Source organism: Canis aureus, chromosome 19 (assembly GCF_053574225.1).
Source record: "Canis aureus isolate CA01 chromosome 19, VMU_Caureus_v.1.0, whole genome shotgun sequence".
NCBI lineage: Eukaryota > Metazoa > Chordata > Mammalia > Carnivora > Canidae > Canis > Canis aureus.
In genome coordinates, this window is record NC_135629.1 from 58,232,723 (window position 1) to 58,351,007 (window position 118,285).

Here is a 118,285-nt window from a genome sequence, read left to right on the forward strand (position 1 = left end):
ATGAGAGAAAAGTTGCCGAACCGGAGCTGGGAGTTTCCAGATCTACCCCACTCAGGGTCCCCCAAAGCCGGCACCCTCCATGGACCTTCCGTGGCCAGGGGACAAGGGTCAGAGCAGGACACCCTGGGTGATGGTGTCGGAGGAGGCTGGGCTGGGGGGGATGGAGGGACAGGAAGGCAGGCCACCGGGAGCTGCATCCACATCACAAAGCCTGACAAGGACCGAGGACCCTGCCCCCAGATCTCTGCATCCTGCCACCCCTCCAGATAGCCGGATTCTTGGGGGGCCACCTCTGGGGACACTCTGGGCCTGGGACACGAGGCAGTGAGCGGTTTGGGGCATCTCTTGGGCTGCAGCCAGGTCACTTCTTATCCCCGATCGGGGTTCCCGTGGACCTGGACCAGCTGAACCCAGGGTGGCGGGACACTGGCCGTGCACACTGGCCCTCGCAGCCCACGAGGACCACATCTTCATCGCCACCCTCCGCTCGCCGCCGTGAGGCAGAGAGCCGAGGGGGCCCTGCCTGAGCGAGGAGACCTGAGGTCCTGGGGAACCGACCCCCTGGCCCCAGAGGTGGGGAAGGGGCCTTGGAAAGGCCGTCCTGGCCCCGGCGCACACAGTGGCGCCGCATAAATGCAGGAGTCCCCTTCCGGGAAGCAGCGGGCTGCGGATGCGCCACTCCCGTGCCCCTGATATGCGCACTTGAGGAAACTGAGGCTCAGGGAGACCCGGGGTCCCGGCTTCCGGGCAGTGCCCTCGGTCCTGAAGTCAGGCGCGGAGAGACTGTCCCTTTAATAGGGGCGCGGCCCTCCCTGCGCGGCCCGGAGGGCAGCAGCCCCATTGGCTGGAACCGGGCCTCGGCCACGCCCCCCGCGCTCAGTCCCTGGAATCCTATTGGCCCAGCTCCAGGACCCCGGGAGCCCGGGCTCCGCGCCAGGTTCGGTGACGCAAACGCGTTGCCCGGCAACCGCTCCCGCCTCCGTGCAGAGGGGCCCAGCCAGGAGCCAGGGCGCAGGCGCGGCCGCCGCGAGTGCCCGGGGCGCGCGACCGGGACCCCGAGCCCTCCCTGCCCCCCAGGGCGAGGCCGGGCGGGGCGGACGGGGAGGAGGGGTCTGGGCGCCGCGGGGAGGGCGTCCTGGAGGCTGGACCCCGGGCCCTGCCCAGCCGCCCCGGCCCGGGTCCCCGCGCCCTCCCAGCGCCCTCCGTGCCTCCCTCCGTGCTGCACCGGCCTCGCCCTGCTCATCTGCAGAATGGGAGCTCGGGGCGCCCAGGCCTGTGCGAGCCCCCGGGGCTGTAGATGACCAGATCCAGGCCTCCGATGACCGACCTCTCTTCTGTGACACTTGTGGAGGTCGGGAACGGCACACAGGACCGCGGGCTAAAACCCCCTTCGTCCAGGGCCCCAGGGAGACCCGCCCCCGCCCCCCCACCTTCCAGAGCCGCCCCTCCTGCGTCCTCGCCAACAGCAGTGGGGTCTGCCCGCCGGGTCTGCCCGTCCCTGGGGCTTCCCCGCTCTGCCTCCCTCTGGGGGGGACCTGGTGAGGACCTCGGGCCCCCCGGGAATCCCGACTTCAGGGTCCTATGTCTCATTTGCAGAGTCCCTTCTGCTGCTAGATTTCATGCCCATGGTCCCAGGCATTAGGACAGGATGTCGGTGGGACTGAGCTGTCCGCAGCCGGAGCCAGCCCTGCCCTCTGCCTGGCCCTAGGGGGAGTGGGCATCCGGGTCACGAGGACACACAGGGCTCGGTGCCACCCCGCCCGGAGCGGCCTGGCCAGGAGCTGCCCCAGGGAAGCAGCCTCCACCGTGCCCGCCGTCAGCCAGCAGGGACAGAGGCCAGGAGGCAAGAGGGCCTGGGGCAGGTGACCTGAGTGGTGGCCCTGGCACAGCATGGGGCATCCCCTACCTCTGCCTCCCTTGCCCTCCCCGCCCCACCACCTGTCCATGCCCCTCCCAGGACCTGCGCACATGCCTGAAAGCCCCCTCGAAACCGGGGGCCCGGCTGGGAGTGGGAGATCTCACTTTCCCAGAGCCACCTGCGTGTCCACTGTCTTGGCCCACGGGGCAGAGAGGAAACAGGACGACAGGCCAAGGGCCCGTCCGCGGTCACTGGGGCACAGTGGTGGCCCCGGCCACCTGCTGGCCCGGCCCTGCCAGCCCCCAGCCTCACCCGGCCCCCGCCTCGGGCACTCTCGGTGGCTGACCCCGGAGACAGGACGGGCGCGGGCCCACGGCGCCCAGGCACCCTCAGCCAAGCAGGCCGCCCGGCCACACCCACGCCTGCTTTCTCCTCTCCCTGCCCTCCCCGCCCCCACGGAGGACAGCCGCCCTGGCTCCATCCCCAGGACTGCTGAGCCACCGGAATGGAGCGGGTTGTGAGTCAGTCAGCAGGAAGGGACACTTACAGCCACTTGCATCAGATGTTCCTGCCGCGTGGCCCCACGGCCAGAAGCCCCAGCTCGTGACCCCAGCTTCTCTGGGGAGCTCCTGGGGCTTGGGGTTCCTGTCCATGGATGGCCAGACACGGAGGGACACGTGGAGAAGGCACAGGCTGGGTCGGGCGCCAGCCTCGGACTCCCAACTTCACGTGTCCCCTCTACCCACAGCCACCAAGTGCCAATCCTGGTCCCCACACCCTGATACCCCTTAGAAGCTACACAGGGACCCAGGTCCTCCCGCACCTGTGCGGGGCTTTAAGGCAGCCCTGTGCCCCCTCTGAGTTTCAGGCCTGGCTCTGGGTAAAGATCGGGAGCCCCAGCCCTTCCCTCAAATGCACTGGCTTGTGAGGATACTGCAGACACCCCGGCGCCGGCCCCACGGCCCTGCCCCACGCACGGCCCGCTGCTCTCTCCCGGTGTGCACGCACCTGCTGGTGCCAGGTACATAAGAGCTAGCTTTGGGGCCCACCACCCCCCACCCTGCTCCCACGCGTGCACAGACCCAGGCTCGGTGCTTCTCTAAACGCGCACGGACACACATACACACCTGCATCTGCTCGTGCTCCCACACACCCACACCAAACCTGTGCCTCGTTTTTAGCGTTGGGGGAGAAAGGTCTTTACCATCACCTCCTGGCCGCGTTGTCAGGTAAAATACAGGAACCAAGTTACATTTGATTTTCAGGTGAACAATACCTGGGATATGCTTCTGCACGGGCTTTCACTGAGAAGTGTTCATTGTTTATCTGCGGCTCGCGTGTAACCAGGTGTTCTGTATTTTATTGGGCTAAATCTGGGCGCTCTGTCTGCTGGGTCGTGGAGGCCCTGAGCACCCCAGGGCACCCCCCCCAGGAGGTGAACGCTGCGCACCCAAGCCCCTGGATCCCAGGGCTCTGGCCACTCAGCCAGGCCAAGGAGGGGGTGGTCAGAGAGGGCAGCACCCATCACAGCCTGCTTGCCTCCTGGCTCAAAGGAAGCAGGGCGAAGCAGAGGCCCTAGGGTGGAAGTCAGGGCCTGCCTGGTGCCTCCTCTGGGGTTTTGGGGGAGACCCCACCTATGACATAGGTGAGCATCACCCTGCAGAAGCCAGGGGCTTCTCAGGGCCCGATGGGCAGAGACTCAGAAAGAGCCGGGTCCCTTCACCTCTCCTCCCGAGCCCCTATAGTAGCTGGGGGAGGGGAGCGGGGAGGCGCGGGAGGGGAAGCCCAGGAGCCAGGGAAGTGCTGCAACCCCTGCAGCAGGCTGGCCTCAGCCCCTGCTTGTCCGCCTTTTTCAGGCAGCCTCTCCATCCTAACTGGCCCCTGGTCCCCCAGGGCCACCCTGAGCCCCCTCCCAGGCTGGCTGCCCTCCCTGGTACCCGTTGGGTTGAAAAGTATCCTCGTCCAGGGCCCTACCTGTCCTGGCCCCCAGCTCTCTGGCCTTTGCCTAGGCGGGAACCAGGGATGGCACCTCTCGGCCCCCCAGGGACGGGCACCAGGAGCTGGGCAGGTGAGGAGCAGGGGCCAGGGCCTAGTCCTCCTGCCTCACCTGCCACCCCCAGGCAGGTCAGAGGCGGGCGAGGGGTGGGTAGGCGACTGGCTCACACCTCTCAGCCCTCCCTCCCTGGCCCCTGGGCACCCAGCTCCTCGGAACGGGGCCTTCCTCCAGGAAGCAGGTCGGCCGCCTGGATCAGCGGCAGGCCCACAGCAGGACGGGGCTGAGCGCCCCCGCTTCCCCGCACCCACTGGCGGCCCCACTGCCTCGCCCCTGGCCAGCGTGACTCAGGCACCAGGCGCCTGCTCCGAGGCCAGCCCCAGTGCTCAGGCCTGGGGGCTCCGGCACCCCTGGGGGGCTCTGACCAGTCCTGCTCAGGGGGTGCGTGTGGACCAGTTAAGCACAGCTGTGCGGAGCCCTGGACACACCCGAGTGCAAGTGCCTCAGTGCATCCCGCTGGTGCCGTCCATGGCTCGGGGTGGGCACAGAAGCCCGGGCCGTGTGCCCATCCCAGGTGCCCCCACCCGTGTAGAAGCGCCCATGCGTGCAGCACAGCCCGCCCCTGGCACTCACACCAGGGTGAGCTCCCCTCGCGGCCCCACCGTCCCACGCACAGGGCCGGCGATCGCAGGACGCGGCTCACCGGGTGGGCAGAAGCCATGGCTCTCCTCCGGGGGTGAGCCTGCCCCCCAGGGGACACTGGGCGGTGTCTGGGGACCCTTGTGGTTGTCGTGACTGGGGTGCTCCTGCGTCAAGGGGGCGGGGGCCTGGGATGCTGCTCCACAGCCCACAGTGTGCAGGGCAGCCCCCAGGTCACTCGTGCTGAGTGGGAGGCCTGCCGGAAGGCCCCCGAGGTAGCGGCCACCTCCCTGTCTCCCAGCTAGGCGGTGCCCGCAAGGGGACCACGTGGCCAGGCTGCCTGAGCGCGAGGCAGCCAGTCTGCATGGTGCCCAGGGCTGGGCCTGGCTTCCGTCTTGGGGAACACAGCTGCCCCCACTGGCTGCGCTCCAGGGTCAGGCTCCGGGACCGAGCCTGCACCCTGGAGGTGTGGCTGCACCTGCAAAGACGGGCGGGAGCCAAGGCCCTTGTTCATTTCTGTTCCCTGTGGTGGGTGTGGACGGCAACCCCACGCAGGTCCACACGTGACGGCGAACACAGCCAGACGCCCACCCCCACCGGGGGGACAGAACAACTCTAGGTGCTGGGACACCTTCCCCAGAAAGGTGTGTCCACGACCCACGCCTCGGAACCCTGAACGTGGCATCTGGAAATTGGGCCTCGGTAGGTGTAATTCGTTGAGATGAGGTCGCCCTGAGGCAGTGACGCCAGAAGAGGGGTGGAGAAGACAGCTACCTGAAGGTGAGGCCGGCCTGGGGGAGGGATGGGGACCGCCAGCCATCACTGGAAGCTGGGAGAAGCAGGAGGGATCCTCCCCTGGAGGCTCAGAGGGGGGGTGGCCCTGCCGAGACCTTGATCCCCAGACTCCGGGTCTCCAGAATCGAGCATCAACGTCTGTTGTACTAAGGCTCCAGGTGTGCGGGCTCCGCTGCAGAAGCTAGCACAGTCACACAACTCCTGTAGGAGCGCACACGGGCGCACACACGCACACACGCACACACAAACACATCCATTGTTTTCAGCCCTGTTCCACGAGCACTTCCTGTGTGCAGGCCCCGCGCTGGGCTCTGGCCGCAGTGAGCAGATCTGTGCTCTCGTGGAGCCCGCCCTCTGAGGGGGAGCAGTGGCCCAACTGTACCCACCTGAGCCACGCCAAAGTGCCAGGATATCTGCAGGTGACCACACGGATGCACAGAGAGGGCTCTGGCCTGGAGGCAGAGGTGGGAGGGGACAGCCAGGACGAGGGAGGATGAGGAGACTTCTGGGCAGGCAGGTCTAGCAGCCCCACCCCAGGCACCTGGAGCCAACGTGGATGTCTACACACACGCGCAGGGGACAGAGGAGGTCGGGGAGGGGGTGTGCTGGCTGCAGTCAGGTGTGGCCTCGGCAGGAGGCACAGAGGCTCCCCCACTGGAAGGGGACAACTCGTCTTCAGGTCAGCAGGGCCTGGTCGGGGGACAGCTGGCCTTGGGTGGCAGGAAGCCTCTAGCCAGAGGAGCTGAGCCCCGGAGGAGAGGCAGGTCGGCCCACCCCACAAGCTTGCACTTCCATGGGCCAGGGTACGGGGTGAGGGCTCTGCAGCACGGGCTTCGGGGACAGGGGTCACGGGGGCCCTAGCCACAATGGGCTCTTTCTTGGTCCAGGGTCCCTGGTCTCCCTGAAACGCTCCTTTGCAGGACTGAAGGAAGGTCCTGCGCAGACCTCAGCGGTCCGCTTCCCCGCCAGCAGCTGGGCAAACTCTCGGGGAGTCCCCTGGAGGAGGCAGCTGGGTCTCAGAGCCTGTCGGGGTGCAGCAGCGGGACAGCCGGGGCCAGGATCGGGGCGTGCAAGGGGGCGCGGGCAGGCTGCAGAACCCATGGGGGCAGAGCCGCAGCAGCTCTGCGGTTGGGGAGCTGCAAGAGGGGCCCTGGGGTGTTCGCGGGAGGGGAGGCTGGCCGGCATCCTGGGGGCTTGCCAGGGCGCGGGGCCCGGCTCCAGGTCGGGGCCAGCGACCCGCGGGCCTCCCAGGGCCTCGGGCAGCCCCGCCTGCAACCGCCGGCCTCCCTCCAGGTCCTCCCGGAGCTCCGCGCGCCTCACCGCGCAGGCGCGTGGCCGCCCCGCACGGCCCGAGCGCGCAGCCGCACTCGGCCCCTCCGGCCCCCCGGCCCCGCCCCCGCCGTGCGCGTGTGGGCGGGGCGGGCGGGGGCGGGGCATGCGTGCGGGGCGGGGCCAAGGCCGGCCTATAAAGGCGGCGGCGGGGCGGCGCGCCCGGCTCCTCTCGGCGGCGGCGGCGGCCCAGGCGGAGGAGTCCGCGGTGGTGGCGGCGGCGGCGGCGCTGTTCCCCGCGCGGTCCGCGCAGCGGGGTCCGGGCTGCGCGTGTCGGGCGGCGGCGGCGGCGGCACTGCGGCCCCGGCCCGAGCCCGACCCCGGTGAGTGCGGCCCGGCGACCCTGGCCCGGCCCCGACCCGGTCTCGGGGATCGGGCCCCGCGGCGCCTCGGCGGCCCGGGCTCCCGGCGCGTTGGCCGCAGCCGCTCACGCTCTCCTTTGTCTGCTCCCGCCTGCAGGGTCCCCTCCCCGGCCGCCCCCCGCCCACGGGCCGCCCCCCCGGGCCCGCCGTCCCCTCCCCCGCTGGCGGGGCCCGGACAGAAGATGGTGCAGAAGAAAACAGCCGAACTTCAGGGCTTCCACCGTTCGTTCAAGGTGAGGGCCTGGTGGGCTTGGGGCCGCCGGGAGGTGGTCCGCTCGAGTGGCCGGTGGGGGGCGTGTGGCCCACCCCCAGCACCCTCCCCGGGGCTCGTGCCTGCCCCCGCCCGGCGTCGGGGGCTGCCCCGGCGGGTGTGCGCTGGGGGGTGGCCAGCGGGCCCTGGGGACTGTAGGGTCTTTCCTCCAGGAGCCTCAAGTGGGGCCGGGCCCCCCAGCTGGTGGGGGCACCTGGCTGTGTGTCCCTTGCTAACCCCAGCCGGGTGTGCACTGGTAGGGAGCTGGGCAGGCCACAGTCCAGTCCTTGTCAGCTTGGGCCTGTGGGTCCGTGGGGGTCTCTCCTCCAGGGCTCCGAGGTAGGGCTGCAGGTCCCCAAAAGCCCTCCCAGGTGGTCTGCGGAACGGGGGAGTGGATTGGACGCTCCCCAGCCCTGCACCTCCTAGACACTCCAGGCCTGAGTGCTATTTCCTGTGGGAGCGGGAAGTTTCTGCGGTGGCCCCACGGCTGCAGCCGAGTCTTGGTCTCAGATGAGCGAGTCTGGGGGGGCGGGCAGGTGCTGGGCTGGGGCCCCACAGGGCTGGCTCAGGGGACGCAGTGATGTCAACGGCCGCCCCACCCCGCCAGCCGAGTTATGTAATGGCTTCCCTGGGCCTCCTTGGGCAGGGACCTGTTGCCCTGTACAGAAGGCAGGACCTGGGTGTGTGTGCAGGCGCGCGCACGCGTGTGTGTGTGTGTGTGTGTGTACATGTGTACACAGGCGTGCTCCGCACCGGGGTGGGAGGAGCCAGCTGAGATTGTTTGGGTTAGAATTCCCAGGCCCGTCCAGCCAGCATCTGGGGCCAGCGCGCCCCACCCCTGCCCACACGCCTGTCATCCGCACCCCCTCCTTGCTGGGCAGCAACAGCCTTGGCAGGTCCAGGCCTCCAGGGCTGGGCTGGAGGGGGTGGACCCAAGACGTCACTGGCAGTGGTCTGTCCGCTCCTGGGGCTGGGCATGAGCTGAGACGGGGTCAGTGTGAGGGGCCAGCACGGAGGCCAAAGCAAACTCGAACTTTCTGGATGGTTCCAGCCGCCTCTTGCCAAGGCCTGCTGAGTGGAGGCCAGAGGCCAGCCCCAGGCCCAGCCCGCCCACATTGCTTGGGACCAGAGGCTGCGCCCAGGTGGGACTGTGGCAGTGCAGGGGGTGGAGGGACACACGGGCCGGGAGCCTCGGCGCTGACCTGGCCTCCCAGCTGCCCTACCCCTCTCCTCCTCCACGCCGAGCCTGCTCCCTTGGGCCCGGGCCAGCTCCCTCCTCCCGCCCGGCCGCAGCAGGGACATGCTTCTGCCAGGCGTCTCCCAACATACTTTACCCATTTTCCGCTGGCAAGTCGGAGGCTCGGAAAGAGCAGGTGTTTGTCCTGGGTCCCCCCTGCACGTGGGGGCGAGGACACTGGAGCTGGCTTTCCCCCGGGGGTGGCGCGGCCACCCTTTCTGTCTCCGAGTCGGAGGCTGGGACGGGCGCGTGGGGTGATGAGGGGACCCAGCAGGCCCGCGGGGGTTCTTGCGCCCTTCCTGGTTGGGACGAGCTGTGGGCAGCTTCCTCCCATCTCCCGTGGGGCGGGAGGCCCGGGGCTCAGGTCACTGGACTGAGGCGAGGTAGCCGGTGGGTGACGGTGCTGGCTGCTGTCGGCGAGCCTCCCTCTACCCGCCCTCCTAATCCCCTCTCCCGTGGGTGCCCTGGAGCCCCTCCTCCCGGGTAGAAGTGGTAACCTGGCACCTGTGGAGGAGCCTTATCGGACGGCTGGTGGCCGGTGGGCGGCCCTCCCGAGGGCTGTGTGCCTGAGTCCCCGGGGGGCCGGGTCCCCCAGCAGGCAGGGCCGGGGCCCCGACCGAGCCCGAGCCCGCCAAGCGGGCTGGCTGGAGAACTCCCTTCTCCCCGTTCCCCTGCCCCGCCGGCCTCCTAGCAACTATCTGCAGGGTGGGTGGGGAGGCGGGGAGGGCCTGTGCGTGTTTTTCAGCCGCTCCCTCTGACCTCTGCCTGCCCCCCTGAGCTGCCGGCTTGGCTTCCGGGCCTCCTGTCTGTAGGAATCGGGCCCAGCTCCTTCTGCAGCGGGTCCCTTGGGGTCTCCACGGCGCTCCTGGAGCTCCTCTGGACGGCCCTCCAGCCACAGCCCGGCCCCCGGTGTCCTGCGGCCCAGGGAGGGGCGGTGACCCCAGTCGCCCTGCATCAGCAGCACCGCTGTGCTCACGGGCCCCCACGGCCACCCGCAGCCCTGGCCCCCTAGTCTACGAGGGTTCGGGGAGCAAAATTAGAGCTGCCTCCTGAAGGAGCCTGGCTGGCCTCGGCGTCCCCACCTCCGAGGCCTCCCACCTCAAGCCCAGGCCCTCGGTCCTCACCCTGGACGGTCTGCCCTGCAGAGAGCGCAGCAGTGCTGTGGGGGGCAAGGAACGGTTTCTCCGCCCCCCCAGCCTCTTCCTTTCCCAGTCGGGGTCTAGTCCCCAGTCCCAGGGGCCGGCGGGCAGCCTCCAGTGGGTCCCCGGGTCCACGAGGGGCTCCGTCCAGGGGGTGAAACAGGACTGGGCAGGGCCGGGCACAGGGCGGCCCGTGAACACCGTCACGCGGAAGCGCCCGGAGGCCCATCTCGGGAGCCTCTAGAGTCCGGGACGGCCGGTAACAGTGGGAGCACAGTATGTGGCCAGGAGTGCGTGGCTTCCCCACTGACATGAGGGGACACTGAGGCCAGAAGGGCAGGGGCCCTCCCGGGAGGCCGTGGGAAAGCAGGCAGGCCGCCCCTGCTGGGAACCCGCCTGGAAGCCCGTGACTCACCTCCTCCCACTGACCGGCCTGCCCTGCCGTCCTGCTGCCTTTGATCCCCGGCAGCCCCGGGGACCAGTTGGGCTCCGGCCTTGGCCCCATTCTGCAGGGGTGAGCAGGCGGGGTGTGAGGCATGGCCGGGGCACCAGGGTGAGTCCTGCCCGCCCTCCCCTCGCTGCATCCCTTCCTGGCCGCCCGGGGCCCATTTCCTCACAGCCCGCCAAAGCCAGGCTTTGTTCCCCTTGACTTGCCCGGTGTCCGGGCGGGGCCTGAGCGCTCTCCTCTCCTCCCCCTGCAGGGGCAGAACCCTTTCGAGCTGGCCTTCTCCTTAGACCAGACCCCCCGCGGGGACACCGGGGAGACCGGCTTCAGCCTGGAGTGCCCCGCCCGCCCTGGTGAGGGCCTGAGAGGGAGGGGCTCTGGCCCGGAGGGGTGAGGGCTGGGCTGGGCCGAGCAGGACGGGCCTCACCCCCCGTCTCCCAGTGCAGATATGCCCGCGAGCCAGCCCATCGACATCCCAGACGCCAAGAAGAGGGTCAAGAAGAAGAAGCGGTGCCGGGCCACTGACAGCTTCTCGGGCAGGTTCGAAGGTGAGTGAGACCGGCGGGGTGGGGGAGCCGGGGAGCTGGGGCTGGCCCGGGGCAGCTCTCACCGCCCCCCTGCTCCTCAGACGTCTACCAGCTGCAGGAGGATGTGCTCGGGGAGGGCGCCCACGCCCGAGTGCAGACCTGTGTCAACCTCATCACTAACCAGGAGTATGCCGTCAAGGTGAGCGCCGGCGCCCGCGTGGCCCCCCTCACCGCTTCCCGCGGCGCCTGGGATCCGGCCCTGGCCAAGGGTGGCGGGAGGAGGGGAGCTGGCATTCGAGCCCCTGGACCAGCAGCTGGGGAAAACTAGTGTCTAAAAATGGCCCTAGGGCCAGTGACTCAGGCCACCCCTGGGAATCTGGGTCAGGCTGGTCTGAGCCCCTGAGGCTGGGCAGGAGGTGACCGCAAGGACCAGCGCGGCTGAGAGCTGGGGCTTCAGTCAGAGTTGGCCCTTATCTCTGGGTCACTTGGTGCCATTTCTCAGGAGTGACCAGCGGTTCTCCATCTTGGTTACAAGCATTAGAAGGCAATGCCATACCCGGGGCCCGAGGAAGCTTGGTATTTTGGGGAGAGCAGGGCAGGCCCAAAAGAACCTCTGCTTGAGTGTTCCCCTGCCGACCCTGATCCACAGTATAGCCAGGTGGCCTGGGAGCCGTGGCCTCGAAACCTGTTTGTTGGCCAGGCCGCGTGGCCCTGTGTTCTTCCCCAGTGACCCTGCATCCAGGTGGGGTGGGGTCACAGGAGGCTGGCTGCACCAGAAGGAAGCCCAGGTGCTCCCGGGTGAGAGGGCTGGCCAGGGCCTCGGCCTTGGGGGAAGTCTGAGGATAAAGGAGGCCATGGTCTCTGCCCCGGGGAGTCCCGGGCGGGGTGGGGGCGACGGTGTGAGAGAACTGGATGCAGGGCCTCCAGCACTTTTCTGTTCTGGGTGCTTCCCTCCTCAGGACCCTGCTGGGTAGCCTGGCTTCCTGTCACTGTTGGACAGTTAGGAACGAGGCTCAGAGAGGTTAAATAGTCTGAATCAGATGCCATGTGACCCCCCCGTAAGGCCATCCCTCTTCCTGGAGGGACCACATTTTTCTTCATAAAGTGGGGGTCCTAGCCAGATTCCCAAGAGAGAGGATGAGGCTCAGTTTACTCCATCAGAGGGGAGCTCCTGGCGTTGTGGCAGAGGCCCTAAAGCCTGGCTGCCCTGCTCCTCTGTGGCACAGGTGTGTTTGTCACCAGACAGGTGGCACAGGGCATAGGCTGGACCGGGCAGCAAATGGATGCCATGCCTGCCTGCTGCTGGAACAAGCTGGGGGACACACCACGTTCCCCTCTTCCAGGGCATTGCACTGGACAGGGAATCCCCGGGCCAGGGGGTGACCTAGCCTGCCTCATCTCCCAGTTAGAGGGGACCCAAAGACCCAGCATGGGAAGAGGTCCCCAGTGGGTGCCTGGGGCCAGGGCTGCCTGGAGGGAACCACAGGCACCTTCTACCCCCACTTCTGTGAGCAAAGGTGGCTGGGGCCCAGAGTCCCTGGGTGCCAGAGGGGTTTGGAGGCAGAAGCTGGCTTCCTGAGGCTCTGGAGTCCCAGGAGACTGTGCCTGCTGGTTGGCAGGAGGGCCAACCTGAAACAGGCCTGGGCTGAGGGACCCACGCAACTGCCCAGACTGTCATGAAACTAGAGAGGTGGGACTTGGCACAGAGGCCGGTAGGGACGGCTTGGCTGGCAGCCAGGTGCCCTGAGGCTCCTCCATTCCCTGGGTGGTATGGGGGTCCACGCAGTGGCTGGCAGTCTCCTGGTCGGGGAGGGGAAGCTGTGCAGTCCCTGGGTCCCTGACACCCCACCGCCCTTGGGGTCGGGAGTGGAGAAGGCCTAGCACCTCTGTTTCTGCCTTTCCTGTCCAGCTGGTCTCTCCCCTGCTGCCACTTGGGAAACATGTTGCACATTCCTCCTGCCCCCTCCCCCCAAGCTTGTGCTGACTCCATACTTCTAACTTCTGGCAAATTCTGGGCCCAGGAAGAGAGCTCTGCTTCCTAGAACTTAAGATCGTAGGCACGGCACACGGCAAATTTCTGGGAGGGGTGCCTTGGGCTTTGGAGGGTCTGGCTGACCCAGCTGCTCTGTCTCTTGCCCCACCTCCTTCTAGATCATCGAGAAGCAGCCGGGCCACATTCGGAGTAGGGTTTTCCGGGAGGTGGAGATGCTGTATCAGTGCCAGGGACACAGGTAACGTGACACACCTCGCCACACAACAGCCCTGCTCGGCTTTCCGTGGATGAGTGGGCCTGAATCTCGCGTCATCCCCAGCAAGCACTTAGGGAGCACCCCTTGCGAATCCGCCTCTGCGCGGGATACACTGGGTCAGACCTAGAGTCGGGCGGTCCTGAGTGGGCAGGGTGGAAGCACGCCCACGGCGCCCCTCCCAGCCTTTGCCTTCCTGTGGCAGGTGGGGGTGGAAAGGGTGTGCACCTGCTGGGCTGGGGGTGCACAGGGGCCTCAGGAAGCCTCTCTCCTCTTCTGCCTCTCCCAACACCCCCCACCCGTGCCCCAGGAATGTTCTAGAGCTGATAGAGTTCTTTGAGGAGGAGGACCGCTTCTACTTGGTGTTTGAGAAGATGCGGGGTGGTACGTGGGGCCTGGGTGTCCAGCTGGGTGTCCATGGGCGGTGGGCTGGGCCACCAGGGAGAGCCTTTCCGTCGTGCAGGAGCACGTGCGGGGTGGGGGCCTCGTGGGGTCTGAGCTGCTGTCCCCGCGGCAGCTAAGGGTTGCAGATTTTGAGGCCCAGGTGGCCAGAGTGGGTGCTTCCCTGTTGGGGGGACGTTGGTGGGGGGCTGGGGACACAGGTGACCCTTCCGTGTTCTCCCTCCACCACCGCCTGCCCCAGGCTCCATCCTGAGCCACATCCACAAGCGGCGGCACTTCAACGAGCTGGAGGCCAGCGTGGTCGTGCAGGACGTGGCCAGCGCCCTGGACTTCCTGCACAACAAAGGTGGGTGGCGGGCGTGGCCCCAGCGGTGCCCAGCCCTGCGCTGGCCGCCTGCCCAGGACGCCCCCCACCCCCCGCCCCCGCTGACTGTCCCCCGGTTCCCACGCAGGCATCGCCCACAGGGACCTCAAGCCAGAAAACATCCTCTGTGAGCACCCCAACCAGGTAGGGCGCCGGGGAGCCGCCTTCCCTGCGGCCGGCGGGCGCGACCCCGCCTCACCGCCCCTTCCCACCCCTCCCAGGTCTCCCCCGTGAAGATCTGCGACTTCGACCTGGGCAGCGGCATCAAGCTCAACGGGGACTGCTCGCCCATCTCCACGCCGGAGCTGCTCACCCCGGTGAGGCGCGCGGGCGGCGGGCACGCCCCGACCCGCTCGTCCCCGACCCGCTCGGCCCCGACCCGCTCCGCCGCGGTTGCGTAACCTCGAGGTGCGGCGGCCCAGCGCCGCCGAGCTGGAGCTTTTCGCTTAGCAACAGCCGCTGATTGGCCCCGCGGAGAGGGGCGGGCGGGGCCGCAGGGGGCGGGGCGGGGCCGGCTCCCGGCCGCTGATTGGGCGGCGGGGCGGGGCGGGGCGGGCACCTGCCACCTGTTGATTGGGCGGGGAGGCGGGGCTGGGCCTCGGCCCGCCTCTGATTGGCCGGGCGGGGCGTCGGGCGAAGCGGGGCCGGTGACCCTGCGACCCGCCCTCACGGGACGCCGGGAAGTCCCGGCCGCGCTGCCCTCCGCCCTGGGCCCTGACGCCCGGCCCCGCCCGCAGTGCGGCTCGGCGGAGTACATGGCCCCCGAGGTGGTGGAGGCCTTCAGCGAGGAGGCCAGCATCTACGACAAGCGCTGCGACCTTTGGAGCCTGGGCGTCATCCTCTACATCCTGCTCAGCGGCTACCCGCCCTTCGTGGGCCACTGCGGCAGTGACTGCGGCTGGGACCGCGGCGAGGCCTGCCCGGCCTGCCAGGTGCGGGGCGCCCCGACCCGACCCGACCCTCCCGTCCCCGACCCCGACCGCCGACGCCCACCGGGGCCTCCGCCCCTGCTGCGCAAGGAACCCGACACCCGCGCCCTGCGGGCCCTTCCACCTGCACCCCTGGGGCCCCGCACCCCAGCGGCTCCTGCCCCTACATCCGGGGCCCCTGCGCCCTGCCACACGCACAGCCCCCACACCCGCACCCTGCGGGCCCTTCCACCCCAGCATCCCAGAGGTCCTGCACCTCTTGGGACCCTGCACCCCAAAGGTCCCCCCACCCCTCATCCCATAGGGCCCTGCATCCCTCAGGCCCCCTGCACCCCGCCGCTCCCCCCATCTGGGACGTCCACAAGGCAGTGCTGGCCCGGCCCTTCTCGGGTTACAGGCATTTTAGTTCCAGGGCCCGTGGGAGAAGGCAGTTGGGAGTCAGGAGCTGCCCTGGGGAGAAGCACGGCTTGTGATGAGTAGCTTCCAGCCTCAGCCTGGCTGCGGGGCAGCGCGTCCCGGGCCGGGTCCACTGAGCGCTTGCCTGATGCTGCTTTCCTGTCCGGCCTGCGTCACTCCCAGTCACCTGGCCCCCCGGAGCCCCCCATCCTGCCAGCAGATCTCAGGCCCCCTGCCCACCCTGCTGCCAGTGGGGAGGGTTGTGTACTTTGTCCCCGTCGTGGATCTTGCCGCATGGTTGGGCCTGGGGACCCGGCAGAGCTAGTTATGAAGCGGTGTCCTGAGGTGCCCAGCTCCAGTCCTGGCCAGTGCGGGTACGTCTTGGGTGCACTTGCCTGCAGCTGACCCTTCGCTCCCTTGTCCTCCTGTCCCATAGAACATGCTGTTTGAGAGCATCCAGGAGGGCAAGTATGAGTTTCCCGAGAAGGACTGGGCCCACATCTCCTTTGCTGCCAAAGACCTCATCTCAAAGCTTCTCGTCCGCGACGCCAAGCAGAGGCTGAGCGCCGCACAAGTCCTGCAGCACCCATGGGTGCAGGGGGTGAGTGAGCCCTGCTAAGTCCTGCCTCCTTGCAGCCTCCAGTGGGCTAGGGGGCAACTTGGAGCGCGTGTACAAGAGGGGCCAGCATCAACACCTGCAGCGTGGCTCTGGGGCTCCGTCTTGGCCACCTGTGGGGGCACAGGTGCAGCAGGAGTGTCCACCTCCTGCTGCCAGGTAGGGGCTGGGCCTGCAGAAATTGGTTTGCAGTGAACTGTTTGGCCTTGTGCCCTGCAGCCTTCAGGGCCTCATCCTGCTCGGCACACCTGGCTCAGCACACCTGGTTCGGCACAGCAGGCTGAGGTCATCCAGGTGTTGGGCGGGGTCCGCCGAGATGGGTGGATTCACAGCTGCTGGCCCTGTCTGGCTCTCTGTCCCCATCCATCCCGGAAGAGCCTGGCATTTCTTTGGCCAGCGGTCACCCGAGCCAAGCTCCCGCCCAGGGCGAGGCCATAAGGGCAAGGGTCTCAACCAGAATAGAAGTGGCCCCAGGGCTCCGTGGGGAGCTACAACTGGGGCCCTGGTCTGGAAGCAGAGCTGGTGGGGGCTGCCCAAGCCCTCTGGGAGCATCAGGAGACCCGAGGGTGGAAAGTCTCTTGAGCCCCTGCTGGGCTCTTGCCCTTCAGCCCCGCCCCTCCTGTCTCCTTGCAGTGCGCTCCTGAGAACACGCTGCCCACACCCATGGTCCTGCAGAGGTGAGGCCTGCGTGGGGTCTTGGGCCCAGGGGGCAGAGGGACCCCGAGTTGGGGGATTCACATTAAGATGCTTCAAAAAAAGACCACTCTCTTTAAATTGTTAAACTGGGAGGCCATCTGAGTGTTTGGGCTGTCTTGTGCCAGTGGTGGTGAAGGATTGGGCCTGAGCGGGGGTCCTGGCCCTGCAGGAATGTTTGGGGGGCCTGGAGCCTGCCGCTCCTCCCCCAGGGTACTGCACAGCCCCCGGGGTCCTGGGAGGATCGGGGCCTGCCCGGCAGCCACCCTCCAGCTCCTCGGGGACTGCCCCCTCCCCAGGAACAGCTGTGCCAAAGAGCTCACATCGTTTGCGGCTGAGGCCATCGCCATGAACCGGCAGCTGGCCCAGCGCGAGGAGGACGCAGCCGAGGAGGCGGAGCAGGGCCCGCCCGTGGTCATCCGAGCTACCTCACGCTGCCTGCGGCTGTCCCCGCCCTCTCAGAGCAAGCTGGCCCAGAGGCGGCAGCGAGCCAGCCTGTCTGCGGCCCCCGTGGTCCTGGTGGGAGACCACGCATGACCCCCTCCCTCTCTCTGTACATAGGTCACTCCCTCCCCTCCCCCTGCCCCCCACCTCGATCAAATCTAAAGATTTTTTTAAGCTGTTGCCTGCTGGTACCCAGTAGGCTGCCCTCCCCTGGCTGGGCTCCCAGGCGCTAAGCTCAGCTGGGGGGGCTCTTTTTATATGAGGTTTTTGCTGTTGGGTTTTTCTTTTTTCTTCCCCACCCTCATTGTCCCCCTTTAAAGGTGTTAAAAGCAAAGCAGGTGCCCGGGGAGGAGAGTGGAGGGTGTGTGTCGCGGGGCTTGCCCGTCCCGCCGCCCCAGCCCCAGATGCTCACCTGTACTGTGAAAGGTCCCCCTGCCCGCCCCGCCCAGATGTGACTCAGGAGAGGAGGGCGTTTGTCGTCTTCCAGAGCTGGGGGCCAGGAATGCGCCCCCTCCCCAGCCCTCGCAGTATTTTTCAGGGACGGGCCAACCCCCATCTCCCCTTGGTGACACAGCAGCTCCTCATCCCTCACCCCAAAGACACCCTGGTCGCCTGGTGGGGCAGGGGCTTCTCAGGTCTCCCTCGTGGCGGGGGAGTGGGGGGGTGGCCTGCAGCTGCCCGCTGGACTCCCCTCTCTGCCTGACAATCGGGGCTCTCTCCAACCTTGAGCGTGGGACCTGGGGTGCAGGGGGTACACCTTCTGCTCCCGCCCTCTCCAAGGGGGACCCTGCCCACCCAGGAGGGTGGGGCCAGAGGAAGTGGGAGGGGCTGGACCTGCGCCCGTCAGCCAACGTGGGGGTCCCACAGGGCCCCCCGCCGGGCACCCAAGTGCCCCTTCTCAGGGCTCAGTCTGACGACCACGGACACGTCCCGCCCCTTGTGGTCACCCCTGGGGTCTGGTGTGGAAGCTCTGTTGGCACCCCCCCCCCCCCCAGAGCCAGGGCCCACCCAGGGGTTCTGCTGAAGCCCCTCACCCCGAGGGCAGCGTCTCTGCCCACCTTCAGGAAAACCGCCGCAGCTGCCACGGCCTCCCTCCGGGCACCCAGGAATCGCCTGCCCGCCTCCGCCAGGCTCGGGGACTCTGACGCCCCCTCGTCCTCGGGTGGGAAACACTATGCAATACGGGCCCCCCTGCTCGGCGCACTGGCTTCTGCCGGCCGGAGGGGGAGGGGGGGGCCCGCCAGGGCAGCGTGCCTGGGGTCAGGCCAGGGCCTGGAAAGCCCTCTGGCTTCTAGTTGTTCGTCCTGTTTTGTTAATTTTTTAAAGACATCAGTTGACTTCCCTTCCCTGTTCTTGAATACTTGAATGTTGGGGGGCCTCGTGGGTCGGGGGGCCCAGACGCCGTTTCTGCGGCAGTCTCGCGGCTGGTGGGGACTGGAACCCCCGCCTGTCCCCCCCGCCCGCCTGGATCTGTGGACTGGCCTTTCCAAAGACCCCGGGGGGTGGGGAGGCCGCCCCCACCCCCTGCTTCTTGCCCATCGGTGATTCTTCTATGTTTTGCAACTGGGGCTTCTGCCTTTTTGTAAAAAAGAAACCAATGGACCCCCGCCCGCCCCGGGCGCCTTGGCCGTTCTATTCTGGAAAGCAGAGCTGTGAGGAGCTTTTTTTTTTCCCAAAGGTGGGACAGCCACTGCCTCCCCCGTCACGCGGGCAGTGTGACCCCGTGTGACCCGGAGGACTGTCAGAACCGTTACTGTGAATGAGCGCCCGGCTCCCAGGCTGCCCGGCGCCGGGGGAGGGGAACGGCCACGTTTCAACGTTGAGAAATGTAAAAAAGACAAAAAAAAAAAATTTTTTTAAAGTGGGGGGAGAACACCCGAGCACTTTAACTACCGTACCAGGTGAATCGATCGATACAGCTCATTTCCTTACACCAACTGTCATGCCGGACTTTTGTATTGTTTTGTAAGGATTTAATAAAAGTCAAAAACCCGTGTGTCCTCCTCCTGGTTTTCTGTTCCGTAACAAGCGGCCCCAAACCAGCTCTCCTCCCCGGTGACGCCCCGAGTCCACGGGTGGGCGGGTGCAGTGGGTGGACTCGCACCCAAGGCTGCGGGCTGGGCCAGGGGCGCTGGGCAGGAGGCTGAGCTGGCCTTGGAAGCCGAGGTCCCCTCCCGTCCCCTCCTCGGCCCGAGGCCTCCGGGCTGCCCCAGATCTTGGAGGCGGAAGAGGGCAGCTTGTGCCACTGAAGCCTGCAACCTGGTCACAGGAGCCTCCCACGTGACCTGCCTCGTGGGGAGGGAGCAGATCCGGGTCGGCTTCCTGGAGGCGGGAGCCACAGGAAGGGGGAGGGGGTCAGCCTGGGCTGCGGGGCTTCAGCTTCCTCTTCTGACCAGCAGGGATCCCAGAGTCCCAGAGCGCTACAGCTGGCAGGTGGCCTGGCAGGTGGCCCCGGCTCTGGGTCAGGTGGGCGGCCCCGGGCGCTCCAGTGCAGGCTCGGCTCCCGCCCCGAGCGTCGTGGGCTCCGGGTCCGTCCCCGGGAGCAGCGTGTGCCGGTGCCTCGCTCCTGCCGGCGGCCGGGGGCCGTGTGCGTGCGTGGGGGACACGGCGTGTCTGTCCATCCGTCCGCGGACACTCAGGTTGTTCCCACTTTGTTGGCCACGGGAGTTGTGCTGCTGTGCGTGTAGTGGACACCCGCGGGGATGCGATCGGGCGTCGACCTGGTCAGATGTCATTTCATTTTTGGAAGGACCGCCTTGTCACCGTGTCACCTTGCAGCCAGCCTAGCGAGGGGTGACAGGCCCGGTGACAGGGCGGTGGCCGGGAGGCCGCAGAGCCGACGAAGGCCTGGCCGTGTCAGGAGGTCAGCCGGGAGCACCCGCGTCAGCCTGGCCCCAGGACTGGGGAGAGCGAGGCGCCGGGGGACCGCGAAGGGCTACCTGCACAGGCAGGGGCGCTGGGCTGTCCTGGGCACCGGGGGCCACGGGCCACCCCCCGCCCCCGCTCTCCTGAGCCCCCCCCGCCCCGCCCTTGTTAAGCGCCCTCCTAGACCCGGCAGCCACGTGCCCCGGGCGGGGCCCCACCAGCCCCTCCAGGACCGTGCTGCCAAGGCCCCCCCTCAATGCCTCGGGCCACTCCCCTGTCCCTTGCCCAGCCTGGCGCACATGTGGGCGCCCCATGCCAAGCTCCCGTCCTCCCAGGTGGCGCCGAGCCCTGCCGGCCATGCCAGGCCTCGCGCTGACCTCTCCCTGCCTCCTCCGCCCTGGGGCACAGCTTGTTGTCGCTGCTGCGGTCTCTTCTGGGCAACCCCGCCCCTTCCACGTCTCCCGAGGAGCCGAGGAGCCGCAGGAAATCCCGGGCGGAGGCACTGGGAGCCGCTCCCAGGCGGTGACTGGCGGGCGGCCTGGCCCCGTCTCCACCTGGGCCCAGGGGGATGCGGGTGTGGGGTCCCCAGCCTCCCGGCCGGTGCAGCTACACGGGTGGGACCTGCGCCCCAGGCGCCCTGGAATCACGTCTGTGATGTGGGCCTGCGCCCGGCGCGGCCCTGGACAAGGCACTGACCGTGCTGGGGCTGTTGGGTGCTACTGACGGGGAAACGGGCGGGCGTCTGGAAACCGGGTTGTCTTCATGGTTTCTTTCTGTAAAGCTAAAACTTTTTTAGAAATACATTTTTTATTTTTTAAAAGATATTATTTATTTATTTATTCATGAGACACAGAGAGGCAGAGACCCAGGCAGAGGGAGGAGCAGGCTCCCTGTAGGGAGCCCGATTCAGGGCTCAATCCCGGGACCCCGGGGTCACACCCTGAGCCGAAGACAGGCGCTGAACCACTGAGCCACCCGGGCGTCCCCTAGAAATTAAAAAAATAAATAAATAAAGTAGGTTGGGGCGCCCGGGGGGCTCAGGTGGTAGAGCATCCGACTCTTGATTTCATTCAGCTCAGGTCACAGTCTGGAGGTCATGGGATTGAGCCCCACACCTCGGGAAGATGCTTCGGGGTTCCTGTCCCGTCCAGCATTTCCCCCACAGAGACTCAGTTTCCGCACGTGGAATGTGACAGTAATAGCTCCAGCTGTCCCCTGACTCAATTTCCCTTTTGTGACCCCTGCGAGGCAGCAGAAGGCGGGGACGCCGACGAGGACTGGGGGCCGGGTGCTTGCCCAGCACTGCGCCCTCGGCTCGGGCGGTGGGGGGGGCCTCGGAACGCCTGCACCCAGGCCCCTGGGGGTGCAGCAAGTCCCCGGAGCCCTCGCAGGCCCGCGGCAGGAGCGGCAATGGGTCGGTCAGCGCCTTCCAGGTGGCACCTGAAGGCCCGGGGGCCACGTAAAGTGGCAGGTCCGAGCCCCGGTCACTCCGGTCACTCCCGACCCAAGCTCATGGGCTCGGGGACTCAGCCCTGCCCCGGCTGCGGTCTCAGCGTCCCTTCCCTTGAGCCTGGCGCCAGGCACGTGGTGACCGCTGCCAGTGACCGCTGCCGACAGGAGCCAAGCTCCGTTACACTGTGACGTCGTCGCTGCAGCCCAGCCCGGGAGGGGACGCTCCACCCGCCTGCCCCGCCTCCGTGCCCCTTCCCTCTCTTCTGCTTGGCAAGAGAAGTGCATCAGGCTGGACCGGAGACCTGCTGCCCTCTGACAGAACCTTCTGGAACGAGGGACACACAGGCACTGCCACATGTGGCTTCGAGCTGAAATGCGGCCAATGCAAACGCGGACCAAATGCTTCATGTATTTCTCTCTATTTGATGTAAATGCATCGAGCCTGGGGGGCTGGTGGGTCTCCCGTGGAAACACAGGCTCGGGCCGCGTCCCCGGGTCCCTCCATCCTGAGCCTGGGTGCACACTGGGCACCGGACCAAGGCTCGTGGGGGGAGGGGTGGGGGGAGCGGAGCCGGGCCGCTGACTCCGCGAGGGACGCTCCAGCTCGTCCCTCCCTGTTCCCGCCCACAGGTGGCCGTGGGGTGTCGGTCATGGGGCGGGCTCCCCGTCCTCCACACTGCTTCCCTTTGCTGGCGCGGCCCCCACCCGGGACCCCCGCCTGGGGTGAGGGCTGGAGGCCGGGGGCCGGTGGGAAAGGAGAGCTCGGAGCCCTGTGCGTGGGCAGGTGGGGCCCCGCGGGCACTGGGGGGGCGGTGTCAGTGGGAAGGGGGGCTGCAGGCTCCGAGGGCTGGCTCCCGCCCCCCTCCCCTCTGCGTATCTCCCTGGGAGCAGCGAAGAGCCACCCTCTGACCCGAACTGTTTCTGGAATGAAAACACGTAAGGTACATGCGCTGAAAGCTCACGAGTGACCTACATGTTTCCTGGAGCCTGTCTGCGGGGGCGGGGGGGGCACACGGCCACACTGGGTCCCACAGAGGCGGCGAGGAGGGCACGACGCCCCAGTCCACGCCGCTGCCCGGAGCCGCCCCCCAAACCCAGGCGGGAAACGCTCCGGATCGTGGCTGCGGGTCGGGTGATCCCCAGACTCACTGGCTTGTTTTGTTTTGTTTTAAAAGATTTTATGTATTTGTTTGACAGATGGAGAGAGCACAGCAGGCCGAGGCCGAGGGGGCAGCAGGCGGCTTGCTGAGAGTGGGGCTCCCTCCCAGGACCCCGAGCCCCCGACGCTCAGGGAGGGGACCAGACACAGGAGGCCCCGTGGGTGTGGGTCCACGTGTGACACGTCCAGGAGCGGAGGGGACAGGGGGCTGGTGGAGGGGGCAGGGGTCATCGATGGCTCTCTGGGGGACAGGGAAGGGGCAGGGGTCCGTGCTTCCTGGGGACGGGGTCTCCATGTGGGGGGATGGAAGGTTCTGCAGACGGTAGGGGCACTGGGTGCACAGCGGGGTGAGTGCTTCGTGCCCCAAGCTGTCAGCTTCAAAGACATTAACGTGGCCAATTTCATGTTTTATGTATTTTATCATAATAATTTTTTAAAGCAGTTCTTTTTTTTTAATTTTTTTATTTTATTTATGATAGTCACAGAGAGAGAAATAGAGAGAGGCAGAGACACAGGCAGAGGGAGAAGCAGGCTCCATGCACCGGGAGCCCGATGTGGGATTCGATCCCGGGACTCCAGGATCGCGCCCTGGGCCAAAGGCAGGCGCCAAACCGCTGCGCCCCCCAGGGATCCCTATCATAATAATTTTTAAAAGGTAAAGTAAAACCCAAACAACAACAACAGGACACACTTAGATTTGTCTCTGGCTCCGCTTCTGGGCGGCGGGCCTCGGCTCTCTCCGCTGTCCCGGGCAGGCGGCCACCCTGCCCACTGGGACGGGGGACGGGATCGCAGTGTGTCCCTCTGTCGAGTCTCGGCCCTGATGCTCCGCACCCCAGGCTCCCTGGTCTGGGGCTGGGGGATGACCCAGGCCATGGGCCCCCAGCACGGGGAGGGACACGGGGGCCCACCCTGAGGTCTCCTTTGCGCCCCCTTGGGTCCCCTTGACCGGGGATTGACAACCGGGTCCCGGGCTTCCTGCTGTGCCGCCCACAGCTGCTCCTCTGGGCCTCGGGGCAGACAGCGTGGGGACATGCACCTCTTAGGGGCCCGGGACACGCCTGCGGGTCCCCCGAGGTGGCCTCCTGCTTGTCCCTGGAACCCGGGCCGCGGTGACCCCTCGCAGATGCCGCCTCCGGAAGAGAGATCTTACGGCTCTCAGACCTCAGCCGCCTCTGTGACCCGCGGGGAAGGACACAGACTGGACCCCGGGTGTCCGCGATCAGCAGTCCCCTGGCGCAGGCGACTTTGGACTTTGCCGGGTCCTGGGAGGGAGATCAGCCTGAGGAGGGGCCGGGAGTGGGGGATCCCAGTCGCTGTGGTTCCTGAGAGCCGCTCACTGCTTCCGGAGAAGGGCACACGGTGCTCCCGGAACATTCCAGAATATTCCTGCCTTGTGCTGTCCTTGTCCCTGCTCAACATTCCCGGGGCCCGGCCGTCACCTGGAAGCCCGTCAAGCGTTTGGGGGGGGGGGTCTCGGGAGCACCTCGAGGTGGGAACAGACCCGTCCACGCATCCCCGAACTGCAGGGGCTTCTGCTTCTGGGGCCAGTCGCCGGGAGGTGAGCTCTCCCCCTGCCGACAGTCCTGGGTCCGGAGCTCCGGCCGCGGGGCTGGGGGACACCCCGCGGGGCATCCGCCCCACCCGGGCACGGGCCACGTCCGGGTTGTGACCCTGGGCGCCCGTGGCAGGGACTGGGGGCCCAGGGGTGCTGCTCGGCCCCCCGCCCCGCGCCCGGGACGCCCCCAGCCTCCAATGCCAGCTGGGCCGAGGCCAGAAGCCCTGTGGGGGGGCGCGGAGCCCAAGGGAAGGGCGGGGAGCAAGGCGGGTGGGGGCCCCAGAGTCACGTAAGGCTGGGGGCGCCCCTCCGCTGTCCTACCCAGGCCAGGGGAGCCGGTGGCCACGCGGGCTGCATGCCTGGGAGTGGGAATGTCCATCACGCGGGCCCCCCTCCATCCCCCAAAGCCGGTCACTCACCCAGTCGGTGACCCGGGGACCCCGTCTCCCCACGCTCAGCCTGACTGGGAGGAGACCTCGGCCGGAGACCGAATCCGGGTCCGCCGGGGGCCTCTGGGGATGTTCCCCCCCGCGGATGTCACTGACAGGCTTCTGGGGCGTGGGGGCCGGAAAGCTTTTCCTCTACCCTCTTAGGTTCTATGCCAGGGACCTGTCGATTAAACTAATGAAAGACATTTTCCTAGGAGCCTGTACACTTTTATTTATTTTTGATTTTATGCACTCGGGCCTCAGAGAGAAGCGAATGGGCAGAGGGAACCGCGATCTGGGAGCCCGATCAGCGCCGTGGGGGGCAGGCCACGGACGGGAGAGCAGGTGACTCAGGAGCCATCAGTGGGCCCTCAGGAGAACGGATGGGCCATATGACAGTTGGTGACAAAGTCTATCTGGCAGCGGGGCCAGCTCTTCTCCGAGAGGAGACATTGGTCCCCGGAAGGGATCTATGACCACTGAGGTCTTTGGGGCAGATGAGGGATTTCAGGACCTCAGACGCTCTCGGCTCAAAGGGATTCTCACACCAAAGTGGCATATGTTGGGGGTAGCGTGCCTCGATCCCCCTCAGCAGCTCCCCCTACATTTTTTGCTGACCTTTGTCCCCCACCCCCACCCCATGTCAGGCATCTTTGGTGTGAATGATATCCCAGCTCCCAGAGTCGGGGCGGGGGTGGGGGGGTGCGATGACACCCCAAGCTGCCCTCTGCCGGCAGGGGAGTCTCCGGAACCAAGCCGAGATCCGGGCTTGGGCTGTGTGCGCAGCGCCCTCTAGGGAGCGGTTCAAGGCCCCCCACCCCGGGCCGGAAGATCCAGCGCCTTCCCGGGGACTGGCTGCGAGGGACCCCACAGGCGCTGGGGGGGGCGGGGGGGGGGGCAACCTGCAGGAAGAGCCCAAGGAGGACACAACAGGCTGTGGTCGCCCCCTGTCACCCCTGGGCCGGGTGTCCTCAACTTTCTGCTTTCACAGCTAATCTCTGCGTCTTCTAAAGGACACCAGACCCATGGAAAATGTCGCATTTTATTGTCTGCTGAACTTTTTTTCTTTTTTGAATTTTATGTATTTATTCATGAGACACACAGAGAGAGGCAGAGACCCAGGCAGAGGGAGCAGCAGGCTCCCTGCGGGGAGCCCGATGCGGGACTCGATCCCGGGACCCCGGGGTCACAACCTGACCCCAGGCAGACGCTCAACTGCTGAGCTGCCCAGTGGCCCCTAAAATTCGTTTTAAATTTAGTGTTTAAAAAAAGATTAGTATTTAAAAAAAAATGCTTCCAAATAAATAAATAAATAAATAAATAAAAATGCTTCCAGTTTATAGTACAATAGACAATATGACGTATTAAAGTGAACATTTGGGATCCCTGGGTGGCTCAGTGGTTTAACGCCTGCCTTTGGCTCGGGGCGTGATCCTGGAGTCCCAGGATTGAGTCCCGCATCAGGCTCCCAGCATGGAGCCTGCTTCTCCCTCTGCCTGTGTCTCTGCCTCCCTCTCTCTCTCTCTCTCTCTATGTCTATCATGAATGAATAAATAAATAAAATCTTTTAAAAAAAAGTGAACATTTATTTCTTGCATTTCAGAATATTTCTTTTTGTATTGCTAACAGAAATACATCTCAGAAATACAGGTATATGTATATATTTATATATAATATATATATATTTTTAATTTTTTACTTATGATAGTCACACAGAGAGAGAGAGAGAGAGAGAGGCAGAGACACAGGCAGAGGGAGAAGCAGGCTCCATGCACTGGGAGCCCGACGTGGGATTCGATCCCGGGTCTCCAGGATCGCGCCCCGGGCCAAAGGCAGGCTCCAAACCGCTGCGCCACCCAGGGATCCCAGGTATATATATTTTTAAACTGCAATAAGGCAGTTACAAACATGTGACTTTGTGGATCAAGCATTATCTATTTTATCTTTTTATATTATTGTTTTAAAGATTTTATTTTTAAGTCCTCTCTACCCTCAGCGCGGGGCTCAAAGTCATGACCTCCAGATCAGGAGTTGCCCGCTCCACCGACTGAGCCCGCCCAGGGCCCCTTGGGTCACCTACTTTAATCCCTGCAAAGATTTGCATTTTGGCACCAAAGCTGGAATGGCTAATGCATTTGGAATTCCCTCTACTTGCTCTAATAAAAACTCTACCAGGGGCGCCAGGCTGGCTCAGACAGTGGAGCGTGTGACTCTTGATCTCAGGGTCGTGAGTTTGAGCCCCACCTTGAGCATAGAAATTGCTACAAATGGAATCTTAAAAAAAAAAAAAAAAAGCCAGTGGGTGAACTATTATTCCAAAGAATGTAAAATAAAGTGTGATTGTGGCTTTATAGCCAAAATTTGTTATAATCTAACCGACTTGTCTGTTTTTTTTTTTTTTTTATGCCCAATGTGGGGCTCAGCTCATGACCCCGGGACCAAGAGTCGAACGCCTGACTGATGTCTTTTTTTTTGTTGTTTTTTTTTTTTTGTATTTAAAGATTTTATTTATTCATGAGAGACACACAGAGAGAAAGAGAGAGGCAGAGACACAGGCAGAGGGAGAAGCAGGCTCCATGCAGGGAGCCCGACATGGGACTCAATCCCGGGACCCCAGGACCACTCCCCGGGCCAAAGGCAGCACCAAATCACCGAGCCACCCGGGCTGCCCATGTCTTTTGAAACATCATTTGTGAAAAGATTTTTATTGGGAAATGAAATGCATTTTCAGAAAAACATGAAAGAATGCAAATAGATCATTTAACAAGTTTTCTCCTCAGGATGCCTGGGTGGCTCAGCAGTTGAGCATCTGCCTTCAGCCCAGGCCGTGATCCTAGGGTCCCGGAGTCAAGTCCCACTACGGGCTCCCTGCATGGAGGCTGCTTCTCCCTCGGCCTGTGTCTCTGCCTCTCTTTCTCTGTCTCTCTGTCTATCATAAATAAATAAATAAATCTTTAAAGAAAAAAAAGAAAATATCTGGAGAACCATGAGAGTGCAAATATGTGATTCCACACACATATAAGTCCCTTGTGTGACTTTTCAGCTACTGCTTCCTTACACAGGTTAGGTTAGCTGAGTGTTGAGAAGGTGAACAAGATCAGAACATGAAAAATGTCTCTTGTTTTCTCATCAAAGGGATGCCCAAGGATTAGCAGGAGGAGCTTTCTGGTTCCTGTGTCCGCAGAACAGCCAAAGCCCCAGGATCGCTAACGCTGGGGAGGAGGCCAGCGCCGCGGGCAAATCTGCGACCCTCTCTGGCGCCGTCATTCCTATTACTGGAGGCCGTGGTGAGCGCCGGTGGCCGCTTTTGACAAAACTGGCCAGACAGGTGTCCTTTGGGTTAAAAACATCAAAACCCACAGCAGTTTATATTTCTCTGCATGTCATTTTGAGCACTTACTGTATTGTTCCAGACAACTTCCAGAAGCTGACCCTGTAGTTCCTGGTTCAGGGCTGAGCAAGGACACACAGAACACAGAACAATAAACAAGAGTAAGAGAATAATCGTGTTTAAAAAAAAAAATGCACTGCACTGCAGTGACCAGGCCAAGCACCCAGAGGCTGGAAATCAGCCCGGAAAACAAAGGCCCGGCCGCCAATCCAGTCAGCAGCAGCCGGAGCAACGCGTGCAGCAGGTGCAGCGCGCAGGCAGTCCTTGGAGCCCACGAGGCCCCCACGCACCATCGTGGGGCCTGTGGTTCCCGCAGACTCAGGTCAACCCGACTCCGGCGGAGGCTCGGGGACAGCCTCCTTGTCCTTGCCTTTGGGGCCTGGGGTGGGCCCCAGCCGTGCACCCTGCGCCCTGCGCGGCTCCAAACACCCTGGGCCCTGCGGCAGCCGCTGCTGGAGCGCGAGCCCAAGCCCCAAAACGTGGAAAACGATTTGATTTTTTTCCCTCGTCAGCATTTGATTTAGGAGATTTCCAAACATACAGCCAAGTTTAAGTAATTTTGCAGCGAACACCATCCCTAGAACCTGTGCGTCAGTCACTTCACACGGCAGAAGGGACCTTGCAGATGGATTAGGTCAAGGACCCTGAATGAGGGTGACCCTGGATTCCCCAGAGGGCCCAGTCACCTGACAAGGGTCCTTATAAAAGCGGCAGGAGAGTCAGAGTTGGAGGAGACGCCGCAAGAGAAGCAGAGGCCAGGATGAGGCGACCGCAAAGGGCAGGAATGGGATCGCCCGGGAGCCCGCGTGGGGCAGGCGGTACTGGGAGCACCGCGGTGTGCGCGCCGAGCCAGTCGGTGGGGGGGGGGGGGCGTCTCTCTCTCTCTCTCTCTCTCTCTCTGTGTGTCTGTCATGAATAAATAAATAATCTTTTAAAAAAATAATTTAAAAAAAGATTTTATTCATTTATTCATGAGAGACGCAGATGCAGAGAGATACACCCAGAGAGAGGCAGAGACCCAGGCAGAGGGAGAAGCGGGCTCCATGCAGGGAGTCTGATGCAGGCCTGGATCCCGGGACTCTAAGACCATGCCCTGGGCCGAAGGCAGGCGCTAAACCACTGAGCCACCCCGGGATCCCCAGCCAGGTGTCTTTGGAGGAGGGTCTGCACGTGTTTCCGGCCCTTTGGTCTCCACAGCAATTACTCAAATCTGCCCCGGAAGCTGGGAAGCGGGCATGGACGACATGCAAACGAATGGGCCTAGCTGTGTGCCAATAAAACCTTATTTACAACAACAAGTGGGGGGCTGGGTGTAGCACACAGGCAGGCCATATTTGCTGAGGACATCCTTTTTTATTTTAAAGATTTTATTTATTTATCCATGAGAAACACAGGCAGGGGCAGAAGCCGGTTTCCTGTGGGGAGCCCGACGTGTGACTCGATCCCATGACCCTGGGGTCACGCCCTGAGCCGAAGCCAGACGCTCAACCGCTGAGCCCCCCGGGAGTCCTGGGACACCTGTTGTAGAGTATTGTTAGAGACAAATCGGAAATAGCAATATGAACTCACACTCTTCAGAATCGGTCATGTCCAACTGATCACTTAAGTAGCCGTTAAGCAGTTTTGCGCCAAATATCAGTGCACAGGAACTGAAGAGGTGTCCCCAGTACCCAGTATCCACAGTCACGGATGCTCCTCTCTGCCCCAGGGAACGTGGGCTCTCTGGAGAATAGTTGGTTTTGCATCTTGAGGCCAGGAGGGCGCACTGCGGGCGTGGACCGTCATTGTGAGGAGGCAGGGGTGCTTCTCCACGTCCTGGGGGATGGTGAAGGCCACACGGGAGCCCGCACAGAGGTATCCTTCATCAATAATGATTATAACTAATTAAAACTACCTGAGTCTGAATGCCATGAATCCAAAATTATCTTTAAAAGGCAAGAACAAAATAAAATAAAATAAAAGGCAAGAACAAAGTTTATACTGTATCCAGGCCTGATTCATTCAGATGAACCAGTTTTTAGCATCCCCACATAAAAAGTCTGGGATCTTCTTATCCCATGAGATAGATTCAGGGTGATCCCAACTATATAAAAAGATTCTATGGGAGTCCCCGGGTGCCTCACTGGTTTAGCACCTGCCTTCAGCCCAGGGAGTAACCCTGGGGTCCCGGGATCGAGCCCTGCATTGGGCTCCCTGCAAAGAGCCTTCTTCTCCCTCTGCCTGTGTCTCTGCCTCTCTCTGTGTCTCTCATGAATAAATAAATAAAATATTAAAAAAAAATCTACTGTTTGTAAAAAACAAATGAGGAACAAAAGGCCAATAAAGAAATACACTAAAGCATTAACACTAGTTATTTTCGGAGAGTTAGACCACAGGTGATTGTCATATTCTTTTTTGCATTTTTCTGGTATTTCCAAGATTTCCTCCTTTATTTTTCGTACATTACTTTTAAAAGATTTATTTATTTATTTATTAATGAGAGACACAGAGAGGGCAGCCTCGGGGGTGCAGTGGTTTAGCGCCGCCTGCAGCCCAGGGTGTGATCCTGGAGACCTGGGATCGGGTCCTGAGTATGGCTCCCTGCATTGAGCCTGCTTCTCCCTCTGCCTGTCTCTGCCCCCCTCTCTCTCTCTGTATCTCTCATAAATAAGTAAATTTTAAAGAATTCTTAAAAAAAAATGAGAGACACAGAGAGAGAGAGACTTGGGGTTGTCATGAGAAGTGAGGGACAGTGCAAAATTAAACCGTGGAGCCCTTTGTTCCAAAATTATTACCCATGTCAAGATTGTGACAGCAGAGCCTGAAGTCAAGTGCCGGGCCCTGGATGAGCCCTTGGACGGCGCCCAGTGACGCTGGCTGCAGGTGGGATCCACAACAGGGGGGCCCATTCCAGGTCTGCTTTGGGGGTGAAGAGCTGATCAGGGGGTTTGGATCGAGACTGGACACCGAGGTGGGATGCCTCGCCTGGGGTTGCCCTGGGTGTCATTGGGCCGTGCACCCCTGCCCCCAACAAAAATCCCTTCTCCGTGGGAGTGAGCAGGCCTGAGCCCGCGGGTGTGTGTGTGTGTGTGTGTGTGTGTGTGTGTCTCCCAGACACTTATCAGGTGCTAAGTCGTCGCAGATGTTGTGGGAGCATGTCCTGGAGTCCTGTGTGCAGGTAAGGGACCCGGAGAGCCTCAGCCCACCTGCGGGGATGACCTGTCTACACAGGGGTCGCCGGCCTGTGGCTCCAGACCCCAAGACGCTCTTCCTGACTCCGGGTCGGGTCGCAGCCCCTCCTCCAGGAACCCCTCCGCCTGGCTGCCGCCCTCCCCCCGCCCCGGGTTTCTGCTCCCCCGCCTCCCGAGGCCCCTGCTGGGGCACCCGGCACTCCGGCCCTAGGGCTCGCTTGCTCCGCTCCTCCCCGGCCCCCGCGCCCCTGGCCCCGCCCCCGCGTAGTTGGCCCCGCCCCATCCGCTCCCCTGGCCCCGCCCATCGCCCCGCCCATCGCCCCGCCCATCGCCCCGCCCATCGCCCCGCCCCGCGGCCGCCGCACCGACAAGATGGCGGCGGGTGGGAGCGGCGGGCGCGCGTCGTGCCCGCCGGGGGTCGGCCCGGGCGCGGGGGGCGGCCCGGGGCCCAGCGCCAACGCCGCCGCGGCCCCCGGCAACGCGGCCGCCGCCGCCGCCCCGGCCCCCGCCGCCCCCGGGCCGCCCCCCGCGCCTGTGCCGGGGCCGGGGCCGGGGCCGGGGCCGGGGCCGGGGTCGGGGCCGGGCGCGCAGGCCGCGGCGGGCGGGGAGCGGGCGGCCGAGGAGCCGGGGGCGGCGGCGCTGCTGCGCGAGCCCGTCTACAACTGGCAGGCCACCAAGCCCACGCTGAAGGAGCGCTTCGCCTTCCTCTTCAACAACGAGGTGCTCTGCGACGTGCACTTCCTGGTGGGCAAGGGGCTCGGCGCGCAGCGCATCCCGGCGCACAGGTGGGCCCCCGCCGCCCGGCCCGGCCCCGCCCCGCCCCGCCCCGCCCCGCGGGCCCCCGCCCCCGCCCCCGCCCGCTGACCCCCGGGCCCCCCGCAGGCCCCCGACTGGCGACGCCCCGCCCGCCGCCCAGCCCATGCTCTCCGGCACCGCCACCCACCCGCTGCCCCGTGACCCGCACCGGGGGTCCATCCTCTCCTCCGCGGGGTGACGCTCAGTGCCCGAGCCCTGACCCCCAGCCCCGGGGCCTCTCCGGCTGGCCCAGGCCCCGTCCCCAGGCCGCGGGGGGGGGGGGGGGCTGCTGTCAGACCTGGTCACTCGGTGTCCCCCACTGTCCTCCCCGCTGCCCTCCAGGGAGCTGGGGGTGGGGCCGGCTGCCGGGGCTGCACGGGGAGGGCCTGGGGCTGCCCCTGGCCTGGAGGTCCACAGCCTCCCTGCCCTCCCGACATGTGGCCTTTATTTCACCTGCGCCGTTTGAGGTTTTTCTTTCTGGCTTTTTCTTGGTTATTTATGTGTAACTGGATCTAGATTCCTGTCCGCAGAAGGTTCCAGGCCTGTGGCTGGGTCCCCAGGACCTCCCGCGGCCCCTCCCTCCCCTGTGTGTGTGTCCGTGCACGCTCGCCCTCCTCGCCCTCCCGCGATGCCCACACGGGCCTCACGCGCACCCAGGCCTGCAGTAGGGGGGCTGGTCCGTGTGCCGCCTCACCCCCCACTTCCTCCCTCATGCCCGCCCGGCTCCTAAATACTGCTCAGCCCCAGTCTGGCCTTAAAGGCTGTTCCCCTTCTCCACCAGTCTTGAGGGGACACATGGAAACATGAGATGCGTCCGGCGAGGCTGCATGAGCATGAGCTCCGGTGCCTGTGACCCGAGCCCCTGGGGGATGGAGCCGGAAACGGTGGGCGGTGGGCGCAGCCGGAAACCCCACAGGGAGCTGGAGAGGGGACCTCAGGGTTCCTTCTTCAGGGGAGCGAGCCTCCCCACCCCCCCCCCCGCCCCCGCGCCTGTAACCTCAGGACATGTACTCGACTGTGTGCCTATTGGTGAAGTAGGATGAGGGAGGTGGATGTGGGGACCCCAGGGAAAGGGGGGGCGGGTGTGGAGTGGCTGGGAGCGAGCACTCTGCCCATGAGGTCAGCGGGCATATTTGGTGAGATTTTCTGGGAGCAGGAGGGGGATACAGGCCCCAGCAGGGGATGATGGGGATCCATACCCAGAGCAGGGTGGGGGGCAGGGGCTGGAGACCGGAGGAGCTGGGCCCGCAGGAGCCAGGGGCACGAGCGCCAGAGGGACAGCGTCCACCCTGAAGGGGAGAGCGGCCGCAGGTGGAGCCCGCAGGTGCCTGGGGGGCGGTAGGAGCAGCAGCAGGGGGGGTTCAGGGTCCCCTGAGGGGGGCGGTGGCAGCGGCCCCCGACCCAGGCTCCAGCATCCTGGGGTGGCCGGCAGTGGCAAGGACACCTGGAGGGCGGAGACCCCTGGCCACGAGCAGGCCTCGGCCCTGTGTCCAGGTCTGTGGCAGGCGGGACCCAGCGGTGGGACAGGGGTGGGGCTTAGGAATGATCCAGACGAGCCTCCCCGCAGGTGGGGTCTGGGATGAGGCTCCCCTGGGCGCGGGGTGGGGGCTCCACCTGACATTCGCCTGCAGACTGGCCCACCCGCGGACCCGTGCTTCTCAGGTCCCCGCGGCTCCGTGCCCAAGCCTGGCTCCCCGGGAGTGCCTTGCGGGTCCCTGCAGCGCCGATTGTCCCCCGGGCCCTCGCTGCCCACGTGTGCGTGACGTCAGCGGGTCCAGGTCCGGTGGACGGCCCGCTCCTGTCCCGTTGCCCCGGCATGATGCCGCACTCCAGCCTCGACTGACAGAAGGTTCTAGTTCTTTTTGTTTTCAGCCTTTGGGTTGTTATTTTGTACCCAGTGGTGAAATGTTACCTGCGGGGATGAGGCAGTGACCCTGGGCTTCCCGTGCCTCAGTTTCCCTGCCTGTGAGCCAGGGCTGACCACTCAGATGCCTCCACCCCAGGACCTCGGACTTGGTGACCCAGCCAGTGGTTATCAGCTGGGCCGGGGTGAGCTTGAATACAGGGGGGCACCCGCTCCAGGGCTGACATTAGCGGCCCGGAGGCCGTGGTGGGAGCAGCAGTGGCTGCATCCGGCGGGGGGACAGGGGCTCGGAGCCCCGCTGGTGCAGGGGTGCTCTCCGCCCGGACCCCCCCTCCCCCCCGCTCCTCAGGGCTGGATCTGGGGACTTGCTGGTAGAGAAGTGAGCGGGAAGCGGCAGACAGTAACGCGATGGTGGGGAAGGCGGACGTACCCCTTAGCCGGGGCTCGAGGTCAACCTGAGTGTCATGTCAGGTGGGTTCAGGGGCCCCTGGTGGGACGGGACCTCAGGGCACCTGGCCTCCGTGTGTTCTTGCCCCAACCCATAACCCCAGGGTAGTGGGTTCAGGATTCACTGGTGGCCCCACAGACGTGTGTCCCTGTCCGCATCCCTGAAACCATGAGCATGACCTGATTTGGAGAAAGGATCTTGCAGAGGTGATTACGGGAAGGGTCTGGAGACGAGCTCATCTGGGTTATCCGGTGGGCTCTAAACCCAGTGACACGTGTCCTCCTAAGAGGCACAGGGGAGAAGCCCCGTGGTGAGCATGGGGCAGACACTGGGGTGCCGTGGCCGCTCGCCAGGAGCCCCGGGCCCGGAGCTGGAAGGGGCAGGGAGGACCCTCGGGGGGGCCCTGCCCACGTCCATCTGGGACTTGTGCTCCGGGACTGGGAGGGGGTGAAATGCTGTTGTCTCGGGCCGCTCAGCCGTCCCGGGAAACCGAAATACCCAGACCGAAGAGCACCCGACAAACCCACATCGGGGACTTGCAGCAGGACACCTGGCCAGGTGGCTGTCAAGGTCACAAGAAGCCGGGAAAGGTGACTCACGCTAGAGGCACCTGAGGAGGTGATCGGATGTCACGTGGGACCCCAGGTGGCGTCCCGGGGTGGAGGGAGGTGACATGGGCACCCCCGCTGAGGCTGACCCCAGAAGGCAGAGCGAACTGCAGGGCAGGCCCTCCCGTGGGGGCCCAGGGCCAGGGTTGGGTGGGCATGGCCGGGCTCACAGTGGCTCGGGTGCTGGGTGCAGGCTGGTGGGGAGACAGGGCGCTGGGCCCTCCCAGAGGCTGTGCTTGGCCTCCGCCCTGTACTTGGTCCCCCCTTTGGCTCTGAGTCCCCGTCATGGTGCGCAGGGCCGGGAGGAGGCCCTGCGTGCGGCCGGTGCCCCGGGAGGAACTCTCGGCCTGACCCGGCTGCGGCGTGCACCCGGGGGCGCTCAGGCCGTCCTCGGAGGCAGCACTCCTGGGTGAGGGGTCCCAGGGCCGGAGCCGCCCACGGCCGGTTCACTCGCGGGCCGCTCCACCCGGGTCTCGTTTCACTGATTGCTCCCGCAGGATCGGAGCCTGCTCCGGTGTTGTCAGGACCGCTGAGGCCCGTCCCCAGTTGTGCTTTGTCCCGACTTCGGGCTGGTCCCGGTCGCCCACGGGCATCGTCGCCCCCGCCCCACCTGCGCCACACACGCCGGCCGCCCGGACGGCGCACACAGCCTCCGGCCGCTTACTTCGTGGTGCCCAGTGGGCCGCAGGGGCCGTGCGCACGGCAGGGACCCAGCACGGCCGCGTGTGCAAATAAACCTTTATTTGCAGAAACAGTGTCCGGCGGTCGTCCGGCCCCCAGGCAGGCGGGGCCCGTGGCCTGGGGAGTCAGCGTGTCAAGTGCTGAAGGAATTTCCTGGGGCGATGGGCCCGGGGTACCAGGCTGGGGAGAGCGGGGTGTGGGGTGGGAGTGGGAGCGCTCTCCGTTTGTTCAGGGCATTTTCTCGTGTTCCTAGGATGGTTTTGCACGTTTATAGCTGAGTTTTGCTCACTTCATTTTTTTCCTTTTTGTGAATGACGTTCATCGTATTTCCAGGTTCTTGCGGGGAAGCTGAGTGGTTCCGACCTGTTTACGTCTGTCTCATGTGAACGATTTCTGTGTGAACCCTTGTTCGTGTTCACGGCCGTTCAGTGGGTTCTGTGGTCTGGCGCCGTCCGGTAGACTTTTCTATGATCCTAGGAAGGTTCTAGGTTTACGCCATCCTGTGCTAGCTGCACGTGGCGACTTAAAATATAGCTGTCACAACTGAGGAGTTGTACTTTTAAATTAATTAATTTTTTTTTTTAATTTTTTTATTATTTTTTTATGATAGAGAGAGAGAGAGGCAGAGACACAGGCAGAGGGAGAAGCAGGCTCCATGCACCGGGAGCCCGACGTGGGATTCGATCCTGGGTCTCCAGGATCGCGCCCTGGGCCAAAGGCAGGCGCCAAACCGCTGCGCCACCCAGGGATCCCAAAATTAATTAATTTTGAAAGATATTATTTATTTATTCATGAGAGACCCAGAGAGAGGCGGAGACACAGGCAGAGGGAGAAGCAGGCTCCACACGGGGAGCCTGACGCCGGACTCGATCCCGGGACCCGATCCCAGGACCCGGGGTCACGCCCTGGGCTGAAGGCAGGCTCTCCACCGCGGAGCCCCCTGGGCGTCCACTCCCCTAACCTAATTTAATCTTAAGTTGGATTTATTTTTTAATTTTTTAAAAATTTTATTTATTTATGATAGTCACACAGAGAGGGAGAGAGAGGCAGAGACCCAGGCAGAGGGAGAAGCAGGCTCCATGCTGGGAGCCCGATGCGGGACTCGATCCCAGGACTCCAGGATCGCGCCCTGGGCCAAAGGCAGGCGCCAAACCGCTGCGCCACTCAGGGATCCCTTAATTTGGATTTAAATGGCCTGCGTGTCCAGGAGCAACCACGTTGGACGGCGCAGCCCTAGAATTTCAGCATTGGGAAACCAGGTCCCGTGCAGCTGGTTCCCCTTCCTCCCTCCCGTTTCTGCCTCCCGGGCTCCCCCTCCTCCCCGGGGGGGCAGGAGCCCCTGTGCTTTCCCAGACAGGTGTGGCCCGGGTGCTGGTGTGCTCCCTGCTGGCTCAGTGTCCGTGGGGCGGGGTGCAGGGAGCCGCCAGGCCCTTTCTGCAGAGTGGCCTGTTGGCCTGACCGTGTCCACGCAGAAGGCGGCCAGGGCAGTGTGAGTGTGGCCGCGCCCCCAGAGCTCGCCTCCTGCGTGCTCGCCGCCGGCCCGACCCGCCGTCCGTTCTCCAGTTCTGCTGACTTTAGGAATTTCACGTAATCAGAGTGCGGTCATCTTCGGTCTGGCTTCTTTATGGCTTTGGAGATGCATCCACGCGGTGTGCGTATCCGTACGTTCGGCCCTTGAGCGACGCGGGTGGGTGGAGGCACCTCTCCCGCAGCCAGAAGTCCGGGTGTCACGTTCCAGGCCTCGGAGCTCACCCGCCGGCCGCCTGGGGTGGACGGGGAGCCTGGGGCAACGTGGACCGTGGATTAACACGGGTCCTTCTACGTCCCGGATCGTGTGCTGCGTCCGTGGAACGGAGGGCATCGTCAGGACGAGCGGGCCGGTGCTGCCCTCGCGGAGGAGCACCCGCGCCCTGAAGCCCGCGCCGCTCAAGGGCCGGCCAAGCCCGGCTCCTTTTCCTTCATGTTTTAATTTAGCTCCCTCCGTGGGGGGGACGATCCCAGGCAGGCTCCCCGCCGGGCTGCTCCGCCCTCCCGTCTCCGGGGCGAGTCTGCCCAGGTCGCTGTGACTTCTGAACTGGGGGCTTCCCTTTGGGGAGAGGTTCCCGGGGCCCGCCGTCCTGTGCTGCTGTGTGTCCCCGCCTCTCCGTGTGGCGCGTTGGCGCCCGCGGCCCCGAGGATGCCATCCGGGCGTCCGAGCCGTGTGTCTTCGCCACGGAAGACCGCCTTGCAAACCCTTCACGTCTGTGGGCTCCCCGTGCCCCCGGGCCCTGGCTCGCGGCTTCCTTCTGCCCGTGGGTTGGGCCTGCCCCGCGTTGTACGGCCCCTGGGCCGGGAGCCCCCCCTCCGTCTGCCTCGGGCGTCTGGGGACACGGCTGCCGGGCTGTGACCGCTGCCGGGCTGTGACCGTCCCTGGTGCTGGCGCCCTCCGACCGCCTCGTCCCGCCCTCGGGCCTGTTGGGCTCGCCTGTGACCCTCCCCAGGGCTCAGCTGGGGGAGGACAGTCCCGGTCACGGTGGCTTTCGTGTTGTCACTGCCTCCGCGTCTGGTCGCCGAATTCTAGAGGGAGGCGCCGTCCCTTCTCCCTTGTCCCCACTCGCTAATGACGTGCTGGTCCATCCTCACGGCCTCCGGGCTCTGCCTCACCATCTGTCTTACTGCGCGGCGCCCCGGATGTGGGCGCCCCAGATGTGGCCGCGGGGAGCGCTCGGCCTTGGCGCCGCGTCCTACAGCGCGGTCCTGCCCTGCGGTCCTGCCCCGGGCCTCGGCCTCCCCGGCGCGTTGCTGTGGTCGAGGGCGCGGGGCTTCCCTGGCCCCCAGGCACACAGACCGGCCCGGCCGCCGCCCCTCGGGGCTCCCTCTCCCCGCCTCGTTCAGGTGGCTCGTCATTGCTCTGCTCTTATTTCAAGTTTTTAAATCCGGGTGAAATATTCGTGACATGAGATTCACCGCCGTAACCGTCTCTGAGCGCACAGCCCGGGGCACGGAGCGCGCTCACCCCACCGCGCAGAACCTTCCATCTCCCCACACGGAGCCCCCGCCCCTGGCTCCCGCCACCTCCTGTCTCTGTGGACGGGCCTCCTCTGGGGAACTTCTGGGAGTGGGGTCCTGCGGGAGGCGTCCTTCTGGTCTGGGTCCCCTCCCTGAGCCCGGTGTCCTCGGGGTCCGTCCACGTGGGGCAGGTTTCGGGGTCCCTTCCTCCCCGGGGCTGGGTCACATTCCGGGTGTGGACGGACCGCTCTGCTCCCATGGATGGACACCCGGTGCTGCCTCTTTTGGCCACGGGGACACCAGCTCCGAACACAGACGTGCCCTGGGTGTGAAACCTCTGAGTCACGCGGGGCTGGTGTGTGGCCATCAGAGGAGCCGCGGCCACACCAGGGTCCTGCTGTCTCTGCATCTGTGTCACCTTGTCATGGTCTCTGGGTGTCTTCTGGGCCGCCGTTGGCAGGCTGAGCTGGCGTCTCCCTGGGGCACCTGCACCTGGGAGGAGGGACCGTGACCCTGGGGGCTGAGGCAGGGGTGAGCAGAGGGCCAGGGGGCGGGGAGGTAGTGTATGGGGCCGACCTGCGGCCCGTGCGGTGGCCTGTCCAGGGCCCTGGGACAGCGTCAGGCGGGGGGTGCACCCCCCCAGGTGCGGGCAGCGGCCTCTCCTGCAGGCGATCAAGGTGCTTGTTTAAATCTGGAAAGAAAGGAACAGGAAGGCACCTATTTAGGATGGATGGCGGGATGGATGGCCTGTGGGAGGGCAGAGGGGCTGGGCCGCCCCAGTGAGTGCCGGGTGGGGGGGGTAGGAGGGAGGAGGAGGCCAGGGTGGAGAGCAAGGAGGCCCCGGGTCGCAGGTGACACTGCCTCCCGGGCTCCGGGGGGGCCCTTGCTGGCCTCACTCCTGGGACCTGCGTGTCCCCGGGCGGTGGGCTCATCCCCTGGTGTCTGCGCCTGTGTCCCGAGGCCCCTCTCACGAGCACGCGGGCATGGGGTCGGCCCCCGTAGGACGGGAACCAGTCACACGGACAGAGACTGTTTCCAGGTGAGGCCCTCCTGCGGCTTTCCGGTGGACGTGACTTTGGGGGAGGCCGTTCGCCCCGGTGTCCTCGGTTCCCATCGGGCCGTCTCGGGTCTGGTCTCGGGTCTGGTCCTCGGCCCGGTCAAGCCCTGCGCGCCCTGCGGCCCCCTCGGGGCTGGGAGATGCGCCTGGGGGGGAGGAGATGGTGGGGGCTGGGGCAGGGCGGAGGCCTCCAGCCGGGGTCGCGGGAGCCTCGGGCAGGCTGCTCCGAGCCCTGCGTGTGTCGGGGTGGGGACCCCGGGCGGGTGTGATGCGGGGCCCGTGGACCTGGGTCCGGCCCTCGTGGGCGTCCGAGGTGGGGGGGCAGCGCCAGCCTGGGCTGGGTCAGGAGGCCCCCGACCCCCCAGCCCCAGGCAGGGGTCCAGCGGGGTGCCTCACGGCTTGTCCTCACCCACGGGGCACCCGTCCTCGAGTGGAGAGGACATGGCCGGTGGGGCCCACGTGGTCACCTCACGGCCACCACCTCGTAACGCTGCCCTGGGCTCCTGCCCTTCCCTGGGCCCCCGCCCGCCCGGGGCCCTGCCAAGCCTTCCCCGACCCCCCCCAGGCCGTGCCCTTGACCGGGTCTGCCCCCTGGGCGAAGGCGGGATGGGCGCTGCGGGGGCACGGGGGGGGGGGGGGCGTGGGGTGGGGATTGCACGTGTCCGCCCGCCCCTCGCCACCTTCCTTCTGGAAGCATCTGCCAGCAGTGCTCGCGGCCGGTGTGTGCTCTGTGCTGGGCCCGGCGCCCCAGACTCGGGGCCGGGAACCGGCGGGCGCGGAGGGTCACCAGGCTCCTCTCTGACGCCAGGTTCGTGCTGGCCGTGGGCAGTGCCGTGTTCGACGCCATGTTCAACGGGGGAATGGCCACCACGTCCACGGAGATCGAGCTGCCCGACGTGGAGCCGGCCGCCTTCCTGGCGCTGCTCAAGTAAGACTTTCTAGATCTTTCACCGTGGGGTGGGGCGGGGCAGCCTGTCGCTGTCAGAAAGTAGCCGGAGGTAAGGAGACCCCCAGGGACAGGCCCGAGCCCCGGCCCCTGGGATCTCCAGAGCCGCCTGTGCAGCGGTGGGGGGTGCCCTGGAGGCCCCGCCCCACCGTCACGTGTGTGTATCTCGACGTGTGCTGCACACGCGTACGGTTCGCCCTTTGGCGGTGTGCTCCGCGCTGGTCTGCACTGCGTCCCCAGGGTTGGCGTCTCTCTGCGCCTGCTACCGCCACCTCCCGTCACCCCCCAGCCCCCGGCCCCCCGGCGCCCCTCCCCATCCTGGACGGGTCACACCCGTGGACTCACACCCCGTGGGGCCTCCTGTGTCTGGTCCCTCCAAGAGCGTTGGGAGCGCAGGCGAGTCCCCGTTCTCACCCTGTCGTCAGCAGGGGCTTTGGAAGAAGTGAGGTCACCTCCACCTCCAGGTTTTCCTTCTTGAGCCTCAGCAGCATTCCCTCCCGGGGTTAGTGGAAGAGCAGCGGGCGGGGGCCTGGCTGTCCCCAGGGGCTGTCCCCACTCCGCGGGGCGCGGGCTCCAGCTTCCAGAAATGCCGAGTGTAAAGGGCGTGGGGACTGACAGTCTGCCCCACGCAGGTAAAACATCTTTTGAAACGCAGAGTTTTTTTCTCTTATGATTATAAAGATGACGTAGGCTCGCAGAGGGAGAGGAAGGAAGGAAGGAAGGAAAAAATAAAGGATAAAGGGGAGCTGGCCCCATCCGCCATGCCCACGCGGGAGGCCTGCCTGTGCGTCTGGGGCGGCCGCCCTCTGCCCTGTGCCCTCCTCCCTCCCGCCGTCACGGCTCACTGATGGGCAGCATTGTATTCTGGTTGGTTCCATCTGTGGATGCCCCTTAATCCTTGACGCTGTCTGGTGTGGTCAGTCCTGTGTGCCACTCCCATCTCCCTGATGACAGCAGTTTGGGGAACAGTCTCATGGGTTTGTCGTCCCGTAGCTCCTCAGGTTGCCTACACCTGGGGCACGTGACTCCGTCTCCACCACTCACCCTGCCGCTGCCATCGTGAAAGCAGCCACGAGGATTTGTAAACGGTGGGGGAGGCCATGTGCCAATAAAACTTTATTTACAAAACAGGTGACAAAACCATGATGAGCTATCACTTCGTACCCACCAGGGCATCTGTGATGAAAAACAAAAGGAAGAGAACGAGGATCAGTGAGGGGTGGGGGTTGGGGCCCTTGTGCACGCGGCCGGGGGGACGTGAGACGGGCCGCCTCTGCGGAAGAGTCGAGGGCCCTCAGGGGGCTTGCACGTAGGTTATGTGGGACCCAGCAATTCCACTCCTGGATATATATATTTTTTTTTTTTTTTTAAGATTTTATTGGGACACCTGGGGGGCTCAGCAATTGAGCATCTGCCTTCGGCCCAGGGCGTGACCCCGGGGTCCCGGGATCCAGTCCCACATCCGGCTCCTCGCAGGGACCTGCTTCTCCCTCTGCCTGTGTCTCTGCCTCTCTCTGTGTCTCTCAGGAATAAATACATGAAATCTCCGAGGCGGGACTCAATCCCAGGACCCCGGGGTCACATCCTGAGGCCAAGGCAGATGCTTAACCACTGAGCCACCCAGGTGTCCCCACTCCTGCAGCTCTAGGAGAGTCCTAAAAGCAGGGGCTTGCACACCTGTGTGCACAGTAGCATGATCCACACGGGGACACAATTCAAGTGTCCATGCACAGATGAAGGCTAAGCACCACGTGTCCGTCCACACGTTAGAATGTTAACACGGACGGACCTCAAGGACACCTGGGCTCAGGGAGGGGGACCCAGACCCAGAAGGACGCCTCCCGCAGGACCCCACTCCCAGGAGGTCCCCAGGAGGAGGCCCGTCCACAGAGACAGGAGGTGGTGGTGGGAGCCGGGGAGTCAGTGCTTCCTGGGGACGGGGTCTCCGTGTGGGGAGATGGAAGGTTCTGGAGACGGTGGTGGGGGTGGGTGCAGGGTGGGGTGAGTGTGCTTCGTGCCCTGAGCTGTGCCCCTACAGGGGGCTACGGTGGTATAATTCACGCTGTGTACATTTTTTTAAGGTTTTATTTAAGTGATTTGTGTCCCCGATGTGGGGCTTGCACTCGTGACCCCGAGATGACACGCTGCATGCTCTTCTGACTGAGCCAGCCAGACGCCCCCATGTCGTGTGTATTTTATTGCCATTTTAAAAATAAATAAAAGAGATGTTCATTAAAAAACACAGACAGGTGACAGGTTACAATTTGCCGAAACCCTGGCTTCCACTGAACTGCGGCGGGCTGCCGGTCTCCGGCCACAGCCTCCCTCTGGCTCCCCGGGGTTCGGGTCCCTACTGCTGAGCTGCCCCCCCAGGGTCGATGCTGTCCCAGCTGGTGTGTGAGGGGCTCCGTCCTGGCGCCCGTGCTGGCCGTCCTGGTCACAGGTGTCCCTGCTGCACTGCTGACCTCGGGGTTGGGGCCTGGGCGCTGTGGGGTTTTGAGCAGCCTCCCCGGTCACCTCGGGTCTGGGGTCTCCCTGACCCTACAGGATTATAGCTGCTGACGTGTGGGGCTGTGTTTGGCTTCTGGCACATTCTCCGGGGGACGGGGGACCCCGGACATGGGCACACCCTTCCAGGCTTTGCTCCTGCGGCTCCTTCATTCTGCATTCCCGCTGGCTTCGTACGAGGGAGCTGATTCCTCCACCGCCTTGTTTTTAAAAAATTTACCCCACTGTCCTGCTTCAAGTCCGGAGGTGGCGCTGGTCATGTGTCCAGGACCTGACTCAGGCTGGCGTTTCTGGTCCTGTGACGTCCAGGCCCAGGGGTGCGGAGAGCTCTGGGGATCCCAGGGCAGAGGCCTCCAGAGGGGCCGGTGGCCTTGGGCACTGGGGTCCTGGCCTGGGGGCGTCCCGCCGGGAAGGAAGCGGGCCTGCTGGATAGACCCGTGTCCTGGTGGCCGGTGGGTGGGGTCGCCGCCGGCTGGTCTGGCAGATAAGGGTCTTTGCCAGGTCCTATCTGCGGGGCACAGCGACAGGTGCCGGTTCTGGAAGGCTCCGGCTGGGCCGGGGGGCGGGGGCTGGAGCGGCGCCTGCCAGCTGCGTCCACTGGTCCTAGTGTCCTGTCCCCTTAGGTTTCTCTACTCGGATGAGGTTCAGATCGGACCCGAGACCGTCATGACCACGCTGTACACCGCCAAGAAGTACGCGGTGCCCGCGCTCGAGGCCCACTGCGTGGAGTTCCTGAAGAAGAACCTCCGGGCTGACAACGCGTTCATGCTGCTCACGCAGGTGCGGGGGGGGGGGGGTGGGGGTCCTGGGGGGATTAGGGGTGCGCGGGGCGGGGGGAGGCAGGAGTTCGGGAGGTTGTGGGGCGCGGGTGCACGGGGGTGGGGGACGCGAGGCCGGGTGAGGATGCGCGTGTGCAGGGCAAGGACACAGGTGCGTGGGCTCCGGCGAGGGGGGGATGAGGGGGCGCGGGGGGGGGGGCGGAGGGGGCAGGTAGGGATGCGGTGCGCAGGGCTACGTGAGGAAGCGGAGGAAGCGGGTGTGCGGGCGCTTCAGGGCGCGATGCTGTGAGAACGCAGGTGCGGGGAGGGGGGGGGGGCGAGGAGGGACCCAGAGACCAGAGGCAAGAGGGGCAGGTGAGGATGCTGGGACCGTGCAAGATGTGGGGGGCGGGGACGGGAGCCAGCGAGGCCCCCGAGGGGGGTGGGGGGTTCGGGGAGTGGGTCTCCGTTTAACATCCCTTAGATTCTGCAGCCGAGCGCCTGCCCCCGCGGCGCGCTGACCCGGGCCTTCCAGCAGGCGCCTGGTTTCCCGCAGGCGTTTGGAGGCCCCTCTTCAGGGTCCCGGGTGGGAGAAAGGGTTTTCTCATTTCATCATTCGGTTCCTTTGAGGTCGCTTTCAGGCCCCGTGGCGCCGGGGGTTGGGGTGGGGTTGGCGAGGCCTCGGGGGCACAGGCGGGCAGGGGACAGGCCCGCCGGGGCAGGGGGGCTGTCCTGGGGCGGCCCCCGCACTGTCTCCAGACGCGTGGGTCGTCCGGTCGTCCAGGTTGCTCTGCGGCGCTGAGCCAGGCCTGTCGGGAGGCCCGGAGCTGCCCCGGCAGCCAGGCCGGGGGTGGACGTGAGCGGCCGTAGGGTTGTGCTGGGCAGGAGCTGGAATCTTCCCCGCCGCCCCGCCCGCCCCCCATCCTGTGCGCAGGTTCCCGATGGAGCCGTCTCCGGCGGTCAGGGCTGCACTGCGTCCTGTCCCCGGGCTTCCTGCCCCCTGGGGCCTGTCCTGTCGGCCTCGGCCGGTCCCGGGGCTGCTCAGTCTGGGCACCGTGGCCCCCGCGGGACTTGAACTCCATGGCAGGTTTGAGCCAGAGGGCGTCTGGGGCCCCCGCCCGGGCAGCGTGTTGACGTGCTCCCCCTCGCCAGGCACGACTCTTCGACGAACCGCAGCTGGCCAGCCTGTGCCTGGAAAACATCGACAAGAACACCGCCGACGCCATCACTGCCGAGGGCTTCACGGACATCGACCTGGGTGAGGCCCCGGGGCAGGCTGGGTGGGGGGTGGCGCCCGCCGAGGGCGCGCGGGGCGCTGAGGTGTCCCCTCCCGCAGACACGCTGGTGGCCGTGCTGGAGCGGGACACCCTGGGCATTCGCGAGGTGCGCCTGTTCAGCGCCGTCGTGCGCTGGTCCGAGGCCGAGTGCCAGCGGCAGCAGCTGCCCGTGACGCCCGAGAACAAGCGCAAGGTGCTGGGCAAGGCGCTCGCCCTCATCCGCTTCCCGCTCATGACCATCGAGGAGTTTGCCGCAGGTAACGGTCAGGGGGCGGGGGCCGCTCGGCAGGAGCACGGCCCCCGGGGGCCCCAGGTGTGACTCGGTCACGGCGCTCCGGCGGCCGCCAGAGCCAGCTGCGGGACACAGGTGTGCCCGTTTGCAGAGGACGCGCCCGCCGCGCTCACGTGGACGGCTGGCAGCCCGTCGGTGTGAACACAGAACAGCCCACCGCCGCCCCCGATGGGCGTCTGGGTTTCCTCCCCTCCACGTCTCGAGTGTCCCTGTGTGTGCGCCCACTGAGGGCCCCATCTCGGGTTCGCGTCCTGGGGACGGGCCTGCAAGGGGTGGGAGGGGGCTGGCGAGGGGGTGCCCGGCCGGGCTTCCTGCCCCGTGTGGACGCAGTGCTGGCAGCGGTGCCTGACGTGGAGCCGTCCCCCACCCGGGGCCGGAGGGTCCGGGACGAGGCCCCGTGTCAGCCTGGTGGCCGGTGCAGACCTAGGGTCTCATGTCTCCGTGCGCCCCGCTTCCCTGCTCGGCGTTGCCAGATTTAGCAACGACGGTAACTAGCTGTTTAGCGCGAGGATCTGCCGTGTGGGACGCACTGACCCTGCAGACGAGTCCTCTGACCTGAAGCTCAGGCTTCCGGGTCCGGCGTCGTAGCTGGCCTCCGCACGTCACGTCAGCGTGGGGGCAGAGCTGCGTCCGTTCCGGGATCGCCCGTGCACCTAACACTTAGCGAGACCGTGTGTGGGCCAGGCCCCGGCTGTACGCGGTGACCTCGGTGGCCTCGGTGGCCTGGTTGTTGGGGGCGGGGCGCTGTCCTGGGCCGGGAGCAGCGTTGTGAGGAGGTGGCCCCAGATACGGCTCAGAGGGCCCGAGGGCACCAGGGTGCCGGAGACAGAGCTGCCCTGTCCCATCCCAACACCCCTGGGAGCCCTGCGGGGCCCCCGTCTCCAGCCTGGCTTGCACCCCAAAACCGCTCTCGGGGGTCCGCCTGCCCACCTGGCTGCCGAGCCCCCGGGGCCCCAAGCGCTACAGGTGCCGTCCGCTCGCCCTTGGCGTGGGGCCTGTCCTGTAAGGCCCCCAGGCCGCAGCGTCCCCCTGCTCTGCCCAGGTCCCCGGGAATGGCACTGCGTGTGTCCTCGGGGCCGGGCTGGGCCTTCTGGGCCTGTGCTCCGCGGAGGGCGCCCACGGGGCCTCGGCCCTCGTCACTCGGCCCGTCTCAGAGGCGCCCCTGCTGCTATGTCCCGCTGGAAACACGACACTAGAGAAGCTCGCAGACTCCGCCGAGGCCGCGCTCCCGTGTACTTTCCTCCTGCATTTCCGATGCAGAGATTAAAAAGAACCATGGTTACCGCGCTGCGTTCCACGTTGTATCTTCCTTGCTCTCCGTGGGGCTGGCCCCTGGCCCGGCCGCCGTGTCCGCGCGCGGTGCTGTCACCAGCCTGCAGACCCGCTCCCCGGACCCCCTCGGCCCCGGCCCGTCTCGGGGAGCCCGGGCGGGGCGGCCGGTGCTGAGCCGGGCTGGCGCTTGCTGGGGACCCCGCGTCTCCGCGTGCGCGGCCGCCCCGCCGGCGCCGACCTCCGCCCCCTGTGCCCGCAGGGCCCGCGCAGTCGGGCATCCTCGTGGACCGCGAGGTGGTCAGCCTCTTCCTGCACTTCACCGTCAACCCCAAGCCGCGCGTCGACTTCATCGACCGGCCGCGCTGCTGCCTCCGCGGGAAGGAGTGCAGCATCAACCGCTTCCAGCAGGTGGAGAGCCGCTGGGGCTACAGCGGCACCAGCGACCGCATCAGGTGGGCCGGCGCGCCGGTGGGGGCCGTGGGGCCGCGGGGCCGGCCGCGGCTCAGCGCCCCCTCTGTCCGCCGCCCAGGTTCTCGGTCAACAAGCGCATCTTCGTGGTTGGCTTTGGGCTCTACGGCTCCATCCATGGGCCCACGGACTACCAAGTGAACATCCAGGTGCGCGCCCCCCCGCCCCCCCCGCGGGCCTCCGTGGGGTCGGGGGCTGGTGAGCAGCGCCTGCTCCCCCCACAGATCATCCACACGGACAGCAACACCGTCCTGGGCCAGAACGACACGGGCTTCAGCTGTGACGGCTCCGCCAGCACCTTCCGCGTCATGTTCAAGGAGCCGGTGGAGGTGCTGCCCAACGTCAACTACACGGCCTGCGCCACGCTCAAGGTGCCCACCCCGACCCCAGAGCCTAGCGGGCCGCCGACGCCAGCTTTGCTGCCTCCTGGGGCCACGGGGGGCGGGGGGCCCTGGGAGGGGCTGTGCGGCTCGCCGCCGCTGGGGCCCTGGTGCCTGACCGCAGGACCCCCCACCAGGGCCCAGACTCCCACTACGGCACCAAGGGCCTGCGCAAGGTGACGCACGAGTCCCCCACGACGGGGGCCAAGACGTGCTTCACGTTCTGCTACGCGGCCGGAAACAACAACGGCACGTCCGTGGAGGACGGCCAGATCCCCGAGGTCATCTTCTACACCTAGGCCACCCGGCCTGAAGCCACCTGATGCAAGTAGGCCGCCCCCACCCACGCCGCGCCCCCGCGGTCCCCATGCTGTGTGCGCTCCCCGCCGCGGTCCCGGGCGTCAGGAGAGGGTCTCTGCTCCGTGCGGCGAGCCTGGCCGCCTGCTGAGGAGCCGGCAGGGGCTGCGAGGCGGTCCCTCAGGACTCGGGGGGCAGGGCTGGCCTGGACCCGGCCCGAGCTGAGGGTCCGCGGGGCCCCTGGGGAGGCAGTGCTGCCCGCCGCCCGCCTGGCCACAGGATTGATCGATTCCGCGTCACGTTCTCTCACCGCACACGGCAATGCACCCTGGATTCCCATTCCCTGGTAGGCGGGCTGTGGGGGCGCCCCTAGTGCGTTTGCTTGGGGTCTCGTGTTCTGGTCCATTCAGTGGGGACGCTGAGGCCACGCTGACCCTGGCCCCCGGCACACTGGCCGAAGCCCCCCAACCCCGAGGTCCCGCAGGCTGGCTTTGTGCCAGGCCCAGGCCTACCCGGTGGGCCCCGTGAGCCGCGGGCGTGGACCTCAGGCCCTGTCTGCCCGGCCGGGCAGTGCCGGGGGTCAGCCACGGTGGCCAGGTCCCCGCCTGCCCCCTGTACATACTGCAGCCCTGCCCCACCCGGCCTCTGAGTGAGCACTGTGGCCAGAGGTGCTGGAGGGCGCAGCCCCTCCCCCGTCCCCCCACCCGTGTTTCCACCCCAGTGATCCTCCTGGAAACTCCTCCCCAAAGCCATGGAAGGTGTGCCCTCCTCACACCATACCCTCAAAGGATTTTTTTAAATAAAGGAAAGAAACATAACCACCCTGAGTGCTTTTTCCTGTCGGAGGCAATGGGGCAGGACCCTGGCAGCTGAGACCTGGCTCTTCGCTCTGCAGCTGTTTCTCCCACCTTAAGATTGGGGGGCCCAGGAAGGGCCTGTGACTTCCGCCTGGGTCTAGAATCCGGCTCCTGACAGACGTCCCAGCCTCGGGGCACCCAGAGCCGTTGGGGGGCTCTCCCCATGCCCTGTCCTCTGCACAAACTTCTGGTCTGCCCATCACACCCCTGCTGTCCAGCAAGGGGGGCCCCCAGGGAAGGCTCTGCTGCAGCGCGCCGCACCCACACCTTGCTGGCTCTGCCCTCTGGCCCTGGGACCGCGCCTGGCACACAGGAGCTCCCTAGGCTGTGCCTGTGCAACGAGGGTAACCTGACCCAGGCCCCCCACCTGGCTCCGCCCTGCGCGTCAGGGAGTTCCTGACAACAGGCAGAGAACAGGGCCTGACAGCTAAAAATCTACCCAAATGAATAAAGACATCAATCAGCACATTTAAAAATCTCAATGACCCAAAGTGAGATAAATTTAAAAATATTTTTAGAAATTAGGGCAGCCTGGGTGGCTCAGGGTTTAGCGCCTGCCTTCAGCCCAGGCCATGATCCTGGAGACCCAGGATCGAGTCCCGCATCGGGCTCCCTGCATGGAGCCTGCTTCCCCCTCTGCCTGTGTCTCTGCCTCTCTCTCTGTGTCTCTTATGAATAAATAAAACCTTTAAAACAGTATTTTTAGAAATTAAAAAATAAAAATTCACATATGCTCAAAGTGCTAAGAAATGGGAAAAAATCTGAAAAACAGGAGAGGAGCACCTGGATGGCTCAGTTGGTTAAGCATCCTGGTTTCAGCTCTGGCCATGATCTTGGGGTCATGAGATCGAGTCCTGCGTTGGGGTCTCCACTCAGTGTGGAGCCTGCTGGAGACTCTCCCCCTCTGCCCCTCCCCTAACTGGTTAGTGTACACGCTCTTTCTCGCTCGAAATAAATAAATTTCTTAAAAAAAAAAAACTACACCACACTACAATTCTGTGCCCTTCAAAAATGAAAATAAATATAATGGAAGTTAAAAAACACCAAGACAGGAACAAAACACCACGTCAGCTGTTACACACAGATCTAAACACCCCAATTAAAAGACTGTCATACTGGATACAAAACCAAAACAAAACTACTTCCTAATTATGAGTTTCATTTTAATTACAAAGAAACAGAAAAACTGAAGATAAAAGATGGTAAGTTTCACTACACAAACACTACCCTTATGAGAAAGTCGGTGGGCCGGCGTCTGTATCCGGCAAAGGCGACTTTATTTTTTTAATTCATTTAAAAAATGAATTTTTAAAAAATGACTTTTTAAAAAAAATGACTCATTTAAAAAATGACTTTTATTTTATTTATTCATTTATGATGGACATAGAGAGAGAGAGGGGGGCAGAGACAGAGGCGGAAGGAGAAGCAGGCTCCATGCTGGTAGCCCGAGGTGGGACTTGATCCCGGGGCTCCAGGATCACGCCCCAGGCCAAAGGCAGGCGCTAAACCGCTGAGCCACCCAGGGATCCCCCAAAGGCGACTTTAAAGCAGTGAGTGCCACTGGAGGTTAAGGACGACATCTCACAGCCATGAGCGGTTCTATTTGACAGGAAGAAAGAATAGCCCTAAGCGTGTGCACTGTAGCATGGGTTTGAAATACCTAAATCCAGGGATGCTGGGGTGGCTCAGTGGTTGAGCATCTGCCTAGGGCTCAGGGCGTGACCCTTGGGGTCCTGGGATCGAGTCCCGCATCGGGCTCCCTGCATCAAACCTGCTTCTCCCTCTGCCTGTGTTTCTGCCTCTCTCTGTGTCTCATGAACAAATAAAATCTTAAAAAACTAAAAAATATCTAAATCCAGAGTGAGCAGAACAGAACAGAGAAAGCTCTACTCCTAGTTGGGAATGAACAGCATCACAGCTCTCTCAACGAAAAAGATTTTGCCCGATCAGCATCTATAGAATGCTACGCGCCGGTGGCAGTGGAGTCAAGCTGGAAATAAACCAGGAAGATAAAAAGAAGCAAGTTTACATGAACGTAGGCTAAAAAAACCTCTGATTATATTGTACCCAAATTGTAGGAAACTGTTAAAGCAGAACTGGGGAGCGCAGCCCAGGGGGCTCAGCGGTTTAGCACTGCCTTCAGCCCAGGGCATGATCCTGGGGTTCCGCAATCGAGTCCCACATCGGGCTCCCTGCATGGAGCCTGCTTCTCCCTCTGCCTGTGTCTCTGCCTCTCTCTCTCTCATGAATGAATAAATTAAAAAAAAATTTTTAGAAAGCAGAACTGGGGAAATTTATATTTTATGCATAGATTAGAAAAGAAGAAAGCTTTAAAATCAAAGGCCCTAAGTTTACATCTTAAGAAACTAGAACAGAAACAGCAAATTCAATTCCCAAAATGGGAAAAAAAAATGAAACCGAAAATGAAGGAGAAAACAAACGAAATTCAAAACAAACCATTAACTGCTTCCCTGATGGAATCCCAGCAAATGAACAAAGAGCAAAAACCGGTGACGTCAAGACTGAAAAGTGGACAGCACTACAGACCCTGCAGATACCGAGGACACAGAGGGGTTCTGGTTGGAGTATAGACAATCACGGCGGACCCTAACTTTAGCTGGTTAAAAAAAGACAGATCCACTGCAGAAATCACGCGTAGGTAGAGCCACTACTGCGAGCAGTCAGTCCTGGAGGTTCCCCAAAGAATTTAAAGTAGAAATACGTAATGAAGCAAATCCAGCTCTCGGTGTACAACCAAAGGAAATGGAGTTGGGATCCCAAACATCTGCACTCCGATGTTCAGTGCGCCATTACTAATAAGACGTGGAAATGAAGTGTCATGGATGGATGGATGAAGAAAATGTGGTATGTAGTGTGATTAGTCACCTTTTATTTTTAATTTTTTAAAAAATATTTTATTTATTCATTCATGAGAGACACACAGAGAGAAGCACAGACACAGGCAGAGGGAGAAGCAGGCTCCCTGCAGGGAGCCCGACGTAGCACTCGATCCCAGAATCCTGGGATCATGCCCTGGGCCGAAGGCAGACGCTCAACCACTGAGCCACCCAGGCATCCCAGTCACCGTTTTTTTTTTTTGTTTTTTTAAAGAAAAGCCCTGAAAAAAAAAAAAAAGAAAAGAAAAGCCCTGCCATTTGCAACAACATGCGTGACATTACACACAGAGACAAATGCTGTGTCATCTCTTACATGTAGAATCTAAAACTAAAGGTGAATTCACAGAACCAGGGAGCACACTGGTGGCCAGGGGTGGGGGGCGGAAATGGGCAGGGTGTACAGGTTCTGGGGGTGCACTGCACAGCCCGGCACCTATAGTTAGCACAGCCCGTGAACCTGAGAGCTGCTAAGGGGGGACCTGTGTTTTCACCGTATGCACACACGGTCAACTCTGAGTTGATGGGTGTGTTCATCACCCTAGCAGTGGGGGGTCTATGTCCTTCGTGTGCATGACCACAACTGAACATCCCAAATGGAAACAAAAAAAAATTAAATATATAATTGTAAACATATCAAAGGGATGTGAATGTTGAGAAATCGAGAGAGGCTGGGCTTTAGGTGAGGAGCCCCTGACAGGTGAGCAGAGGCCAGCAAGTGCTCCGCAGGAGCGGATGGGGCTGGGCCAAAAGAAAGCCGGCTGGGGCTGATGCCCGTGTGGGTTGGCGGAATGAACCACAATCTGGAGCAGCTCAAAAAAAATGACAGGTTTTCTCCTATAGGATTGTGCTTCACGCTTGGCTGGTGATGCAGGGTGGGTGGGGGTGGAAAGGCAGAGTGAAATCTGTGGTCTCTCCATGCGTGGAAGTCCGACTCCTGCTAGAACTCGGGGCTGGCAATGAAAACAAGGCAGCTTAAGACATGAATAAAGTTGAAGACGTGAAGGAGAGGCGAACTAAAGCTCACGTGGAGACCCAGCCTGGCCAGTGGGCCCACGTCCCTCATCCAGGCCGGCAGAACAGGAAGGAGTGTCCTCTCGCTGGGGCAAGTGTGCCTGGTTTTCGATGTTCAGACACAACGTCTGTGATGCAAAAACAATTCTGAAAAGGGAAGTCGGAAAATGTAACCTACAATCAAGAAGAAAAGAGCCAACAGGAGCAGACCTACGGGGGCCGCAGATGTCGAAATCAGAAGTCAAGGGCAAGTCACTGCTATACATGTGTCAACCAGCACAGAAGTCACGGGGCAGAGGGGCGAAGAGATGGAGGGTTTCAACAGAGAAATCAAATCTGCAAACACAAGTGTGAACTCTAGAACAGAAAAATATCCGAAAAGAATAGACTGGATAGTTTAAGAGCACAGAAAGCACAACAAAAAAGACGAGTAAATCCAAAGGCAGCAAAAATACCCGAATTAAAAGGAGAGGGGGGAAAAGACAAAGAAAAAATATTAAACAAAACCCCCAGAGTATCAGAGACCTTCGGGTCAGGTAACATGGTCCTACAGATCGGTAACTGGAGCCCTGGGGGGCGTGCGGGAGAGCAGCTCGGGAAACCCTCTTGCCGAGCTAACAGAGGAAATCGTCCAAAGCTGATGGAAGACACCAACCCACAGATCTACGGAGCTCCGCGAATGCCCTAGAGGCTAAGTACAAAGAAAACCACATGTCATAGCCCAAGAACTTACAGAGCCTTACAAGCCGCCAGACAAAAAGGTACGGGACTTCGAAGGGAACAAGGGTGACAACTCACCTCACATCAGAATCAACTGAATGACGTCTTTAAAACGCTGGAGGGGAAAAAACAAAAAGCCCACCCCACAGAAAATGAATCCACCTGCGAAACTAGAATTCCATTCCCAACAAAACACCCGTTAATGCAGGCAAAGTATTCTCAGGCAGCCCCAAGTTGTGAGACTTCGTGGCGCGAAACCCCAGGCTACAAAAAAGACATCCCAGGGGGTCCCTTCAGGCTGAAAGGAGAGGGGCCGAGACGGAATCCCCGGTAGCAAGAAGCCTCGAGGGCGCTGTGGAGTAGGACACGGTCACGTGTGTATATAGAACACGCACGCATCCAAGTGTATCCAACCATTATATGAAACAAATATAACAGGGAACTGTGGGCTTATAACATTTGTCAGAAATAAAACAAATGGCAAAAATAGCACAAAAGTGGGGTCAGTGGAGAACAGGAAATATCTGTGTGCACGCCAACACGCATCCGCATGTCTCTATTTTTGCATTTGTCCATCTGCTTCTATATTGGGAGCCACCGTCCGAGCTGACCCCTCTGGCTCTAAGCCCACCCCCAGGGCTCACGCTGGTCTCCTCTCAGGCTTGGGCTTCCGGTGGGTTATCTGTGCTGCTTCCTTTCCACCTTGGGCGCAGGTGCTCACCTGCAATCACGGCCCGTCCATCCCCCAGGCGAGCCTGCGCGGGGCTGCCGCTGGACGCCGGCTCTCTGAGGCCCGGACAGGAAGGCCTGGCGGCACGTGGACCCGCGGCTCACGCCCACTCTATACGGAGCTTTTCCAAAGGCTGCTCGGTCGGCACCTGGCGCCGTGTGTGGGTTTGGGAAGTCTCGGGGCTGAATCCCGTCACCCTGGCAAATTACCTTCTTTCTGCCGCAGTCCCCAAGGGCTGCTGTCGTCTTCAGAACTGAATCGTGTTACTAGGAGATGCCTTGTAGGTGGCGGTCCTCAACATTTCCAAGGTGGCCATTCAGTGTGGAGGTTAGGATTTTTCCTCTATCTGGAAAGTTCTCTCCAACAGTGGCTTTAAACATTGGCTCCTTCAAAGGCTCTGCTAGCGTGTTGCTCCTCCATGGCCTGCCGTCTGCGCCTCTGCCTTCCTCCCACCCACTCTCTCTTCTTGTCCTGCTCCCGTGTCCTTTCATAACCTTCCTTGGAGTCCTGGGCACCCTGCAGGTTCTCCCCCCATGTAGGGGGTGGAAATCGTTTTCCCCCTACACTGCCTTCCTGAATTCAAGCTGTTACCACTTCCGGTTTTTGCCCATTTCTGTGTTTAGTTTTTGAATTTCTGATCAAGATGCGTTTCACAAATTTCTCGGATTGCTGCTGGGAGCAAGTCTTACCGTCTTCTTCAGCTACCAAGCTACCTACCCGGGGAGGCTAGGTTTCCACTGGTCAAGCTCCTTTCTCTGTCGCGTGCAGGGCCACGTTCTGGTTTTGCTAGGCATTCACATCCCTTTGCTTCTGGCCACATCACGCCAAGACCCCTTACAAGGGCACTGATCCACCACGGGACCCCCGCCCCACCAACATGACCTCACAGAAGCCTCAGTCTCACAAAGACCCTGTCCCTCACACTGTCCCTCACACTAATCCCACTGGGGTTAGGGTCAACGTGGGAGCGTTGGGGGAACACATGCAGTCCGAGGCAGCTACCAAGGAGATCACTTTTCCTCTGTGCTGCATTCAAGGCAACTCGTGAGGCTGTGCCGGGGCTCCCCACTGTCAGGTGCACTGGAGACCCAAGCATCCAGCTGCAGCTGCCCCCCGTTTCTCCTGGAAGAACAAACCATTTCGTTACAGTTTCAAATGTGCTTGTGTACAGCCAGGCCCAAGGGGACCTGTCTCTTACCTGTCTGTCCTCTCTCACCTGAACTAGGTCAATAGCCGTGCCCCAGCCCCCAAACACAACCAAACCCAGCTCCGACACCAGAGTCCTCGCTTCTCTTGTTCTGACCACTTCTCCTGAGCGTCACCCCCCGAGCCTGCCCCTCCCAGGGACGTAAGCATCTGCGCTGCTGCTGCTTCAGCCAAGCCTCTCGGAAATACCGGACACCACACTCAGGAGTGCTTTCATTTTCCTTTATTTTTTTTAAAAAAGCCCCTAAACTCTATGGCTTCCAGGAAGCGTCAGAGAAACCGAAGTGCCATTTCTGTACACCGTGTAAAGCAAGACCTAGACACACACACCGCTGCCAGGCCGTCCCCAGCTGCTCCACCCCGAGTGGCAGCACAGGCCCTCCGGAGGGCCCGAGAGGACCGCACTCCCACCAGGGCTGCCCAGCCCCGGACACACCTGCGGGGCTGGGACAGGGCTTTAAGGCGCTTGTCTCCTGCTGCTCAGCCGGCAGCGTGGAGCACGGACACGACAAGCCCACGAACACCCGGGCACAGATCATGGCTCGAGTGGCCAAGAGGTGGCCGCCCCCGGGGCCCCGGGCCCTGGACACGGCTCCACGAGCAGGTGTGGCAGGAAACCCTGCGGGCTGTGCCCGCTGGCCCAGGCTTTGGTGCAGCATTTTGGTTGGGGGGCCGCCCCCACCCCCGCCTTCCCCTGTGGTGCGGGGAGGCCCAGGGCAGGCTCGCCCCCGGCAGCAACGCCCATAGCGTCCCCTCGAGAAAACGGCCTTTGGATCGAGGGAGACAAGCTGGACTTTATGAGACTAACGGGACGGGCTGGCCGGCACGGGCAGCCCACTACTCACTTCAGCAGGCGGGCGGGAGGGGCGCAGGGCAGGGTGGCCACTGTGTTTCTCTTCTCCTTGTTTCAAATAGTTAATGCTCTTGGAGGGGAGGACTAGACACAGGTGTAGAAATTTCGGCCAAAGTCTCATGTGAAGGAGGTGACCCCAAGTGGGGGGCGGGCGGCTGAGGCCGGCCCTGCAGTCTGCGTCCTGGCTGTAGGCCACGCGGCAGGGGCCAGGCTCGCCCCGGGGGCTGCGGCAGAAGGGTTCAGGGCGCCACCGCCCCAGGGTCACTTGTGGCGCTGCACTGCTTTTCTCTTCCTCCTCTTGAAGAAACAGCAGCATCTGCACGGGGGGAGTGAGGGGACAGACATGAGAGCGCTGGGTGCAGAGGGGGCCCGAGGGGTCCCCGCGCCCAGCAGCCGCCCGGGCCCTTACTTGGTGTCATCGGCCACCTCCACCTCTGCGGGCGCTGTGATGGGGGCGTTGGAGTGGCCGGCAGTGGGGTCGTCCGCATTCAGCTCCCCGTTGGTGGAGTTCAGCGCCTGGGTTTGTGGGGAGGGCAGCAGGGGAGTCAGAGGGGCCCTGCCCCACCCCCCACACTGTCGGGGTCCTTGGACCGGCCCCTCACCTGGTTTTTGCTGTGTAGCTGGGCTTTGTCCCGAGGCTGAGGCTGCGAGGGCAGGTCGGTGTGGACCGTGCCGATGGGTGTCGGCTGCGGGAGGGGGGGCAGGACGCAGCGCTGAGGCCGGGCAGCCTACTCCCACCCCCCGCATCCTGGGGCCCCACCCCTTCAGGAAGCAGGGCTCTGGGGGCACGGGGACCCCCACGTACCAGGGGCTTTCCCGCCCAGTCGTACTCATAGTCGAACACGAAGCCGCTGCGGTCAAAGAGGTCGGTAAAGAGCTTGCGCAGGTAGTCGTAGTCCGGCTTCTCGAAGAAGTCCAGGCGCCGCACGTAGCGTAGGTACGTAGCCATCTCCTCTGTGGGGAGCAGGCGGGCGTGCAGGGGTCAGTGGGGCCCGGGGGTGGTGGGGGCCGGGCGGGGCGGGGGGGCCGCGGGGGCAGGGGGCGCCCCTCACGCCTCACCTGGGAAGCTCTCGCAGAGCACCTCAATGGGCGTGGCCCGCTTGGTGTCCCCGATCTTCTGGTAGCGCTCCTTGAGCGTGTCGGCCTGCGGGGAGGGTGGTCAGCAGACCGCGACCCGAGGGCTCTCCCCCCGCCCCCCCGGCCCTGCGCCCACCTTGAGCCCCTGCCAGGGCAGGCTGCCACGCAGGAAGTACATGAACATGTGGCCCAGCGCCTCCAGGTCGTCGCGGCGGCTCTGCTCTGCGGGGGGAGAGCAGGTCAGCGCGGCCCCCGCGCCCCCCCGCCCGGCCCGCGCGCGGCTCACCCTTGCCCAGGTGCGTGTTGATGCTCATGTAGCGCGCCGTGCCCGTCAGGCTCTTGTGCTCCCGGTACGGGATGTGCTTCTTGGTCTCGGGGTCGATGTACTCCTTGGCCAGGCCGAAGTCGATGATGTGGATGGCGTGCTGCCGCTTGGTGCCCGGGCGCCCCACCAGGAAGTTCTCGGGCTTCACGTCGCGGTAGATGAGGCTCTTGGTGTGCACGTACTCCATGCGCGTGATCTGCGGGGGTGGGGTGCTCAGGGCTGCCCGCCCGCCCCCGGCCGTACCCCTCCTCAGCGCAGCCCCCTCCCCCGCCCGGCGCCCCAGCCCGCACCAGCTGGATGGCGATCATGAGCACCGTCTTGAGCGTGAACGTGCGGTCACACAGGTCAAACAGGTCCTCCAGGCTCGGCCCGAGCAGCTCCAGCACCATGGCGTTGTACTTCCCGCACGGGCCGAAGTAGTAGACCTGAGGGACGCCCTCTGTGGGGGCAACACACAGACTCGTGTGGGGCCTGCGTGGTGCCCCCTGCCCGCCCCCGCCGCTCCCCCGCCGCGCGGGGCCCGGTACCTGCGGCGCTGAGCTGCTTGTAGAAGCGGTACTCCAGGTGCAGCTGGGGCGCCCGGGACTTGATGGGCTCCTGGTAGGGCGGGGGGATACGCGGTCAGGTGCCCGGGTGCACACACCCCTCCTCCCGCGAGCCACCCCCGCCCCGCCCGCACTCACCAGTTTAATAGCTACGTATTCATTTGTATAGAGATTCTTCCCTGTGGGAGAGAGGAGGAGAGGGGGAGAGGGGGAGAGAAGGGGAGAGAGGGGGAAGGGGGGGGAGAGAGGCGTCACAGGGCAGGGCCCCCGCAGGGCGGACCCCGCACGGCCCACCCCTCTGGGCCCACGGCCTGGGAGGACAGAGAATGCTCCGAGGGCCCCTGCCCCGCTGCGGGTGACCCGATGTGCCCGCCCGCCAGCCCTCTCCTCCCCCCACCAACCCAGGCCCGCCCACTCAAGGGGGCTGCTCCCAACTGCTCTCTAGGGGATCCTTCCCGCCAGCACACCAACTTGCTCCAATTTCTAAAAAAACAAAGAGAACAGAGATCCATGGTGACCCTGAGGCCCCTCTTGGGCTCCCAGGGCAGAGAACCCAGGTGGGCCGTGTTCCCGCCCCTAGGCCACCTGACCTGCAGCAGACCCTCCTGGCTCCCCGATATCCCCCACTTCTCTCCTTTCCTCACTACTCTTCACTGGGCCTGCCAGGAACTCTGCACTCCAGCAGCTGCTCTGCCATCTAGGCAGGACCTGTAGGTGACGCGGCAGCGGCCCCAGAGCCGTCCACGCCCCCACTCCCACGGGCTCATCTCCTCCGCCAGCCCACCAGCGGACCCGGGCCCTGTGGAGCAAGGCCCCTGCCAAGAAGCCGCAAGGAGAGGTGGTCCAGGTCACGCCTTGCGGAGGACTCCCCCAGGGTGCTCTGCTCCTGGCCATCAGCTCAGAAGAGGGAACAGGCCCCAGGTCCCTGCCCCCTGCTGGAAACCGCGGTCAGTGAGACCCTGCCCAGTGGCAGCTGGTAGGCTTCCCGGGCAACAGAGCTCGCCTGGGCCAGGAGTGTTTGCCTCCCAGGTTAGAAACAGCCTGGGCCAGGTCCAGGGATCCCTGGGTGGCGCAGCGGTTTGGCGCCTGCCTTTGGCCCAGGGCGCGATCCTGGAGACCCGAGATCGAATCCCACGTCGGGCTCCCGGTGCATGGAGCCTGCTTCTCCCTCTGCCTGTGTCTCTGCCTCTCTCTCTCTCTTTCTCTCTCTCTCTCTCTCTGTGTGTGTGACTATCATAAATAAGTAAAAATTAAAAAAAAAAAAAAAAAAAAAAAAAAAAAAAACAAACAGCCTGGGCCAGGTCCAGCCAAGCCCCTCACTGACCACCAGGACCTCCAGGAGCCTACACGGAGCCAACAGGCCCAACCTCACAGAACTGCAACAGCAGGAGTTCCAGAACCTGCCGAAGTCCAGATTTCACGTGCTAGAGCCCCTAAGGCTGGCAGTGTCACAGACGGGACTTCCGGCCAGACGGCCCAGCCCCGCGGCTTAGGGCTTCCGTGAGGCACCCACCTGGCTTTGAGTGGAGTGACCTGCTGCATAACGGAGGGGCTGCCCTAGCCCCTCAGGCCTAAAGGCCCGCCCCCGGCCCCAGCCCCCTTGGGAATTACTGTGCACAGCACCCTGGTTCCCCACACCACCGTCTAGTAGTGCGGCTCCGTCCAGCGCCCTCCTGTCCTAGCCCTTGGACTGCCCTCCTGGGACCCTAAGGGCCACGGACACGGCCCCACGCGATATACCTGGTCCTCAAGGACGCCACACTGTCATGGACCTGCTGCGCCGTCTGTCCCCTTGTCCTTGAGTAGGATCTTTGCAGGAAGAGGCCTCGGCTTACCCTCCCCGACACGGTGCAGCTCCACAGTCTGAGGGACCTTCACACTTGGGTCGTTCCTGCCCCCACGTGGCGGTGGAGACCCCCCGCGTACCACCTCACAGGCCAAGGCCACGGCTCCGCACACCTGACAGCCCATCCCGGCCACTGCCCCGTCCCGGGAGTGCTCCGAGGCATCTGTGCCGCTGGGGCCCCCGCCCGCAGAGAGGTCCCCGCACGCCTGCAGGAGAGCCTGGGGCGGGGGCACTGAGCACTAAGCACCCCTAGCTGTGAGGCACAAGCTAATTACCCTCACGGATGTTTTTAGTTTTCGATGGAGAGAACTTGCACATCCTTTGTTAGATTTACTGTACAGGCCCTGGCAGGTTTGGGCATGCTTACAACTGATATTGTTTTTACATTTTTCTTTTCCAACCATTTGTTGCTCAAATTGAAAAATTCATTTCTGACTGTGTCTTGCGAGGTGGCTGCAGCTGCTGTGTGCACCGGTCATGCCCTCTGGGATGAGCCCTGCTCAATTCTCTCCAGGTGTGCTTTGTCTTTCCCCCACTTCCCTGCACAGTCTGGAAGGGGCGGGCAGAGGCCCCCCCCCCTTCCCACAGACTCACTCGGTTAGACAACTGAGAGGCTTTTCATGAACACTCATTAGCAGGAAAAGAAAACTTGAAGCCCTGCTTCCTTGATTTTGATTTGATTTGATTTGATTTGATTTATTTATTTTTCTTGATTTTTATTTAAAAAAAAAAGGTTTTGCCTCTTATGTTTTTCCTTCCCCATCTTATTATGAAAGTTTCAAATGCAAAAAAAAGTAGAAAACCCATGCAGGGAAGACCCACATCCTCACCACCTCGATGACATCATTAACGATCTGCTCTTTGTCCCGCAACGTATCTGTGCACCCGTCACCCACTCATCTCCCTTATTTTCAATAAAATAAGTGCATTTCAAAGATGCAAACACCAGCACCCCATCCCCTCAATATTCCACCCAATTAAGACCAAGGATTAAGGTCAGTATGGACTCACAGCTCTTGTTTTCTCTGGGGGGAGGGGGGACATTTACCTGTGAAACACACACACACACACCTCAGCTGTCACATCTGATGAGCTCTGGCAAATGGGCGATGCTGTACATTGCAGCTCTGTACCCAGACAGAAAACGTGGCCACCACACGCCCCTTCCCGGCCTGCCTCCACCTTCACCTCCTGAGAGGCAGCCACCAAGATGGAATCATCCAGCATGTCTGCTCCTTCCCGGCTCCTTTCACATGACGCGGTGCATCTGAGATTTCTCCATGTTGCAGTTTGCCCACCACGGGGACGCGGTCCGGCTGGCTGACCCGGTCACCCTGGGGGACACTGGGTTGTTCCCAGTGTTTTTTTACAAGCACAGCTGAAGGGAACGTGAGCATACAGGACTTCCTATGGGCACTTGGGGTCACTCTGCCAGCAAGGTTGCTGGCTGTGCTGCAAATGTGGCGTGTAACTCACGTGGCTGCCTCCACTCATGGCTGAGGAGGTGGAGGGCCTTCTGTGCTCCCTGGCTGTTCATCTGTCTGCTTTTGTAAAGTCTCTCTTCGTATCTCTTGCCTATTTTTACTTTGTTTTTTTTAAGTACTTTCTACAGCCAACATGGGGCTCGAACTCACGACCCCAGGACCAAGAGTCTCACGCTCCTCTGATGGAGCCCGCCGGGTGCCCGTCTCGTGCCTATTTTTAATCGGAGTGTCTATCTTATTATTGAGTGTGTGTCCACTTGTCCCAGATACCAGAGCTGTGTCAAGTGCTGCTCTGTAAGCACCGGCTCGCCTATCCGTGCTCTTAACAATGTGTTCTCATAAAAGAATTTTTTTTTTTAAGATTTGTTTTATTTATTTCAAAAAAAGAGAGGAAACAAGGAGAGGAAGGAGGAGAGAAGCCTCTCTGCAGACTCCCCGCCAAGAGCAGAACCCAATGTGGGGCTCGATCCCACGACCTATGAGATCACAACCTGAGTTGAAACCGAGGGTCAGATGCTCAATCAACTGAGCCACCCAGGAGCCCCTCATAAAAAGAGGTCTTAAACTCTGATGATGCCTAATGGCTCCCTAATGGTAACTGATAATTGTACTGTGTCTTGAAGAAACTTTTGTGTTTGACTGCTCATGGGAGTTCTGGGAGAGCCAGAGTCCTTGAAGCCCAGAGAGAGTCTAAGGTGAGCGTGTCTAAGTGCCCACACATGCCTCAAGTCTGGTGGAGTTCAGGGGCTCGGGGCTCGGAGGGCCTCCCAATGTTAGCAGTTTTACCTCTGCCTGTACAAGAAGAGCTCCCAAGGGACTACGAACAGAAGATTCTAGGGCCACAGCCATCCAGGTTGGAGATCTCCCTGAACTCCCGACACCTGGCTGAGAACGCGGGACAGGGGTGACTCCAGCCCTCAAGTCAGGTCTGTTCTCTGCTGCCCTGATGGAGCTGACAACCAGCCCCTGACGATGTCAAGATGAGTCTCCAGAACAGAGCATAATGCAAACGTTCCACATGAGGCCCCCAGAGTTTCCAACATTTTACAGAATGGTACCAGATGTGTGCAAAAGGAGGCAAATGAGACAGTAACAAGAAAAAACAAAGTCAAAAAAGGTGTCAAAGACTGAGCCTGTAAAATAGTCACAAGGACGTGTGAGGATGTCAAGGACAAGATGGGCACAATGGACGAGCAGACGGGAAACCTCAGGAAACAGGGGAGTCAAGTGAAATGAGAAACACCATGTATAAAAAATGAAAAATTCACCCGGACGGCTCCAACAATAGACTGACACACCAGAAAACAAGAAGAGCAAACTTACAAAAGATCATAAACTAACCAGACTGAGGCAAAGGAACAACAAAAAAGGCTAAAAGGAAACTCAGAAGAAGCTTGAGGAACCTGCAGAAGAGCATCAAACACGTCACGTGTGTAATCGAGCAGGAGTATGCAATGGAGACAGAGATTAAGGCAGGAAAAAATGTGAAGAAATAATGATTAAAGTTTTTCCAATTTAGTGAAAAAGTATCATACAGATCTGTGAAGCTCAACTGGTCCCAAGCAGGACAGAGACAAATCCACCTTAAACACCACAGAATCAAAATCTGAAACCAAAGATAAAAAGAGAAACTTTGAAAGGCCAGACACGGGGATCCCTGGGTGGCGCAGGGGTTTGGCGCCTGCCTTTGGCCGAGGGCGCGATCCTGGAGACCCGGGATCGAATCCCACATTGGGCTCCTGGTGCATGGAGCCTGCTTCTCCCTCTGCCTGTGTCTCTGCCTCTCTCTCTCTCTCTCTCTCTCTATCATAAATAAATAAATAAATAAAATTAAAAAAAAAAAAAAAAAAGGCCAGACACAGACACACGATACACAGGATGCTCGACGTGAGCCACCACCAGGGAAACGCAAATGAAAATCCCTTGACACCTGTGAGCACGCTCCACCCGGAAAAGCCCAGCAGCCCCAGATGTTGACGGGACATGGGCTGTCCAGGACTCTTGTCTGCCGCCTGCAGGGGCTTAGAAATCAGTCTGGCAGTTTCTCAGCAACACACACCTCCTCTGTGACCCGCTGCCTTAACAGAGACATTTGTACGCAAGATGTGGAGAGGGACGTGCAGGGCAGCGCATTCACAATACGGTGAAAACCTACAGTCAAATGTCCCTGGGCAGAACAGATGAAGCAAACGGGGGGCAGCCCTAGGGATGGACAGACCAACAAACAGCAAGCCACCACCTACACACGCAACAACAGGGACACTCACAAATGTGCTGCGCAAAAGCCAGGCAGGAGGGAACACGTAGCTCAACTTTTAAAAATGTTTTAAGCCAAAAGCTGCTGCACCCCACGGCCCCAACACACCCTCTCATTTGTCCATGCAGACCTGCTGCGTGCAGGCTGCTGATCCTGACACCCCCAGGCTGCCAGTCAGGACCGGGCCTGTGTGTGTGCGGCCGCGCACATCCTAACGGGGCAACAGGGTGGGTCAGCTGCAGAACTGCCACTAGGTGGCCGGCAGCGCTGGACCCGTCTGCCCCGTGCTCTGGGGAGGGCGCCGATCCCTCCTGTGAATTCGGCAGTCTCGGTGACTGACCAGACGCATCTGCTGCTCGAGCCCAGCACCTGCCCTCATGGCCCCCTCCAGGCAGCACAGAGCTTGGAATCCCAGCTCTTAACGGTTTGTTAGCTCAGAAACCCCAATCCCAGGACTTCCTGAAGGAAGCCGAGACAGACCGTGAGATCCCACGGGCCAAGCCCAATCCTGGCAGCCTCTGCAGTGGCTGAGGTGTGGCTCAGGCTCAGGACGGGGACCTCAACCCAGCCACAGGACCACTAGCTGAGGCACACACCAGTGGGGCCGGCCACTGGACAGGGCGCAGGCTTTGCTGCATTTCCTGACAGCTAAGTGCTTGGCAGGAGCTAAGCTGGCATTTCACCCTCCAAATGCACCCTGGAGCCATCAGACAGAAACTTCCATGTGGGTCTCCCCTGCATGGGCAGGGGGCAAAGGGCATGCAGATCCTCCACAAAACTGTTCCTCAGAAACACAGGGTGAGGCAGGGGGTGCACCTCTGGTACAATCTCCCCCGTGGGGAACAGAGACGCACACTTACCTGAATTCCCAGTCCCACAATCTGGAAGCCATCTGGGAGTGGTGGCCACAGCCCCACTGGGCGGCCTCCCCCTCCCCATGTCCCGGAATATAAGCAAGGGGGCTCACCTAGCCGGAGCTCCCCGAAGTTGCCACAGCCTATCTTCTTCCCGACCCGGAAGTTGGGTCCCACCATCAGGACCCCTGAGCTGGTCCCCGAGCTCCGGACGCCATGGCTGGTCCGGCCGCCGGCCTTGGACATCCTCCGACCCTCCTCCGACTCCCCTTTCCCTCCTTTCTTGTCAAAATCCATAAGTTTGTGGTACCCTGGCCTCTCCACGGTGACTCTGCTGCCGTGCAAATCCCGGGTCTGTGCAGACCTGAGGTTGCGGGCGGCTCTTCGGGGCTAGTACACCATGGCGGCCCAGCGGGCTTCCTGCTAGTGAGACGTGGGCGCTTGCCAGGGCCCGGCCGTAGCGCTCATCTCGGTGGCCTTGGGGTCGCATGCAGGGGGAGGACACATTCTGTTGACAGGTCCCGCCGCCTCAAATCTCGTGGCTCCCAGCTGGCGGAGAAACAAAGGCACAGGTTAGAAGGCCACACCTGCCCACAACGCAGCCCCAGATCAGCAGGGGGACCCACGGGCGACACGTTGGGCAGCCAGGTGGCATTCTGAAAAGATCTTTGAAGGCACAAGTGCGACCCATGACATTCTGGGGAACTGGGGGGAGGGGGACCCAGGCCCTTGTGAATCCCTATGTTAAGGTGGTGTGGGAGGTGCTTGGTTGAGGGCCCCCACCCCATGACCCAAGGACCGCTCCACTGGCAGAGGGGACGGCTAGTCCAGTGATGGAGGCCCCAGAACCCTGAGGCCAGCTGTGTAGCCCCGAGTCTGGCTGCAGAGACACAGGAGCCAAGGCAGCTTCTCAGCAGAACAGAAAGCGCCTGAGCTGGGAGACGGGCCCTCACCACCGACTTCCAGGCCTCTGGGCTGCCCCGGCTGCCCCCATGGTCCACCACCCCCATGCTGCCCAGGGGATGCCAGGTCCCTGGGTCTAATTTCTGGAATCTGTGACCTGCGGTCAGGCGGGGCTGGAGAGGCCCTTGACCCCGACAAGGCTTCACTTGGTCAGCAGCTGCCAAGGGAAGTCAGGTGAGCTCCAAGGTTGACAGAGCCGCCAAGCTGGGCACAGGCTGTGCCTGCCACTGGGGTGGGACCAGCCTGGGCCCCCCTGGGTATCAAGCTAGGGCCGTGGAGGGCTTGTAGAAGGACGGGCAGGCACTGAGCAGCCCCCAGGGTGCAGGGAGGAAGGGGCCAGCCACCCAAGCTGGGCGGGGAGAGGGTCAGGTGCCACAGAAACCATCCCGGGTCTGCCCTTGGCCCCGGCCTCCAGCCCCCCGTGTCCCCACTCCATCCCTGTGGCTTCTGGTTGTCAGCCAGCCAGACCAGGCCTCTCCGCCACGCTTCCTCCTCCAACCCCCACCAACTGCTCCATCAAAGCCAAAGGATCTCCTCAAAGAGAAACCACCGACATGCCCCTGTACGCGCACCTCACCAAACCCGTCCTTTATGTGTGAGGGCCCCCGGGTGGCTCAGTGGGCTGAGCACGGACTCCTGGGCTCAGCTCAGGTCATGATCCTAGGGTCGGGAGACGGAGCCTGCTTGAGATTCTCTCTCCCTCTCTCCCTCCATCTTTTCCCTCTTTTCGAAAAACTTTTAAAGATTTTATTTATTTATTTATTCCTGAGAGACACAGAGTGAGGCGGAGACACAGGCAGAGGAAGAAACAGCCTCCATGCGCGGAGCCCAACGTGGGACTCGATCCCGGGACCCAGGGTCACGTCCTGGCCAAAGGCAGACGTTCAACCACTGAGCCTCCCTGGGGTCCACCACTTCGTTAAAATTAACTGACTGAGTGACTAAATCTGAGCGCGGAGCCAGAGGCCTGGAGGAGGGGTTCTGTCTAGAAGCTGCCCAGCTCCCGCCTGTCCCCGTCCCTGCCCAGTGCTCAATGCCTGCCGACACCCTGCAAAGGCCACGCACGCCCTCAGTGTCTGCAAATGATCAACAGGACACGGGTGACAGAAAACAGCACCGTGGGCACCCAGAGGCTCACCCGGGGGCGGGCGAATTCCTTCTCTCGGCATCACGACACTCACTGAGGTGGTGAGCAGGGCTGGCAGCCCAGGGAAGCCCCCGAGGGCAGCGGCTCCCCGGCCCCCAGCCCCGCTGCCAGATGTCCCAGGGAGGCAGGGACAGGGTCACTACCCACCCCTGAGGCCCCCACTGACCAGGTCAGGACCACGAGTCCTGGGAGTAGCTGGCTCTGAACCTCCTGCCCAGGCCGGTGCCCACGGAGAGGCCGTGGCCAGAGGCACACACGCACACACACGCGCACACACGCACTCACACACGGGTGCGCAGCCCCAGCCCCCAGCAAGCTGTGCCTGCCCGGGAGGCCCGGTGGGGCCCTCGCCCAACCCCACCCCCCACCACAGAAGGACCCCAGGCTTGTAGTCAGGAAGGAGCAAGGCCCTGGGGGGTGAGGACGGCGGTGGGCCTGTGGTCAGGACGGGGCAAACACAAAGAAGGGGGTTTGCAGGGACTCCAACCTCCCCGGTCCCAGTGGTGCCCAGCCCCCACCCCGGGCACACCTAGAACATGCGAAGGGATGGGGTCTTGGGGACTGGCTGGGCCCCCCAGGAGGGAACAGGTGCGTCTGGGACCCACGAGCCTGCCCTCTTCGCGCTGCGCAGGCCTGGAAACCCTGCAGAGCCCCCCGGAGAGCCCCTGCGGCTCCACCTGAGGGTGCCCACCCGGGGCGCTCACAGCCTCGAGCTCACCGTCGAGCCCTGCACCCGGGCGCACCGTGCGGGCGGCGGAGCCACGCTCCAAGAAAGGCCGGGGGCGCGCTCTCCTGGGAGGGTGGGCACCGCGAGCCGCTTCCCGGGCCTCACCGCTACTCGTGTCACGAGCCACGACTCCCGCATCACAGGGCTCCGCGCTCTTCAGCCCGAGTTACCCAGCCAGCGCCGACACTCCCCGGCGTCCCACCACCGCAGAGGGAATCCCGGCCCCACAGGCCCCCTCCCGTCCGCGTCACACCCGGGGACTCACACCCCGTGGGGCCTCCCGTGTCTGGCTCCCCCTGAGCGTGTAGGCTCGGGGTCTGTCCCGGGGCAGGGTGGGGCGCCTCATTCCTGCGAGGCTGGGGGACGCTCGCGTGCTTGGTGGACCGTGTGTCCATCTGTGGTGTGGAGAGGGGAGCGTCTGTGCACACCGGTGCCCACGCTCCCGTGTGGACGCGTGCGGTTTCTCTTCGCACACCGGGAGACCAGCTACTGGCTCCCGGGAAAATTCTTCCGTGACCATCCGAGGAGCTGCAAGCCGCTCTCACGAGCGGTTGCACGATTTTCTGGAGGCCCCCACGCCACGTAGGAGGGCGCGAGTGCTCCTCGTGCTCCGGCCCGGGGGTTGTGCTCCCGGTCTGCATTTCCCCGGTCACCTTTTCTTTCTAGGCCCGCGTCTCCTTCCCCAGTGGAGACAAAGGGGTCCACGCCTGCTGACTTGAGAGGGGCTGTGGCTGAAGTGCAATGGCAGGAACAAGGAACCGCGGAGGGCACGGCGGGAAGCTGCCCGTGGAAGGCTCCCCCGCCGCGGGGCCGGGGCCCAGGGCCACAGGCTGGCACGCACACACCCGGGATGGTCATTGGCCGGGACAGGATCTCTGCAAAATCCACCGGTGTTCGCGCCGCAAAGGCGGAACCCTGACACCGGGCCTCAGCTGCCGGGAAGCCAGTCCCCACGCCCAAGCCGCACGCCCTCGCACACGCGGCACGGACCCCTGTTCCCCGGGAAGTCCTCCAGGTTCCAGGAAGGGTCGCCAGAACCCACCTACTATCCCGCTGACGATGCCGAGACGTGGTTTCAATCAGCCTCTCTTTCGGGTCAGGAGCACGAGCACGCACGAGCACACGCACACGGCACATGGACACCCGCGACCGGGCGCCCCCACATGCCCAGAACACCGAGGCCCGTCACTGTCCTCCAGGCAGAAAACCCACAGGAATTTCTTTTTTTTTTTTTTAATTTATTTATGATAGTCACACGGGGGGGGGGGGGGGCAGAGACACAGGCAGAGGGAGAAGCAGGCTCCATGAACCCGGAGCCCGACGTGGGATTCGATCCCGGGTCTCCAGGATCGCGCCCTAGGCCAAAAGCAGGCGCTTAACCGCTGCGCCACCCAGGGATCCCCCCACAGGAATTTCAAAGATGTAAAGACACGCTGCGGGGCACGGAACATTCTGGCATCTCGTCACCTCCACCGTCCTGACGAGGGGTGCTCCCCGCAGAGGCGCGTGGCGAAGCCAGCAGCAGGACGCCCTCGGAGCCATCACCCAGGGGACGCGCACACAGCGGGCCGGCCGGGCACGGTGTCCACGCACACCCAGCGCGGGGCTCCTGCTGGGGCCAGGCCCTGGGAAGACCCACCTGGAGCGGAGCCGGGGAGGCCGGGCTGCGGAACCGGTCCCGCTCGGCCCCGAGGCTCACGGAGGAGGCCCTCTGGGGGCCTGCACACCCCTGCACCCCCACCCCACCCCTCCGGGGAGGCCCCTCCTCGTCCTCGGGCCCCACAGATGCGCGGGGGCACCGTCTCCACGTCCACAGGCCTCAGGACACAAACCCCTCCCGGGCCTGCGGAGCTGACGTCCGAGGCCCAGGAAGCCAGGAGACCCGTGCGTCTGTGGGCGGTTCTCAGGGTCCCCCCGAGAGGTGCGTCTTCTCCCCCCAGCCGGCTCCCAGGGTCTGACAGTACTCTCCTCCCCAGACACCTTCTTGCTCCCGCCTTCGAGAACCCCAACCATGGTGACGCCACGCTGGGGGCCTAGGGCCACTCTCCACGCACCCTGCACCAACCCTCCACCGGCGCTTACAGAGGACGACTCCATGTCCCGCTGCTCGCAGGCTGCCCCTGCGTGAGCCTCACCGTCCAGAGGGGGCCCCCAGCAGCCCAGGCAAGCAACCAGGCACGACGCCGAAGGGATGCTCGTGCACACACTGCCCCACCTCAGGCCCCTGGACCCACAGTGACCCCCCCACTGCAGCTCACCCAAGCCTCATGCTGGCCCGGGGCTGGCTGACATCTGCCCCCATCGGTGCCCTTACAACAGGGCAGGTGTACGGTCACCGCCTGCAGGGACAGCAGGCACCATGGTGGCAGGTGAGAAGCCCTTCCCGGGAAATCCCCGAGGACACCACCCTATTCAGCCCCACAAAAATCAGCTGCCACCCCCCAACCAGGAGGCAGCACAGACTTGCAAATGTGGAAGGTGGGCAAACCCGACATGCCCTGGGGGGCACCCCATCCAGCATGGGCCACACAGGGGCATTGTGGGTCCTGTCCTGGGACATTCTGAAAGCCGGGGGGGACCCACAGGGGACCGAGGACAGGGCAGCAGAGGGTGAGACAGAACCCGGACCAGAGCCTAATAATAATAATGCTCATGTGGGACCCAGGAGCGGGCAGGTGCCCAGCCGGGCATACCTGGGTTGAGGCCGGGTAACCTGAGACCTCAGGGCAGCGGAAGTGTCTGCCGTTAGCCCTGGCCTAGGCCCAGGTGCCAGAGCTAAAAATAATTATCCTGGGGAAAGGGGCCTCTTGTCCCTCATTCAAGTCTAAAATAAACCCCGTCTCAACCCAACACGGCCCCCATTCCTGGCACGGGGCAGGCCCCTCGAGTGAGGGCTCCACTCAGGCCCCCGTGGCCAACCGAAATTCCACAGGGATGGTCCCCAGCCCGCCGCCTGCCCCCCGTGAGGACCACTGGCCAGCGCCCGGGCAGCCCCCGTGTCCACACGGAACAGGTCTTGCAGAGACTGCTCTAGGTCGGGGCCGTGCTCCTCTGCGAGCACCCACCTCAGGTGAGTTACCTGCCGTGGTTTTTCGGGGGTCCTCCATCTTGTCAGGGCCAGGGGCCAGCTCCCCTGGTGGAGGCCCCAAGAACCCCCTTCTCTGACCTGTCCATTCAGTGATGTCACAGTCCCTGGCTGACATCACCAGCACAGCCCCAGCCCAGAGCCGGGGCGAGTCTGGGAGCAGAGGCAGGCAGGCAGCCTCCCTCCAGGAGGGTGGGCCTCTGAAGCTGCCCGGCCCCGGGCGCCGACTCAGAGGACCCACCTCACAGCAGATCCAGGCTGTGCCCCGTCGGGCACCTCCCGGCCATGCACATCCCTGGTCTGCGCCCGAGCCCTCCTCCGTCCCACGGGGACTTGATGTGTAGGCAAGGCCTCCTCCCCAGGATTCACCTGGCCCATGGCCACAAGTACCCCTGGCGCCCTGTCCTGGTGTCTACACAGCACTCCCCAAAGGCGACTGGACCCCGGAGGCACGGCCGGCCTTGTCACAGCCAAGAAGTCGGAAGTCACCTGCAAGGTCATGTTGGGACGGAGGCGGAAGCGGCCCCCGAATGGCAGGCCCCCCGTGATGAGGCCAGCGTTGACGTGCAACAAGCAGAAGTGGGTCATAAGTCACGGAGTTACAGATGAAGGACCCCAGCCCCAAAGACACTGGGGGGAGAGCACACCCCCACCGGCAGGGGCTGCCAGGTAACCAGCGGGGATGACACCGGGGAGGAGAGTCACTGGTGGGTGCCAAGCACAGGCCACTTCTCAGTGACCTGGAGGGAAAGGCCGCTGTCCAGGGTGAGCGTACGCCCAGTGGCCCTGAGGCCACACTGAGGGTGGGGACATCCCGGCCAAGGCCACAGCGTGGGAAGACGGGGCCCTCCTGCCACGGCGGGTGCAGGATGGTGGACTGGGGGCATCGCGGCTCTGTGAGGGGCACAGGCACGGCTGACAGCCCACCAGATGCTGACGGAGCCGTGCCCACGCGGCCCAGGGCCCTGAGAGCCTGGGAATGCTCGCCTTGCAACCCTTGGACAGACCTGGATTTTCTCAGAACAAATCACGTCATAAAAGAAAGGCAAGGTCCCAATAACAAGCCCGCGCCAAGGCCACGCACCCGGCACGCAGCGGGAGAGGACACCTGGGACTGGCTTTGAGATGTTGCCTCCTAGAGCAGGGCCGCACCCTGAGGCCCCGGGAAGCTGCTCTCGGCCAGGTGGGCTTGGGGATCTCCGTGGGAGCGCTGAGCGGGATCGGGGCAGATAAGCAGGGGGCCCGCAGGTCCTGCCGGGGGGCTGGGAGGGACCCGAGGGCCTTCCCTGCTGGGACGGGGGGGTCCAAGCGTGGGCCGTGTGCCGACGGCTTACACGAGACCCTGGACCACTGGAGGCAGGAGCGTGGCTCAGGCTCACAGAGCCCCAGCACACCTGGCACACAGCCCATGCGGGGTGTCTGGCCCGAGAGTCACCACTCACGTCCACGGAAGGGGGGAACTGGGTGTGTGCCGGGGGCTCGGCAGCTGCCCTGCCCGGGACAGATTGGGCCAGGCCATCCTCCCAGGGTGCTGGCCTCTGCCCCGACCCCCCACGGCCACCCAGAAAAGCCCTCCACACCTTACCACAGAACTAACTGCCTGTCAAGGGGGCAGGGGTGTCCCAGCCCCATGTGACAGGCCCCGGGGACCCCTCTCCTGGCCTGTCCAGGCCCATCCTACAGGCAGGCTGGCCCAATGTAACCACCACGATGATGCACCGCAGCAGGCCTGTGTGGACAGCTGTGTCCCCTAAAAGGCACGTCCTATGTCCTGGAAATGTGACCCTACATGACCCAGACAAGGGTCCTCATGAGGAGAGGGCCCAGGTGCACGGAAGTGCAGGCCACGGAGGCAGCCGCAGCCAAGGGGCAGGATGGACCCTTCTCGCAGCCTGCAGAGGGAGTGCGGCCCGGCCACATCCTAATCCTGGACTTCTAGGTGCCCGACCAGCACCCCCAGCCAGGAGACCGGGGCCAGCATCCACAGGGAGGAGCCGCGAGGCAGCAGGGACCCCGACGGGGCAGCACGAGCAGGACTCTTCCCTCAGAGCTGTCATGGGATGAGCCCAGCCTGGGAATGTCCCGCAGGACCCAGAGGACAGAGGTGCCGTAAGGGGTCCTGGGCAGAGGGGGATGTGGGCACTGCGGGGACCTCTGGTCAATAATGACATATTACCTGCCTGGCGCAGGTAACACTGCTCCAAAATAAAGGGTACTTAAAAAAACCCAAACGTCCAGCTCTCCTCTAGTAGCCTCCTCCCTGCTCCCCTCAATCGAGCCCATGCCCTCCCGCCACTCTGCTCCACACAGTGGAATGCCAGGCATTCTCCCACCTCTGGACCTTTGCACATGCTCTCCGCCTGCCGGGATGCCCCTCCCTCGAGTACAGACATGCGCGGCTTACTCAATGTGGCTCCAGGTCCTTACTCAACACCACACAGCTCGGCTGCCCTCCTGGCCCCCCGTGCACCTCGGCCACCACGCTGGCCACAGCACCTGCACACAAACAGGAGGTCCTCAAAGATACCACGGCCTTTTTGTACAGGGCACCTGCTTGCTGATTGGTGAACAAATGAAATAAAGCAACGGATCAAAGAGAAACGGGTAAAGCCACGGAGGAAATACAAATGGCCTAACAGGTGGTCACTGCTCAACCTCCCCCCTCGTCCCCCAGGGCAGGCCGCATGCAGCTGCCTCCGGAAGGCACGGGCCCACTTAAGCGGGACTCTCCCAGCAGCACAGTCCAGCAGGCACGTTCTGTCCCCCTCGTGACTCTCAGGGACACCATCCCCCGACGGCCAACCTCCCACCCAGCTCCCCATCTGAGCCTCTCCTGGGCCTTCCCATGGGGTCCCTTCCAGATTTCCCCACACGGAGCGCTCTGGCCACCGCGGTCCAGGGCAGAGGAAGGAGCTTCGATTTTTAGGGGCACAGCCTGGCGGAGTGTACTCTCCCTGCCGCGGAGACCACGGCCACTCCTGAGGGGAAAGTGGGTCCCAAGCACGTGGCCAGGTCCCACTGACCAGCATGCTCGTGTTTCAGGGATCGGAGAGGGTCTCACCGAGGTGTGAACCGTGCCTACCTGTTGGCTTCTAGTGACTTCTCAAAAACGTTCTTTAGTGCTTTGCCGTAATGTTTGTTCGTTTTATTCCATGTGTGGCTTTTTGGCCAACTAAAAACACCACTAACAGGGCCGCTGAGTGGCCCAGTGGGTTAAGCATCTACCTTCAGCTCAGGTCACGATCTCAGGGCCCGGGACCGCACTGGGCTCCCTGCTCAGCGGGGAGTCTGCTTCTCCCCCTCTCCACCCCTCCCGCTGGTGTGCGCACAGACGCTCTCACTAAATAAGTAAATAAACAGAAATAAGAAGGCACAGCGAGGGGATCCCTGGGTGGCGCAGCGGTTTAGCGCCTGCCTTTGTCCCAGGGCGCGATCCTGGAGACCCGGGATCGAATCCCACGTCGGGCTCCCGGTGCATGGAGCCTGTTTCTCCCTCTGCCTGTGTCTCTGCCTCTCTCTCTCTCACTGTGTGCCTATCATAAATAAATAAAATTAAAAAAAAAAAAAAAAAAAAGAAGGCACAGCGAGTGGCGCTGGGAGCGACGGCTACAGATCGAAGTCAGACCCGCAAGCCAGCCCACTGCCCAGGCCACACGTCCTGCCCCTGGGCCTGCGCTGGCCTAGCTTCCGGGAGACGCGGCCTGTGAGGGCTTCAGAGGAAGCCCCCCAGGCGCCCCGAAATGCTAACGGCGATGTGGGACCTCAGGAAGTAAGAGGTGCGGGAGCCGTCAGGCCAGCCGCGAGAGGGGGGAGCTGCCCCGCCGCTGCCAGGGAGCCCGGCGACCCCAACCCGCGAGCCCCAGCCCCTCTCAGCGGCCCCGGGGAGGATGCCCTGGCCCCGAGCTCGCACAGCACGCCCGGGCACTCGCTGTCCACGTCCCACACGGGGCTCGGGCTTCGGGAGGCTCACGGGAGCCGCCCTCCCCACGCCAGGGCCCAGTGGGGTCAGTTAGGGACCTGGAGAAACCCCGGAGCTGCCCAGCCCTTGCCTCCAGCCACCCATGTGGCAGAGCAGCCCCCAACTTTGGTCCCCGAGCTCAGCCCAGGATGGAGGAGCCCCTGGTGCCCTGAAGGCTACCTCAGAGTTCATAGGCAGCACTGCTGAAAATCCAGATTCCCAGAGCACCCCGAGTCGCTGATGCAGGGGGCTGGAGTGGGGCCCGGGAGCCGTCCCTTAATCCTGGAGGTTCCACTCCACAGGCCTGCCAGCCACCCCCCCAGCCCAAAACAGCCCTGGCACCAGCACCCAGACACAGCAGATAAAGATGCCACACGCCCGACAACGAGCTTCCGACAAGCCACGGGGACCTCTGAGCATGAGGACGGCCCCGCGCCACACGGGACTTACTCGTTCGAAGCCACTGCTGGCTGGCTGCCGGAGACTAAGGTCCTTGGGCGAAGCAGAAATGACAAGCCTCCCAGAAGACCCACTGGCCACAAGGGCGCTGTGTTCTACTCAAGTCTGTGTACTTCTTAAAACAAGCATTTCAGGGCACCTGGGGGGCTTGGCGGTTAGGCATCTGCCTTCGGCTCAGGGCGTGACCCCGGGGTCCCGGGATAGAGTCCTGCATCGGGCTCCCTGCAGGGAGCCTGCTGCTCCCTCTACCTGTGTCTCTGCTTCTGTCTCTCTCAAGAGTAAGTAAATAAAATCTTAAAAAAAAAAAAAAATCAAGCATTTCCAATGAAAACTTAGCTTTCAAATGGAAGTGAACCATGAGTGTCAAATATACGCCCAAGAATGAAATAACGAAGCTTCTCACCAGCAATCTCTTAAACCCATTACGTGTTTAGGGCAGCCCGGGTGGCTCAGCGGTTTAGCGCCGCCTTCAGCACAGGGCGCGATCCTGGAGACCCGGGATCGAGTCCCACATCGGGCTCCCTGCATGGAGCCTGCTTCTCCTTCTGCCTGTGTGTCTGCCTCTCGTTCTGTATCTCATGAATAAATAAGATAAAATAAAAAAACCCATTACACGTTTAAATGATCCGAGATACACGGACTGAAAATTAATTTCGCCTGTTGCTCTCTGGCCCAGGCCACGGGTGCCTGTGCCTCAGAAACCCTCATCACCCACAAGCCGAGGACCACAGAGAACACCTCCGACGGGGAAGCCAAGGCCCGAGGGTGGGAGGCACCCAGCAGAGCCTGGCCGAGGGCCGCGAGCTGCACTGGGGCCGGCTGAGCTGAGCCCCCACATCTGCAGGAAAACCGTGGAGTGCCCGCTGTGGCTCTCTGCTCTCCCCAAACCAGGGAAGATGATCTCCTAAAGCGGCTCCCCCTCCCACCTGGCAGCAGAGGAGCTCCACCTGGAGCAAAAGCCAGAAAGCCCTGGGCAGCAGGTGTTAACCACCCCCACCCCCCCACCCCCCCACCCCCGCCCCGCCGCCTGCCGGCCGGGACAAAACTAAAAAAGAGCAAGACACAGCGGAGCAGCAGGGAGGCCCGGCCATCCTCCACTCCGTGCGTGTGGGGGCCGTGGCCGTGGAGCCACAGTGCAGCACAGGCCACCTCACTGACGGCTGCTGGGAGGACTGGCCCCAGAGCCCTCTCCCGCTGGCTTCCTCCAACTTCCAGCTCCAGGATGCAAGCGAGGGCTGCACTGCACAGGCCCCAGGCCCCATGAGCCATGGACGCGCAGCCACATGCTCAGGGAGGCCCCTCTCAGCTCCAGCTCCCAGCGGCAGCTGCAGGTTGGCAGCAAATCTCCAGGGCGGGGCTCCCACCCAGGGCCATCCTGCCCCCAGGAACAGTGGGCGACACCTGGGGACATCTGCGGCTGTCACGACTGGAGTGCTCCTGGCACTGAGTGGGTGGGGCCAGGAAAGCTGCTCAGCGCCCAGGAGCCCCCCCAGAGTGATTCAACCCCGATGTCAGCAGTGCCAGAAGAAAGAGAGCGGGGACAGAAAGTGTCCTCAGCATAAATTTCCAACAGGCCCATCAGGACAGCTTACGGAAAAAGGCAGCCCACGCATGGGGGCCAGCAGACTCAGAGGGGGAGCAGTGCGCAGGTCGTGCTCACAGCTCCCACCACCCCCTACTGGTGTGAAAGTAGAGGCAGAAGGGAAGGCGCTAGCAGGACAGACAGGTGCACACAGGTGTGCCAGAGGGTCCCGGGAGCTGTCAGCACCACCCTGCCCTCCCCGCCCGCCCCCCCCCCCCCCCCCCCCCCGCCCGTTAGGATCAGCTCCTGGCCCCACTTTCACATGCTGGACTACTAGGGAGGTTGACAGTGTGTGTTGTGAGACCCAGCACAGCCTCAGGCATGGGTGGTAAAGGTTCTGTAAAGACGTCCGTATCCAGGCACAGCCCCGGAATTACACCCAAGACCATTTCTAAAAGCAGTGACGGGATCCCTGGGGGGCTCAGCGGTTGGCGCCTGCCTTGGGCCCAGGGCGTGATCCTGGAGTCCCGCGTTCAAGTTCTGCATCGAGCTCCCTGCATGGAGCCTGCTTCTCCCTCTGCCTGTGTCTCTGCTTCTTGCTCTCTCTGTCTCATGAATAAATAAATAAAATCTTTTTTTTTTTTTAAAGAGGGGCGCCTGGGGCGCTCAGTCAGTGAAGCATCTGCCTTGGCTCAGCTCATGAGCTCAAGGTCCTGGGATCGAGCCCTGCATCAGGTTCCCTACTCAGTGGAGAGTCTGCTTCTCTCTCAGTCCCTCATAGGGATCCCTGGGTGGCTCAGCGGTTTAGTGTCTCCCTTCGGCCCAGGGCGTGATCCTGGGATCGAGTCCCACGTCGGGCTCCCTGCATGGAGCCTGCTTCTCCCTCTGCCTGGGTCTCTGCCTCTCTCTCTTTTTATGTCTCTCATGAATAAATAAAATCTTAAAAAATAATAAAAATAAAAAAATAAAACCACTGAGAGAGCCCTCGGGTGTCTGGGTCCTGATGAGCCACACCTATCTCTCCCAGAAGCCCGTAGCCTTTCTGGAAGTCTCTGATTTTTCTAATCCCTGAGCAAACAGGTGAACCTGGGGAGCTAAAATGCCCCCAGGCCCAGTGCTGGGAAGCCTGTGGAGGCACCGCCCCACCGAGGGGTGCTGCCTGGAGCTCCCACAGCCACAGGCCGGCCGAAGGGCTCCGCCGGGCCCAATCCCTGCCTGTGCGGCCAAGGCTTGCTCCTCGGGGTGGCCACCCTGCTTACTCAGAGCCCACTGGCCCTGTCCCGGGACCACAGCATGCAGAGACCACAATGACAGGCACAGCCACGTGTAGAGGGGAACTGCAACCCTTGCTTGGGGAGGCTGTGTGCTGGACAGAAACACTGCCCTCAACCCCATGTCCACAGAGGGGAGTCACCTGGTCTCTAAGATGGGGGACTCAGTCCAGACCCCAAACCAGATGAGGTACCGCCTCACTTTGGAAGGTGGAGATTTCCTGGTAACTGAAGTTTATTTTTTTTTAAAGATTTATTTATTGGGCAGCCCCAGTGGCGCAGCGGTTTAGCGCCGCCTTCAGCCCAGGGCGTGATCCTGGAGACCCTGGATCGAGTCCCACGTCAGGCTCTCTGCGTGGTGCCTGCTTCTCCCTCTGCCTGTGTTTCTGCGTCTCTCTCTATATATATATAAATAAATAAATAATCTTTAAAAAAAAAAAGATTTATTTATTTATTTATCATGGACACAGAGAGACAGAGAGAGACAGAGACACAGGCAGAGAGAGAAGCAGGCTCCATGCCGGGAGCCCAATGCGGGACTTGATCCCGGGTCTCCAGGATCGCGCCCTGGGCCAAAGGCAGGCGCTAAACCTCTGAGCCACCCAGGGATCCCCCTGAAGTTTACCTTTAAATACAATTTTCTCAAAACTCTAAGATGAAAGCAAGTAACAACCTATTAAGTCCAGTTCTACCTCTGAAACAGAGAATGCCTACCCCAGGGCCACCTTGGATCCTGCCGTGGCCTAGGATGGCCCAGGACCCACCAGGAGCTACCCGGTTCTGGAAGGACACTTTGACCAGTGTGAAAAACGCCGGCACCTTGTCCATCCGCCAAGAACGCTCTGCAGGACTCGCGCTTCTCAGGGAAGCTGCTGATGCGTGAGAAGCCCTGTCCTGCAAGGGACTGATGTCCCCTGGGTTGGCTCCTCTGTGCCCACCAGCTGTAGCAAGGAGTCCCTGCCCCCACCCGCACACGCCCTGCCCATGCTGTGCCCATGCTGGTGCTCACAGCCACCCTCCACGGCAACACGGCTCTCTGGAACCTCAGTAGAGACAACCCAAGAGCCGGCTTTGCATCCCAGGTCTGGAGTGTTAGTCTGACTTCCGACACACGCCAAAGGGAACTTACGGGAATAAAGCTGTTTTGTAGCCTGACGTTTAACGTTGCTGAGCTCCCAGAAGTGAGGCCTCCAGCTGCCCTGCGAGGGTGAGCAGAGCCTGCCGGAGGCCCGCTAGGGCAGGGGACCCCAGACAGGGTCTGGACAGGGGCGGTGGGACAGCAGCGCCCACAACCATGGCTGGTTCTTGTGTGCAGAAGACTCGTGGCTTCCGAGCAAGGCAAAGATGTGCTATCACTTACCACCCTGCGACAGCGCCTCCCACCCGGTGGTGGACCCCCACGCCACAGGGGCCCTGCGTGAGCATGGCCTGGACCAGAAGCTTCTGGGGAAGACCGGGCAAGAGGGAGATGGGGAGGACAGATGAAAGCTCGCAACCAGCAGGAGACCCAGAAACTCCCGCCACACCTACTTCTGCTTGAGCCAGTCCCGGCTGCCCTGTCAGGGCCAGGCCTCTGTGATCAGCAGGTCATTCAGCAGGTCACTTGGGACCCTGCCTCCTTACCCACATAATGGGGACTCGGGAGGCCACCCAGCAGGGCCCCCCATAGGGGAAAGGGGCAGACTTAAAGCCACCCAAGGTGGGGGCCGTCCAAACCAAGCAGGCCTTGGCTCGGCGGTCTGCCTCTCCAAAAGCCCACTGAGTGCACGCGGAGACACCACCTGTGGGAACACGACCAGCGAGTGCCAGAGCTCTTCCCAGCATGCCCTGCTGCCTAGCTTGACACAGCAGGGCATCCATCAGGAGTAAGAGGGACCACTGGACACGGACGTGGACCACAACCCCAACTAGTGTGCCCACGATCCTCCGCACGGCCTGTCTCACCATCAAAGGTGGCCGGTACACCCACACTGACCTGCCCAAGGCCACCAGAGGCCTAACACTGGTGGCCCCCAGCACCCAGTGCCCCACGGTCCCACCTCTCCTGCTCCTTCCCCAGCCCTCTGCCCACCTGACCTTTGGCCCTGATGGACCTCGAGCTCCTCCTAGGAGGACACAGGGCCCCAGCAGCTCACCCCTGGGTTTTCAGGGCCCACCTGGGAAGAACCTACCAAGACAGAGACCTAACCCCACCACAACGAGGACGAGGGACCCTGCTGCCTGTGAGGCGGCCTGGGAAGGAGGAAACACCACAGAGTCAACTATAGGGCAAGGGGTTACTGGCATCTCGGGGTTAAAATGCCATTGTCCTATAGTACACCTTCTCAGGAACCAAGCCAGAGGGGCCCCAGGCCTGTCCCAGTAAATCGCCATGGACACAAGTGACCCCGTGGGTGTCTGCAATGCTTACAGGCTGGCATGCTGGCTTCCCCAGACCTGAGATGAGCAGATACCAAGGCGTTCAACTTCAAAAACAAAACAAAACAAAAAAACCCTCACCTACTTCCTCTTGCAACCCAGAAGTAATTACCATGTAATTAGAAGGAGAAGAAGGAAAATCAACTGGAACCAGAACCAGCAGTTCAAAGAGGTCTGCCTTCACAGGGGCTGTCACCAGAGCAGACACGCCCAAAGCCAGGTAACGAGACACTCATCCCCAACCCACTTGATAGAAACGAGAAGTAACCAAGATCAGACACGAAGGTCCGAGCACCAACTTGAGGCAGAAAAGCAAGACCTGTGCCTTGAGCCCTGCAGAGCCCCTGGGGTTTTGCCCACCCTGGGGGGGGGGGGGGACAGGCGTTTGCCGTGGGCTCCTCCCAGACCTCCCTCCCCACCCGAGCACGCAGCACACTCAGCAGCACACTCAGCAGCACACTCAGCGGGCCCAGGGGGCCTGCCCCCCCGCCCCCCAGCACAAGCACTCCCCCACTTTCAGCTTCTCTGAGGCAGGGCCCCAAACACCACAGGGTGGGGGGAGCCTGTGTGCACTCCCGCCAGTCCCCACCCATGGGCCTGCCCTCTGCCTACCTGGTGGTCCCTTTCTTGGGGCACAGTTTGATGGAGGCTCAAGCGAAAAACAAACTACCAGCGAGACCGCAAACTTCCCCCTTTGAAACCCGTGGGCCTGGCTTCCAATCTGTTCTTCTCACACAGCCCGTCTTGCTGGGGGACCAGATCAAGGCCCCGCGGACACTGCCCCACCGTACTGGAGCCTTTGTGCTCCCACTCATCCCTCGCACCCACCAGCCAAAGGGGCCTGCGGGGCCGGGGACGCCAACTGAGCGTGGCCATGTCCTGCGGGCCGAGGACCCACGGGGCTGCAGACGCATGGGATGGAGCCCCAGCGGGTGGGCGGCGGCGGACACCCACCAGGTCCGAGGCACCGGCCAGGCAGGGTCCTCCGTGCAGGGGCGAGGACAAGGTGCTGCGGCCTCCCAAGGCCAAGGGCCCCAAGCCTACCTGGCACGACGGCCCACGGGCCTGGAGGAGCTTCCCAGAGGGAGCTGGGGCGCCGGGGGGCACGGAGGTCAGCGTGGCCGCCGCCCGGGGCGCCCAGACATCGCACCCCCTCCCCGATCCAAAGTGTTTCCGGAAAACAAAACCGGTGGCGCGGGCGGAAGGGGGCGGGCACAGGCGCACCGAGGCCGCCGCTCCGCGCAGGGCCTGCAACAGGTCACCCCGCCGGGCCTCCCGCCGGCCCCGAGCGCCCGGAGCCCGGCACGGCAGGCTGGGGCAGGGTCCGGGCACGCGGGGGGGCCCTGGGCTGAGCGCGGGCGGCAGGCGCGGGACGAGCGGCGCGGGCAGCTCGCGGGGGCCTCGGGCCGGGGGCGGGGGCGGGGGCGGGGGCGTCGGCGGGGCTGGGAGCCGCGGGCCCGAGCCTGCGGGAGGGGACCCGGGGCGGAGGACGAGGCTGAGGCGGCGGCGCCCGGGACGTGGGCGTCGGGGTCCGGGGCCGGGGGCGCGGCGCGGCGGGCGCGTGGCCGGGGCGGGCGCGTGGCCGGGGCGGGGGCGGCGGCGGGGGCGGCGGCGGGGGCGGGGGCGGCGCGCGTCCTTACCTCGGGGCCTCCGCCGTGGCCGTGGCCGTGGCTCCGCGGCCGGCCGGGCAGCGCGGCCCGGGCTCCCTCAGCAGCGCGGCGCGGGCCCCCGCTCCGGGCCCCGCTCGCGCCGCGGCTCCGGCTCCAGCGCCCGCTCGGGCCCCCGCTCCCGCTGCCGCTCCCGCGCCGCCGCCGCCGCCGGCCTCCGCATGTTGGCGCGGGCCGTCCCCGCCGCGCGGGCGCCCGGCTCGCCCCGGTCTCGCAGCGTCGCTCGCGGCCCGCGCTTACGCCCCGGCGTCGGGGGAGGGCGCGCGCCCACTGCGCAGCCGCGGTCGGCCCGGGGCGCACGGCGCCTCGGCGCGGGGCGGGGCTTGGCGGCCGCGGACGCCGCCGCACGACGGTCGCCGCGCTTTGCGGCCGCTCCGGGACGGCCCGGCCGCGGCCCGCGGGGGGTGTCCGGAGGCGCGCGACCCGCGCGGGGGAGGGCGGGGGGGGATGGGACCCGCGAGTGCGGGGACCGAGCCGGGCCGCGTCCGCCCTCCCGGGGGCGGGGCTCCCGCCGCTCGCCCGGGCCCGCCCGCCGTTGCCATGGCGACGCGTGGCCGGCCGCCCCGCCGCGCTTCTGTGACGTCACGGTCTCGCCACCTGACGTCACGGCCGGGCGGTGGCGCGGGGCGGGGCCGCGGGGAGGGGCGGGGCCGCGGGGAGGGGCGGGGCGGGGCGGGGCGGGGAGCCCGCGGGGGCGCTGCTGCCTCCGAGGGCGGACGCGGGTCCCCGGGTCGGGCCTCCCGGGAGCCGAGCCCTGCGGGGGCAGGAGGCCGGGTCCGGATGCTGGGGCCCCGGCTCTGACGGCCGCCCTGCTGCTGGTCCAGCCCGGCCTCTCCGAGCTGAGAAGGCCCCGCGGGCCAAGCATCCCCCGTGGGGGCCGAGGCCGCGCCCCAGTGAGGACTGCCCGAGCCGGCCGCCCGCACCGCTGACCCCGGGCCAGCGGCCTTGACCTCACTGCCCACTGCGCGACCCACTGGCCCTCCTCCCACCCGGCTGCCTTCTCCCCACTCGGGGGCCACTCTTGACACTAGTCCCCTCGTCCCGCGCCGACCTCCCTGAAATACAGTCGTTTCACCACCGCCCTTTGCCTGCGGGTGCCGCCCGCAGCCAGTGCCCGAGCCTGGCCTGTGGGACTCGGGGGCGCCAGGTGCTCTGCGGCCCTGTGCCCCTGCGACCTTAGGGCTCGTCCTGCCCCATCGTGCCCCGGTCCCTGCAAAGGCACCACCTCCAAAGCCCAAGGCACATCCCCAGGTGTCCTCTCTCATGGCACCCTGGCCCTCTCCAACCTGAGCCTCCCATGGAGTCAGCCTCCTCCAAAGTACAAGCTCTTGACAGCTGCTCTGGGAGCTGACTGGGGATGACTGGGAAAGAGGAGGGGGGAGAGGGCTGGGAGGGAGGGGAGGAGAGGGGAGGGGAGGGGGGAGAGGGCTGGGAGGGAGGGGAGGAGAGGGGAGGGGAGGGGGGAGAGGGCTGGGAGGGAGGGGAGGGGAGGGGAGGGGGGAGGGGAGGGGGGAGGGGAGGGGCAATCCACTTGTTCACCAGCTATGCCAGGCCAGGGACTGCATCTGCTCAGCTCCCCCGTGTGTCTGCCCCCGAGGCACTCAGTCTCTGTGTGATCACTGTGTGGTGAATGAATGAATGAATGAATGAATGAATGAATGAACAAACGAACAAATTTCACAGTCCTCCCAGATCCTGGAGAAGTCGGGGTTTTATTTCGTCCTACCTCCTGGGCCAAGTGTCCTCTTGTCTCGCTCCTTAGGGAAATCCGCTGAGGCGCCCGACGCCCAGGGGCCAGGGGCCTGCCGGCCTCTCCTCTGGGGGGCCTCGAGGTGTACACGCGAGCTGCAGCCTCGCCCCCACAGAAAGCAGCAGGGCCAGGCCTGCGGAAAGAACATGGAACGTGAGGCCAGGGCTGGGGGGCCGTGGAAGGCCGTGGGACCGCGGGTGGGTGGCTGGCCCTCTCTGGTCTCTGTCTCATGAACTCACGGTTAGTGGCTGGGCCCGCGTGGCGCAGGTGAACACGCTCTCTCTGACATCACCCGCGAGTCTGAAACAGCAGACGGGCTTCTGTGCTTCCTCCTTTCGGGCCCACTTTGAACGTAGCCCGCATGCGCCTGCCTCCTGTCAGCGTTGGTCGTGGGGACCCCATCTGGAAAACGGCTGTGGTAAAGGGCCCCGCGGGGGCTCTGGGTGCGGCAAGATCATCATTAAGGGGCTGGGGGGGCAGCCCAGGTGGCTCGGCGGTTTGGCACCACCTTCAGCCAGGGCGTGATTCTGGGGACTCGGGATCGAGTCCCATGTCGGGCTCCCTGCCTGGGGCCTGCTTCTCCCTCTGCCTGGGTCTCTGCCTCTCTCTGTCTCTCTCTCTCTCTGTCTCTCATGAATAAATAAATAAAATATTTTTTAAAAAGGGGGCCGAGCGGGGACTCCACTGCTCTCCCCACCCCGACCTAGGAAAGGCCAACAAAATCCCAGCCAACCCATAAACCCCAAACAGCTGTGGGTTTCAGGGAGGAGATGGGCGGGAAGCGCCCCCGAGTCCCCTTACCCCTAGGGGAGGCAGGCCCATCTCCCGGGAGAGACCCCAGGTCAGAGCAGGGCTGCCCCCTGGTGCCCCACGCCAGCCCACCGGCACACGCAGGCACCCCGGTTCAGTTTGTGCAACTGGGGTCCTGGTCCGCGCAGCCAGGCCTCCCCTCGGGGGAGCGGGGACGCAGACACTCCCATCTTTGAAGTGGAGGCTGAGGTTTAGGACGCAGCGACTTGCCCGGGGTCCCCTGGCTTCTAAATCTGCAATGCTGCATCTCCCACTGCTGAGGGGGGGCATCCCCGCGTCAGGGGCCGCAATGGGAGATTGTCGCCTGGTGCCACAGACAAGTCAGAGTTGTGTCCCTCTCTGGGTGGTGTGAGCTCTGGAGGGGAAACAGAAGACGCGGGGTGGGGGGTGGGGGGTTGTAGCCCGGAGCGGAAACCAGCAGTTTCATCCTCTGGGAACAGGGCTGTACCTTGTGACCATGTGACACCCCCCCCCAGCCACCTCTGATTGGCCCAGAGCAAGGTCCTCCTCGCGGTTGCTGAGCAGGTGTCTGCTTGTGTCAGTGTGACCCAGATAGGGGTCTTTCGCTCTCGCATGGCTCCTCGGGCCCCGAGACACACAGGAGGCGAACAAGGGCCCGGTGCACGCAGGCCTCCTGGGCCCCTCTGTGGCTAAAACCCTGGAAGTCTCAGCAAGCCTGAGCAGGGGACATGCAGTGAGCCACCTGTCACCAGAGATGCCAGGTGAGGAGCTCCTTCACCCCACACCCAGGGGCCCAAGGCTGGGGTGAGGTAGAGAGCTGAGTAGTGTCGCCCCCAAAACTCACATACACCCGGAACCTCAACACCGGAGCTTATTTGGAAATAGGGTCTTTGCAGACGTGTTTTTTATTCTTTTTTTTTCTAATATTTTATTTATTCAGGAGAGACACACAGAGAGAGGCAGAGACACAGGCAGAGGGAGAAGCAGGCTCCCTGCGGGGAGCCCAACGTGGACTCGAACCCAGGACCCCGGGGTCACGCCCTGGGCCCAAGGCAGACGCTCAACCGCTGAGCCCCCGGGCGTCCCTGCAGCCGTGTTAGACCTCAGACGAGGTCGCGCGGGGTCAGGGTGGGCCATGACTCCACGGCTGGTGTCGTTGGAAGACGAGGGCACACAGGGGCGCCTGGGCAGCTCAGTCAGTGAAGCGTCCGACCCGGTTTCAGCTCAGGTTGCGATCTCGGAGTCCTGCGTCCGAGCCCCGCGTGGGGCTCTGCCCTCAGCATGGGGTCAGCTGGAGATTGTCACCCTCTGCGTCCCTCTGCTCGTGCCCCTCGCTCCTGTGAGCTCTCCCCTAAGTAAACAAACAACTTAACACGCCCGCACAGGCACCCACGCGGAGGGCAGAGCTCGGCCACAGGCCCCGGGATGCCCGGAGGCCCCGGGAGCCGGGAGCAGCAGGACGGACCCTCCCCTGGGGCCTGCCGAGGGAGCACGGCCCCGCCACAGCCGGATGTCAGGCTGCGGGCTCCAGAATGTAGGAGGATGAGTGGCCTCGGGGCACCCCGCTCGCGGTTCTTGCACACGGCGGCCGAGGACTCCCGGAGATGCGCACCCGTCACGGGTTGAACTGTGATCCCCGAAGAGACCTGTGGAAATTGCAGCCCCTGGTGCATGTCGGAGAACGAGGTGTTGCCGGCCCTATTCCTGCAGAGGGGAGAACCCGTCCCAGGCCTCCCAGCCTCACAGGGGGATGTGGGGGTCACCGGCGCCCCCGGCATTCCGGGGCCTGCAAGAGCATCGCCCCCGTCTCGGCCCCATCTTCACGGGGCTTCCCCCGGCCTGACCCGGTCCACGTGTTCCAGTCTGTCACGTTGGATGAGGCCTCACTTGACCTTGAAAAATGTCTCCTTTGGTGACCCTATTTCCAGAGAAGGTGCCCTCGTGGGGCCCTGGGGGCTAGGACCCGAAAGGATCAACGGAGGTGAAAGCAGTTCACTGGTCACACAGCACGCACGCAGGTGTGCGCCCACCCGGGGCACAGTCACGGCCCTCCAGCCCCCTATGGGGCCGGCAGCCTGACACCCAGTCCCCGCGCGTTCCACAGGGCCCCAGGGGGCTGCGGCCACCTGCAGGGGGGACCCGCTCGCTCTCGCCTCCCTAGACTCCTGCCCTCTTGCCCCCAATCTTCCCTTGGGGCCAAGACGGGTCACGACAGCGAAGTCCACGCAGCCGCCACGGGAGAACCCGGCCGCCCTCTCTGCAAAAATGAAAACAATGTCACTCATCTCTTTTCTTAAAAAAGTTATTTTTTTAATGTTGAAGTGTAGCGAACACATCCTTAGATGACGTTAACACGTTTGTAGATGTCGTCTTACGTTCTACGCCACTGTTAGCATTGTTAGGCGCGCAGGGAGGCCCCGCCCGGGCCTTGCAGGGCGGTCAGGCCCCGCGGACTGACGCCCGCCCCAGCCCCACCATCCCGCGGTGGCCGTTCCCACCCGGATCCCAGGCTCTGCCCTCCAGAAGGTGGGAGGGGAGACCCCTGCGGCTTACGACCCCGTGGTTCCTGGACGCGGCCGCCCACGCACACTTCTCACTCGGGCCTCAGTCTCTCAACTCCAGCCACATCCTGCGTCCTGACGGGTCACCCGGAGGCCGAGGCAGCCCACAGCCCTTCCTCCCTCCAGGCCTGGGTGCTGCTCCTCTTCCTGCTGTCACCAACGCCGCCTCCCCGCCCATCCCAGGGACAGGCCTGCCAGGTGTGGTGCAGCCCCCGGGCACAGCAGGCCCCTGCCCCTCGTTCCACTCCCCTCGCCTCTGCTGGGTGCCTTCCTGGGGCAGCCTCGACCCTGACCCCCGGGGGGACATCACCCCTGTCTCTACGGGGCTTCCTCCGGCCTGTCTGCATCCACGTGTCCCTTTATAAGGATGCCCGTCATCGCTCTGGGGCCCCTCTGCTCCAGTGGGACCTCACCCCAACTAAGTACCCCTGCAGCGACCCCAACCCAAACACAGTCCTGGCCTGAGGTCTGGTGTCAGGACGTCCACACGTGCACCTGTGGGGAGGGGAACACACCACCAGCCACGCCACCCGCTCGGGCTGGGCCTGGTCCTCTTCGTTTCCGAACTGTGGACTAAGACTCACGCCCTCCCTCCCGTGTCCATGTGGAGTGTCTGCTCCGCCACCAACAGGGCCCCTCCAGCTGGGCTGCTGAGACCTTCCTGTTTCTACTCCGGCCACCTCTACTGTTACTTTTCCTTCATGGCAAGGGATGCTGGTTTCTCGTTTTCTGCACTTCCTTTTTCAAATTAAAACAGTGAAACGTAAAAAAAAAAAAGACAAAAACTAGTTGTTTTAAAAGAAAAGCACAAAAGAAACGCACCGTGGTGGATTGTGGACACGGCTGAGAGCAAGGCAGTGTGAGGGCAGGGGCGGCTGGGGGGCCAGGCCCACTGCAGGGCGCGTGGGCAGGGGTCGGGCCACGGGGGCGACATGCATGCAGGCGCCACTCACAGCCCCGCAGAGGCTCCGAGATGCAAAAGGACTGGAGTGTTTATTTCCAGGATCGGGTCCGCCCCACCACGGAGTAACCAAGGTGCCCGGGGCCGCGGGGGCTCAGGGTGAGTGTGGGTGAACGTGCGGGCGAATGTGTGGGCGGGGGGCCTCCCACACCTGCTCCATGGCCCTGCAGCCGGGTGGCGTCAGTGCTGGGGCCGCACACCAGGGGCCTCGGGATGTGAAGGGACACCCGGGAGACCCAGGGCTCGGGGCTCCCATCCAGGAGGCTGCGACCTGCGGGGGCCGTGGCCACCCTTGGACGCCACATGGTGTTCAGTGCAAGTAGCCAAAGCAAGCGTGGCCGCAGTCGTGCCCGGGCTTCTGGCGAGGCCGGCGTTAGGCGTGGCAGTGTGACGGGGACGGCCAGCCAGGAGCCGGGGGGGCAGCGTTCGGGGCCCTGGGAAGCCCGGCCAGCAAGGGCTCGGGCCACCAGGTGTCCCCCGCCCGTCCACTCACAGGGCGCTGCCGAGGTGGCCGGGGACACTCCGGTCCTTCTGGCGTCTTGCTTAGGTTCCTCGTTAAGGCACAGATTTGTCACATCTTCGTTCCTTCTACAAAGCCATTCTCTGGAGAAACTCAGGCTCCTGCTTCGTGCAGCTCGAGCAACAGTGGGGTCAGAGGCTCCGAGGCGCGGCTGGGCCGTGGAGGCGCAGTCACACCCACTCTGCAGGTGCCACTGGTGTCCCCCGGTCTGCACCCCGCGGTCTGCACAGCAGGGAGAGCCCAGCGGCCCCGTCCTCCCCATGGGACCCGCCCCAGTGCTGGGATCTCCACAGAGGTCCACTCGAAGTTCCCAGGAGGAGAGCCGCTGCAGGTGGGCAGGCTGGAGGCAGGCTGGCCAACGGCCCTGCACAGTGGCCACGGAACCCAGAGCACGTGGGGCGGACAGATGGACAGGGGCTCAGATCATGGTGCCCCGGCAGCTAAATGCCTCTGGCTGACCCCGTAGGCTGTTCACAAGGGCCCTCTAGCCCCAGGTGGGCAGAGACACAGGAGGAGGAGGTCATGAGGGACCCAGCCAAGACCCCATCGCCCACAGGGACAGGAAGAGGGGGAGAAGGCCCGAGGGCCACACCCCGGCACAGAACACGCGGGTGGACACGAGGTCAGTCGTCCTCAGAGCCATCAGCTCTGGAAGGCAGGCAGCTGGCCTGCTGCCACCTTCTCCCTGGGGAGGCCTGTGTCGGCCCTCAGATGGCCCGGGCAGGAGAGGGTGTGGATAGCATGACGACCGAACGTGACGTGTGGCAGGGGCATCCTCCTGCCAGGCGCAGAGGCTGGACGGTTTCTGGGCGGCGCTTGCGAGGACCTCCCTCCCGAAGGTGAGATGAACACAAACACGGGTCCCCAAGTGCTCCTGGGCTCTGCTGCCCTGGCTGGGGGAGGAGAGGATGGCGACGGGGGCAGGTGGGCAGGCCGTGGGGCCACGCAGCCCCCCTACGGCCACTGGCTGCCAGAAGCCGGGTAGCTGGGCACGGTGGGGTACTCGGGCAGGCTATTCCCTGAGAAGTTGTTGTACTGAGCCTCTCTGGACGGTGGGTTCCGCCAAACGCCCGTGTTCCACTCGGTCTGTGCCTTCTGGAAGCTTCCGCCCGCCCCCCGGTAGATCCTGTGTACCTGGAGGGGCAGAGGATGGGGAGGCAGAGAAGGAGGAAGACAAATTGAGCCAGAGTGCGTGTTGGGGAGGCTTCCTCGGGTTTGAGGCAGGGCCTCAGATGATTTACAGAAGCAAGAGAAACACCTCAGGGGACACGTTGGAAAACGCCCAGACGCTGCCAACAGGGCGGACGCGGGAGGCCCCGCCCTCATCTACGGCCACGGTCCCCACTGCTGACCTGTGTGGCCACCGCCCGCCTGACGCTCCCGCCCTGCACCCCGCGCGTGGTCGTCTCCTGGGCAGAGACCGCCGGGGTAACCGACTGCCCCCTGCACCTGGGGACCACAGGCCAGTGCCGGAGATTCTAGAAAACTCAGCAAGTGAAAAACGGCCTTTAACTCAACACTCCTGATGACCAGCGAGGCTGCACACGGTCCCCGTGGCTCCACGGAGTCTTCTCCCGCGCGACTACTTAGGAAGTCTCCGTGTCTGCCCTCCCTCGGGGGGGGGGGGGGGGCGGTGGTGGGCACGAGCGCTGGCACAGCTCGTGTTGGGGGAACTGAGCGTGTCCTGTGGGTCACCCGGGGGAGGACCCTGGGAGCTCGAGCCTGGTGTCCCCGCCCCACCCCCAGGCCTCCGCCCTGAGCTCGTGCGCTTCACGTCCTCTCCGTGTAAGGTAGGGCCGCGGGGCTGACCGTGTGCTGAGCCCTGGGCCCCCCGCACGTCCCGCACCTGGGGCCGGTCCCGGGGTCCACTCTCTGTTTTCAAAGCACACACCCTACTTGAATCCGCAAACCTTCCTACCTCCCTAGGGTTTCAGGGCGCGTCTGTTCTCTAACTTAGAATGCTTGCCGCTCAACGGAAGTCCCTGTTGCAAAGAGCCGGCCCCTGCGCGGACTTCACCCCGGAGCTGTGTTTAGACTCACTCCCCCATGTCTCCGCGCACACGCGTGGTTAATGCCGGCCCCCGCCCCGCCCTCCGGCTGTCTACACAGCTGAAAGCATCACGGACGCACATGCAGGGGGAGTGGACGCTTCCATCTTCCCAGACCGCCAGGTGCAGTGGGGAGAAAGCCCATGTGAGCCAGGAAACGTGCTCTAACAGCCAGACTGTTGTGGCAAAAAGGCTAGAGACACTCGAGTCACGGCCGACCACACAGCCCGTGTGGGGGCACAGCGCTGGATCGATGCCCGCGTCCCCTCCCTTGCCCGTGGGGACCCCAGGCACGTCCACGGTGTCCACCTCCAGGGGGGCTCATGGCCACGCACCAGCTTCTCACGACGGCTGGACGAGCATTCCTGCTGCTGCCGTCTCCAAGCACCCAGAGCGGTGCCACCCACGGGAACTTTCTATGACAGGGGAGCCGGCCTACCAGCCCCACGCAGCCGGCAAGGACGTGAGTGGAGGCGGGTGCCCAGTGTAACTGCCCATGGTAGCAGGTATCCAGCGGCGGGCCCAGCCGGGCAGCACAGAGCACACCCTGGGACACGCACGTCCTCGGGGCCGGGGCCGGGGTGCCCTCTAAGGCAGGTGTGCTCAGCAGCGGCCCACGCTACACACTTCCCCGAGCCCGCCTTGTACAGATGAGCTCGTTCCCATTCGGTCTCTTGCTCCTGAAACGCGGATGAGACCAGCCCCCAGAACTTGGGAGGATCAGGTGACAGGCTGCCTGCGAACAGGCTAGAAGTCGCAGGATGCAGAGGACTCACCTTCACGATCACAATGGCCATCATGGCAGCGGACACGGAGAACAGGATGGCTGGAAAGAGCATGACCACGGCGGCCCCGACGCTGGTCTGGAAGAACCCGATTGCTGACAGCCAACCACTGCAAGGGCCGAGAAAGAGCGTGGGTGCCAGCCCGGGTGCCAGCCGAGGGCCAGCACGTTCATATGCAAAGTGCTCCGGCAAACGGACAAGAAAAAAATAAACCAGCAGCGGAAAACCAGCATTTCGTACGAAGACTTGCAGGGGCCAGTGAATACACAAAGCTCAAACCCAGCAATGAGGAAGAACGGGGGCCTAGGGGGCTCGGGGCTCCCCAGGAGCATCTGCCTTCCGCCCATGGCGTGACCCCGAGGTCCCGGGATCGAGTCCCACCTCAGGCTCCCTGCATGGAGCCTGCTTCTCCCTCTGCCTGTGTGTCTCTCATGAATACGTAAAACCTTTAAAAGATGAAAGAACAGGGTCTCCGCGTTCCACTGTCACGCAGGCGAGCGCAGCGCGTGTGAGGGGCCGAGAGCAGCCCTGCGCTGGCGGGCGTGTGCCCCTCCCGGTCAGGAGCAGTGGCCGTTACCTACAAAACCGCCAGGTGCTCATTTCTTGCTCCCAGGCCGCCTCCTCCTGAGAACGAACGCCGCAGGATCACACGTAACCACGAGCACGTTCACCGGCTGGAGACCACACGGACGTGCAGCGTGTCGCGGCCCCTCAGGGGAACGCTGACGTGGTGTCGGGGAAGCGACCGGGGCGGGGGGGGGGGGGGTCGGCACGGCAAGGCCCTGCGACACCACACTCGGGCCAACACCCACACTTGCCTCTTACAGCGAGAGATGGGGAGCAACCCTGCTGGAGATTTTATTTTTTTTTTAATTTTTATTTATTTATGATAGTTACACAGAGAGAGAGAGAGGCAGAGACACAGGCCGAGGGAGAAGCAGGCTCCATGCACCGGGAGCCCGATGTGGGATTCGATCCCGGGTCTCCAGGATCACGCCCTGGGCCAAAGGCAGGAGCTAAACCGCTGCACCACCCAGGGATCCCTATTAATTCATTTATTTTTAAGATTTTATTTATTTATTAGAGAACAGGGAGATGGAGAAGCAGGCTCCATGCAGGGAGCCGACGTGGGACTCAATCCCGGGTCTCCAGGATCACGCCCTGGGCTGAGGGTAGCGCTAAACTGCTGAGCCACCCGGGTTGCCCTGGAGATTTTATTTTTCTGGACGGATAACCCCTCCCCCCCCACACACACACAGGGCTGGAGCCTCGGGGACGGAGAAGCACGTAAAGCGACCAGGAAACGGACGCTGGCTCGCTACCTTTAACTTAACCATGCACCGTGTTCGGGCTTCACCGCAGTCCCCTGGAGTCCCCGTGTCCCACTGGCCACGTCCACTGGCCACATGCGCACTTGCCCCTGCAGCCCCCACTCCCAGGAGCGTCACCCCCGAGGAGACGAAGGCTGCATCCAGCCACCCCCAGCACCCACGAGGCAGGGCCCCGCCCCTCTGGAGGCTGCCCGTGCTGGTCTGCGAGCTGCTCGAGCCTCCGGGACCAGCGCGACTGGCGTGCAGTCAGCACACGTGGGTTCCCCGCAGGCACGTTCAGGAGACCACGCACCATGCTCTGAACGAGGCAGGCTGCGTGGCCCCGTCATCCACGTGCACAACATAGGGGCAACCAGAGGAGCCCCTGGGCCCCAGGCTCACACTATGCTGGCCGCTGGGGACACACCTGCTGCCCGTCCCCACTCGGCCCGGGGCAGCTGGAAGAGCTGCTGGGAGGGAGCCTTAGCCGGGCCAGGAGACTGTGTGCGAGCCCGGTGGGGAAGCAGGTGCAAGCAACGGGAGCACCTGCAGGCAGGGCCGGGCTGGGGGAACAGGTGCGGGCAGAGGTGGGCGGCTGGAGGGCTCAGGCGGGGGCTGGGTGGTCAGAGGCTCCTGGGAGGGGAGGAAGCGCTGGCTCTGCTGGGGAGCGTCACTCCCGGGACTACTATCCTCCCAAAAGGTCTGGGGCACTGAGAAGAGGGGCCGAGCGGGCAGGGGCCCTGGCCTGAGGTTTGAGGTCTCTGGGGAGAGTGCATGCACCCACAGGCAGGGGTGGGGGCTGGGGAGCCTGCTCCATAGCACCAGCCTCCCAGCAGGACCAGGACCGAGAAGAGTGTCCTCCACCACCCAGCATGACCACACTCAGGCTCTAGGGATGACCAACCGGCCTCCGTCAGCTACAGCTGCCTGAGTGACTGGGCTTGCTGTGTACCAGCCGTGTCACCAAGAGGCCAAGGCGTCAGCAGTGGGGAGTAAGGAGGATGGAGAGAGACCTGGAGATGGAGGGCAGGGGTGAGGAGGGGGTGGGTTTGCCAGGTGCTCCCCTGAGCTGCTCAGGCAGGAGCCTGCGGGCTGGAACCACACAGAGGACAACGGGGTATGTGAAAGGGCAGCGCAGACACGGGATGTGGGGAGTCCAGCAACCCCCAGGTCAGCACAGCTGTTGCATCACCAAGCAATCCCACAGCCGGGCGCACACTCAAGATGCGGACATACGTGTCACAGCTGCCCTGCTGATGGGAGCAACACCTATAGATACCCCAAAGCCTACTGGCAAGTGGACAGAAGCACACAGTGTGTCCCCTGCACACGGGCACGTCCCTGGGCCACATGAGCAGGAGCGAGGCACCCACATGCCACCCCTGGGACAGACACCCAGACCCCAACATTCGAGGAGGGCCCACAGGGTGTGAGTCCATGTGTGTGACACGTCCAGGATGGGCTCGTCCATGCACGGGGAGGGGGCTCAGGGGCGGGGGGGACTGGGCAGGGGTGTGTGTGACGGCTGATGGGGGTAGATCGTTCTGGTGGGGACAGAACATTCCTGAATTAAACAAAAGTAATGTCTGCACGACCTTCGGGATGTACTAAGACCACTGAACTGTTCACTTCAGAAGAGGGACTATCTGGGGCGCCTGGGGGACTCTGTTAGTGAGGCATCTGCCTTCTGCTCAGGCCATCGTGATCCCGGGGTCCTGGGATCGAGTCCTGCACTGGGCTCCCTGCTCAGGGGAGGGCCTGCTTCTCCCTCAGACTGTCCCTTTCGCTCGTGCTTGCACGCGCTCCCTCTCTCAAATAAGTAAACCAATGAATCTTTAAGAGAAATAAAACCAAGGAGTGAACTTCTGGTCTGTGGTACACATCTCACTAAAACCATTATCCTAAAAACTGACCTGCGGGAAAGCACAGGACCATGAAACCTCCTCCTTCAGTAAACCCACTGGAAAGGAGGGCGGAGCGCAAAGACTGGCGAGAGCTTCAGAGAGAATCCAACGCACAGAAGCACACACGCCCACCTGGGGTCGCATCTGGACAAACTGCTAAAGCAAGCACCTGTCCTGTGTGCACCTTCCTGAAAACCGGGGCACCCCACCCCAGGCTCACCCCAGGGCTCAGCCCAGGCCCCAGAGCCTCCTGTTCTCTGCCCCTCCCTCCAGGGTCCTGCCCTCGAGGCTCAAGGAGCAATCAGAGCATTTGCTGGAGGGTCAGGAGGAGGGGTGGAGGCAGCTCAGTGGTCCATCCTGCTGGAAGAACTGGACACGCTCCAAGTAAGCAGGTCTTGGTGGGCACAGATGCCTGGCGCGCAGACCCAAGAGCCCCAAAGAAAGGGGGTGCCAGAGCGTACCTTAGCCTCTACCAAGAAACCCTCCTTCAGCTTCCCCTGCTCCTTCGGGGAGATGGTTCCACCTCTCTCAACCTCTGGCAGGTAATGAAGAAGAAAATGCACCTGCTGCTCCCGGAGGGATTGTCCGCAGGCTGCACAACTGAGTATCATCGTAAACCACTCAAAAAAGATCACTTCAAAGCAAATTATAATTTTATGACTTTTTAAAAAGCTCTTTAAAACTTGAAGTAGGCCCCATGCCCAACGTGGGGCTGGAACTCACGGCCCTGAGATGAAGAGTTGCATGCTCCCCCCGCTGACCAGCCAGGTGCCCCTGAAGAACCCACTTAAAAAGCCAGAATTTAAGCAAGCGGAGAGTACCAAGGGATGGAGCTCGGGTTCTCGGGTGTGATGCAGCATCACAGACTCGTAGATACACATACAAACGTAGGATTCTTTCCTGTGTCTGGAAGGTTCTCTCCCTTTACGGGCTCACAGGGAAGCATTTACGGAGTGGATGCACATCTGGAGTGTGTGGGGAGTGACAGGGCCTCAGGACTCGGGGCTGGCTGGGTGCCAGGGATGGCACACGGGCCCCCGAGAGCATCCCCTCAGAGGATGAGCCTGTGCCCCAGGAAGAAGGCCGAGGACAGGGACCAGGCACAGCAGCTGCTGTCTATGCAGCCCCGGGAAGGGGGCCTGGAGCCCAGCAGCCCCCAGGATCCGGGAGGGCGGGAGACTCGGGCCTGGGCTTCCAAAAAGATGTGGTCTGGCAGAGCAGCGCCCTGGGGGCCACCCCCTGCACCGGCTCCCTGCGCTGGACCCCCTGCGCCGGACCCCCTGCACCGGCCTGGGCGGCCCTGGGGCGGGGAGGAATCTCATCCAACCACGGGAACAAGCCAGAGCCGGAAGGGGCCGCCCCCACGCTGCCCCACCCCGCCCCCAGCAACAGACTGGGAGCACGGGGAGCCTGTGCGCGACCAGATGGGCCTGGAGCCGCCACCGCAGGGTCTCTGTCCTTGGGTCCTCCTCCTTTCTCAGAACCGGAAGACACTTCGGAGCAGCTCTCTGCCCAAGCTCACCAGCCGGGTGGTCATCTGTCCCCTGCCCCATGTGGCCCGCACTCAGGCAGGGAAGGGAAACTCTGGAAGTTCCCTTTCTACGGGCCTTCGTGCCTGCCCAGGGTGGAAACCAGGGTGGGGGGGCACTGAGCACGAGCGCTGGCACGGCGGGCCCGAGACCCCTCCCCAGACGCCCTCTGCCACGTCTGGAACTGGACGCCCAGCTCCCGCCACCTCGCAGGCTGAGCCGTCTGTGCAGACACGGGGTTCGTGCTGAGCACCTGCTGCCCTCCTGAGCCTGGGGTCCCGGCCGAGCCGGGCAGAGGGCCCCCCGAGACCGACCCCCGCGGAGAAGCTGGGCGCCGGGTCTCTGCCAGCCCCGAGACCACACCTCGCGCACATACTCATGGCTCGTGTTGGGGGAACTGAGCGTGTCCTGTGGGTCACCCGGGGGAGGACCCTGGGAGCTCGAACCTGGCGGCCCCACCCCGCCCCCCAGGCCTCCGCCCTGAGCTCGTGTGCTTCACGTCCTCTCCGCGTAAGGCCGAGCCATGGGGCTGAGTGTGTGCTGAGCCCCGGGCCCCCGGCACGTCCCGCACCTGGGATCCCAAAACAGCCCCTCCCTGGCTCTCCAGACCCAGATGTGGGAGGGCATCAACCGAGAAGAACCCCAACACCGAGGGTCCACACAGAGCTCATCTGCTCACCAGGAAGACTTGGGGGAGGCTCTTCTGGAAACAATCCCAGATTAGAGCAGAAGGTGACCCCTAGATCTTTAAGGGATCAAAAGACACAGGAGCAGGTGGACGACAGGAAGGAGCTGAGGAGCAGGCTCGGGAGGCCATCAAAACCCCACAAGATGCCAACTGAGAGGCCACACAGGGCCCACCTGAGCACACACAGAGGACTCCGCACCAAAGCAGGGGCACCCTCAGACAGCCTCAGGTGTCACCCATGGGACACGACGCCAACGACGACCTGCAGCCAGCCAGGAGCCCCGCAAGCACCCACATCCTCATCCTGGGACCTGGGAGGTATCTCCTCCCGCAGCAGAGGGAACCTCGTTCAAGACCCCAGGGTGGGGATGACTCTGGGTTCCCAGGGGGTCCTCCCGAGAGGGAGGCAGGGGAGGGCAGCCTCAGACGGGCAGACCCCATGCTGGTGGCGAGGGTGGAGGAGGGGCCGCAGGCCGGGGAGGGGGCATCTCTGGAAGGTGAGGGACAGGAGGAGCTCTCCCTGGGTCCCCAGGGGGACCAGCCCTGCCCACACCCAAGTTTTAGCTTCATGAAGGTCACATCAGATTCCTGAGCCCGGAAGCAGGAAATAAGTCTGCTTGTTGTAACTTGTGACGACAGCCACGCCACTGGGTACAACACCTTCAACACAGATAAGACTGGCTCGCTGTCCACAGAGGGGTCACTGTCCTGGGGAGGCCTCCCGCCGTCCGCTGACCGCTCCTCCCGGACACACCGCAGGGGCACACCTCCCAGCCTCCTGGGGGCCCGTGAGCACGTCCCAGGCAGGACCCAGCCCCAGCCCTGCCCGCACCGCCCTGAGTGCTCAGAGGCCAGGGCAGCACACGCACCGCGTCTCACGCCCCAGGCGGCTCGGGCTCTTCCCACCCCACAGCGAACACGCGGCACGCCCGGGCTCCGCGGCCTGGCTCACCATGCGCCCCATCCCGAGAAGCCGATCGCCTGGATGACGGTCAGGACAAACTGCGCTCCGAAGATGAAGAAGAACGCCATGAAGTTGAAGGAGCTGTCGGCTCTGGAGAGGAGAGGGGACGGCCGTCACCGCCGCCGTCACCGCCGCCCTCGCACACGGCAGGGCCCGCGGGGGTCTACGCCCTCCCCAGCAGCACCCCATGTGCGCTCGGACGGGGCCTGGGCTCTGCGGGGCCGAGATGCTGGAAACCCGCTGCACCCTGACACGCTCCCGGTTGCAGAGGGACCAGAGCGATCTCAGTACGAGCGGCTGACGCTCCCGTGGTTGCGGGGGGTTAACCGGGGAGAAGGTGCGTCGGCAGACCGAGGACAACAGGGCCCTGGAGGTGGAGGCGGGAAGGGGCAGGGCAGCTCCCAGGCAGTCCGCACACCCCTGCGTTCCTGCTGAGGCGGCCTGAGCCGGCCCGGGGCCCGGAGAACAGCCCCTCCCGGCCTCCGCACACACGCGCGTTTCCAGCTCTCGTCAAGGAGGGCCCCTCAGGGACGCTTCCCACGGACTCAGAGCCTGGGACTCGGACCACGTAGGGGCAAGCACGGCAGCTCCGGAGCAATGGGCTCAGGGCGGCCAGTGTCCACAGAAGCCACGGGCTGCCAACAACCCAGGGTGGGTACACGCAGCGTGTCCACCACACACGGGAGCATCGCTTGACCAGGAATAGGAGTGAGGAGCCCAGGACGCTCAGGGAGGGAACCAGACACAGGAAGCCCCACGGGGTGCGAGTCCACGTGTGTGACATGTCCAGGACGGGCTCATCCACGCACGGGGAGGGGGATCGGGGGGGCCGGGAGAGGGGGAGTGACAGCTGATGGGGACGGGGTTGCCTCAGCGGGGAGAGAATGTTCTGGAACTACACGGAAGTGATAGCTCCACGACGCCGTGAAAGCACCGAACACTGAAACGGGAAGTCAGCTAACACGTGAAGCGTCCCTCAGTTTAGTCACCAGAAGGCAACACAGGCCACAGCTGGCTGCAGTCTGCGGACCCGGGTTAGAAGCCGTCCCGCAAGCAGGACGGGAGAAAGGTTCCTGTACCCGCGCCAGGCGACAGGCTCGTGTCCTGAGCACAAGGTCAGGCGTCCTGGCTCGCCCCGGAGCACCAGCCGCTCCCCGAGGCCCCGCAGACGCACAGCCCCGCGCCGACTCACCGGAAGGCCTTGTACGCGGGCCGGAACCAGCACACGTAGCCACAGGGAGAGAAGAGCAGCAGCCAGACCAAGGCCAGGCCAAAGTTGGCTCCCGAGCCGCCGCCGATCCACCAGGCCAGGCAGGCAATGAGGTTGACCCCCAGGGTGGCACAGTAGACTGGGGAGGGGGGCGAGGAGGGTGAGGGGGCGCCGGGCAGCGGGCCAGGACCCCCCACCCACGGAGAGCTGGGCCGCGGCTCTGGTCAGCACGAACGTCTCAGGGCCGGGGGGCTCAGGGGACATCACTTGGTTAGAAAGGCAAGGTTGGGCCCAAAATTTGGGTTCACGGGGGCCGGGGCCGCTCCGCGGTCTGGGCTGTCCCGGGCTGGGGTCAGAGACGGGAGGCCCCGCCCGCCCCGCCCGCGGGCTCACACAGCCACAGCCGGTAGATCCTCTTCACCAGGAGCTGGTGCTCGATGGGTATCTCGTCGGAGAAGTTCTGGTAGAAGCAGGGCTTCAGGGGGATGAACTTGGGCAGCGGCGGGAAGTTGTTCTCCTTTTCTGCAGGGACAGAAAACACCAGGAACGAGACCAGGCGGGGGGCCTCAGCGACAGCCCCAAACGCGTCCCTCCTCAGAACCTGTGGACGCGTCACCTCCCGCAGCACATGGGACCTCGTCCAAGGCCCCGCGGTGGGGGTGACCCTGGGTTCCCGGCATCCTCACCAGCTCCTCCCGAGAGGGGGGGAGCCCCAGAGACGGACAGGCCCCGTGCTGCTGGCAGTGAGGACGGAGGAGGGGCCGCGGGCCGGGAGGGGGCGCCTCTGGACGGGACAAGGCTGGAGGGGTCTCCCTGGGGCCCCGGGGGGGCGGAACCAGCCGTGCCCGCACCTGGGTTTGAGGACCCCCGACTTCACAACATGGAATGATAAACGTGGTTTAAATTTTTTTTTGTAATTTATTTATGATAGTCACAGAGAGAGAGAGAGGGGCAGAGACACAGGCCGAGGGAGAAGCAGGCTCCATGCACCGGGAGCCCGACGTGGGATTCGATCCCGGGTCTCCAGGATCGCGCCCTGGGCCAAAGGCAGGCGCCAAACCGCTGCACCACCCAGGGATCCCATAAACGTGGTTTAAATCATGACACTGTGCTGACTCCTAAGAAGAGGCAGGGAGGCCACGTAGACTCGCGGCAGCGCCCAGACACCGTTAAGTCCGCCTCCAGGGAAGGTTCCGCACTCTGGGCGCACGACCTTCCTGGGGCAGCAATAAGGCACGGCCACCAACCACAGAGATTTATTCTCTCCCCGTCCCGGAGCCCAGAAGTCTGAGGTCGAGGTGTGGCGGGGCCGCGCGTCCTCCGGGGCTCCAGCGGAGGGTCCTTCCTGCCTCTCCCAGCTCCTGGGGCCTGGGGGACCCTCGGCCTGCGGCCGCCTCGCTCTGGTGCCTGCCTCGGTGACACGAGGCCACCTCCCCTGTGCGTCTAAGAATACCTATCACTGGGTCCTAGGCTCCACTGTGGCCTCCTGTCTACTAGTCACACACGCGACTCTGCTTCCAACTAAGACCCCATTTCACAGGCCCAGGGGTCGGGACTGGAGACCTGCTTCGGCCCGTAACACAGTCACTGGTCAGCGCCGCCCCTCAGCCTTTCAACATCACCCTGTGGCTGGGCACGTCTCGGGAGCACCTCGGGGGCTCATTCATGAACAAAAGCAGCCAGCCATTGGGATCCCTGGGTGGCGCAGCGGTTTGGCGCCCGCCTTTGGCCCAGGGCGCGATCCTGGAGACCCGGGATCGAATCCCACGTCGGGCTCCCGGTGCATGGAGCCTGCTTCTCTCTCTGCCTCTCTCTCTCCATGTCTATCATAAATAAATAAATCTTTAAAAAAAATAAATAAATAAAAAAGCAGCCAGCCATGGCCTCGAGGGGCTGCCCTTCTGGCCGGGGGAGAGCGACAATCCCAGTGAATGAGTGTGTGTGCAGACGCTGCGGCGGGCGGGGGCTGACAGGGATGTGTGTGCTGGGGTGCTGGCTGGCTGCCCTCTAAGAGGAGAGGCAGGGTGCCCGGGTGGCTCGGGTGGGTAAGCACCGGACTTTCCATCTCAGCTCAGGTCTCGATCTCACAGTCGTGAGGTTGTGAGACTGAGCCCTGCACTGGGGCTCCGTGCCGGGTGTGCCGCCTACTTAAAAGATTAAGATAGGGACGCTCGGGTGGCTCAGCAGTTGAGCGTCTGCCTTCAGCCCAGTGGGTGATCCTGGGGTCCTGGGATGGAGTCCGCACTGGGCTCCCTGCAGGGAGCCTGCTCCTCCTCCTCTGCCTGTGACTCTGCCTCTCATAAGTAAATAAATGAAATACTTAAAAAAGCACATACATACAAGACAGTAGCCAAGTTAGGCCTCGCTGAAAAAGATGGTCTTTGAATAAAGACTCCAGAAAGTGAAGGAGAGCCCAGTGGGTTCTGGGGGAGGGCGGCGGTGAGAATGCCAGCTGACCGAGAGTGGGCCGGAGGGGTGGCCAGATGGACACAGACCTCCCCTTACTGACCCCGGAGAGGCCTCAGGCATTTACCAAGTGACGCAGGAAGCCACGGCCTGTCCCGAGCGTGAGCAAAGAGGGGCTTCGATCCCACCTGAGCCTCTGCAGTCAGACGTGGGAGCAGGGCCTCCCCACACGGAATCACAGTCCACGCCCCGGTCACTGGCTCCCGTCCAAGGTCCCGACAGGGATCCCACCTGGCCACCAGCACCCCCTCCAGGGCCCACGTCATTTTACCTGCAGCCTCCACCCCATTCTGAGCAGTACGAGGCGGGCAAACCTGAGAGTGAGTGGTGCCTGACGCGTGTAGGTGTGAACCCAGATGCCCAAACCTCACACCCTACGGAAGTCCACGACCAGATGGGCCTGAGGCAGAAGGCCTGGCCGTGGAACCTGGCACTGCCCCGTCATCTGGCTCGGAACTAGGAAGCGACCCGACACCCCTCGTGGGGAGAGTGGTGTGCGCCCCTGGGGAGGAGCAGGGCATTAGGGCCCGACCACCAGGGGACACTCCCAGGGGAACCGAGAAGCCGGGTCCCCTGCTGCAAGGCCTCTGGGCGAGACTCACCAGACATTTCCGCTTGACAGCTGGGCGGGGCAGAAGGCTGCAGCCACCTGGAGGGGAGACAGCCACAGTCAGGAGGTCCCCAAGGCCGCTGCGGGGCCCCGATACCACAGCCACAGTCCTCACCTCCAGGCCACCCCCGGAGGTGTGTGTGCTCTGCTCCCAAGCCATCGCCACCTGCCCCCAGCCCCGGGCAGCTCCTGTGCCAGCAGGAGAGCCTCAGGCTGTTGCCCCCTCACACGCTGGGCCACAACCAAAATCCTCCGGGGACCCCCCCACCTCCTCGTCCCACTCCTTGGCCTCCCCCACGGCCCCAGGCTTCCTGTCTATCCCTGAGCGGCTCTGAGCACGTCCTCAGGGCCACAGAGAGCTGGACCCCGCGCGCCGCTGCTGCGAGACGTTACCCGAGTCCGCGGTCTGCGGCGCTGCCCTGCCAGCCTCACGGAGCTCAGGACCTCGCCACAGCCCAAGCGAAGCCCCTGGGGACGCGCCTGGCTCCCAGTGGCCCTTCCCACACGGAACCAGGTGAGCGGCTGTCACCGAGCGGCCCCGGACAGCCGGCTGCCACCAACGCGCGCGGCTGCGGGGAATTTGCTGGTTCCCTGTGGGTGGACGTTGCCATCTCCAGGACGGAAGCCAGAGTCACGAGGCCACGCCCAGCACCCACCGGGCCCCACGGCACCCCAGCACGGGCACTGGTGGGGGCCGGGGCCGGGTCCCTGGAGGTGGGCACCCGACAAGAACTGCAGGCCTCTTCCCCGCACTTGTCTACGTGACGAGGTTCCAGTGGCAGAGTTCCCAGGGTCCACACCACCCTCAGGAGACCCTCGGCGGCTGCACGCCCGGTGGGCTCACGGCCCCGCCCCGCACCCATGGCTGGAGCAGACCCCAGGGCTTCTAGGGGAGGCTCAGAGCAGAGATGAGCTGGGCCACGGACAGACAGACATACCTGGGTTCTGGCGCTGAGGCCTAGCAGACCCTGGCCCGCCCCGTGGGGTCCCCCTGCCAGCCGTGAAGGGCGGGAGGTAGGACGACCGGAAGGAGGCTTTCAGTGAGTGAAGGCCAGGCTGGCAGGCTACACACTAGTGTAAACAGCCTTGGCCGGCCACACCCTTGAGGCCTAGGACACGGCAGGGAGGTGCCGCGGGGGGCTGCGCTCCTCCCCCCGTGCTCAGAGCTCCACTTCCCTATATGAGACCCAAATCTTGAAGTAGCAGTCACCCCGACCCACGTACCCTCGGCCACCATGGCCCCCTGCCTCTGCCAACAGACACCAACCTGGTTTGGGGTTGTTTATTTTCACAAGCAGGGCCGTTTTCCGACACCTGGGACAAAGGGGACACCGTCCCAGGGGACCCTTGGGCTCGGGCCTGAAGGTGGTTGGAGCAAGGAAGAGCACGTGCCCAGGTTCCGGGCCAGGCTGGACCCGCGCTAAGCTCAGGCCCAGGGACGAGCTCAGTCTGGGCACAAATGCATCCCCACACACCAGTGGGAACGGCATGGGGTCTGGCTTCAGGGAGGGAGACGCAAGTTGTCCCTAAAACTGCCCAACAGGACCACAGCCGCTGGGCGGCAACGAGACAGGCAAAGGCCTGCGGGTGCAGTCTGACAGGAGGCCGAGCCGTCGGAGCAGAGCAAGGTCCGGAAGCCCGTGGGCCCCGCTGTCTACGCGCCAGGGTCCAGGCGGCGGCACTGGGCCTCCAGGACACCACGGAACACCTGGAAGCGGTGGTTGAGGTCAGGCCGCGCGTGGATGCGGAAGCGGGTCCCCAGGGCACCGTCGGGCGAGGGTGCCCCGTAGAAAACGCGCTGCACCCGGGAGTGTACCAGGGCCATGGCGCACATGGCACAGGGCTCGCGGGTGATGTAGAGGTCGTAGCCCGTGCACACATAAGGGACGCTGTCGTCATGCATGTCCCCATCCTCGTCCAGCTTGCGCACGGAGCCCACCCGGACGCTCTGGGGAGTAACGGCTGGGACGAAGGAGCAGGCGGGGTAGGGGCCGAGGTCATAGGCGCCGCGGCCCTGGCCCTGGGCCACCAGGTCAATGCACACCATGGTGGCGTGCAGCAGGGGGCTGGCCGCGTTGCTGCAGTCGTGACCCGTGGCCAGCACTCGGCCTGAGGACGGGTCCACCACCACGGCCCCCACCGCCCTCAGGCCCCTGGCAGCCGCCTGCCGAGCGGCCCACACGGCCTGCTCCATGTGGCCCTGCATCGCTGTCCGCTCCTGCGCCGAGAAGAGCCGCCCGGCCAAGGCACGTGTCACCTGCCGATCCTCGTGGAAGGATGTGGGCCAGTGGGCCCGCGCCTCCTCAAACTGGCCTCTGGTCAGGGGCGGCCGGGCAGGCACAGGCACCAGGAAGGGCTGGCCCAGGCCCCGAGGGTCCACGGCCGGCTGCGGGAGCAGCTCGGCGAGCGACCTGGTGCCCGCGGCCGGCCCCGCCAGGCACAGCAGCATCTCTAGCGCATGCGGGCGGCTGGCATCGCGGCTCGGCCGCACCCTCTTGAGGTGAGGCTGGGCGGGCAGCGGGTGGACGGCCGACACCTCCTTGAGGAGGCGCGAGGTCTGGCGCTTGTCGAGGACGGGTGCGGCGTAGGCCAGCACCAGCTCCACGTCCTGGGACTGCTGCTCGGACAGGACCGGGAGGGCTTGCCAGCGCTCGGGCTCCTGCTCGGGGCTCCCGGTCTTCTCGTCCCCACGCTGCTCCACGGGGCCCGGGGCGGGGTCCATCCTTGGCACGGCTCCGACTGTGGGAGATAGAGATCGGAGCAGAGCATCATCCGTCAGCGCAGGAGGCGGGGAAGCCGCAGGAGTCCGTCCCAGGTCCGGCCCAGGTCCCGGAGCGCGGCGGCTGAAGGCTCCTCCGAGAGCTCCGCCCACACACAATGCAGCCCTGGCCACGCTCGGGCTCACATCCTCCCAACTCCGGGTCGGCACAGCTTAAACCGTCATCGACAGTCCCGTGTCCCTTTGACACGAACCACCAGTGAACACGCGCCCTGGGTGGCGGAGACTTAGCGAGAAAAAGAACGGGAATCGTCTCCGTAATCGTCTTCACGTTGGCCTCGGGCTCAGGTGATCACGCTCCGTGTTTTAGCTTAAACAGACGCGTTAGTAACTTCACCTGTTCCTTTGAGCAGTTTTTGGAACCGGGGCTGCCAGGACACTTAATGTTACGCACGACCCTCGCATCTTGACCCTGTGGGTCGGGACCGGCTCAGATAACGTCAGGCCTCAAAGACCCGCCATCTCGACCTGATGCTGGAGGACCCAAGGTGCCACCGTGCACCCAGAGCACGCGGCCCGCCGGCATCCTGGAGTGGACGGGCCCCCATCTGACAACCGTGGGCTTCTACCTCTTGCGACACGTCTCCCAGCACACGCATCAGCTGCACAGAACCCCCCGTATTTGTCAGCCAGACTTGCTGGAGGATGACCTGCCCGTGACATCCTGGCCCACCACGCTACGTCCCGAGCTCACGACGCAAGTCTGGCAAACGTGCAGAACCAGGGGTGCTGGTGGCAGCTCCGAGGAGTGGAACGTGTACAGGGCCCCCCAGCACTTGCAGCACTTCCCACGGAGGGAAGGTCCGCGGCGCCGACTCCGCACCGACCCCCAGCACACACCACGCCCAGCACCCCGCAGCCCACACAGGCCACGACAGCTCCTCATCTGTACGGCAAGACACAGAGTCTTGCTTGTTCCTCTCAAAGTACGGCTGTCTCGTTAGAACAGGTGGCAAGCAAAGGAGCCTGCCACTGGGACGCTGTGGGCTCTGGTGCCAGCTCCCGGGCAGGATGGGTGGAAACCACAGCAGTCACCGTCTGACCAGTGGCTGCTCCAGTCCATGCCCAGGTATGTGCCCGGGAGCACCGGGAACACGCGTCCAAGGCAACCTGTACACACGTGTTCACAGCACAGGATTTGCAGCGCCGGAAGGTGGGCATGGCCCGTGTCCTTCAGTGGAGAGGCGGATACACGCAACGTGTCCATCCACACACCGGAACAGTACTCAGCCACAAACGGGGGTAAGCCCCCCTCCATGCCGCCCCATGGATGGACCCCAGCTCATGACGCTCAGGAACCAGACACCGGAGGCCCCACAGGATGGGAGCCCACAGGTGTGACACGTCCAGGACGGGCTCGCCCATGCATGGGCAGGGGGCTCGGGGGTGATGGGGAGTGACTACTTTGGAGCGGGTGGAATGTTCTGGAATAATACCACGATGACAACTTGCGATGACCCCACAAATATCCTAAAAACCACAGATACGTCTGTTTTAAATGGTCGAACTTCCCCTTGGCGAGGCTGCTGAAGAAAGCGGGCGGGGTGGGACATGGGCAGCTGCCCGGTCAGCAGACGCACACACGAGGCCTGGCCGACAGCTGCCCGGGCTGCAGCGGCCACGCGTCCTCCCAGCGACCCAGGAGGGAGCTCGGGGAACGAACCCTTCCTACACGCCCCGGCGAGGCTCTGAGGGCTGGAAGGGCTTCGGGGGCCGCGAGGCAGGAAGGCAGAGTCGGGACTGACCAGGCACAGGCCCTGCGCCCCGGGGAGGGGGGGAGGCAGGCGAAGAAAGCAGCAGCGTCCAGAGTCGGTGACCTGCTGAGCCCTGGCCCCGCTGCACACGTCGGCGCACACGTGCTCACGCCCAGGAGCGGGCTCCAGGCACCCGGCTGCCCCCTCGGCCGCCCTCCAAGCCTCTGCTGCTCCTGCCCAGTGCGGCCCGGCCCGGGCATCTCCGCGGCTGCTCACAAGCACTTAGTTCACGGTCGGTGCCCGGCCTCCAGCGGCAGGCCCCAGGCGGGGGTCCGGTGCACGGGCAGCCCCACGGACACCGGTCGCTACAGCCCCCCACGGCACCCCACCGCCATCGGGGGTGCCCTGGAACTGCCCACGACCCCCGGCAGGCCTGGCGGGCGGACTCGGGCTCTGCAGGCAGCCCCCGTGGGGCTCCGGCCTGCGGCTGCTCCAGCCCTGCAGGAGGCAGGCAGGCCAGAAGCTGGGCCCCGGGGTCACCCACCCCAGGGACGGCGGCGCGAGGGACCCCACAGTCTCGGGGGCGGGCAGTCCCGGAGGGCTCCTCGGAGGCGGTGTGCCCCGTCGCTTACACGGACCACGCGGCCTCCTGCGCTTGGAAGTTCCAGAACGTGGGGGCACGCGGGGTGCGGGGGACCCCTCTGCCGGGGGGCGGGGGGGAGGCCCCGACCACTCACGCCTTCAGCGATCTCTACGACGCCTGCAGGGCGGGGACACCAGTAAACCGGCGGCGCGGCGGCGGGGGCGGCGGGGGGCGGGCCGGGATGACCCCAGGCGCGCGCGCGGGGGGAGGGGCCGCGGGCGCCGCGGGCGCACGGGGTCTCCACCGCCGGCCGCAGGGGCGCGCGCACGCGCACACGGGCGCGGGGAGCGGCGGCCCTCGATCCGGCCGCCCCGCGCGCACGCGCACACGCGCCGATGCCCCCGGCTGCCTCCTCGCCCCCGGCGCGGCCGGCGTCCCCGCCGGCCGAGAATCCACCCCCACCCCCGCCCAAGCCGCCACCCCGACTTGCCGTCCGTGGAGCCCGGGCCGCGAGAACCGAGCCCCCCGGAGCCCCGCGCTTACCTGAAGCGCCACACGCGAGCGCTGCGCCTGCCAAGTCCTAGCAACCGACCGCCTGCCCCGCCTCCGCCCGCGCCGCGGGGCACGACGGGAGCGTAGTTCCAGGGGCGGGGTCGGCGCGGGACCAGGGGCGGGGCCGGGACTACAATCCCCACAAGGCTGCGCGCCGGGCCGCGAAGCGCCGCCCCTCCCCCGAGCGCCGCTCCCGAGACCCGCTGGAGCGCGGGGGAGCGCGGAGTTGAGGGTTCGAGACCCCGCTCGGCGGCGGCGGGGAAAAGAGGACCCTGGGCGCCGTTCGGGAAATCAGACTAGGGAGACTGAAGCAGAGGCGCACACGGCACCCACTGCAGCGCGCCCCGAGCCCAGCTAGCTGCTGCCACGTGGCTCCACCGAGGCCGTCCGCAGAGAGCCGGGGACTCAGGTTCTCCTAAGGGTCTCGGACTGGGCGATTCTTGGCTTCAGTTTTCCTGACTGTACAGTAGCCGGAGAGGACCTCCTGACACTGCCGGGCAATGCATGGTAATTTGATGAGCAGCTCCAGTTATTCATTGGAGTCCAACAGGTTTGACCCAGCGGTTCTCAGCCAGGGTCAGGGGGACGTTGCGGGAGGTCAGGCACATTTGTGGTGGTTGTGATGGGGGGCGGTGCACTTGGCATCAAATGGCATCAAAACCTGCAGGCCGGGGATGTCACTCAACACCCTGCGGTGCACAGGACGCCCCCAGCCCAACCAGCCCCCAGTGTCCGCAGGTGCACAGGTTGGAAGACCCCGGTCTAACCCCATTGCTGAGTGTGGAGAAGAATTCAGATCCACAGGAGCCCTGATAGGGTAATTTTAATTTTTCCATTTCCTCCCTGTTTCCTTCCTGCAAGAACCAAGGAATTTCCCCCCAGAAGATGGGTTAAATGTCTATCCCGGGAGGGGGCGGCGGGAGGGAGCCGCTGGAGGGGTGAAGGGATCCTCCTGGTGATCCTGCTGCCACCAGGCTCCTCACCCCTGCAGGGCCCTGAGAATCCATCCCTGTGTGTTTCTCGTCGTTTGCAAAGCATCGCCTCATGCCACCATTTATGCCCTAAAACAACACTCCAGGAAACAAATTTGTTCGCAGCTGGTCACTTTCCTTTTTCTCTTCCAAACAAAAAGTCAGATCAATGTGTGCTTTCATTTTCTATTTCACACATCTCTCCAATCCTGGATGTGCCACTCAAGTTAGCCTAGAGCCCCTATTTGGTTGCCTTTTTTTTTTTTTTTTTAATTTTCATGATGTTTGGCATGTTGTCAAAAGCAAAGACTAGATTTTCTGCAAATGAAAAATGAATCTCCTCAATGTATTTTTATGCCTGTTTTTTTTTTTTTTAAGTTAGCTTTATGCCCAACATGGGCTCAGACTCACGACCCCAAGATCAAGGAGTCACATGCTCCACCAACCGAACCAGCCAGGTGCCCCTTTTTCTGCGTGTTTTTATTTTTATTTATTTTTTTAAAGATTTTATTTATTTATTCATAGACACAGAAACAGAGGCAGAGACATAGGCAGAGGGAGAAGCAGGCTCCACTCCACGCAGGGAGCCCGATGTGGGACTCGATCCCAGGTCTCCAGGATCACACCCCAGGCTGCAGGCAGCACCAAACCGCTGCGCCACCGGGGCTGCCCTTCTGCCTGTTTTTAAACTCTCGATATACAAAAAGACATAGAAGTAGGAATATAAAGTGGTGCAGCCACCATGGGAAACAGTATGGCAGTTCTTCGAAAATAATTACTCTAGGACCCAAAGACTGCCCTCCTAGGTATGTACACAAGAGAGTTGAAAGCAGGGACCCAAACAGATTCTGGCCCAGCCATGTTCACAGCAGCATTACCCACAATAGACAAAGGGTGGGAGTTAAAGTATCAACGGGTGAATGGGCCCTCCATATACTGGAATGCGACCCAGCCTCAAGAAGGAAGGGACCAGACCCCAACACCTGCCCCCACGTGGACAGACCCCGAGGACACCGGGCTCAGGGAGGGAACCCAGACCCAGAAGGACACGTCCTGCAGGACCCCACTCCCAGGAGGTCCCTAGAGGAGGCCCGTCCACAGAGACAGAGAGGAGGTGGTGGGAGCCAGGGGGGGCGAGGAAGAGGAGGAGTAACTGGGAACAGGTACGGGATTTCCTTCTGGTGACAAACATGTCCCACAATTAGATGGGGTTGATGGTTATGCAACATTGTGCATTCATTCACACCAATGAAGGGTGTTCTCTAAAACAGTTAATTTTATGTTATATGAAATTTGCCTCAAAAAAATGTAAAAAGGAAAAAAATGTAAAAAGGGGATCCCTGGGGGGGCTCAGCGGTTTAGCACCTGCCTTCGGCCCAGCGCATGACCCTGGAGTTCCGGTGGAGTCCCACATCGGGCTCCCTGCATGGAGCCTGCTTCTCCCTCTGCCCTTGTCTCTGCCTCTCTCTGTGTGTGTCTCTCATGAATAAATAAGTAAAATAATAAATAAATAAATTTTAAAATTAAAAAATAGTAAAAACACACAGGAAGAAAAGATCTTTGCCTTCCGGTGTCCTGTCTGCGTGCCACCTTCATCTCCTTGTAGGACAGGAATGGACCAGTTCTCTGAAAATACTCTCTCTGCAACCAGACAGAGGTTGGCTGGCCCCCAACCCACCTGTCTGCCCTGTGAGGCCCCCTCCTCCAGGGACGCTGCTGTCAGGCTGTCCAAGCAGACACATGACCTATAAAATGCATCCCTGGGCAGCCAGGGTGGCTCAGCGGTTGAGCATCTGCCTTCGGCCCCGGGCATCGTCCTGGGGTCCTGGGATCGAGTCCCGCATTGGGTTCCCTGCAGGGAGCCTGCTTCTCCCTCTGCCTCTCTCTGTGTCTCTCATGAATACATAAATAAAATTTAAAAAATAATAAAAATAAATAAAATGCACCCCTGCATTAGTGCAAAGAACTCCACTCTAGCGAAGAAAACCAAAGGAGACCTCCCCCACCCCAAATCTTTCTAACAAAAGTCAGCACGGAGTCCAGGAGGGGAAGGCAGTGTGGTCGAGTGAGCAGGGCCAGGCAGTGACAGTAGCCCAGAGCTGGAACCACCCCAAGTGAACGGGTAAGCACATTCAACACTGGTGCTGGATCAGTTAGAGGGGAGGAAACCACCTGTGCCTTTGTTTCCAGGACGTGGAGTGGGGTAGGAACGGAAGTGGATGGGCATCTCCTCTGTGGGAGCCCCACACGTGCTGGGGCCCTGTGAGAGTGGTGCTTTGCCTGCTGGGCACCGAGCTCCTCTTCTGGACATGGCAACCCAGTTCTTGTGTCCATATAGTTCCCAGGACTGCACTGCCACCTTAGCCCACCTTAGCCCATGAATCAGAGCATTTACCTCCCCTACCCCTGCCCCCAGCCTCACTGATTGGTTCAGAAATGGACTTGTGACTCAGTGGGACCCATGAGAGTCAGCCTTGGGATTTTGTTTGGAATGTAAGTGGAGTCCTTCTCATCGTGCTCTAGGGTTAACCCCTGGAGCTTCCAAGAGTGATTTTTACTACCCAATAGTGGAGCTTGTCTGAAAATTAAGTCCAAACAGAAGAGAGCAGATCCCAAAGAGAGAGAGGGGTCCCGGGCCTTAATAACATTGTTTAAAGCACCTGGATCTAGCCCTGCCTGAATCAGGAAGTCCTTGGGCTGTCCTGTGATTCATTCTGTTTGCTGTGTTTTTTTATGACTTAAGCTAACGGGAGTTATGATTTCGCCCTTTATGAACCAAGAGCTTCAATCAATAGGGTCGCTTCTGTTTTGACATTGCTCATCATTTCACACAAGTCACAAGTCACATGATCCTCACGACAGTGTTGGGTTAGTAGGTTAGTAGTGTCCAGAACCAACAGGTAGGAAAAAGCTTGGCATTCATTCCCCAACTGTAAGTTGAGTAGCAGCAGAAAGCGCCCCGGAGTGTCCCGCGCCCCGGGGTCAGCTGCTCCAGGCCACAAGCTCTTCCATTTCCACGGGGCCGTCACCAAGTGACTCCCCCTGGGGAGGAGGAGGACGTCCCTGCAAGCCTGCCCCCACCTCCACGGGGCTGGGGGGACAAGCTGCGCTCCTCCCAACCGCTTTGTTTATCTGCTCGCCATCCTGTTGACGTCTGAGGTTGCTCCGCCAGGTGTTTCCCACGCTGTGGGGATCCTCAGGCCCCTCTTCCTGGAAATGTGGGGGTGGGGGCGGGGTGGGGCGGGGGCACTTCCTCCAAGGCCCCGGGAAGGCCGCCCAAAGCCAGCAGAGCGGCGACGCCGGCTCCCTGGAGGTTGTCGCCGCCTTACTGCCCCGGCAGGTGTCTCAGGTGTCTCGGGAGCCAGCCTGGCCGGCTTAGGCAGGCGGCGAGCGCGCCTCGGCCCTGGGACCCTGGGACCAGGGCGCACACACCACTGGTCACGTGCCAACCATCTGTCACTTCCCCGGGCCAGAAAACGGTAGTTTCTGAAAAACAAACTGAGCTGTCCTCGGGTTCTAGAACCCAGCCTCTTCGCTCACATCTCTTCAACCCTCACTTTGCACAGAATTCATAACCGAGCCGGCTCTCTGCCTTCCCAGGCCTCCGCGCCGAGACTCCCAACCATTAGTAATGTTGCCTGCGTGCTCGTTTGCACCCCGGCAGGGTTCAAAGCATTGACATGATCTTATTTGTCCTCAGGACAATCGTAAGGAGCAGAGCAGCAAGTATCCTCATTTTATTTTATCTTATTTTTTTAATGATTTATTTATTTATTCATGACAGACACACACGCAGAGAGGCAGAGGGAGAAGCAGGCTCCACGCAGGGAGCCCGACGTGGGACTCGATCCCGGGTCCCCAGGATCACGCCCTGGCCGGAAGCCAGGTGCTAAACCCTTGAGCCACCCAGGGATCCCCCAAGTATCCTCATTTTAAAGATAAGGAAACATTGTATCCACCATCCTTTCCATCATTTTACCCTTAGGGGTAGGTTTATGCTGTGCTTTCCCCCACTCACCCCCCAAGTCAGGGTTTGCTTGTGTCCAGGTGCCCTGTCCAAACAGGGCCTGAGGGCCACAGCCTCGGAATGACCTCTCCACGTCCCAGGGGGCACACAGTCCCAACGGACCTGGCCATGTGGGACTGGGGTGTGGGGAGGAGCCCCGTTTCTTTCTTTTTTTTTTTTTTTTAAGATTTTATTTATTTATTCATGAGAGACACAGAGAGAGAGAGAGGCAGAGACACAGGCAGAGGGAGAAGCAGGCTCCATGCAGGGAACCGGACGTGGGACTCGATCCCAGGTCTCCAGGATCACGCCCTGGGCTGAAGGCGGCGCTAAACTGCTGCGCCACCCGGGCTGCCCAGGAGCCCCATTTCGAATAGTCCTTATCCTGCCCTGCCCTACCCTTTTATTTTAGTCTTCCCAGCACTTATTATTTATGTATCCAGAATGTCTGCTCCACCAGAGATGGCAGTTCTGTTCCCTGTGGTGTCCACATTAGCCAGCCCAGTGCGAGTGCTCAGTATAGGCGACCAGCTAATGTTAAATAATAATAACAATAATAATATAGCTAATGTTAAAATAATAACAATATTATTATTGTTATTATTTTAACAAGACAGATGGGATCGCCCACACATCCCTTGAGGCGCCCTGTGCACCCTACCCAACCGCTAAGGATCAAGCAGGCACTGTCGTCACTTACTTACCAAAGGCAGCAGGTCCCAATCCCTGGCTTCAGGCCTGATCAGCAGGTGCAGTGATTTGGGTGCTTCCCAAAACATCCACATCCACAGCCTTGCCGTGCCCTCCCCCACCATCTGAGGGACCCAGCACCTGCTCCAGGACACTCAGTGAAGCAGGGGTGGCTTGTGGGTAGTGGGCCTCAGAGCGGGAACCCCCTATTCAGCAGCACCACTACAATATACACTCCTTTCAAAATGCAGATTCTTGGGCCCCACCCCAGACCTGCTGAATCAGAAACTCTGGGCTGGTCCCCAGCCATCTGTGTTTCAACAGGCCTCCCCTGGGGCCTCCAGTACCCCTCTCAACTCGGAGAGCCAGGCCCCTTGCTCTCCCACATTTGCAATGTCTCGAGATGTCTCTGGTCTGATGTCATGACCCGGGGCGCTCCTGGCACAGAGTGAGTGGGGGCCAGGGATGCTGCTGACCCCCCACAGAGCCTGGGATGCCCCCAGAGAGTCACCTGCCCTTAGTGTCAGCAGGGCCAAGGACGACACACCCTGCATTCATTATTTGAAAAAAAATATTGAGTCTGACCCCTGCTCATACTGGACATCAGAGTAAACCTCCAGGGGTCAGAGGATTCAAACCCGGGCAACCCCAGCATCTGTGAGTCACCCCCATTCAGGGTGTGTCATTAAGTGTGTGCAGCATCCCAGGACCTCAGGGGTCAGATTGTCACAGAGGGCAGTCTCCTGGGGGTCAGGGGAACCTCCTGACACAGGTGGTCCCACCTGGGGGACATTCTGCTCCCCGGGGGGCATTGGTGATGTCTGGGGACATTTTTGGTTGTTTCAAGCCCAGCGGGTGCTCCTGGCGTGGAGTGGGTGGGGGCCAGGGATGCTGCCCAATACCCCACAGCGCTCAGGACACCCCACAACCGAGAATCATCCACCCCAAGTGTCAGTGGTGCCTGAGACATCCTGCCCAGGAGCCAAGCGGGTACACTAGCCGTGGTCAGGAGCCCTGGACAAACGCCTTGGGGCCTGAGCCTCAGTTTCCCCACCTGTAAGTTGAGATGACAGGACCTATTCGCCTTCAGTTGTTGCAAAGACAGGGACGAGCGCGGCCCAGGAGACACCCAACCCCTGGGCCTGGGGTGGGGGGATCGATCTGGCGGCAGACCCCGCCCCGAAAACGGAGGCCCTTCTCCGACGCGGCGATGTCTACCTGGGGAAATAAGGGCCCTTCTGCAGGACAAGAGGCCCTGCGTCAGGGGCCGGAGGAACCCCGGCGTCCTCCGGGCCCCCCGCTCCGTCCTCTAGGTGCCGCCGCCGCCGCCGGGGGCCCCCGGAGCCGCGGGGAGGCACCTGCGGCACGTCCCGCCCCAGGTCGGGAAGAGCAATTTCTATTGGCTACGGCGCAGCGACGGCGAGCTCCGATTGGCCGAGAGGAGCGTAGCGGCGAGTGATGGGCGGGCGGGGGCGGAGCCTCCGGGGCGGGGCGGGGCGGGGCCGGGGGCAGTGCCCCGCCCCCACCGGGGGGCCCGCAGGTTGGCGCGTCGGCTCGTCCTCCTCCGCCCCCTTTCCCTTTTTCAGATGGAGACACTGAGTCTCTGCTAATTGCCTTTATTCAAATTGTTATTTCCAATACCGTGGGGGTGGGGGTGGGGGTGGTTTTCTTGCACTACTTTTGATTTTTAAATATATTTCAATGAAATAGTATTTATCCCTACACTGAAGTGTTTGTTGTTTCTTGGGGTATTTAGATGTTTTTTTTTTGTTTGTTTGTTTGTTTTGTTTTGTTTTGGTTTTTTGCCTGTCGTGAATTTTGGGTCCAACGAGAGCACCTCCCTCTCTTGATGCAAGTCCCAGCTCTACACGAAAGAACCTGGGCAAGTGAGCTGGGGCGGTCCATGGTGTTGGGCCTCCGATCTAACCATCAAGGAATGGAGAGGGCCATGATCTGCCTCCCTTGACCTTACATTCATTCATTCATTCATTCATTCATGCCTTACATTAAAAAATCAAGCCACCTGGGTGGCTCTGACGATGAAGCATCTGCCTTTGGCTCAGGTCATGATCCCAGGGTCCTGAGATCAAGCTCTACCTAGGGCTCTCCCCTTGGGGTGGGGGTTCTGCTTCTCCCTGTTCCTTTGCCCCTACTTGTGCTCTCTCTGTCTCGAAAATCAAGTCCTCTAAAAAAAAAATAGAAATTGAGGACTTGGGGATCCGTGGGTGGCTCAGAGGTTTAGTGCCTGCCTTTGGTCCAGGGCATGATCCCGAAGTCCTGGGATGGAGTCCCGCGTCGGGCTCCCAGCATGGAGCCTGCTTCTCCCTCTGCCTGTGTCTCTGCCTCTCTCTCCTCTTTCTGTGACTATCATGAATAAATAAATAAAAAATCTTAAAAAAAAAAAAGAAATTGAGGACTCAATCAGCCAAAATTGTCAATTTTTGTAACATCTATATAGGGCTAGAATTCACATATGAGGCAATTCACTCACTTAGAGCATACGGTTCAATGTTTTTTTGTATATTCATAGAGCCGTGCATCCATGACCACAAACTATTTTAGAACATCTTAATCATCCCCGAAGGAAACCTCATAGGCCTTAGCAGTCACTCCCCCACAAGCCCCTGGCACCCACTATGGATTTGCTTACTCTATTTCGTGTGAGTGGGTCACACAGCGTTTGTCCCTTGGCGTCTCCTTCCTCTTTCACTGAGGGTGATGATTTCAAGCTTCACCCACACAGCGTGGGTGCCAGCACTTCACTCCTGTTTACAGCCGAATAATATTCCAAGCGATGGGCCGCATTTGCTTTCCCTTTGTCACACACTGGATGTTTGGGTTATTTCCACATTTGGCGATTATAAGTGATGCTGCTTTGAACACGTGTGCACAGGTGTGCATGGGGACAAATGCTTTCATTCGCCAGATCCCATGGTAAATCAACGTGTCACCTTAGGTGGAGCTGCAGCCTGTTTCCCAGGGCGGCTGCACCCCCCCCAGGGGTGCGGGCTCTGACTTTTCCCTGCGCTCCCCACATTGGTTATCGCCTGTCTTTTTAAGGTAGCTGCCTGAGCAGGTGTGAAGTACCATCTCACGGTGGTGTGGTTTCCCTGATGGCTCAAGATGTTGAGGTGACCATAATTGTTGGATTATGTTCTACTATGTCAGAGCCTTTCCTGGGAACACAGACTCGATCTTTAGCCCGCAGATCGGGCCACCGGAAGGAGGCAGATGACAGCCAAATAAAGCAGACCAAGGGGGAGATTCCGCTCATGGAGTGAGTGCTCTTCAGAGGCTTGGAGCCAAGTGTGGCCTTCACAGGGACTGAACGGCTAAGGTGAATGAAGTAGCCAGGGAGGGGTTCTCCAGGGGGTGACACTTGCCCCCAGCCCCGAGCAGTGACATGATCTCTGTGGGGACAGCATTCCAAGCAGAGGGAGCGGCCAGCGCCGGGGGTCCTGGGGCAGCCTCTGGCCAGTGTGTTCAAGACAGGCACGAGATCCCGCGGGTTGAAGTGTGGTGAACACGGGGGCTCACGGAGGAGAAGCCAAGGGAGCCAGAGAGGGCTGCCACTTTGTATAGCCATTGGGCAGTTTATTTTCTTTTTTAAAAAGATTTGTTTATTTGCGGGACACCTGGGTGGCTCAGTGGTTTAGCCTTCAGCCCAGGGCATGATCCTGGAGTCCCAGGATCGAGTCCCGCATCGGGCTCCCTGCGTGGAGCCTGCTTCTCCCTCTGCCTATAGGTCTTTACCTCTGTGTGTGTGTGTGTGTGTGTCTCTCATGAGTGAATAAATAAAATGTTAAAAAAAAAAGGTGATTAAGTTAAAATGAGATCACGAAGATGTCCTTGATCCAGTGTGACTGCTGTCCTCACAAGAAGAGGAGATCATCTGGAGGGTATTATGCTGAGTGAAGTAAGTCAATCAGAGAAGGACAAACATTATATGTTCTCATTCATTTGGGGAATATAAATAATAGTGAAAGGGAATATAAGGGAAGGGAGAAGAAATGTGTGGGAAATATCAGAAAGGGAGACAGAACGTAAAGACTGCTAACTCTGGGAAACGAACTAGGGGTGTTGGAAGGGGAGGAGGGTGGGGGGTGGGAGTGAATGGGTGATGGGCACTGGGGGTTATTCTGTATGTTAGTAAATTGAACACCAATAAAAAATAAATTTTTTTTTTTTTTATAAAAAATAAATTAAAAAAAAAAAAAAAAGAAGAGGAGATCAGGACAGAGACACGTACTCCTGCGAGGACACAGGGAGATGACAGTGTTGACAAACCCTGGAAGAACCGGCTAACACCCTGATCTCAGACCTCCTGCCTTTAGCGGGGAGTGGGGGGGGGCTTGTCATTTAGGCCGAACCCCTGTTCCGTGTCACCGTGCTATGGCAGCCCCAGCAAACTCATACAGCGCCCAATAAAATGAGCACGTATGGCCAGGAAAAGACTTGTATGAACATGCATAGCAGCTTTATTCATAATAACCCCAAACTGGAAACAACCCAAGGGTCCACCTGCCGGGGAATGGGTCGAGAAATTGTGCTGCGTCTGCACAACGGAATACTATGCAGCAGTGGAAAGGTGCACACCTGCTACGGACTCGGGCCCGGCGAGCAGTGGAGGAGCACGCCCTGGGGTTCCGTCCACGGGAAGAGCAAAACCAAGTGAAACAAATTAATGGTGAGGGAAGTCAAGCTGTGGTACTGCTGGGAGGGGAGAGCCAGGCCCAGGGAGGGAGGGACGCTCTGACTCCATCCCAGGACCCCGGGATCACGCCCTGAGCCGAAGGCAGCCGCTCCACCGCTGAGCCCCCCAGGTCCCCCTATAAGCAACTTTTTTTTTTTTAAGATTTTATTTATTCATGAGAAACACAGAGAGAGGCAGAGACACAGGTTCCATGCGGGGAGCCCAATGTGGGACTCGATCCCTGATCTCCAGGATCACACCCTGGACTGAAGGCGGCGCTAAACCGTTGAGCCACCTGGGCTGCCCTATAAGCAACTTTTTAACAAGGTTTTCTTTTTGAAAACCCTTATACCTACCCCTGGCCCCACCCATGCATGGCCTTCCCCATTATCAACGTCCCTCACCAGAGTGGGACATGTGACAAGGACAAACCTACACTGCCCATCATCATCACCCGAAGCCCACAGTTGACACTAGGGTCACTCTTTGTGTTGTAGCTTCTGTGGTTTTGGCCATGCGTGTGAGGACGTGGACCCACCATCACGGTATCACACAGACCTGTTCCCTGCCAGAAAATTCTGCTCCCCGTTCCCCCTGCCCCCCACACCCCACAAGCACGGATCTTCAGTGGCCTCCGCAGCTTCACTCCCCCTGAGCGGGGGTGGGGTGGGGGTGGGGGTGGGGTGTCAGATGTTCACACCCTGCAGTGAGTGAGTGGGATTTGCATTTTTAACTATTATTTTTGGGTACGTCTGGATGCCATTAGGATACGACTTGGTTAGCCTGGGAAGAGCAGGTGCCCCCTCCGCCTGAGCCCTGGGGCTGGGCCCGCCCGGACCCTGTCAGCTGCAGGTGGCAGATAGGAACGCTCAGCCTCCGCAGCTGCAGGGGCCAATTCCTCATAAGAAATCCGTCCGTCCCCCCGTCCGTTTACCCGTCCTCCTGTCTTAGGTGTCCTGTGGTCCTGTTGCTCCAAGAGCCCGAGGCACACCAGCCCCAGGTGCGCCTCCCAGCACTTGTCTTTCTGCTTCTAAG

At 62.7% G+C, this 118,285-nt stretch overlaps 5 protein-coding genes and 4 long non-coding RNA genes across 27 annotated transcripts; 5 read left to right on the forward strand and 4 right to left on the reverse strand.

The window, feature by feature from the left end:
* The first annotated feature begins 1,118 nt into the window (after positions 1-1,118).
* On the forward strand, positions 1,119-6,638 carry LOC144290942 (uncharacterized). Of its 2 annotated transcripts, XR_013358417.1 has the most exons (4): positions 1,119-1,351; positions 1,597-1,862; positions 2,727-2,879; positions 3,124-6,638. It is a non-coding gene; the product is annotated as an uncharacterized LOC144290942 (long non-coding RNA). The 2 variants fall into 2 exon arrangements; XR_013358416.1 differs by having other exon boundaries at positions 1,597-2,879.
* A 435-nt stretch (positions 6,639-7,073) lies between these two features.
* Positions 7,074-18,660, forward strand: MKNK2 (MAPK interacting serine/threonine kinase 2). Of its 3 annotated transcripts, XM_077860646.1 has the most exons (13): positions 7,074-7,209; positions 10,304-10,400; positions 10,494-10,595; positions 10,676-10,773; positions 12,726-12,805; positions 13,131-13,204; positions 13,464-13,568; positions 13,675-13,730; positions 13,808-13,903; positions 14,324-14,518; positions 15,348-15,512; positions 16,161-16,204; positions 16,520-18,660. In XM_077860646.1, exons 1-13 carry the CDS (start codon positions 7,159-7,161, stop codon positions 16,755-16,757), a joined length of 1,401 nt encoding a protein of 466 aa, XP_077716772.1. In that variant the 5' UTR covers positions 7,074-7,158; the 3' UTR covers positions 16,758-18,660. The 3 variants fall into 3 exon arrangements, with proteins under 3 accessions (XP_077716772.1, XP_077716773.1, XP_077716774.1); XM_077860647.1 differs by lacking the exon at positions 10,676-10,773 and having other exon boundaries at positions 10,489-10,595; XM_077860648.1 differs by lacking the exons at positions 10,304-10,400; positions 10,676-10,773 and having other exon boundaries at positions 7,083-7,209.
* Positions 18,661-31,048: 12,388 nt separating this feature from the next.
* On the forward strand, positions 31,049-48,144 carry BTBD2 (BTB domain containing 2). The gene is made up of 9 exons (XM_077860649.1): positions 31,049-31,472; positions 39,937-40,056; positions 43,206-43,362; positions 44,493-44,598; positions 44,677-44,874; positions 46,441-46,633; positions 46,711-46,798; positions 46,874-47,020; positions 47,167-48,144. The coding sequence occupies exons 1-9, from the start codon at positions 31,060-31,062 to the stop codon at positions 47,326-47,328; spliced, it is 1,584 nt and encodes a 527-aa protein (XP_077716775.1). The 5' UTR covers positions 31,049-31,059; the 3' UTR covers positions 47,329-48,144.
* On the forward strand, positions 34,778-38,773 carry LOC144290947 (uncharacterized). Its single transcript, XR_013358420.1, has 2 exons — positions 34,778-35,636; positions 35,830-38,773. It is a non-coding gene; the product is annotated as an uncharacterized LOC144290947 (long non-coding RNA).
* Positions 39,790-41,494, reverse strand: LOC144290945 (uncharacterized). The gene is made up of 3 exons (XR_013358419.1): positions 40,920-41,494; positions 40,420-40,651; positions 39,790-40,106 (listed from the first exon to the last, which is right to left on the reverse strand). It is a non-coding gene; the product is annotated as an uncharacterized LOC144290945 (long non-coding RNA).
* Positions 48,145-54,955: 6,811 nt separating the features above from the next.
* CSNK1G2 (casein kinase 1 gamma 2) lies at positions 54,956-81,331 on the reverse strand. 6 transcript variants are annotated; one of them, XM_077860651.1, is made up of 13 exons: positions 81,179-81,331; positions 64,102-64,537; positions 57,983-58,030; positions 57,686-57,726; positions 57,530-57,599; positions 57,293-57,441; positions 56,964-57,198; positions 56,814-56,899; positions 56,660-56,744; positions 56,406-56,554; positions 56,203-56,286; positions 56,010-56,116; positions 54,956-55,916 (listed from the first exon to the last, which is right to left on the reverse strand). In XM_077860651.1, exons 2-13 carry the CDS (start codon positions 64,283-64,285, stop codon positions 55,862-55,864), a joined length of 1,293 nt encoding a protein of 430 aa, XP_077716777.1. In that variant the 5' UTR covers positions 64,286-64,537; positions 81,179-81,331; the 3' UTR covers positions 54,956-55,861. The 6 variants fall into 6 exon arrangements, with proteins under 6 accessions (XP_077716777.1, XP_077716779.1, XP_077716776.1 ...); XM_077860653.1 differs by lacking the exon at positions 81,179-81,331 and adding an exon at positions 80,583-80,695; XM_077860650.1 differs by lacking the exon at positions 81,179-81,331 and adding an exon at positions 69,905-70,029.
* A 576-nt stretch (positions 81,332-81,907) lies between these two features.
* Positions 81,908-87,073, forward strand: LOC144290952 (uncharacterized). Of its 3 annotated transcripts, none has more exons than XR_013358424.1 (4): positions 81,908-82,523; positions 82,968-83,373; positions 84,206-84,487; positions 84,667-87,073. It is a non-coding gene; the product is annotated as an uncharacterized LOC144290952 (long non-coding RNA). The 3 variants fall into 3 exon arrangements; XR_013358425.1 differs by having other exon boundaries at positions 84,242-84,487; XR_013358426.1 differs by having other exon boundaries at positions 81,908-82,456.
* On the reverse strand, positions 86,015-113,905 carry SCAMP4 (secretory carrier membrane protein 4). 9 transcript variants are annotated; one of them, XR_013358422.1, is made up of 8 exons: positions 106,882-106,965; positions 101,275-101,321; positions 98,600-98,728; positions 98,189-98,345; positions 96,985-97,086; positions 90,593-90,710; positions 87,742-88,902; positions 86,015-87,025 (listed from the first exon to the last, which is right to left on the reverse strand). XR_013358422.1 is itself a non-coding variant. In XM_077860663.1 (7 exons), the coding sequence occupies exons 2-7, from the start codon at positions 101,279-101,281 to the stop codon at positions 88,723-88,725; spliced, it is 693 nt and encodes a 230-aa protein (XP_077716789.1). In that variant the 5' UTR covers positions 101,282-101,321; positions 113,776-113,905; the 3' UTR covers positions 86,015-88,722. The 9 variants fall into 9 exon arrangements, 8 of the variants coding, with proteins under 8 accessions (XP_077716789.1, XP_077716788.1, XP_077716783.1 ...); XM_077860663.1 differs by lacking the exon at positions 106,882-106,965 and adding an exon at positions 113,776-113,905 and having other exon boundaries at positions 86,015-88,902; XM_077860662.1 differs by lacking the exon at positions 106,882-106,965 and adding an exon at positions 113,612-113,700 and having other exon boundaries at positions 86,015-88,902.
* ADAT3 (adenosine deaminase tRNA specific 3) lies at positions 102,550-106,961 on the reverse strand. The gene is made up of 2 exons (XM_077860656.1): positions 106,882-106,961; positions 102,550-104,021 (listed from the first exon to the last, which is right to left on the reverse strand). The coding sequence occupies exon 2, from the start codon at positions 104,002-104,004 to the stop codon at positions 102,937-102,939; it is 1,068 nt and encodes a 355-aa protein (XP_077716782.1). The 5' UTR covers positions 104,005-104,021; positions 106,882-106,961; the 3' UTR covers positions 102,550-102,936.
* Positions 113,906-118,285: the final 4,380 nt, after the last annotated feature.

Excerpts from the sequence above, each read along its gene's own strand:
- ADAT3 (XM_077860656.1), bottom strand. The coding sequence starts at position 104,004 with ATGGACCCCGCCCCGGGCCCCGTGGAGCAGCGTGGGGACGAGAAGACC.
- MKNK2 (XM_077860646.1), top strand. The coding sequence starts at position 7,159 with ATGGTGCAGAAGAAAACAGCCGAACTTCAGGGCTTCCACCGTTCGTTC. Across the intron at positions 7,210-10,303 it reads GCTTCCACCGTTCGTTCAAG|GGGCAGAACCCTTTCGAGCT; the intron begins GTGAGGGCCTGG and ends CTCCCCCTGCAG. Across the intron at positions 13,731-13,807 it reads TCTGTGAGCACCCCAACCAG|GTCTCCCCCGTGAAGATCTG; the intron begins GTAGGGCGCCGG and ends CACCCCTCCCAG.
- BTBD2 (XM_077860649.1), top strand. The coding sequence starts at position 31,060 with ATGGCGGCGGGTGGGAGCGGCGGGCGCGCGTCGTGCCCGCCGGGGGTC. Across the intron at positions 40,057-43,205 it reads GCCTTCCTGGCGCTGCTCAA|GTTTCTCTACTCGGATGAGG; the intron begins GTAAGACTTTCT and ends CTGTCCCCTTAG. Across the intron at positions 46,634-46,710 it reads GGCACCAGCGACCGCATCAG|GTTCTCGGTCAACAAGCGCA; the intron begins GTGGGCCGGCGC and ends TCCGCCGCCCAG.
- SCAMP4 (XM_077860663.1), bottom strand. Across the intron at positions 98,346-98,599 it reads GATCTACCGGCTGTGGCTGT|TCTACTGTGCCACCCTGGGG; the intron begins GTGAGCCCGCGG and ends CCCCCTCCCCAG. Across the intron at positions 88,903-90,592 it reads TGGCCATTGTGATCGTGAAG|GTACACAGGATCTACCGGGG; the intron begins GTGAGTCCTCTG and ends CTGCCCCTCCAG.
- CSNK1G2 (XM_077860651.1), bottom strand. The coding sequence starts at position 64,285 with ATGGATTTTGACAAGAAAGGAGGGAAAGGGGAGTCGGAGGAGGGTCGG. Across the intron at positions 57,600-57,685 it reads AATACGTAGCTATTAAACTG|GAGCCCATCAAGTCCCGGGC; the intron begins GTGAGTGCGGGC and ends CCGCCCTACCAG. Across the intron at positions 56,555-56,659 it reads GCTCTGCGAGAGCTTCCCAG|AGGAGATGGCTACGTACCTA; the intron begins GTGAGGCGTGAG and ends TGCTCCCCACAG.